Below are 134,466 nucleotides of genomic sequence, written 5' to 3'. Positions count from 1 at the left end.
ATCCCACGGGCTCTACAGCGGCGGCAGGAACAGCGGCAGAATGGACGGCGGAGCACCCCGCGGCCGGTGCTGGTGCGACCTGGCCGGCTGCTGATCTCAGCGCGGCGGCCGGAGTTGAACCAGCCAGCGCGCCTCACGCTGGCTCGTTGGGAGAGCGCGCCACTCGCTTCGCGTGGCTGGAAGAATCGGCGCGCCCGCTGGGACCATTTCTCCATTGAGCGCGCACAGCACGAGGCACCAGCGCTGCGGAACCTCTCATCCAAGAGCAGCTTCGCCGACCTAGGTCTGGAGCCCCGCGTGCTCCGCGTACTGCAGGAGGTCGCTCCCGAAGTCGTTCGGCCCACAACCGTGCAGTCGAGTACCATCCCCCCACTACTTCGCGGCCGCCACATCCTTTGTGCCGCGGAAACAGGCAGTGGCAAGACTCTGAGCTACCTGCTACCGCTGCTTCAACGGCTCTTGGGTCGACCAAGCCTGGATTCTGGCAGTATCCCTGCTCCACGAGGCCTGGTCCTTGTGCCTTCGCGAGAATTAGCCGAACAGGTGAGGGCCGTGGCCCAGCCCTTAGGCAGCTCCTTGGGAGTCCAGGTACGGGAGTTAGGGGGAGGCCGTGGCATGAGTAGGATCAGGCTGCAGCTGTCCAAACAACCACCAGCAGATATACTAGTGGCCACTCCGGGGGCTCTGTGGAAGGCTCTGAAACGTCAACTGATCAGCCTGCATCAGCTCTCCTTCTTGGTGTTGGATGAGGCAGACACACTGTTGGATGAAAGTTTCCTGGAACTCGTGGACTACATCTTGGGAAAGAGCCATATAGCAGAAGGGCCAGATGACTTAAAAGACCCCTTCAATCCCAAAGCTCAGTTGGCACTGGTGGGAGCCACATTTCCCGAAGGTGTAGGCCAGCTGCTGAGTAAAGTCGCCAGCTCAGACTCTCTAACCACTATCACCAGCTCCAAGCTCCACTGTATCATGCCTCACGTCAAACAGACATTTATGAGGCTGAAGGGAGCAGAGAAGGTAGCTGAGTTGGTGCAGATCCTCAAGCAGCATGACAGAGCACATAGGACTGGCCTCTCAGGAACTGTTCTGGTGTTCTGTAATAGCTCCAGCACTGTGAACTGGCTGGGATATATTCTGGATGACCACAAAATCCAGCACCTAAGGCTGCAGGGACAAATGCCAGCCTCAATGAGGGCAGGTATCTTCCAGCGCTTTCAGAAGGGCTCCCAAGACATACTTCTTTGCACAGACATAGCCTCTCGGGGCCTGGACAGTACCCATGTGGAGCTAGTTGTCAATTATGATTTTCCCCTCACCCTGCAAGACTACATCCACAGAGCAGGGAGGGTGGGCCGTGTGGGGAGTGAGGTGCCAGGCACAGTCATCAGCTTTGTTACTCATCCCTGGGATGTGAGCTTGGTTCAGAAGATTGAGCTGGCAGCTCGCCGGAGGAGAAGCCTTCCAGGACTAGGGTCCTCAGTGGAAGAACCTTTGCCCCAGCTGGCTTAAATGTGCCATAATAGGGATCTTTCCATGTGTGCTGAGTGGGTGAGCACACTTGTCAGTAGGATGCTTCAGCTGCCCAATCACCTCCCTGAAGGTCCAGAGAGCTGCTAATTGGCTTTGAAAGGTAAGCTACTGGCCAACATTGGAGAGTGAGCTACTGAGCATGGCTCTCTGTAGTCTTTTACATGACTTGTGAAAAATAAAGTGGATTTTGGCAATGTATTATGTCATGATTTCTAACAATAAATGATGTTTTTATGGGTCTCCCCTAATAATAGTTACCACAGGGGCAGAACTCATTGAATTCTGAGAAAACTCACGCTCCAAATTGTCATACCTACGACAAAGGCTCTTTCAATTGATGCTTTAGTTTGTAAACATTTAGATTATATTTCCTAACCCCAAAACATCTATTAAGCCCCCCACAAGAAGGGAAAGGGGATATGACTAGCAGTAGTCTTTACCAACAGTGCCCATTGCAAGCTTGGGCACTCCTGGTGAAATCTTTGGGAAATACTGGCATAAGAATAAAAAAGGCAGACTGATGCAGAAGTATTGCTTGGTGTGCATTCCAGGAAAGAAGGTCTCTCTCTGCCTTCTGGCCTATCTCTTGGTGGCAGAGGAAAAGGGGAGAGGATTAAACTGTTTACAAAACTGCAAAATAAGCATATAGCATCTCACTATCTCCAAGGTTCCAATCTATGCAACATTATATAATCTTTGCTTCAAGTAATGAATAGTTGAGAGGCAAATATAATACTCCACAAAACAACTTAGAAATACTTGCCCCACTGAAAAAGTTATTTCCAGAGAACAAATGGGCCCAGGACAACCTTTGCCAAAAGAGAATATTGTGCTAAGTGTACAATTATAGCCCTCTTTTCCCTGTGAAGAAACTGAGGCTCAGGGGGATAAAAACTTGCTCAGAATCACCGTAAGTTGGGCAGAATTTGGTCTGTTCTTCATCACCATGCTAGCTTTTCTCAAGTGTGATTCAGGCACAGAATAATTGTACATCTCTTCCTTGAATATTCCTTGTTTAGATATACGCTACCATAGTTTTTTATATTGCCCTCTTTGACTCTCATAAACGAACCAGTTTAGAAAATAATTTAGTCACTATCAATGGACCATTCGCAGAACTGCCCAGGACGCTTGTTAAAAGTGCAAATTCCTGAGCCCCACTCTAAATCTCCATGTTTTCTGAGGGTTGGCCCAAGAATTCGTGTACAATTATTTCAAATTGTTTTGTGGAATGCCCAAGTGAATCTCAAACCCTCAAGTTGATAAACCTTTGGCTATGCTATTCTGCCTTCCCCAGAGGCCAAGATAGGTCCTGAGAAGGTACCAGTACCTTCACCAAGTAATCTGGAGCCTTGGAGAGTCTGAGTAGTCTCGTTAGCCCACCTGCTAGGACAAACCTCCAGAGCCCTCACCTTTACATTTTACCTTTTACCACTCCTCAAAGGTAGTCTTCTCTAATTCGGCCTGACTTCATCTGTCCTAACATTCACCTTTCTAATTCAAGCAATTTAGAAGTGAGAGAAGGTGCCGTGGTTCTCCACCGGGGTTACCTAACCTCAAATAGTAGCCTCGGCGGTCTACCTCCTGGACACATCCCCTCTGCAACAGCCCCAGTAAACAAATGTCCCATCTTTGCTTCTTAAAGGTCAGTGACAGGGAACCCCCTCTTAAAGGAAGTTCTTTCTCATTGTTAGGAAGTTGTTGGCCACACCATATCAGAGGGTGACCCAATTATGGTCTCTTCCTATGGCCCTGATCTTGCTACAGGTGGAGTTGTCTATTTCTTCCTCTGAGTAACCTTACTATAACACCTCTTCACAGTGGTGACTGTGTTTTTCACCTGGGCTGCTGCTGTGCCCTCTTCCCAGGATTGTCATTATTTGCCTTTTAGAGGGAGGGGAGACTGTAATGATTGGGTTGTCATTTTTTTTGTATTATGTCATTTTGTTATGAATTTGTTTTGAATTTCATATTAAAGTAGGCCCATCATTTCCATTGTGTGAAGTCATTCAAGACCCTCATTTTGCTTGGAGCACCTTTAACATCTTTCCTAGTGTCACTTTGAAATGTGATGAGTTTGTCCTTATATTCCTATCAGCTGTAAATCTAGAGCCCAAACATGAAGCCCTATCACTGAGCAGAGCACCTCTCCACTACCTGCATGAGCTTGAATAGGCCCCTTCACCTCTTGTTTTTTTGAGTCCTCAGTTCTAAAAATGTCAGGGTTCTATGAATTTACATTTGAGGCAGGACAAGGTCAAGAAGAGCTAGCCTTTGCATTTCTTCTTCCTAATTGTAATGTCTTCCCTCTTCTCTCCATGGGTCCAAATCTCACTTGTCCTTCAGGCCCACTGCCAAGGAGCCTTCCCTGATTCCCCAGTCCACACAAATCTATGCCTAATTGTTGAATACTTAAGGTGTCATACAACTTAGCTATCTCTTAGGTTAATCTTGCCTCTCAAACTAATCTCAGAATGTGGGTTTCTCTTGCTCTCCTTGGTCCCTGGGGCTGTGCCAGCCCACAGGTATGTTCCACAGGGAGTGGCTACTTGTCTAGGGCATAGGTAGGGAGGGCCAGACAGGGTGCCTCTCTGCCTCCACCTTGCTGTTCATAAAACCTCATGAGCCCAGACAGGGTGCCTCTCTGCCTCCACCTTGCTGTTCATAAAACCTCATGAGCCCGACACCTGCCCTTCAGGCCACAGATTCTTTATATGACCTCACTGGGTAGTGATGACCTCACAGGCCTTCTCACAGTTTCCATGGCAGAGTAACTACCCAAACGTGATACTCTATAGGGAACTTCCCTACCAGTTCTCTACCAGATACCAATCTGTTTGGTTGCCTGAGAGAGAGATGTCTGACCGGATCTTCTATATTCACTCTAACTTGTCCTCTGTCCCCTGGGAGTGCAGCACAGCAGGTAGGCCTACGCTGGGCATCCATACAAGAGGCACTGATATACACAGACCCTCACCTGGCTAGCCCACCACACAGAACTTCCCTAGCTGAAAGTAATACCAATGGCCTGGGGCCCCCTCAGGGATCCACAGTGTTTCTGCTCACCGCTGAGGACAAGTGCAGTGTCATCCCTTGGCAAGTGTTCAGAAAGTTTCTAATCTTTATAAATAGCCTTCCCTTTTGTGCTACAAGATGCTTCCATTCAGACCTTTTACTGATTGGCCTCTTAGCAAAAGTCAAGTGCATTTTTATTGGCAAATGATAAATGGAGAAGTTTGAGGAAGAACTACTGAGGGCCACTCATGAACCTCATATTCAAACCTAGGCATCTTACTGTGCTGTCATGTAGACATCCATATGGATCCCCTCAGACACATCCTTGACTGAGCTGCTGAGTACTGGGGAAAAGGGTAATATAACATCGATGGGAAAAACAAAAGAGCCAAGGGGAGTAATGAAGTGGTACTGAGACTGGAGTGCTGAGGAAAGGGTGTCCCAGGGGATTGGGTTGATGTGAGTCTAGACTTGGTACCCAGAATCTGGCTCTGAACCTCCTGGTCACTCTGCCTCAGTATTTGGCCTTTTTCTAATCTAGATAAAAGTATCAGAAGGCTAGAGTTCAATATGATTGAAACAGGCAGTATGAATGGGGCCCAACAGGAATTGCCAAGTTTGGAGGGGTTCTTAACCGATTTATATTAGATTATTTTTTTCTAAAACTTGAAAAGCATTTCCATTAAAGGTTCAGAAGTGACAGACCTTAAGAAAACGTTTCTCTGTTGTAGGAGAGATGGAGGAGATCCTGATTGCAATTATTTTTGGGTTGTTTTCTCTGGAAATGGGGGACAGATACTCTGGTCTCCTGCTGCTGCCATAGGCCCCACAGAATTGCTTTTGCAGCCAACATCCTTTCTCTAGAGAACTCACAGAGTGATGGGCTAAGGCTGTGTTTTGGATGCCAAGCTGATTAGAAGGCTTTGGCCAGAAACTGGGAGAGACGAGAGGGGAGGTCCCAGCAGGATGGTATACAGCAGAATGACCAATCAGTTCTGATTTTCTTTCCAGCAGCAGTGGCTCCCACTTTTCCTCCTACACCTGGTCACTACCATGTCCTCTACCGAGGGTGTGGAGAAACCCAGGTGGGCTGGCATGGGGAGACATACTGCCTGGTCGGTGGTTACCGGGCCTATGGGGATGCTCCTGTGGCCACCCCAGCAAAGATGGAAGCAGAGAAGCCAGTTCCCAGCCGGGCTCCCAAGAGACGTCGAGCTCTAGCAGAGTCGGACAAAGACCTAGATTGCTCCAGCCTCAAAATGCAGCAATTGCAGCACAGTAGCAGGAGGCTGACCCCACAGAAGCTTACTGGCTAAGGCACTTTGTAGAGAGGACAAACGTCAAACTGCCTAAGACAGATAATGCCTCTTCCTGCAGTTACCCCTGCTGCCCACCCCTGGAGATCAGAACCTGAGCCACTCTGTCTAAGCCTTCCTTAGCCAGGAGCCTCCTTCCATACTAAAAGCCATGGTCAAGGAGCCTCAGAAACAGGTTTGAAATGAGAAGCTTCTGTGAACATCCCAGGGCTGAAGCTAGCCTGGAAGAAAACCTGCTCAATCCTCAAGAGTCCCTTCTTGGGCAGAAGAAAGAAAAGTCTGCACTCTATGAGCCAAGTAGGACCCAAGAGTAGAGATGGTACAGAGTGGCCTTAGCAGGGGCCCAGTCTACCAGATGGGCTTCCGCCCTGAGTCATTGCCAGCGGCCACCAACACAAACCAGAGGAGCTGGGCTTCTTGAAACTGAAAGAAGCAACCTGTGGCTACACAGGAATTCTCCTGCCTGGGGTCTCAAGAGGTAGAATAGAGAGACCCAAGAAGACCTGTTCCCTGCAGTAGGAATAGGATAGAGAGAGTCAAGCAGCACCTGCCTCTTGAAGCTCACATGCTCCTCTATTCCCAGCCTTTCTGGCCCCAGTAGGGTCTCTTACTGCTCAATAAAATGATTTTCTGTAACAGTGTTTGACCTGAAATCCTGTCCAAGGCCAGGTCCCAAACCTCCCTCTTCCCTTGAAGTATATTCCCAAGTGGGATGCTTGGTCCTGTAAGACCATCTGCCTCCAGAAAGGACCCTTGGGTGCAGCTTCTAGGTGGCTCTTGCAATGACACCTGTGCAAATTGGGGCAGGACACAGGCAAGTTCTTTAAGAAATGCAGACTGATGTGCAGTGTGTGTGTGTGTGTGTGTGTGTGTGTGTAGAGAAAGGCAAGACTAAGAATATGCTGTTCCATCTATCAATCCACCCATCCATCTATCCATTTATTCAACAAATATTTATTGAGCACCTGTGCGTGTTGCTTGGGACATTTTGGTGAATGGGATGTTTGAAGCCCCTCTCCTCAAGGTAGCACACACTAAAGGAAGATACAAAAAATATAATTTCAGGTAATTATAATTGCCTGATAGAGTGATGAGGAGGTGCTAGGCCTGAAGTAGTCTGGGAAGTCTTCTTTGAGGAGGTAACATTTCAGTGGAGATGTGAGAGGCTGGAGGAAGAGTATTCCTGGAGGAGGAAATGGCAAGTGCAAACACCTTGAGGTAGGAGTGAAGCTGGCCTATTCTAGGACTAGCAGAAAGGCCAGTGCGGCCAAGGAGGAAAAAGAAAAGAAAGATGTGATGAGAGAAGTAGGCATGGGCCAGACCGTAGTGGGCCTTGTCAGCCGTGGTGAGGAGTGTGGATCTTTTCCTTTTCGATTACAGTTGGCATTCAATATTACATTAGTTTCAGATGAGGAGTATGGATCTTAAGTGTGATAGGAAGTCATGGGCTGGATTAGAACGGGGTAGTGAAGTGATCTGATCTAAGATGACAGATCATTCTGACTGCTCTGTGCCATGGCAGTGAGGTACTGGCTATTACCAATAGAACGTCCCAGCAGTTAAGGAGACAGTTGGTCCTGGGGAGTGGGGGTGGGGGAATATCAGCAGAGAGGAAAGAGCACAGTGTTTGGGCCTGTGTGTCAGGCCCACCTGCCTCAGCTGCCCAGAACAGAAGGGGGCACTGTCAGCATCTTGTAGCCCTCAGACCCAGATGAAGCCACCCACCCTGTGTGTCCTCAGGGGCCACAGCAGCAAGACTGTTGTTACCAGTCCCCTGATACATTCCCTCAAGGTCAGAGAAGGTCCTGATAAGAAGTTTCCCTAACCAGGGTTAGAAGAAGGAGACACAGGCCCTGGGGGGAGTCCCAGAAGATTCCCACAGTGAATCTCAGTTAACACACAAAAGATAGCTAATGCCTCTTCCTGCAGTGACCCCCACACACTCCGCCCCCACTGCCCAGCACTGGAGAATCTTAGTATTTTATCTCTGATACTTGGTGTGATTGAGGCTGACTTATGGTTACTGGCTGAGTCAGATGGGTTGGCAATTTCCAAATATGAGGCAAACTGACTCACCCGGGAAAAATTAGAGACACCCTGCCCCCAAAGCACCCACACCAGTTCTACTGAATACATTTTTATAGTGGGGTCCATATATAAGTGATATCACATGGTATTTGTCTTTCTCTGTCTGACCTATCACTTAGCATAATGCCCTCAAGATTCATCCAAGTTGTCACAAAGGCAAGATTTACTAATTTTTTATGGCTGAATAATATTCCATTGTGTATATAAACCACATCTTTATCCATTCATTCATCAGTGGGCACTTAGGTTGTTTTTATATCTTGGCTATTGTAAATAATGCTGCATTGAACATGGGCGTGGTGAGGAGTGTGGATCTTCCCAGTTAGTGTTTTTGTTTTCTTCGAGTAAAAATCCGGAAGTGGAGTTGCTGGATCATGTGGTAGTTCTATTTTCAATTTTCGAGGAACCTCCATATTGTTTTCCATGGTGGCTGCACCAATTTACAATCCCACCAACAGTGCACAAGAGTTCCCTTTTTTTCACATCCTCGCCAAAACTTGTCATGTCTTGTTTTGTTTTTATAATAGGAGTGAGGTGATATCTCATTGTTGTTTTGATTTCCATTTTCCTGATGATTAGTGATGTTGAGCACCCGTTTGTTTAACTTTGACCATCTGTCTGTCTTTGGAAAAATGTCAATTCAGATCCTCTGTCATGATCAAACTTTTAAAAAGAGCCCTTATCTTTTAGAAATGCAGACTTAAATATGGATGACATAGTGTCTGATTTGCTTTAAAATATTCTGTAGCAGAGGATGAGTAAGGTATAAATGAAACAAGATGAGCCATCAGTTGATAATTGTTGAAACTGGGTGATGGATACACAGGAGTTCAATATTCTTCTCCCTACTTTTTTACATGTTTGAAAATTTCCCTAATAAGTTAAAAGAAATAAAAATAAAAGCCTCTAAGTGCAGCCTGATGTTCAGCCAGATTTGGATTCGGTGAAGGCTCAGATTGTCATCTTCACAGGGTAAACTAGCTTGTGGGAGCCATGGAAACCAAGCAGAGGAAGGCAGGCTTCCTGCATAAAAACAGGAAGCACAGAGGGTTCTGGAGCAGGGTATGCAGCACACAACTTGTTTGTTACGGAAGATGGGTCTGATAGGCCTCAGAGATGAGCAGGTCTGAACTTGAGGTTAAATGAGAAATCACATACGGCACGGAGTAAATGTTTAGTCAGGGCTGCTCCTGGTTCCTGGTGCCCCCACAGCCCACCCTTCTGTGTGTTTATGCCAGCATGTGTGATAGATTATTAAAGACTTGTTCATACCCCAGCAAAGAGCCAACACCAGTGGATGATCAATAAAGGATATCTGGACAAACAAATGGATGTAAGGGATTCGAAGCTTCTCCTAGTAAGAGACAGAGAAGCTGGACATCAAGGAGTCCAAGGAATCCCTGTCTGACTTGGCCAGGAGGGCTTCACTGCCTGCCCAGCAGTTGGTCTCCCTACACCTGTCTTCCCATTCAGCCAGGTTCAAGGAGAATTCTGTCCCAGGGCCAGTGGGCTACTCTACCTCTCACTGCTGGCTTCCCCAGATGGCTTCCTTATGTCCCATGAACCCTCACTGAAGACAGGTCTAGTCCAGCCCAAACCTGGCGAGCCTGGCAGTGGTCAACAGGAGGTGAGGGAGCATATGCAGAAGCAGACAGTGCAGAACTTACCAAGTGATTAGCAGTCATTCTCCAAAGCTCTGTCCCCATCAGGGCCTGAAGCACGCTCAAAGGAGCCAAAAGAGACAAAGACACTGGGCGGATCTGGTGTGTGGTGCCAGAGAGCCCCAGAAAACAAAAAGCTAAATATATTCCTCCTCCACAGACTCTAAGTCCTACTGTCCTGAATTCCCAAATTCAGGAATTCCCCTGCCCCGTGTTCTGGATTTGGATTCAGGGAGGCTACCAGACAGAGGGGTTCAGAGGTCAGAAAAGGGCATCCATGAGCTGGGGCAACTGCTTTGTACCTAGAGTGGTCACAGAGGGAGAATAGAATTAGCAGGAGCAAAGCTTGAAAAATTTGGGGATAAGAGAATTTTGGTTTCAGATTACAGCTCTACTTGCCAGCTCATATGGTCGAGAAAGTTAAGTTCATCTAACTGAACCTCAATTTTCTCACCTAGAAAATTGTGAGGATTGAATGGATGAAAGCACATCTAACCAGTAGCACAGCTCCAAGCACACAGTTGGCTGCTCTGATGTGTCGTCACTGTCATCATACGCCCTTGTTCTTGAAGGAAAGGAAGGCAGCCTCCTAAGCTCCAAGTTGATGCTCTCTTCAAAGAATATTGGTTATGTGCTCACTGTGTGTAAGTGTGCCATAAAATGGTGCTTGTGGCCTCACTGAGTTCACTTGCCAACTTCAGCAGGGGCAACCATTACAGACAGCTGTCAGGAGGCAGAAAAGGAGGAGGAGGAGGAAGGAGAGGTCCCAGCAAAATCTGAACCTGAGCGATCCAGAAGTCTCATCAATGTTCCTCTTTTTAGAGCAAGTAAGTCACCAAAGAGGGTCTGGATTAGGCAGAGTTCTCCATGATATGCCCCCACCTCCAGGCAACTGAATATTACAATTTAGGAGTTGCCATCCAGGGAGTCCCTTCCTGGGTCGAGCTCCTCCTGTACCTCAAGCACCTCTAGTCTTCACATGCCCCCCCCCAGTTTGTTGCCTTCCCTTCAGGGCGTTGGGCCGGCTTGCAACCCACCTGCGGGCCAGGGGCTTCAGGCCTTTTGGGTTTCCCCCTTAATTCCCCTTACCTTTTGTTCCCCGGAAGCAGCCTAGTCAGACATATCAAATCTGTCAGACACCACTTGCGACTTTGTTCTGGCAACCTTGAGTGCTGGATCCTCTGTACTGCCTGAAATCAGGCAGAGCCTAGCTGCGAGAAGACCCAGATCATCATTCATCTCCATCAAAAACCAGCCCTAGGAATCTTGGACAGAGATGCTGGTGAGTATGCTAAAGAGAAAAGTGGAGGAATGAGGGAGAAGGCTGAGTGGAAGTGAGATAGATGCCTTAGTGGTTACTGCACTTCTAGCAAGATCAATGATGGCTGCCTTTTGAAGAAAAAAAAAAGCTGTGATTGGAAGATGTGTGTCTGTAGCTGCTTGGCAGTCTTCTAGCTGCGGAGACTGTTGTTTCTTGAGAATTGACTATGTCAGTCATCATAGAAGCAGAACCAGAGCAACCCAGAAAGAAAGAGGGGCAGAACGAGTCTCCAGGATCAGGGAGACTTGAATGGAGATGACCATCACCTGGACAACACTGGATGCTGAGGAAGTCCCCACCTCTACCCTGCCACTGCACTCTGAGCATGTGAGGTAGCTTGTGTGGCTATCACTCAATCTGATTTCTTTCTTCCCTGCATATTCTTACAACACACTAAAGATCAGTGGGAGTGGGTTGGCTCTACTACCGAAGTCAGCTTGGTCACAGGAAAAGCCTGTTTCTACCACTGCTGCCTCTGTGAGTCTTGATTTATTTAAACATTGCATAGGTAAGAAATTAGAAGAGAAGCTGCTCATTTACATATCACTCCCTGGTGGCAATATTTTCTGTGTTGGCCCTACCTCAACAGCCCCACTAGTTAGGGGCTGTGAGGGGATAGCACATGCCAAGGCCCTGTGGCAGTTGACAGCATGACTGGTATGACCGGAATTTAGAGGATGAGAGAGTCTGTGCTATTTGCTAAGACTGAAGAGGTCAGTGGGAACAGACTCCAGAGGACTTGAGAGCCAGGTGAAGGAATTTGGTATATCCTAAGAGCAATGAGAAACCACAGACCTTTAGGCAGGAGGATGACATCAGATTTTTTCAAAAAGAGACAGGTATGGCTGCTCTGTAGAGAATGGATTGGAGGTGATGAGACCAGGAAGAGGTGAGAGATGAAGGTAGCCTGCACTGGGGAAGAGGCAGTGGGAATAGAAAGGAGACTTACTCTTGGAGATATTTGGAGGATGAACCAGCAGGATTTGGGGAGGCCTTGAGAGGGGAGGGGTAGACAGCGGAGAGGAGGCATCACACAAGACGTTCAGGTCAGCTCTGGAGCCAAGCTCTGGGCTTCCCTGCCATTTCTGTTCACTGTCAGTACCTGGATAACTTTTATCGTAGCCTCTGCCCCCAAATTGTTCCTGTGTCTGAGTCTATCCACTGACACTAAAGGCTCCTAGAGGACGAGGCTTCACTTCTTTCCCCTGCACAGGGCAGGGCACAGAGATGGCCTCAGTGAGGTTAAGGAGAGGACAAGCAGCCCTTGTGGGCTAAAATCTGCTTGCCACTTGGGTGTGAGTGCCCTGAATGGATAAGAGTCTGAGTATGTCTGTGTTTCTGTGATCAGCTTTGTATGGTCACACCAAGGCCATAGCCAGCAATATCAGATTAATAAGGACTGAAGTCGAATGTTATAGAAAATTTGCTGCCTGGCTAATCTTTTACAGAGGTGGTGCCCATCACCCGTAGTAGGCAGAGTGGTGCCCAGCATGTCTCTGTTGGACTACAGCTTTCCCCAAGTTCTGGGATGTTAAATATTTGTCTCCTGGAGGAAAGCTAAAAATCCTCAGAAGCTAAATTTTTCCTTCTCATTTCGGTCAGAGCTGTTACTTATTTGTCTGGACTTCCTGACCTTCTCTTCACTATTCTGTATTCTCCCTGCTTCCTGGTGGAGCTATCAAGAGTGAACAAGCTGTTTACTCTCCAAACACACTTTTTTCTTTTCTTTTTCTTTTTTTTTTTTTTGCCTGGAAAACAGCAGATCCAAGAGTTTCTCCTCCCTCCCCTGATTCAAGAGTGGGTGTGGAAGCTGCTGACCAGCAGTAGGGGCGATGGTGGGGGAGGTGGGGGGAAGCCAGGTCTGAGTTTGGGTGTGCGAGCAACCAGGGCAGGGACATGCCCTGCTGTTCTCTGAAGCAGAGCCCTGGAGGCCTTGCATTGTGCAATAGGGCTGCCTAGCGAACCCTCCAGCTGTAGTAGGCAGGGAGTAGACCCACCTCCAGTCCAGAGCTTTTGGTTTGCCCTTCCTCCTGGCCAGTAGGCACTGGGCAACATCAAGTGCACAATTCCTCGAATATACCCAAGTTAGAAACCCTTCCCCTCCTGCATAGCCCAGGACCTCTAGTCCCTTTGGAAGAGTTTTGCTCATTTCCTTTTGGGGGAGGTTTCTAGGGTTCTAGTCCTCAGAATTATATTACTAACCTTGCCCTGGTCACTCTTATCACCTGGAAAACGTTCCAAGGTAGAGCAGCTCCAGGGTGTGGCAAGGTTCAGAGTAGAACTTTGAGAGGCTAGGGATGAAGAGTTTGGGCACAGGCCCAGAAGCCTCTCCGCTTCTGTGATAAGGCACATCCCCAGTGTGTGGGTGTGTGGGTGTGTGGGTGTGAGTAGGGGTGGTGATTCTTGAAGTAGACAGCTAGGGCGAGGGCCTGAGGCTGGTAATGGGGTGGGGCCTGCAGAGCCAGGACAGGAACTTAGCCATCAAAGTTTCTGGGTGAGCTAGAGCCAGCGGAGCCACAAGATAAGGCGGGTGTAGCCACAAAATCCAGGTTCCAGGCCTTTCCTTAGGACCCATTCTTCTGACCTCAACAAGGTGGGGGATTCCACACTGAGGTAGGAGGGATCCTGGCCAGCCGGTCAGCTAGTAGCTCTGGGAGAAATGTTGCTGGGGTTGGGGGCTCTGCTGCCCTAGAAATGAGTCATTTCCTTCCACTCAAATAGCCTACTGTCTGGGTTCTTGCTCTGTTGGGTAAACATTCCCTGAACCTCCCCAGCTGGTTGCTCAGTTGGCATCCCCAAAGCCCCTCCATTCAGGCCGTGGGGAGGTGTAGCATCTCTTGAGGAAGGAGCTCTTTCCTGAGGCTGACTGGAGAAGATGGGAGAGGGGTGAGTCCCCTCTGGCTGGAAGCCCTGGGGGAACAGACATGCAAGCTGGAGAGTAAAGTAAGAGAGAGAGAAGGTTAAGGGGCAGAGGGTCCCTTACAGAATCCAGAGTCCATAAAGTTAACGCCTTATTTCCAGAGATTATCTCCTTCCCTACACTCACCCCACAGGGCTCATACAGGAAAACCGGGAGCCCAGAGCACCGAGACCACAAAGACAGCTACATGAGGATCTAGGAGTGTCCGAGCCAGACTGCAGGTAGGTGTGGTTATGATGTGGCGAGGGCCACTATGGGAGCAGCACTCCAGGCTCTTTCTTCTGGAGAGTAAGGCTAGGGGCAGGGACAGGGTCAGAGAAACCAGGATCTGGCCCCCCGGAGCAGTGGGTGTGGGGAAAGAGGCAGGGGCGGGGGAGCCTGCGATGGCAGGCCAATGAGCACACGCGGGGAAGGCCGGCCCACCCCACAAGGGCGCCCCCAGGGCTGGGACCCGGAGGGCCTTACCACCCCCTGGCGGCCGCTCTGCGCGGTGTCGAAGCGCTTCGCTCACCCGTCGCAAGGTCCTGAGACGGCGTCCCTCTCTCGCGATGCCGCGCCGCGGAGTCGCCTGAGTCGACGGTTGAGACCCCATAATCTCCCTCTGCCCTTCGCCCACCCCTCTCAGGCTCTCGAGATCAGACCCTGCTCACCTGCCCCGCCCTGTGCAGCATGCGGCCTAAGGGCCTCGAGGGTCTCAGCCTGCTCGGCTGGCGACCTCTGCTGCGTCTGCTGCTTCTGCTGTCTCTGCTGCCGCGGCCGGTGACCCGCGCCCAAACTACGCCCGGCGCCTCCAGCACTCCGACGGTGCTGGGCACCCCCAGTGCCCCGACTACGCCAGGTGCCCTTAGCGACCCGACTCAGCCAGGCACCCCTAGTTCCCCAACCGCACCGAGAGGCCCCAGCGCCCCGAGTCTGCAGGAGCTTGCGAGGACCCTGATGCAGGACTTCCCGCTTGTGGACGGGTGCGTAGGTGCTAGGTGGGGGAACAGATGAGGCCGAGCTCACCCCTAGACTGGGGAGGGGGTCCTGAGCATGTACTGCTAATGAAGAGGTTCCCTCTCACCACCCCTGTGTGCCCTTTCCCCTCATGCCCTTTCCCTTCCTCTGTCACCCCCTCCTTGGTTGGGAATACCCTAGCCCCACTGGGTCCTAGTATAGTCTGTGTGATAGTGTGGGGTGGGGGAACCCCTCCTCCCACCTCCTCTGGCCCTGGCCTGGGAACATGTCCCCAGGCCTAAAGGAGTCTACCCATTTGCCCCTGACCTGACCCTGCCTTAACCTCCTTCCAGCCACAATGACATGCCCCTGGTCCTGAGGCAGTTTTACCGCAATGGGCTACAGGATGTTAATCTGCGCAATTTCAGCCACGGCCAGACCAACTTGGACAGACTTAGAGATGGTCTTGTGGGTGCCCAGGTACCACAGGGACACACGAGGTGTCACTGGCTGCTGGGGAATGTGGGGGGTATGGGGGCCCTAAACACCACAACAAGTTAGTCACATGGGAACTCAGTTACTATAGTGATCCAAAAAGTGCCATGACATGCATGCTGGGGAATGCAGGGGCCATAGTGAGCCAGTTTGGTGGGCATCCAGGTGCCACAAAACAAGTATGTGACCCCTGGGCCCAAGGGGTGCTGTGCGCGTTGTGGAGGCCATGAAAGGTGGAGCTCTAAAGCCACCCCTGCCCAAGCCAACCCCTGGCCTCCCCCCAGTTCTGGTCAGCCTACATCCCATGCCAGACCCAGGAAAGGGATGCCGTGCGCCTGACCCTGGAGCAAATTGACCTCATTCACCGTATGTGTGTCTCCTATTCTGAGATGGAGCTTGTGACTTCGGTTAAAGGTAGGCAGGTTGGTGGGGGTTGGGTGGGTGGGTGGTATTAGGGACTTAATTGAGCTACCTCAGCTCCTGAAAGTGATCACCTGAACTTTCTGCCCCCAGCTCTGAACAGTAGCCGGAAGTTGGCTTGCCTCATTGGTGTGGAGGGCGGCCACTCACTGGACAGTAGCCTCTCTGTCTTGCGTACCTTCTATTTGCTGGGTGTGCGCTACTTGACACTCACTCACACCTGCAACACGCCCTGGTAAGCACAGTGCAGATGGTATGGGCCCACTGAGGCAGAGATCTGCTCAAGATCACACTGGGGCCCAGACCATGCTTTACCCCTGGGATCTGCCACTGACCCTGGAGTGGGGAGGGGAGTTGGGTTCACAGATCAAAACTGGATCCCCAGTGGGACCTTCCTACTGCCAAGCACTGCCCAGCTTGGGTTCTTGCTCTTGCTCTGGGGGGTTGTAGGGTTAGAGGGTTTGATAGGGCCTCTAGGCTCTTGCGGCCAAATCATGGCCACCAGTCAGACTGCCTCTTGGCCATCCTGCAGGGCAGAGAGCTCAGCCAAGGGCATCCACTCCTTCTACAACAATGTCACTGGGCTGACCAGCTTTGGTGAGGTGAGGACCCTGGTTCCATACCCTGCCCCACATGCATGTATACACCCTACCTGTTCTCTACAAATAAGTGCACATACATGTGCACCCCTAATGCCTCTCCCCTGTCCTCCCCTCGCTCCTATCTCTGCAGAAGGTAGTGATTGAAATGAACCGCCTGGGCATGATGGTAGACTTGTCCCATGTCTCAGATGACACGGCACGGCGGGCCTTGGCAGTATCACAGGCACCTGTGATCTTCTCCCACTCAGCTGCCCGAGGGGTGTGCAAGAATGCACGGAATGTTCCTGATGATATTCTGCAGCTTTTGGTGAGAGACTGCCCGGCTCTTGAACCTGAAGCAAGAGGTTTAAACCAGGAGCCCTCAAACCTAAGCCCCAGCTCCCTCAAATTCCTTAAACCCCAAGCTGAACTTCTACCCCACAAACCCACAGTCCACAACCCCTGAACCTTGAACTCAAGTTGGAGTTCTAGGTGGTAAATACTCCTCTAAACCTTCAAACCCAGGGCCAAGACACCACCCAAACTAGGACTGAGACTCCTCCATTCACACAAACCAGCAAGGTGAAGTCTCCTCTGACTCAAAGCCAGGGCTAATCACCTTCCTCACAGGGGCCCAGTGGGTGAACAGGCAGGTAGCTGTGCTGGGGGGCCAAGTTGAGTATCCATTTGTCCATCCCTGCAGAAGAAGAATGGTGGCATCATGATGGTGTCCTTCTCTGCGGGGGTGCTGCAGTGCAACCTTTTAGCCAATGTCTCCACTGTGGCAGGTAAGGCCCGCCCTAGACTCTGAACAGCTCTAATTTGGACCTGAATCTTTGAAGGCTGTTGGACCTCAGAACAGCCCCAGTGGTTTGACCCACCCTTTGGCAGTAGGCACAGCTCCCAAAAACCCCAAAATGGACAGTACACAGCACCTTGGTGCCACGTGGAACTGGAACCAGAGTAGATAATCAAATACTGATGGGTATAAGGGAGGCAGTCAGATCAAAAGCTTGGGTGCCAACCACTTGTGCCTCTGCAGGGGCTCCCAAAGTGCCCTGCCCTTGCATCTGGCCAAGAGACTTGACAGCCCCTTAGATCTCTGTGGTCTTTGTCAGTTGTACTCTTTGTCCTCTCTTCATCCCATCCTCCGCTCACATGGAAAGGAGCCCCCACTGGTTCTCAAGGAGACTCAAGACAGGGAGAATCCTGATGTGAAATGGACCAAACTCATGGCTCTGGGGTCCATTTCAAATATGAAGTCCAAAAAAAAGAAAAATGAAGTCCATTCTAGAGCAAGCTGGGGTCACTTCTGGTCAAAGCTCAGGGCCCTCAAGTTGGCACAGTGGGTGCCAGTCCATGAAGGAATTGGCCTGCATGACCTACAGACTACAAGAAGGGGAATCAGCAGAACCCAGTCCCCACCCCCCATCCCTGCCCTAGAAGCCCCACATCGCTGACTCTCCATCCCTCAGATCACTTCGACCACATCAGGGCAGTCATTGGATCCAAGTTCATCGGAATTGGTGGAGATTATGATGGGGCCAGCCGGTGAGTGCTTCCCTCTGGCTTGTCTGGGGCTGGTTGTGCAGCAGTGGGGCCTTCATAGTCACCATGCCCACTACAGCATGGTCCTTGTGGTTGTTAGGCCTGGACCACAACCTCAGGTCTGCTGGCCCACCTGGCATCTCCCCTCTCCCAGGGTCTGTTTTCTGGGCTTTTCTGTCTGTCTTTGGTCCATTTGGTCCCACTCTAAGTCATCATATTTGTCTAAGCCACCAGACAGAGCTCATCTCCCCAGCATGTGTACCTACCCCTTTTGCCACAGACCCTCTGTCTCTAAGCAGACTCTTAGCAAGGCCTGGAATGAGAGGATCTTCTCTGCTTGAAGCTGGGTCTGTGCATGCAGGGGTTCAACCCAGTTCTTAAGTTTTTCTTCTTTTTATATATGGAGGAAAAATTTGCATTCAGTGAAAGGCATAGATCTTAATTGTGCCGTTCAAATGAGTTTTGATAAATATTCAAAGAGGTTTGGGAGTCTCCTTCTGAAGGATGAAGAGCAGGGGTGAATATTTACTCTCTCCAAGTCTCCATTTCCCATATTTGACCAAGGCTGGGGTTTCGTGGACCCTGAACACATAGGGCTGTGGTTCTGAGTCAGGACCAGAGAACAGGTCTGGGGCCCAACATCTGGTTGTCTGATGGCCACACAGGTTCCCCCAGGGTCTGGAGGACGTGTCCACATACCCGGTACTAATAGAAGAGTTGCTGAGACGTGGTTGGAGTGAGGAGGAGCTCCAGGGCGTCCTTCGTGGAAATCTGCTGCGGGTCTTCGGACAAGTGGAACAGGTATGCGGGGCTGGGCAAAAGAGTATCTCAGGAGTCTGAGCAGGTGTGTTGAGGGAAGCTGTGGGAGCTGCTGACCACCAACTTCTGCCTCCAGGTACGGGAGAAAAACAAGGGGCAAAGGCCCTTGGAGGATGAATTCCCGGATGAGCAGCTAGGCAGCTCTTGCCGCTCTGTCCTCTCACGCCTGCATCAGAGACAATTTATGCCTCCAGACCAGAAACTAACTGAGACTTCGACACATTGGACACCCAAGATGTCACCTAAGGAGTCATTCTCAAAATCCTCCCCCAACATGGTCCCAAGCCTCACAGTTTCTGCTTCCTTCCCAGTCCTCATTCTGTGGCTCTTGCAACCCCATTAATCCTGCCAGATGTCACTTTGGCAGCCGTGGACACCCCACAAAATTCCCCTGTTGTGCAGGCACAAACATTTCCTAAAAATAAATATTTTGGACTGGAACCAGGCATGAGTGTCCTCTGTGGTGGGGTCTGGTGGCATAGGTTCCCCATGCTGGTCACTGGTAGGGCATCCTGCTGCAGTTCAGCCACAAGTTACTCAAGGAAGACCTGTTGGCAGTGGCCTGAGGAAACCCACCCGGGTGATTGGGCACCGCAAGGAGAGAGTGGGTGGCTTTGGCTACAAGAGGGTGGACCCTACTCTGGGTTCTCTCTGAGTAGCTCACCTCAATCCCCATCCTGACCCTCTGTCCACCACCTGGGGATCTTTCAGGGAATTCTGATTCAAATTCCCAAGTAGGGAACCTGCTTGGATAAAAAATGATCTTTTTTCCTATTTGGACAGAGCTCAGAGTGTCAGGCCACATAATGGGCCACGGGCCTCAATGTTGGACTGCCCTGGATGTGGGCCCATCCCTCACCTACCCCTCAGGGATTTCCTCTCTGTGAGGCACAGGATACTTAGATAACCACCCCATCTTACCCCTAGGCCATTAATGATAACAATAACTGCACTAATAATAGCCAAAATTAAGAGTTAATACAGTGTTAATAATGACAGCTAATCATAAATAACATGATAACAATAAATAATGGCTAATAAAAATAGTAATACTAATAGTCTATGCATAGCCCATGACTGAGCAATTTCACCCCAGGTATATATCTAAGAAGAGTGTATACATACATTTCCCCAAAGGTATATGAAATAATATTTATAGCAGGACTATTCATAATAATCCCAAACTATGTACTTCAAAGTCAAAAAAAAAAACAAAAAAAAAACAAGGAGCCAAAGACAAGAGGTTATTGTGAAAGCAGTCATATTTTGAAAATTCACATTAATTTGAGGAACAACAGTAAAATTGACAACTGAATTTTCAACAGAAATAATGGAAATCTACACAGTGGAATATCTTTAACCTGATGAGTGAAAGTAACTACCAATGTTGAATTCTGTGCACAGTGAAAATATTATTCTTCAAAAATGAAGGAAAACAAATGCATTTCAGACTAATAAAAGCAGAGAAGAAATCGGAAATATACAAATCTCCTAATAAGAATATCAGTTATTATAGGAAAAGTGCATATCTAGTATAAATTAAAGACGTTATAAGTACCCTAATTTCACATTTGAAATGGAGGTATTAACATTTAAACAAAATATCTTCAGATTTTGAATTTTGAACTGAAGAAAATTTATGTTCTAGAAATACATTTGATTTGGCAAAAGTAGCCATGGACTTGGCTCTTACTTATTCTGAAATTTCATGTCCTGTAGAAATTCCATCTGAAATTGTTTTAAAAAACATGCAATATTGATGCTTTGTATTATAAAATCAGCATTCTGTTTGGATCTTCTGAAATGATTCATATTTTGCTTAGTAGAATCTTATCCAAATTTAGAAGTAACCTTGAAAAAAACTTTACCTATACCAGTCACAGTAGCATCCTTTAAGAGAAGTTTCGGTAAGCTGCAGTTATTTAAAAATTATTTGGTCAAGAGAAATTGTCAAACATGCAATCTCGCAACAGAAAGTGAGCTAAGCAAAGAAGTAGGTTTGAAAATATTATTCATGAGTTTGCTTCATTAAAGCCAGGAAAGTACAATTATAATTTTGGTGTGGATATAAATAAAATTATGGAAATGTAAAATAATGTTGTGAGTTTTAGTACACCTCTTTTTTCAGTTCTTTAACATTTTCAACTATTTTAATGTTCTGGAAAGGTTAACTATTAAAAATATATTAAAAATAAAACAAAAAATACATTAAAATTGTACATCAGAGTACACATTTTTCCTCTTGCTTCAGGCTCCATATTGGTGGGTTCTGCACTGTTACTCAGAAAGTTTTAATAGTGCTTTGTATTTGTTTCACCTCTTCTCTCCTTTCTTCACTCCTTTTGGATCAACCGAGTAGTGCTCTGAGATCACCTTACTTGTCTGTCTCCGTTTTTCTCCCTTTTATGGCTCACAGGGCTTTAAAACATCACAATCAATGGTATCTTCCCAAACAACCCAGACCATGTTCTCTGCTGCCTTTCAAGGTGAGCTTATTCAGTTCAGAGTCCATTTAGGAAAATATGGGAAGAAGTGAGAGTTACTATAAGATAGAAGCTTAGAGGAGGGCCCTGTATAGTTGGGGCTCAAACTTCTGAGATGAGGCTGTACTCAGCTGGTGCAGGTGTTCTAAATGGGCATGGCAAGGCTACTCTGTCACAGCCAGAAGTTGGAGACTACAGCCAATTGCCACTGCTAGAGCAGCAGTGACAGGAACAGAAAAAAACATTTCTGTTTTCTCCTCCTGCCTTTCAGTTTCCCTTGAGTCCCAGCTCCACAGAGCAGAGAACAGAAGGCTGGATCTGGAGTTGAGAGACAATTCTTAATAACCAGGATTCCTCCAGGCCTGATTCACTTTCTCCTAGGGTGTATTCTTTTGTATTCCAACTCAAAACTAAGGGCCCATCAGGTTTCTCCTGACCTTGGTGGACCCTGGAAGCTAATCTGTTTCAGCCCCACAATGCCCCTAGTGGAAGAAACAGTCTAAAACCTAGGCCCATCTCTGGGTTTCTTCTATTCTCCCTGGATCCTGGACAAGTAATTTTTTAGTATTTTAACTCCCTGGTGCCTTGAGAAGATCCTTTTTATATTTTGCCCAACTTTTCTTGTTGTTGTCAGGAGGACTGTAACTTTGATTTACTTAACCAAACCAGACATTTGGAACAGTTTATGTATTAATGTGATAACATTTTAAAATTTTATTATAAACATTAGGCCCTCTCCTTTCACCTAAGATTAATATAGGAAACAGCTGTATATACAATGCTTTCACACTTTTGATAAACTGTCAGTAAAGTAATCATTCATTATGTTGTTTAATGTCTCTTAAACGAAGACCTCCATGGCAGGTCAGCAAAGTACATGAGACGCCATAAAAAAACAAATTCTCTCATTCTCTCTCCCTCTCTCCCCGTTCCTCCTTTCTGAGAGAGCCAAAGTTAGAGGTAGCTGAGTCAGACTTGGTCTGTAACACCATGAGGAGGGGGCAGAGATGGATGGGGGCAGTGGTCACCAGAGGCCAAGGCCTTTCTCCTGGTGCCCAGAGGGAAGGCCTACTTATCACAGAGCCCAGGTGGGAGAACAGGAGACAGATGCAGATGTAAAAGGGGTGACAACTCAGATTTCAGTCTATGCTGTTGGCCCTTCTCAGCCTGGCAGAACCTGATGCAGGTCCAGGAGGCTCAGATGCTACCCGAATGCAGTTCTGAGGTCAGTTCCCCCTAAACCAGGGCTTTTCCTGAAGAAAACAATAAATTATACTGTCCAGGCCTCTGGCCAGCCTGAAAACTCTCTTATTTTGAAGGATTTCCGCCCCAGGTGAAGTCATGTATCAGACGAAGCTCCCCATGCTCTTAGCACCAAGAGCTCCAACCTCATCTTGTCCCCCTCTGCCTTCAAGGATCTTCCAGTTCCTTCCCACAGCACAGTCATCCTGCCCAAATCAGGACGACTGGGCTACTGGCCAACCTGGGATGCCCTCTCTACTCCCCTGGCCTGACATCCTTTTAAGGCTCAGCCACTGCTCTGGTGCCTCCACTAAACTCTTACCACCCTGGCCAGTTCTCACTGGATTCCCTCAGCCAAGATAACCATATTACATGGAAAGTACATAAAGTGACCAGGGAGCAGGTAATCCCCTTCCCAAGATGGCTACTATTAACTGTTTAGTATGTGAACTCCTCTAGAGTCTTTTTAACATATGTACAGACACAAATTTCAATACTAGATGCTAAAACAAAATGGTCTCCCCTAAATATTGTTCTTAAATTTCATTTTTATTATATAGGTCGGGAATCTTTTTCTGTCAGTCAAAACAGATCTAATTCACTCTTCTGAGCTGGGGCTTAGAATTTCATAGAATAGTTAACCTGTTGGAGGGTGAAGCACAGCCCTGCAGCTCAAAGCCCACATAGACCTGAGACTTGTCTGGTTAGCGGTGAGATTAGGAACATTCCTGGGCCTCAGTTGCCCCACTGGCCTCCCCTAGTCTGTTGTTGGTTTAGGAAGCCGGGAAGAGCGGTGGATGCAGGGCCAGGAGCAGGGGCGGAGGGAGACAGCGATGGGTCGCTAGAGGGCGCTCGCGGCAGAGGCCAGCCTGGCCCATCCGGGAGCCCTCCTAGTTGGGGGAGCGAGGGCCGTGCCGCCCCCTGGCGGCGGTGTTGCGGATGCCCAGGCGCCTGTCGCCACGTCCTGATTCCTCTCCTCTCGAGGCCGTGCTGCTGAGTCACCTAAATCGACGGTCGGGACCCCATTGTCGCCCTCTGCTCCTCTGCGCTTCTCCTGCCCTTCTCGGGCTCTCGAGACCAGCCCCTGCCCGCCTGCATGGCCCTGCGAGGCATGCAGCCCACGGGCCTTGAAGGTCCCCGCGTGCTCGGCCGGCGGCCTCTGCTGCGTCTGCTGCTTCTGCTGTGGCTGCTACCGTGGCCCATAACCCGCACCCAGGCCGTGCCTGGCGCCTCCAGCGCCCCGACAGTGCTGGGACCCACCAGCGCCCCGACCAGGCCAGGCACCCCCAGCGTCCGGAGTACGCGGGAGCGCGTGCAGGCCCTGATGCGGGACTTCCCGCTCGTGGATGGGTGCGTAGACGCGGTGTGGGGACCAGAGGGGGCTGAGCTCACCCTTAGGCAGGGCAGGGGTTCCTGAGCATGCGAGGCTAGTGAGGAGGCTCCTTCACACCACACCTGGATACACTCTCTCCACCGTCACCCATGGGCTCCCTTCCCCCATTATTACTCTGTTCCTGGTGGAACAATGCCCCCCAAGCTGAACCTCTGGAGGTCTCCATGTTGTCTGCGTGAGGTGGGGAGGAGAGGTGGGACAGGATAGGCCCAGGCATGTCGACATGTCCTGCCTGACCTGGAAGCCATGTCCCCACACTAACCTTGCCTTGACTCCCTCAGCCACAACCACCTGCCCCTGCTCCTGAAACAGCTTTTCCAGAACAGGCTGCAAGATGTTAACCTACGCAACTTCAGTCGTGGCCAGACCAGCCTGGACAAGCTTAGGGATGGCCTCGTGGGTGCCCAGGTACCACAGACACAGGGTGCCACAGAATGATTGCTGGGGTATTTGAGGGCCACAGAAACCTGGGTAGGCAGTCCTCTGGGTTACTAGGTATCATAGGACACACAGCGTGCCATCATGTGGTTGCTGGGGAGTGTGGGGGCACTGGAGGCCAAGACAGGCCAGCCACATGGGTGCCTGGGTTCTGTGGAGACACACAAAAATTGACCAGAAAAATCCCTGGTGAGTGTGGGAGATGCTAAAACCACAAAGGACCTGGTGGATTGGCCTTGGGGCATTCACATAGCACATAGACAAACAGCAGGCAATGATGATATGTCATGAGTCCACAGTTTGGCTGCTGGCAGCAAATTGAATAGTCATCAAGGTACCCCATGGGGTCATGCAGTGCTTCACTTGGGTCACTGACCCAAGTGAGTACCTTGGGGGCTAAGAAAGAGTGGCAGGCCAAGTGCGTCAGAGACCACCCTGATCTCATTACGGACCCCCGGGCCTACCCTAGTTCTGGTCAGCCTACACCCCATGCCAGTCCCAGGACCAGGATGCTGTGCGCCTCACACTGGAGCAGATTGACCTCATTCATCGCATGTGTGCCTCCTACTCTGAACTGGAGCTTGTGACCTCAGCCAAAGGTGGGCTGGCGAATGGGAGAATAGTCAGGGGCGCTCTCTGGTGGTTCTGGCTCTAAGCCCTGACCACTTGGTTATCCATCCTCTTCTAGGTCTGAACAGCACTCAAAAGCTGGCCTGCCTCATTGGTGTGGAAGGTGGTCACTCACTAGACAGCAGCCTCTCTGTGCTGCGCAGTTTCTATCTGCTGGGAGTACGCTACCTAACACTCACCTTCACCTGCAGCACGCCCTGGTGAGCATAGTGCCTGGCCAGGGTGGAATGGTAGATGGCATGGTGGGGAAACTGCCAGAGAGCTGAGGACAGAGGAGTCCATAGAAGGAGACTGGCTACCAGCAGGTCTCTCACACTCCCAGAAAGCAGCTGGCCCAGGTTCTTACCCTGTTCTGGAGGAACGATGGATGGACAAACAGGGGGACTGCAGAGCCCCCAGGCTTTGATGACCCACTAGATTGCCCTCTGCTGTCCTGCAGGGCAGAGAGCTCCACCAAGTATAGACACCACTTCTACATCAACGTCAGCGGGTTGACAAGCTTTGGTGAGGTAGGACTCCTGTTCCCTTTCCTAACCCAGCCGTTCCCTACAGATATATGCACACATGTGCATCCCTGACACTCTCCCCTGCCAAAAAAACAAACAAACAAAAACAAAAATAAACAACAACAACTGTCCCTGCAGAAGGTGGTAGGGGAAATGAACCGCCTGGGCATGATGGTTGACTTGTCCCATGCATCGGATGCCTTGGTGCGGCGAGCTCTGAAGGTGTCGAAGGCTCCTGTGATCTTCTCCCACTCAGCTGCCAGGGCTGTTTGCGACAGTTTGCTGAATGTTCCCGATGACATCCTGCAACTTGTGGTGAGCGGCCACCCCAGCCCTCAAACCTAGGACTAGGCATGCTTCATACAGATTCTTGACCTTGAACAAAGTTACCGTCCCAGGCCCCAATTACCTTTGGACCCAAGGCTGGTTGACCTTCCTTCATCTCTGAAACTCAAGGCCAAATCAGTTCTACCCAGGGACCCACAAACTGAGAGGTGAGGGGTCTTCTAACCCCTGAAGCCAAGACTGAGCACTGTCCTACCAGGGACCCCAGGCCAGAAGGGCCAAGGTGAGTATCCATTTGTTTATCCCTATAGAAAAAGAATGGTGGCATTGTGATGGTGACGCTGTCTATAGGGGTGCTGCAGTGCAACCTGTTTGCTAATGTGTCCACTGTGGCAGGTAAGCCCCACTTCAACTCCTTGTGCAGTTCAAACTTGGGCTTGTGGCCATCAGGACCCTCAGGACAACTCCAGCAGTCTAACACACCTGCTGGGCAATGGGCTGACCTCCCAACAACCCAGGAGAGTAGACACAGCCCTTCACTGCCACCCAGATCTGGGCCCATAGTCAATGCTGATGGGTTTGGGGAGGCAATTGCCTCTGCCTCTGAGTCTCACTTTTATTCCCACATCTCTGGATAGGACAGGCAGATCCCTGACGAGGCTTTCAAGGAGAGGTGGCTCCTGGGCAGGAAAATGTCCAAAGGGGCCGCTCTGAGGTCCACTCTGGGTCCAGTGTCCAGCCTGTAGCCACTTCAGAACTCACAACTGGCCAGGAGCTCTGTGGAGTCAGCTGCCATAGCCTGGAGTGCTGTGGCCAGGGGAATTAACCAGGGCTGAGCTTTCCCAGACCAGGGCTAATCCTAGGATCTGACTCCAGCCCAGTGCTGCCCGTCACTAACCTCCACCCTCTAGATCACTTTGACCACATCAGGGCAGTCATTGGATCTGAATTCATCGGGATTGGCGGAAATTATGATGGGTCTGGCCGGTGAGTATTTCCCTGGGGTTTTTCTTAGGCTGGGTATAGCAGGGAGTTCTAATTCCCCATCCTGTGGTCCTCGAATCCTTCAAGCCTCAACCATAAGCTTTTGTCTTCCAGCCCACTTGAGATCTCCTGACACCCAGGGCCTGTTTCCTGAGCTCTCCCTGTCCCTTCTGTGGCCTCCTGAACTCACTGCCAGTCTAGGTCATCAACCTCATTAAGTACTCCCCTCCCCCAGGTAGATCTCATCTGCCCAGCACAACCTCCACTCCCAGCCCAGCAGATGTGTTGTGGGCTAATCATCTGCTCAGCAGGTAGATGCTGCAAAAGCCCAATCTTTAAGGAGCTTCCAAAGTTGCATTCAGTAACCTGAAAAACATGGCCTTCACCTTCCCATATGTGATTTGAGGTTGGTAAGATAATGGTCCTAGACCAAGATCAGGGCTGAGGTCCCACAGAACTGGCTGGTGGTCACACAGGTTCCCCCAGGGGCTGTCGGACGTGTCCACATACCCGGTACTAATAGAAGAGTTGCTGAGACGTGGCTGGAGTGAGGAGGAGCTCCAGGGCGTCCTTCGTGGAAATCTGCTGCGGGTCTTCGGACAAGTGGAACAGGTATTATGCTGGGTTGGGCACAAGGGTGGTTCAGTTGTTTGAGCAGGTGAGGTGGGTGCTGCGGGGGCCACTGACTGCTCACTCCCATCACCAGGTGAGAGATGAAAACCGTGGTCAGAGCCCTTCAGAGGATGAGTTTCCAGACAGGCAGGTGGGCAGGTCCTGCCACTCTCACCTCCTGTCCCAGCCTCACAGAGAACACCTGGCCACACACCTGGAGATGACCAAGTGGCCAACCAATCATGTTCTCCAAAGGCCTTCGAAAGCCTCCCCACACCTTGTTCTAAGCCTTGAGGCTTCTGCCATCTTCTCAGTTCTCATCCTGTGGCTCTGGTGACCTGGCCAGTTCCCCAGAGGTCACCTCAGCGAAGTCTCAGAAAGTCCCCCTCCTAGTCATTTGGGCACAAGCATATGCTAAGAATAAACATTTTGGGCATGGAGCCAGGTGTGAATGTTCTTCCTTTTTCACATGTGGAGAGGGTAGAGGGTGTGGTCCCATAGGTTCTTGGGTGGTAAGGGGTCTTGTGATTTAGCTCTAGCTGCTCAAGGTGAGTGGTTTCCATTGGCCTCCAGCTTTGTCTCATCTCAGGAAGGCAGAGGCATCTTACCGTACTCACTGCTAAAAGCCTGATCCCACAGAACACAAAGAAATAGAGTTCAGAGTTTATTGACCCCGTAATGGAGTATGACAGTGGGTGCATCCCCAATCTCTCGCTGAATAATTTAAATTTGTTTTTTTAAGAAGCTGATACCATTTATAAAATAAATAGTAACTTGTTTGATAATAGCAAAAGAAAGTTTGTAAAGATTTTAGATTTTTCAGATAAGGTCCTCTGATTTTTTTTTTAACTGTTTAATGGAAGGGGAAAATCAAGTCTTGAAAAGAAAATCTTAAAAAAAAAGGGGGGGTGCGGAACTAGTGCCAACTGTTTGGTTTACTACAGATGCTCCATGTTTGGCCATTTTCCTCTCCCAATCCACAAGGGTGGGCCAGAGCCAAATCTAAATTCCTTCTATGGTAACTTGAAATTGGGAGAAAGGGAGACTATAGTGCCACCTATGTTACATAGGTGTGGGTCTACTTTTGAATTCTGTTCCCTTTATTTGGACTGTTTATCATAGTAACAATACTACACGGTCTTAATTACGACAATTTTAAAACAAGTCTTGATATCTAGTAGAGTGAGTCTTCCCACTGTCAGAGTATTATATCATCCAGTGTTTGATCAGATAAGTAGATGCATTATTGAATGATATAAAATGATAAATTTATTATAGGGATTAGACCTAACGCATATGTAGGAACCAATGGAAAAATCTATGAAAGGCTGTTACCTGTTCATCTGGTGCTGAAATCTTCAGACTGTACAAGTAAACAAAGGTAGAAGTTAGGAAGGAGAGCAGGATGTGAGGTAGAAGAGAATAAGGATGAACCCATAGGAATCAACTGGGACAATTGGATATCCATTTGGGGAGTGGGGGGAGGTGGATACTAGACTAATGAAGGGATCACTTTGTAAATTATATAAATGTCTAACCACTGTGCTATACACCCAAAAACTAATATAAAATAATATTGAATGCCAACTGTAATTAAAAGAATGTTGACCCCTACGCCACAACACACAGAAAACGAAATACAAAATTAAATTAAATTGAATATGTTATTGATCCAAATGCAAAAGGTAAGAGAATAAAACTCCTAGAAGGTAGTATAGGAAGATAATATTTGTGACCTCAGCCTAGGAACACTGGACATAATGACAAAGGAAAAGATTGATAAATTGGATTCATTAAAATTAATAATTTATGCTTATCATAAAATACCACTAAAAAGAGTAAGAAAGCAAGCCACAGAGTGGGAGAAATTTTTAACACATATAATTGACAAAGGGCTTGCATCCAGAGACATAAAAGTGGGGAAGACATATGAATAGAAACTTTACAAGAAAGTATATTCAGTTGGCCAATAAGAATATGAAAATATTAGTAAGGAAATTCAGAATAAAACTCATCGAGAAGATAACTAAAATTTAAGAGATAATACCAAGTGGTAGCAAGTATGTGGAGCAACAGGCATTCTCACACCCAGCTGGTGGCAGTATAAACAGAAAAACTACTTTGGAAAACAGTTTGACATTATTTACTAAAGTTTGAGACATGTATATCCAAGGACTAAGCAATTTTTTCCCTAAAGACCCAGCAGAAATGCCTGCATAAAAAGACATGTTCAGAGAAGAACTATTTTTAATAATTCCAAACTGAAAATAACCCAACAATAGAGAAATAAACTGCTCTAGTAACTCCATGGACTAGTACATAGCAATGAAAAAGAACAAACTACAGTTACACACAACAACTTGCAAGAATCTCACAAGTGTTGAGTGGAAGAAGTCAGGCACAAAATAATACTGTATTATTCCATTTTTAAAAGTACAGAAACAGGCAAAATTGATCTCTGCCATTGAAGTCAGGTTAGGGTTATCTTTGGGGGAGGTAATGACTGGAAGGTGGAGCATAAGGAAGGGCTTCTGATTGCTGGTAAAGTGCAGTATATTGATCCAGGTACTGGATACATGGGGGTGTTCATTGTGTGAACATTCAGCATGCTATATGCACTTATGGTATGTGAACTTTTCTGTATGGGTATTTTTCTTCAATAAAAAGTTTTTTTTTTTTTTTAAATAACAGAGAGGGCTAAACTTAATGCATAGGGATGCATGCTCAGGTTCATGCCTTTATATAGGAAAACAAGAAAGTGATTATCATCAAACTCAGGTTTGGGGTGGCAATTGGAGGAGGCAGGAAGGAGCTTTTGGGGTCCTTGCAATGTCCATGCCTTGATTTGGTTGTGGTTATTTAGATGTTTACTTTATGATAATACATTGAGCTGTCAAACAGTTTGAATAGCTCCCTGTCCTCACCATCCCCACACTCCCCACTCCCCTTGTTCTGTTCTCCCAGCGACCACTTTAAACACTTTTAACTGTCAGTATTTACTGGCATTTTCTTCCATATTTCTAAATAATATATATAACTACCAGCTCTTTAGTCACAAAATTTAGATATTATTTATTGACTCAAAAACTTGAAAATGTAGGCTTTTTAGCTTTCTTACTCCCTTCTCCTCCTACGATACTCTAATTAGAATTATTTGGTTAATTATATAAGAGTTTTTTGTTTATTTTTAAACAGCTTTATTGAGATATAATTCATATACCATACAGTTCACCCACTCTATACAGTTCAATGGTTATTGCATATTACATTTTTTTTAATTGTGGTAAAAATATATAACATAAATTTGCCATTTTAACTATTTTCAAGTGTAAAAATCAGTGGCATTAATTTCATTCACAAATGTTGTACAAACATTTTCCACTATTTCCAAAACTTTTTCATTATACCAATCAAAAACTCTGTAATCATTAAGCAATAACTCCCCATTTTCCCTTGCCTCAGGCCCTAGTAACCTCTACTTATCTATTCTAGTTAACTTATATAAGGGGAATTATACAATATTTGTCTTTTTGCATCTAGCTTAATTAAATCATTTAGCGTAATGTCTCCAACGTTCACCTGTGTTATAGCGTACATCAAACTCCATTCCTTTTAATGGCTGAATAATATTCTCTTGTACATATGGATCACAGTTTGTTATTCATTCATCTGTTGATGGAGACTTGGGTTGTTGCCACTTTTTGGCTATGCAATAAACACTGGCATACAGGTATCTGTTCGAGTCTCTGCTTTCAATTCCTTTGGACATATGCCTAGGATGGAACTGCTGGATCATATGGGAATTCGAAGTTTAGCCAAACCATTTTCAATAGCAGCTGTACCATTTTACATCACCATCCTAGCAATGTACAAGGGTTTCAGTTTCTCCACATCCTCCCCAGCATTTATTTTCCATTTTTTGAAATAATAGCTAACCTAAAGGGTGTGAAATGGTATCTCAACCATCAGTCTCACATTGTGGTTTTGATTTGTATTTATCTAATGACTAATGAGATTGAGCCTCTTTTCCTGTGCTTGTCGGCTATTTATTTGTATATCCATAAGCTCCAAGTCAGTGTCCTTTCCCAGCTCTCTGAAGCCATTCAGACTGACTTGGGAGGTTATCCTGTTCTCCCTATAAAGCCTCATATGTAATAAACATTTCTGTATCCTCTTGGAGAGCATGTAGCCTTATCAGTCTTGACATATGAACCATATTTTAGGGAGGTTGTGTCTATCCCACTTCTAAAGGGTGATCTCAGTGCTTTGCTAGGACAACTGTTATTTTATCTAGAGCTAATTTAGCCTGACTATTAAGGCAATGTCCTTCTGAGGAGCCTAGCTAATCTCCCATATATTAAAAGGTCTTTCACTCTCATTGGTGGGAACACAAACTATGTGAGCTCCAGGAATTATTCAGCCTCCTTCTTTCCTCTGGTCTTGTATAGCTTCCTCTTATGTGTTTACAGATCAATCCTCTGGCCTACTCACAGAGACCCTCTGCAGATCTCCAGGCTTCTCTCTTTGTGCAGCTTCCTCCTCTAAGGTATTCTGCAGTACAAATTCTAGCTGCTTTGGCCTTCCCAAAAGCTAATTGTTTTTTCTCTTCAACTCAGCAACACCATTGCATTCTGAGTTGAGGTTCCCCACCTTTCCTCCCACTCCCACACTGCAGCATGGAAGATATCTCTCGGCAATAAGCTACTACAATCATAGGACTCACATCATTAATTTCCCTTTCATCTGGGATCGCAGTCCTGCACCACCCCTTGTTTAATGTCTGAAAACCATTGTTTTATAGTTTGTCAACAGTTCTATTTAATTTACAGAAAGGTAAATATGGCCCCTGTTTTGCCATCATGGTTGGAAGCAGAAGTTCTGTTGAGGTATTCCTCACAACCAATAATCAATATCTGTAAATGTTCCAAGTATACTTGACAAAAATATGAAATTTTCCAATTGTTGGATATAGAACTATATACATGTCCATTAGGTCAAGTTCATTAATTGTGTTAAAATCTTCTATATCCTTGCTAGGTTTTTTTCTTGACCTAGTTGTAACCATAACATTGTGTTGAAATTTTCTACTGTGATGGTGTACTTATCAGTTTCTCTCTATAGCTCTAGGAATTTATATACCATAAAATTAACAATTTAAGCGAATAATTCAGTGGTATTTAGTACATTCATGATGTTGCACAACCACCACCTCTAGTTCCAGAACATTTTAATCATCCTAAAAGGAAATCCTATACCCATTTGGTGGTTGCTCCCATACCCTCATTCCCCCTAAGCACCAATCTGCTATCTATCTCTATATATTTACCTATTCTGAGTATTTCTTACAAATGGAATCATGAAATATGTGACCTTTTGTGCCTGGCTTCTTACATTTGGCATGTTTTCAAGGCTCATTCATGTTGTACTTTTTCTTCGTTTTTATTTTACTCTTTTTCTAGGGCTCCTATTGTGCAGATATTAGAATTTCTATTTCTATCCTCCATATCTCTTTTCTATTTTCTCTTTCTTCTTTTGGGAGAATTCCTTAATTTGGTCTTTCCAACTTACTAATTTATTCTCAATTAAAACTTTCTGCTATTAGATCACCAGTTGTGTTCTTTGTTTTAAATATTATTGCAGTAATTTTAGTACCTGGTCCCCTATTTGTTTCATATTTCTCCCATCCAGAGATAGGTGCTATGCCTTCCCACCCCCTCTTGAATCTGGGCTTTGTAACCACTTGACCAGTAAAATACAGCAGAAGTGATGCTGTGCACGTTTCTAGGTCTTGGCCTAGAGAAACTGTTAGCTTCTACTCCCTGCTTGTTGGGCTATTTACCCATGGACTGCAGCCACTATACCATGAGAAAGCCATGCAGTCTATAGATAGGTCCATATGCAAAGGACCCAGTAGTCCACAGCCCCACTGAGCTCTTTGCCCACAGCAGTAACGACTTGCTAGTCATGTGAGCAAGTCACCTTCGAAATAAATCTGGCCTCAGTTGATGCCATGGAGAGGAGAGACAAGCTTTACTCAACTTGCAGATTTGTAAGCAAATAAATGTGATTATTGTTTTAAGCCACTAAGTTTTGGGGTAATTTCTTATGTAGCGATAGCTTACTGGAACAATTATATTTTTCATACTTGATATTTCTGCTTATGTTTTAAAATATTTTCTTGTTTAAGATTGCTAATATTCTCCCTTATCTTTTATAATATGTTTATTAGGCTAATTTTGAATTTTTGATCAATGAATTTTAATAATTTTCCTGATATTTTCTTTTGAAATGTCTGTCCTCCTCAAATGTCTTTTGCTTTTTTCTTAGGAGGTTATTTTGCCTGTGAGTACCCTGATGGTGTAGGCTATTTGGTCAGTCAGTGAATAGTATGGGGGAAGTTGTATTCTAGCCACAGTCTCCCCCAGAACCTAAAGTTGTCAGTTGGACTGTAACAGCCTATTTCCCCCAGACAGCACCTAACTCTGCCCCTGAGGAGAGAGGCCACATGTGACCGGAAGGTAAGAGCAGTGTAAACATTGCTGAGAACATGTGTCTGGTCATATTTAAATCCCACTCTTCTCTAGTTAAAGGCTTGTAGTACACCGTGGTGTGGATCTTGGGGCCAGGGTCTAAGGATACCAATGTGATAAGACCAAAAGGGTCCTGCCCTTGTGAAGTCTACAATCTAGTAGGCACAAAAAACATTAATCAAAAATCCCCACCAACACATTTCTCCGTGCAGTGGGTACTATGAAGGGAAAGTGCCCCAGGGGAAATCAATCCAGGAGAAGGTGAGGTGGGGTGGCAGAATGGGTGTCAGATAAGTCGTCAGGGGAGGAGATGGTGCTCCTTCCGGGCTAAGACCTCCATACTGAGATTGGTAAGTGAGGATGGGAGCAGAGGGTCAAAAGGATTTCTGTCAGAGAGAACAGCAGGCAATTTGCAGAAAACTCCTGAGTTTGAGGAAGTAAGAGAGGGCAGAAGGGCGGAGGCTGGGAGGAGGTTGGGGAGAGGTACAGCTGGAGAGGTTGGAGGGGCCAGATGGAGCAGGGCTTTGTGGGCCAAGAGAACTTAGACGTTCTCTTTAGAAGAGGTGGCATTACCATGAGCAGGGAGTCCATTTGAAAGGCTGCTACTGTGGGCAGCTGAAGGTGGTGTGAAGGACAGGAGGTCAAGTGGACAGGCCTTGACTGGGATGACTATGGGGTAGGGGTCCGAATGCTTGTCAGCTCAGAGGTCATCCTGCAAGGCCCAGTGACTCTGATTCCTGATTCCACCCCAGAGCTGGAGGCTGGGAGAAGGCAGCAGAGGGCATGGTCTGGGTTGTTTGGGAAGATACCATTGATTCTGATGTTTTAAAGCCCTGTGAGCCATAAAAGGGAGCAGAACAGAGACAGACAAGTAAGATGGGCTCTGGAGTTTTCTGAAAGAAACAAACAGCTCAAAGTGTGGCCTAGAAAGACAAAGATGGTAAAGATAACTGAATAAGTCATCTTTAGCAGCGGAATAGAAAGTGAAAGAGTTAAGAGCAAGTAAGTAAACGATTCGGGTAAAGGAATCCCCAGGAGGTGAGATAGTAAAAGATAAAATTAAGATGAAAGAATTTGGCTAAAGAATCCAATGTAGCGTCCCAAAGGGGCAAACAGGGCAGGGCGAGGAGGACAGGTGTCCTTACCGCGGAGGAGGCAGCAGCCTGGGGGAAGGCGCAGGAATCCCCAGCCGCCTTCACCAGGGACAGACTGCAGCGAGGGGTGAGGGGCAAGGATGGACCTTCGCAAGGATTGGGTCTCCAGGGACGCCAAGGAGAGGTGGAAGATGCAGATGATGGAAATAGGGATAGGGTACCGAGAAATGGCCGGAGGCCCTGGACAGCATTGGGAGGGCCTGCCGACACACTGGACGGGTCCTGCCAACACTTCTTAGTCCTAAGTAACAGAAATGTCGCTGAGCGTTTACTAGGAACAGAGCTCAGAGCCAATGCACTCCACGCTCCACCTCATGGAGCCCTCAGGAAGCCCTAAGAGGTGGAAGCGCATTTCCTCATTTTACAAGTACCGCATCTAGGACACAGAGAGGTCCACCCCTCGCCCAAGGACACACAGGAATCGGGTTGTCCCCAGGGCGTGGAGCTGCTAGTAGTACTCTTTCTAGAGGGGCTTCACTCCTCCGGGGGGCCCCCCTCGGGGAGGAGCCGGCCTGAGCCCCTCCTGCTTCCCGCCCCCGAGGGGCGGCCCGGGGGACTGGCGGAGGAAGTGAGCGCAGCGGGGAGGAATGCGAGCGGGCGGGGCGCGCCGGCCTGGGGTGGCGGGGACAGCCGGGCTGGCGGCCGGGGCAGCAGGCGCGGCAAGGCCGAGTGCGCGCGATGCCTCACTTCACTGTGGTACCGGTGGACGGGCCGCGGCGCGGCGACTATGACAACCTCGAGGGGCTCAGTTGGGTGGACTACGGGGAGCGCGCCGAGCGAGAAGACTCAGACGGTGAGAGCACGTCTGGAGCGGGCACTGACCGGGATGGGGGAGCCAGCCACGCGGGGCCCGCGCTCACACAGACACCTGGTCCGTGCGTGCACACGTCGATGTGGACCAACTCTTTTAGTCTGCGCCGTCGCCACCCCTCCCTCGCTCCGCCGCGCAGGCACGATTTTCTTGGGCCCTTCCCGCCCCAGCTCCTCCCTTGCCGGCCACGGGCGGGGGCTGCAGACGTGGCCGACCGAGGAGGTCAGGCCAGTGGGGCCGCCCGGCGTGTGAATAGCAGCGAGTCCCCAGCTCTGGCCCTTCCTTGCTGGGAGCATAGTTGCAGCCGGGTCCTCGGTCCCTTCACCTTCTGTGAACGACTTCCAGCCTCTTCTCGCCTCGCCTACTCATTTGCGCCTCTGCCCCTGAGACTCCCCTTCCTTCCCCCATCTTTGTGCCTCTCTGCTCTCGGGCCAGCAAGAGAGAAGGGTGTGCCTGTCTGTGCGGGTCTATGGGTAACTGCCAGTGAGTGCACTCGTGTTGATCCCCGTTTATATCTGTAGGTACCTACCTTGGGCATCTGGGAAGCACTCACACGGAAACGGGCTTGTCTGGGCACTTTCTGTGAATTATCTCGCTTAATCCTCCCACTTTCCCCCAACGGATAGGTCCTGTTACTCACATTTAGGAAGGAGTGAATTGAGATATGGATCGTTATGTAACTTGCCTCAGGGGATTCAAACTCAGGGTTGGAGACTCCAGCGCCCTAACTCTTAGCCTAGGTGTTAGAACTGGGCCTGGAGGTAAGCCCCTCCTTCTTTCTTTCGGGTGCTTGGCTCTTTCCATGCCCCTATCTCCATCTGCTACCCCAGGATGTCCCCACGTGCCTGTCCTTGCCAGGGCTCACCCTTGGAATGGGCAAGGGTGAGAACATGTGTCTGTATGTGTAGCATATATGCATGTGTAATTGTGCTTGTGTAAGTGTGTAGCTGTGGGGTATCACAGGGTGAAGCTGGGGTCAGGGTAGCACATTCTCATGGCCACTTTCCTGCAGGGGTATCAATGATGAGGATGGTGATATGACTGATGACAAATGCCTGTGTCTGTGACTGACCATGATGGAGATATGAAGGGAACATTTGTGTTGGTGGCATGTGTCAGGTGATGTGATCTTGACCTAGCTCTGGTCCGTGATGGTGACATAAACGAAGTGATCCATACCTGATGTGGGTGATGGCTACATGCGTGTCACCTAACTGCCATGTGGGGAGATGCACAGGACAGCCGTTTTTGTGCACACACCCCAACACCCCCACCCATGGTACCCTGACCTAGCCTTGTTCCAGTGGTCAGAGCAGAAGCCAGCATCAATGCTCCCCCTAGCCCTAGGAGGCTTTCTCTCCCAAAGGCTGCGCTGGACTACATCCTTAGGATCAGCCTGGACCAGTGGGCAGGCAGAGCTAAGCCTAGCCTCTGGCCCCGCCTTGGCCTCTCACAGTGACTGTAGGGACCTGGAGCCACATTGGCTGAGTCCTGCCAGGTCCTTCCAGGCTGAGCCGGCTCCTCCCACCATCCCCCCCTTCTTCCTCTTACTCCTTGTCAGCCAGACTTTGGCTGTGTCTGCAGTATGGGGGACACTCTTCGCCCTGGTGAGTGATTATGATCTTTCTTGGTGGGAACTACAAAGGGTTGGGGGCACAAAAGCAGTGAGCCTCAGGTTCATCTCATGGGTATCCCCAGCTTGGTACTTGAATCTCTCAGGGCCAACACCTCTGCTCCATGGGGTGTAGAGGTTCTAAAGAGGTACCCCTGGAAGAGGTTTGTGAGCACAGGGATCAGGGGTGTCACCTGAATACCCATCTGCTGCTGGTGCATTCACAGCTGCAGTCAGGAACACACATATATGTGTACTTCACAGGCAGTCCCCAGGCCTAGGCCATGCTCTGGTTCTCAAGGGGTTTCAGGTGGTATCTGAGCAGCTTCGGCCTGGCAGGCATGCCCAGACCTGCCCTGGAATTTTTGGAATAGCTGAGGGCAGTACAGACACCCAGACACTGCTTAGATCCACCAACCCCCCATCCTATATTCCCACAATCTCAAGGGAGTTGTCCTTAAATGAGGCTTTGAAGAGCCCCCAAAAATACCTGCTGGGTATCTAGCACCAGACTGTCCTTTTTCTGATGCATCAGGACAGTTAGAAGAGTGGGTGTTACTATCTCTACTTCATAGAAGACGAAGCCAAGGCAGCACAAAGAAGGTAAGAAAGTTATCCTGGGTCACAGAGAGGGAAGGTCAGGAATCCAAACCAGGCTGCTGGCTATCTGAGCACCAAGAGTGTATGTGCACCCTGGCCAAATTGCAAACCCGACACTCTTCTCTAATTAAAGGCTTGTACGGCACCCTAGGGTGCATTCTGAGACAGCCTAAAATAGGAGTAGGGAACCTGCAGCTCAGCTCTTACCTGGTTCTGGTGGATCCTGGGATCCAGGTTTGACCCTTCTCGCTGGGTAACCTTGCTTCTGAATCTCTGAGTCTTCCTTTCCTTGTTACTAAAACAAAGAAAATGATTACTGCAGGGTTGCTGTGAGGACTGGAGGCAACCCTTGGAAGGGTTCTGAGCCATTCTGGAGTCATGGCTGAAGGGACAAGGGATCTGCTAGGTCTTGGAGGACCATCCACAGCCAGTATTGGGGAACTGCTCTTTGCCCAGCTCTGCATTTTCTGGATACTAGTGCAGTTGCCTTAGAGAAGTCAGCAATGGTGGGGCAGGCTGCAGTGCATGAGGTTAGAATAATTTATAATTTATTTCCAACATACTTAACAAAAATATCAGAAGAGATATGCCACACCCCTCCCAGCAGGCTCCACCCCTTGGTGCCTCTCCAAAGGACTGTTACTAACAGAAAGATGAAAACCATGCAGAGGAATGGGGCAAGGACTCTGAGATGAGGCAAATGGGCAAATGGTGACTGCATCTAAGGAATAAATTTAGCTTGGAGATTCCTGGCAGCCAAAGCAGAAAGGGAAATAAGCGGAGCTCTCTAGCTGCCATTTTCTGATGAAATGAAGCATGTGATTTATTCAGAGGAGACACTTTTTTGTCACAAAAATCCGAGAGTACTTTCGAGAGGCTTTGCACTGAAGGACCATCAATGTAATGGGCAGTGTTATTGAGTTTTCACATTTTTCTTATGGCTTTTTATCCTGATCCAGAACAAGCATCAAGGGCACAGCAAACGTCATAGGGTGTCTGAGGAGCTATGTGACCCCTCCGAGGCTTTAATGTGGCTTAGTAGGCTGGCTTGACCTGCTGCCCTGGTAACTGTGCTGTTGGTATTGACCTACACACAGTCTTGTAGCTCGTGGAACTTAACTGTTTGGCTTACTTAGCTAGTCCAGGTTCTTAGATGAAGTGATGTACCACTGTCATATGCTGTGCAAAGGAAGAGCAGAGTTTGGCCCAGAAATTGCCATCAGCACACTTTGCCTGTCAATCTCCTTGGGTAATAAAGAATCCACAGTGCAGCACCTGCTGAGTGATCATTGGCTCAGAGAAGGCAAGCTAAATCTCATATCAATGGCAAGAGGATATATCAGATGGAGGAGAATGTGTCATTCAGCATTCTTAGCTGCAAACAAGAGAAATGAAATTATGGGCTATTTAACCAGAGAAGGTTGGCAGAGAAGGTTGGCATGGCCAGTGCCAGAACACGGCCAACACCCCCCTAGTCTGGCTCGGTGATGACACTTCTGTTGCTGCCTCTATCACTGGACACCAGGCCAGCACTGCTGCCACAGCCATTGCCATCCAACACCAACCTGGCTTCTTTGAACCAAGATGTCAGCTTCCCATTTACTATAAGGCCTTCAGCCACCACTACAGCTGCCAGACTGTCTTCAGGGGAAAACAAACAAACAAACAAAAACACTTATTGACTAGAAAAGGAGTACTTGGTTTCTTCTGCCTGCTTGATGAAAAGTTGTGAATGTCCCCCACCGAGACTCACAAGGGACAAAGTTTGGAAAACTGGGAAGAGTGTGAATGCTGGACAGCCAGAAAATACAGCTAGGCTTTGATAGGTATACTAGGCTTATTTTAAAAAGTGCATCTGGCTCCTTTCTATGAGGTTTCCTTGGAGCTAAAGCACTGACTCACCATCTTGGGGGTAGGTGTGGACCCTGGTATCGGCCACGCAGTTAGTCTGGGCAAGCGGCTGGGATCTGGGGACAGGGAAGCCAACAAAGGGCTCCTGCTGGCAGTCTGCTCAGTTCGACACCCACCTGGCCCGGCTTTCTTGGACGACCCTAGACCGCTCCTTGCGCCTGCCTCCACTCTCTGGACTGACTCCAGCTTGTGGCTCCTCCCAGCATGCCCGGGGCTGCCCTCCAGGAGGCCCCTGCGCGGTGCATGGTGGGGCAGCTCCAGGCGGCTTCTGACCATGGCGGCAGAAGGCGCCCTATGTGGCTTCATTTACCTGGAGGGCAGCACCCGGGCAGGCCCTGAGGACACCGAGGCCTTGGCGCCTGTCACACTGGGTATTCCAGATGGGCTGAGAAATGCGATTGGGGGTTGGAGGACAGATCAAGACTGGGACACGCCCCTCCCAGCAGGCTCCGCCCCTCAGTGGTAACACGTGTGTGAACTAGTGTCTGGGGCTTTCACACTGGTGCCCTTTGCTAGAAGAAATGAGGTGATGGGTTTTGGTCATTGGCCATTCTGCCAATTCTGGCCCTTCAAGGAGACTGGCAGGATTTGATGGGAAACAGGCCTAGCTTGGTAACTCTGGCCCCCAAAATGCTCCATAGAAATGATGTTTTGTGGGCAGGATTGCTGGGAAGTAGTGCAGGATTGGGGCTCAGAAGGCAGCCCCTGACTGCGATTCTGTCTCTCTCTCTCTCTCTCTCCACAGGACACGGCAACCACAAAGAAAGCAGCCCTTTCCTTTGTCCCTTGGAGGCTTCCAGAGGAAGTGAATACTATGACAGGAACCTGGCACTGTTTGAGGTAGCTGAGGAGCCATTCTGGGCGGCAGGTGTGGTGGGTAGATGGGCGGGCAGGGGCCTGTCAGGACCCGAGTCTTAGCTAAGCAGGCAGGCTGGACAGTTGTGCCTCCTTATGTCTTGGCTCCTTCTCCAGTCTTCCCTTGTCTGTCTTGACCCTTAGCAGCCAGGCTGTGGTTTTGTTGGCCCTTTAAACTGAAACTGCTTTCCCAGAGGCCACTCACATCCCCATCTCGTTACTACCTCCAGGGGTGTTTGCCTTTGACTTCTATGCAGACCCTCAGCAAAGCAACTGACCATCTCAGGATTTCCTTTCTTCCCTTCACTCCTAGGATTTCTTGCAGTCCGTTTTTCTTCCCTCTCCTGTGAACTCTTCTTTGTCCTTCCTGGTTGGCTTTTCCAACCCTGTCCCCTTTAGGTTCACTGAAGCCTGGTCCTTCTCACTGCATCTGTCCCCTCTCTACATGTGTACCTCAGTGGACACTTCTCTGGAAACATTCCCAATTTTGTGCCTCTGAACTTAAATTTTAGCCTTTTCAGACTCAAGCTCAGAAGTTGGATATGGATTTAGGACACAGTTTAGGCCTCTAAACTCTGGGGCCAGGAACCCACCTTGGGGATTAAGGTGGGTTACTCACTGGGCCTAGAACCTGGTGGGGAAGACCATCCAGAAAGATCAGGGTTTGAGCAAATAGGAGAGACTGTACTTGTCCCAGACATCCCTCTTTTGACTTCCTTGGTTTCCTGAGGCGACTAGGGGTAGCTTTTTTGTGGGAGAATTCAGGGCAGATGTGAGTCCCAGAGACCCACTCATAGCTGAGAGGAGGCCAGTCAGAACAGCAGGATGAAGTGTGCCATTCGCCTCTCTGCCAGCTGTGCCCTGTCCTGCCCTCTCTCCTGAGGCAGGTAGTTTGCACAAATGGGCTGGTAGCGACTGTAGCGAAGGTGGGGCAGAGAGAAACAGCTGCTGAGTTACGCCTTTAAGTGCCGCGTGCTGGGGAGTGGTGCCCACACCTGCCCAGTCGGCTGGCTTGGGCTTCCCCAGGCAAGAGCTGGGATCAGGCCCAGGCCTGCCTCAGGGCTTGGCGAGGGGCCAGAGGCCAGGCCTCTGGCTACACATAGGTAGCCTGGCGCCAGCCGGGCCCATTGCCAGACTGCCTTGTGGCTCTGTTTACAGGAAGAGCTGGACATCCGCCCAAAGGTATCATCTCTTCTGGGCAAACTCGTCAGCTACACCAATCTCACACAAGGCGCCAAGGAGCATGAGGAGGCTGAAAGTGGGGAGGGCACCCGCCGGAGAGCAGCCAAGGTGAGCTGCCCAGGGGCAACAGAGGGGCCACTCCTGGGAAGACAGACTCAGCAACATGGAATTGGCAATTTTCCTACATGATCATGAGCATCCCAGGGGAAGTGGGTGCCAGGGGTGGTGAGCATGGAGGATGGATGCTGAGGAGAAGCCCCTCAGAGGGGCTGAGGGCTAGAGCGGGCAGAGGGTCAGGGAGGTCCTCAGAAATGACATTGAGAGCAACAGCTGCCTTCACTCAGCCCTCTCTGTGTGTGAGGTATCATGCTAAGCAGTGGGCCTGGGTTCTTGCAGGTCATCTCACAACAAAGCTGTGAGGCAAGTGCTATTATCATCCCCATTTTATAGATGAAAAAACAGTGTCAGGATTGGTAAGTAACTTGCCTAAGATGACTCATCTGGGCAAGATCAATATGTAACACTGGGAGACAAATGCTCGCGGCACACATCCGGGGCCTGGCACACCCGGGAGGCCTGGTGCACCCGGGGTATGGGCTGTGGCTCCTCTGGGGCTCTAGCCCAGGACCTTCTTTCTGTTTGTAAAGCAGACGTGCTAACCACTACTCTATGGAACCACCCCACCTAGTGTTCTTGTCGGAGGTCAGTACAGGCAGAAAGAGCTCTTGGTTGGGATAAGCCAGGTTCTCAGCCTCAGACCTGTTTGTGAGTTTTGGGCCTTGCTAGGGTGAGCCAAGGAGAGAGGGTTGACCAGATCGATATGCACCCCTCATCTTGCCTCTCTGGGAGGCAAGTCACCCCACACTTCAAAGAGGGCAGCTGAGATCTTGAGGTCACAGAGGCCTGACCCCCTACCCTGTCCTGCTGGTTGCGATTTTGCTGGCATTTTGCTAGCAGATAGCAGAGAATCGTGACTATCTGGCTATCCCTGTTCAGCCCTACAGAGGGGTCTCAGCCTCTGAGATTGTTGCCCATAGTGGGTGGTAGCATCCTTGTGTAAGTGTCCCATCTCTGTCCCTTCAGGCCAAGTCCAGGGACCTGCTGGCTGGGAGTAAAAAGGTCCCTAAGAAAGCCTAGTGTACATCTCAACAAGTATTGAAAGGAAGCCTGGATCGGTCTCTTGGCCTTATGAGGAGCCTATGAAGATGCTTGGGTCTAGCCTTAGCTTACCTGCCCAGCTCACCCACCTGGCCCTAGAGTAAGGATTTAAGAGGATACCCAAGTGTCCCAGCTGCAATGGCTTTTCCATGGAGAAGAGATGAGCCTGGTCAAGTCCATAGTGAATCAGTAGGAAGCTAGGGAGCTGAGGCCACTAAGCTATGGTCCTTGTCTAGGGTGGGTCTGAGCGGGGCCTCAGAAAAAGTAAGGCTTAAAGCAGGAAGGGCGGGCCTCCAAACAGACCATGCCAAGACCCAAAGCAGCCTCTCCGTAGCAGCCGCTCTGGCTCTGGCCTTATTACCTTCTGAGGCTGCCAAAGGTTATTTGGAGATGCAGAAAGCATTTCCGGCCCTGCCCTTTCCCACACTGCCCTTTTTCCAGAGTGACTCGGCCTAAAATTGGAGTGGGGCGAGGAACTGCCACTATCCAGTGGGTGGTCCAGGGCCTCTGAAAAGGGCTCAGACAGAGCTCAGATGAAGTATATCTGTCATCTGTATTGCTCAGGATAGTTTGAGGGGCCATTCATTCTCACTTGGGCCCTTCTGAGGTCCATTAGGCCGTACACAGATCCTGCCCCAGTCCTTCAGAAGAGTCCCTGTAGCTATAGAGCTCTCTCCAGGACAGCAGGCTTTGCTGGGGCTCTGATAGAAGTTCTCAGGTCCTCACTACCCTGGGCTGCACTCATGGAGGCTCAGTTCTTCAAGAAGTCACCCGGCCTGCCTGTGTGCTTCAGCCTCTGCCCTGGCCTCCAGCTGGCTCTTATTCTGCCCTTAGATAGTTGAAAAATCCTGCCTGGATATGCCCATTAGACCTTTCTCACCTGTCTTTTGATCTTGAGTCTCTACTCTATGCAGGGTTTTTCCAACAGCTTATCCTAAGGGCCTTCCAAGGCATTACTCATTGGGCTCAGGAGGACTTTTTGGGTACCTGCAGGGCCTGCTGGTGATACAACAGTGAACAAGCCAAGTCTACCACAGTATGGCCATGAGACAGTTGAGTGAACAGTTACCATGACCTTTGGTGACCACTACGATAAAAGGGTATATCAGATGCTGAGGGGATGCAAGAGGAAGTGCCAGCTCCACCTAAGGCAACCCAGAGGAACTTCCTGGAAGAAGCCTCCTGAAGGTTTAACTGAAGAGCGGTTTTTCAGGTAGTGAGGCAGGGCTGACCTCCTCAGGCAGAGTCTAGCACATGCCCTGGTTCAGAGACTCTGAGGGACCCATGTCATCAAGGGTTGAAGCTGACAATGAAGGTGATGGGGCACATCTGGTAGCCCAAGCCAAGAAGTCTGGCCCACACTGGATTACAGGATAGATGGTGCAGACGGTTTTCGGCAGGGATGATGAGACTGGACTTGGTTTTCAGAGACCTGCTTTGGCAGCAGAGTAGGCTGGAATACGGAGAGGCTGACAGGCACAGGAGGGCATCATTCAGATGCTCCAGATGTAGTTTCCCATGTTCAAGTGACTAAGGCTAAAGCAAGGCAGGCTTATCTAAAAGCAGCTTGAAAGGCAGACTAGGCAGGACTTGGCATCCACCTGGATTGGAGTTGGGGGTTGGAGAGAGGGAAGGCCAGGGACAACTTCTTGGATTCTGACTTGGGTGACATGGGGCCTGCTAGGTACGAAGGTGGGGATGCGAGACAGACCTCTCTTTCTAATTTAACAGAAGAGAGAAAGGGAAGCGGGCAGTACCTTGAGAGAGGTTAAGCTCAAAAGCTTACTCTTGGTGTTTTGAAAAGACCAGGTTTTATACCTTCCCAATCCCAAATTGTGTTCATATATGAAAGTCAATATAGACATCCTAGCTGTCACCCCACCCATGCGTTCCCCAGGACTCCACTCAGGATGCCCCTCTCCACCCTGTTCTCTGTAGAACACCCTGGTGACTGTTGAGTGACTGGGGCTGGCCTTCCATGGTTCATCTGGACCCCTCTGATGCTCTGTGCCTCCCCTTCCCCTCCTACTCCTTAGGCACCTAGCATGGGCACCCTCATGGGGGTGTACCTACCCTGCCTGCAGAATATTTTTGGAGTTATCCTCTTCCTGCGGCTGACCTGGATGGTGGGAACAGCTGGTGTGTTACAAGCCCTCCTCATTGTTCTCATCTGCTGCTGCTGTGTGAGTATCTTAGCTGGGGCAGGGCCCATGGCTGCCCACAGAGCCCACCCAGCTGAACTGTTCATCTGGGCCCTCCTTCCCACAGACCTTGCTGACGGCCATCTCCATGAGCGCCATCGCCACCAATGGAGTGGTTCCAGGTGGGTGAGTGCAACCCTGGGCCTGTTGGGGGTAACAGGCCCAGAATTCACTTTGACATCCCGCGGACCCCTAAAGCAGTTCTTTGGTGGGATCATAGTCCTTGAATTCGTGAATGACAGTTGCATCACTTGGGAGCATCCTTGCTTGACAGAGTTTGAGATTGCTGTTTTGTGTGTGTGTGTGTGGGTGGGTGGGTGGGTGTGTGTTTAAAGGGGGTTGGGGCTGACAAAAAAAGGTGATGGGGCTCACCTGGTTGGCCAAGCCAAGGAGTCTGGCCCATACCATGGATTATGGGATAGACAGTACAGAGAGTTTTCAGCAGGGATGATGAGATTAAGCTTGGTTTTCAGAGACCCTGTTTATTTATTTAACCATGTATTTATATCAGTATGGCCTCCTGGATATTTTATTCTTTGGATTATAATTCAGTACTTCATTATTAATTATGTTGCTCAAACTATTTTACTTTGGCCATTTAGCTACTTAGGTTGGCTCTTATGTCTGTACATGGATTTTTTTTCTTTTTGAAATAACAGCTTTATTAGTATTGCTATAAAAGTAATGGGGGTAGGGAGAAGACAAAATATATTTACCCATAAGAGGGTTTGAAAGTGCAGAAAAAGGTAGAAAGGAAAATTGAAAGTGCCCATAATGCCACTATCCCGAATTCATAACTGTTAGCCTTTTGGTAGATGGTTGTAGGGTCTTGTAAAATAGTGATATAATTGTTTTTCCCAAAGTGTATGTGTGTCTGTGTCTGTTTCTCAAATGTTGGGAAAAAGTTTATTTGTTTTTGTAACAAGATTGATAGGGTATTACTTAATTTATGTGATTATTCTCCTAGTCTTGGGTTCTACTTTTTCACTTGTAAATATTGTCCTGAACAGCCTTGCACACAAATCTCTGTTAACACCTCTGGCAGTCCCATTAGGAGAGGGTCCTGAAGGTGGGATTACAGCATGAAAGGATTAACTTTTTAAAAGTTTCTTAATCCCTGTTCCCAGATTTTTCACCAGAGAAGTTTTATCAGGAGCGGATTCAGCTAACAACATGGATCACTCTTATCCCCTGCACCCTCGCTGGCCCTGGGGCCCAGTGTTGATTCTGTCAGTCTTGCCAGGAGTGTTAGACTCTGATGGAAGCACAGACTCGGGGCAGGCGGGTCAGCTGTGGACACTCTTCTGGTGGCAGGCCCCATACTAGGCCCTAGGGACAAAAAACTGGACAAGACACTGTCCCTGCCCTGGTCGGAGGGGGTCAGACTAACAGACACAGCCCTTAGAGGGGTGTGGCATGCTGAGAGATAGGATGTACCCGGCCAGAGGAGACTGTGGGGACTGGCCTCAGTGCAGGGAGTTGGGGGACAGTGGGCCACTTAGGCACTGCTGTGGACCTAGAACTGCCCTAGCAAAGTAGTCATTTCACTGGCCTATGCTGGGCATTGGAGTTAAATGGGATAGGGTCCAACCGTAGCCTGGCCACTTACTAACTATGCGGCCTTGGGAGAATCTCCCAACCCTTCTGCTCATCTGTAAATGGGAAAAACCATCCCTGTCTCTCTAGGTGGTTGTGAGAGGCTGTCATAGAAGAGACCCCCTTGAAGAACCAGCCTTGACCTGTGTACACTTTCTCTGTTGTAGCCGGGGGCTCCTATTTCATGATCTCCCGCTCGCTGGGGCCAGAATTTGGAGGTGCTGTGGGCCTATGCTTCTACCTGGGAACAACATTTGCGGCGGCCATGTACATCCTGGGGGCCATTGAGATCTTGCTGGTGAGTCAGGCTAAGCCCTGGCCAACTCTGGTCTTGTCCAAAAAGTCCCTTTCCCGTAGGCCCAGGCTGCTCATGCTGCCCTCACCTCTTGTCACAGTCTGGGATTTATAATGTGGGAGGGCCCCTCAAAGAGAAAGATCCTCTGCTCAAGCCAGTCTCCCCTTCAACCCCTTGCCAGTTCAGGCCAGGCAGGGAAGGGGCCTGGCTGCCTTCACTTTGGCCCTGGATGTTCTATCCACTCAGGCCCCATTTCAGCCATGGCAGGTGATCTGTGGAATTCTTGCATTTAACTCAGTGACAGACAGATCTTGGCGATGACACAAAGCCTGCCTCTTGGGCATATGTGGGCTCTGGCCAGGTCTGTCTTCCCAGGCTTCTGTGCCAAGGCCCTTCAGATCCACCTCATCCTTGTCCCTAAATCAGGGCGAGCAGCCACGGGACCCTGTCTGGAGGCCAGTGCCCCCTCCATGAGCCCCATGTGCGCTCTGACTCAGCTTCCCACTCCCCACTGAACTGCCCCGGCTAGTGGGTGAAGAGGTGGAGTGGTCATAGGGAGCACAGGGTAACAAGAGCCCACCCCTGGGGATCCAGACAATAGGGGATATTTAGAGGAACTGCCTGCCTAGTCCCACCTCCAGGTCTTCTGCCTGTAGCACAGACCTGGCTCCTAGACCTTCTAGGGGTTTTTTGTTGTTATTTCCTACATTCCTACATTTATTATTTGGACTTCTTCTGTAAAGAAAACTTATCCTCTTCCCAATTTATTTATTTATTCATCCATGTACTTATATCAGTATGGACTCTGGGATATTTATTTTATTCTTGCCTCATAATCCAGTACTATCATTATTTATTTTGTTACTCAAGCTGTTCTACTTTGGCTTTTTAGCTATTCAGATTGACTCCTGTGTCTGGTTCCCTTTTAAATAACAGCTTTATTAAGATATAATTCACATACCATACAATTCACTACCCATTTAAAGCATACAATTTAATGGTCTTTAGTATATTCATAGGATTGTACAACCATAACCACAATTAATTTTAGAACATTTTCATCACTCTGAGAAGAAACCCCATAGTCATTAGTAGTCACGGTACTCCCGCCAGCCCTAGGCAAACATTAATCTGCTTTCTGCCTTTAATCAGATTTACCTCTTCTGGACATTTCATATAAATGGAATCATACAATATGTGGTCTTTTATGACTGGCTATTTCTGGATACTCTTAAAAAAAAAAGCCAAAATGATAGAATTCACTTTCCAACTAGGAAAATTGAACCTTCTTCATTTATCTCTTGTTTCAGACTTACATTGCCCCGCCAGCTGCCATTTTTTACCCAACAGGCGCTCATGATACATCAAGTGCCACCTTGAACAACATGCGAGTGTATGGGACCATTTTTCTAACCTTCATGACCCTGGTGGTGTTTGTTGGTGTCAAGTATGTGAACAAATTTGCCTCACTCTTCCTGGCCTGTGTGATCATCTCCATCCTCTCCATCTATGCTGGGGGCATCAAGTCTATTTTTGATCCGCCCATATTTCCGTAAGTAACCCGGGACTACATTGAGGCATTGCATTGACACCCTCCCAAGTAAATGGCCTTAGATGGTGAGTCCCAGAGGCTGCAGAGTGTAAACAGGTTGGGGCCTCTGACTGAGCAGGTACTGATGCTCTCCCCAACCCCACAGAGTCTGCATGCTGGGCAACAGGACCCTATCACGGGACCAGTTTGACATCTGTGCCAAGACGGCCATAGTGGATAATGAGACAGTGGCCACACAGCTATGGAGCCTCTTCTGCCACAGCACCAACCTTACCACTGACTCCTGCGACTCCTACTTCCTGCTCAACAATGTGACCGAGATCCCTGGCATTCCAGGTGCAGCTGCTGGCGTGCTCCAGGGTGCGTCCTCCTCTTGTCCTCTTGCTCCTGACCCATGGGCTGGGCAGGAGGCCGGGGATGAACATGGAAGGAGAGTGAAGGACAGAGCCAGCCTTGTGTGGCCAACTCAGGAATGGGGAGCAGGCCTGGCTCACTTCCCAGCCCAGCAGTGTCCTCTTGGCCTGGCTCCTGGCAGCTAGTTTTTAGAATAGAATAGAGCCTATTTGGCCAATGTCCCAGGCTGCAGCAGCCCCCAGAAAGTTCTGGCATCTTCCCTCTCCCCAGCCACCAGCCCCTGACGCTGCCTGGGATTGTTCTCCCAGGAGCCATAAAGGGCCTATGTCTAGGAGGCAAGCAGTGGCGGGGCTTTGGCTTCAGCCACCTTTGCCTGTTAGACTTCTGGCCAGACCACTCCCTCCCTGTAGCCATAGCAGCCCTGTGGCTGATGCCACCAGAACCTCTCACATCTGTATCCTCTGCTGGGCTGCCCCAAACTGCCCCTGCAAAGTAGGTGGGGCTGCGGTGGTGATACTGCTTTCCTCGCAGAGAACCTGTGGAGCACCTACCTGGAGAAGGGTGAGGTCGTGGAGAAGCACGGGCTGCCTTCCACAGACGCCCTTGGCGTGAAGGAGAGCCTGCCCCTGTACGTGGTGGCTGACATTGCCACATCCTTCACTGTGCTGGTCGGCATCTTCTTCCCCTCTGTGACAGGTGAGCCCTTCCTGCCCACCCACCCAGCCCTGCCCCCTCTCCCGGGGACCTCCTGAGGGAATCTTGTTGTTTTTGGAGGCATTATGGCTGGCTCAAATCGCTCCGGGGACCTCCGCGACGCCCAGAAGTCCATTCCAGTGGGGACCATTCTGGCCATTGTTACAACTTCCCTTGTGTGTATCCTTTCCCAGGCCTGGGGCAGGTAGGGAGTGGGGCAGGAGGCACTAACGTGCACATAAATTACCAGCTGGCATGCACAGACACACCACAGGTACATGCGTCCATACACACCTTTCCCCTCACACACATCACACACTCAAGGAGTGTGTGCACAATGCGAAACTCTCAGCTATAGACACCCCAGCTGAGTCTTCTGGCTAAGGCTAGGGTGAGGGGCATGTGGCTCCTATGCAGGGAATGAGTGGGAAGAGCCATGGCAGTGGAGGCCTAGCTTTCCTTGACACAGCTACAGACTTCAGCAGTGTGGTTCTCTTTGGCGCCTGCATTGAGGGTGTGGTACTCCGGGACAAGTGAGTGAGCTGGGCCCCTCCCTGTGGCAGTGTGCTCAGCTTTTGCCTGCTCTGACACCAGCTCCTCTCACATACATGGTCCCACACATGTACTCTGTCTGTTGGTTGCCAGTTTAGTCTGTGCCACCAGGTGGGTCAGGCCTCACCAGGACTTTTGCTTCTGGGAGAATGGCGACATCAGGACCAGGGTTGGGATGAGGGGAAAGGTGAGGGCCTGAAGGGCTGACCTTCCCTGCCGAGGAGCCTGAGCTCTACCCACCGTAGCCATCCTTCCTGACCCCTGATGTCCCTCACTCTGTGTGGCCCCACCCAGGGTTTGGGGGCTCCTAGCACAGAGCCTAGCCTGAGTCTGGCCCTGCAGGTATGGCGACGGTGTCAGCAGGAACCTAGTGGTGGGCACATTGGCCTGGCCTTCACCCTGGGTCATCGTCATCGGCTCCTTCTTCTCAACTTGTGGTGCCGGCCTACAGAGCCTCACTGGGGCACCACGCCTGTTGCAGGCCATTGCCAAGGACAACATCATCCCCTTCCTCCGGGTGAGCCCTTCTGTGCTCCCCCACAGCCTGGGTGCTCCTGGCCCCTCACACTGGATTGGGGAGAGAGGTAGGGGATACGGATGCATTACATCCTGCTGGGGCCAGTAGTGACCCCAGCGCCACATAGCCATCATGCGTTGTTGCTGAGAGCTGCCCTGGCCTTGGCCCTGTCCTGCTATTGGCAGAGCTGCTTGGGCCGAGAATCCTTGTGGCCTGTCTATGGCTCATTCGGAGCAGAGAGGCCTGGAGAGGTGGAGGGCAGAGAAACTTATGTAACCTATTGGCATAGGCATGGATGTGCCTGAGCCCCAGAGGAGGGACTAGGAAATGATGGAAGCCAGGCTGTGGCTTATGGCTCAAGGTATGGAATGGGGGTCTTGGGACCAGCTTCTTCCCTTCTGATCCCACTAACCTTGGTGCATGCAGGTATTTGGCCACGGGAAGGCAAATGGTGAACCAACATGGGCACTCCTCCTGACTGCACTCATCGCTGAGCTGGGCATCCTCATTGCCTCCCTCGACATGGTGGCCCCCATTCTGTCCATGTGAGCTGGGGGCCAGGGCAAGGCAGGGCGGGAGACGATCTTGGGAAAGGCTTACTATACCCTCAGCACCCTTCAGCCGGGGGCCCCAGCACCTCCCTGTGACCCTGCCTGGTGTCGAGGATGCAGTTTGGAGATATGTCAGCTGTATGGGAACATGTTTGCCTGGCAGAGGTCAGTCTACCTCTGCATTCAGGAACAAAGTCTGACACACAGGCAGAAGTTTTAAAGAGACCAACAGGTTCCACACCCCTCTGTGGGACAGACTCTCAGAGCAGGCAGGCGGCAGCCCTCCGCTCCTGGACGGGGCAAGCACCCAGTCTCTAGTACCTTGAAGCCACCACCACTGTTCCATCCATCCATTTTCAAAGTTGTTTGCTTTTAAAATTCTGGGATCAACTGGACATCTGAGTCTGCCAGTACCCTGCAGGAGGTGGCCAGCACATGGCAATGTCTGGGGGCCTCTGTGCCAGAGCTCGTGTAGCTACTGTGTTCACTTCTGCCAGTGTTGGGGCCCACTCGATCTGTCCACACACATCTTATTCTACTGCCAATGCTCCCTCTTGCTTGTTTGATTATGATAGAACTACTCTTCACTGCCCCATTCAGTGTGTAGGCCTCACAGAATCCCCTTTCCCCTGAAGCAGCCCCCACCCAGCTACAGTCACACCACAGTGATCTCTTATCCCCAAACATGCCCACTGTTGCCCAGCTGCACCCACACATAGCACACACTTGAAACTGTTCTTGCCACAGTGGTCTTGTGTGGTGATCCCTCACTGCCCAAGCCAGAGGATAGATCTCAGCCTTTATCATGTGGCTCTTCCTGGCAGCCCTGATGGGGCCGAATACTCCCCGCTCGTGGGAGTCCCTGCCCCCTGGCATGCCCTCTAGTAAGTCCTCTTGCCTTGTCTGCTCTTCTCCAGCCAGCTGAGAATAGACGATGGTACCCCTCCCCTCAGCCCTCAGCTCCTCAGCTCTCTTCCTGGGGGGTTCTCCCCATCTGTTCCTCCCCACATTCACGACAACCCTTAATCCAACTGGTCACCCAGGCCAGGGACCTGGATGTTGTCTAGCTATCTCCACAGATGGCACTCCTCGGCACCACCCTTTTCCACAGCAGTACACTTGCTGTTCCCTGCCTGCCGTCCCCCCCTCACTTCTCCTCTGCTTTTGAACACTTGCCCATCCTCTAAACCCTAGGTCTGAGGCCACCTGTGCAGTAGTCTCATCTGCCTCAGGCTTAGGTGTGGGTGTTTTGAGGCTAGAAAGACCTGGCTGAGACCATGCAGGGCAGGGACATTAGGTACCCGGCCGCCAAGGAGTCCGCTCTGTACCAACCAGCCCCTATGATACAGGTTCTTTCTGATGTGTTACCTGTTTGTGAACCTGGCCTGTGCTGTGCAGACGCTCCTGAGGACCCCCAACTGGCGGCCCCGGTTCAAGTACTATCACTGGTGAGCACCACCTGGGCCCCTGAGATAAGTCCTCTGACACAAGGGCTATTGGGAAAGCCAGGAGCCCCATTCTGGATGGGGTTTGAGTTTCCTGGGCTGTAGTTGCTATTGGTGAGAGATTAGGGGGCTGGGGGGCTTGGCCTGGGGCCCTACTGGTCTTTCCCTGATTCTGGCCCTTCCCCACTCTCTGACCCAGGGCACTGTCCTTCCTGGGCATGAGTCTCTGCCTGGCCCTTATGTTTGTCTCCTCCTGGTACTATGCCCTGGTTGCCATGCTCATTGCGGGCATGATCTACAAGTACATTGAGTACCAAGGGTGAGTGAGGGGCCGCTGCCGGGTTGGGGCAAGTGGGGTGGTCTGTATGGTGGGTTGTGGGGAGCCGAGCCACCCTTCACTAGCTACCTTAGATATTAGGGCTGGGGAACTGTGACTCAGGGCCTGTCCTCCTCCATCTCACATACATTTGGACAGAATAGAATCCCTTGGGTGGGACCAGGGGCTGACCAGCTTATGGTGGCCTCTGTAGGGCTGAGAAGGAATGGGGTGACGGGATCCGAGGCCTGTCCCTGAGTGCTGCCCGTTACGCATTGTTGAGATTAGAGGAGGGGCCTCCTCACACCAAGAACTGGCGGTAAGTTCACACCCAGACGGGCAAGGGCCGCTCTAGGTTCTTGAGGGGGGTTCTGTGAGGGTGGGTGGGTCAAGAGGTGCTGGCTTCCCTTCCCTGGTCCATGCTCCCCATCCTGGGTTGCCAGGGATGCTGTCCTACTTGTTGAGTCCTTGGATCTCTGCTCCCCAAACCTATGGGGGCTTGCGAGCTGAGAAGGGAAGGAGGAGAGGGCCTCCCTGGAAACCTCTATCCCTGGTCTCAGGCTCCCTCCCATCTGGCCACCACAGGCCTCAGCTGCTGGTGCTGCTGAAGCTAGATGAGGATCTTCACGTGAAGTACCCACGGCTCCTCACCTTTGCGTCCCAGCTGAAGGCAGGCAAGGGCTTGACCATCGTTGGTTCTGTCATCCAGGGAAGCTTCTTGGAGAGCTATGGCGAGGCCCAGGCCGCTGAGCAGGTGCCTGCTACGTGGGGCAGGGAGGTGACCTGGACTAGAGGTGTCCGGGCTGTAACTGGTGTGTAGGGGTGGAGCCCAGTTCTGGCCAGCCAGGTGCACAGCACCTGAGAGCTGGAACAAAGGTGGGTATGGCTGTCCCACCTTGAAAACAGCCTCCAGGTGGGCAGTTTACCTTCTCCCCTCCCCCTTCCTCGGCAGAGGGGATGCTGATGGTCTTGCCTTCTGATCCTTGTGTGTTCCCCACAGACAATCAAGAACATGATGGAGATTGAGAAAGTGAAGGGCTTCTGCCAGGTGGTGGTAGCCAGCAAGGTGCGTGAAGGGCTGGCCCACCTCATCCAGTCTTGCGGCCTAGGCGGCATGAGGCATAATTCCGTGGTGCTGGGCTGGCCCTATGGCTGGCGACAGAGTGAGGACCCACGTGCCTGGAAGACCTTTATTGGTGCGTGAGGGGCCAGAGCCTGGGATCAGCCACGGGGTTCAGGAGCTGGGGTTCAAATGAGGGCAGAAGTCAGAGGGCTACAGGCTGGCAGTCAGCAGTGTCCCTCCTCCCCAGACACCGTTCGTTGCACCACGGCTGCCCACCTGGCCCTGCTCGTGCCCAAGAACATCGCCTTCTACCCCAGCAACCATGAGCGCTACCTGGAGGGCCACATCGATGTGTGGTGGATTGTGCATGATGGTGGCATGCTTATGCTTTTGCCCTTCCTGCTGCGCCAGCACAAGGTGGGCCGGGGGTGGGCCCAGGTGAGAAGGGCTGGGCCCTTGGAGGGGTGGTATGCAACTGAACCCCCCACCTGCTCTGTCGCCACAGGTTTGGAGGAAGTGCCGGATGCGCATCTTTACTGTGGCCCAGATGGATGACAACAGCATCCAGATGAAGAAGGATCTGGCCATCTTCCTGTACCATCTACGCCTTGAGGCAGAGGTAGAGGTAGTAGAGATGGTGAGTCATCTGCCTCAGTGTGGCCCTGTGGATACCCTGTCTCACATAGCCCAGTCCTCATGGCCTCCCCTCTCCCTAGCACAACAGCGACATCTCTGCATATACCTATGAGCGGACACTGATGATGGAGCAGCGGTCCCAGATGCTGCGGCAGATGAGACTGACCAAGACTGAGCGGGAGCGAGAAGTTAGTGGCCTTCTTGGTTCAGAGCAGGGATGGGTGGCTGGGTCAAGTCTTTGGAGACACCACCAGATGGGGACATCTGATTGATTCACCCCAGCCCCACCCAAGTCAGTGCCCATGTTCCTGAGGCTAGGTTATCATGTTAGGCCAGCCAGGCTCCTTTTTCCCATGTCACTGAGGCTACCTCCTCTGATTTTCTTCAGGCCCAGCTGGTCAAGGACCGGCATTCAGCCTTGCGACTGGAAAGCCTGTACTCAGACGAGGAAGATGAGTCTGCAGCTGGGGCTGACAAGATCCAGATGACATGGACACGGGACAAGTATATGGCAGCTGAACCCTGGGACCCCAGCCATGCCCCTGACAACTTCCGAGAACTGGTCCATATTAAGCCGTGAGTGCAGCAGAAACAGACCCAGCCACACTGGGGCCTGGGTGTGGAGGTGGGATGGGGGCAGGCAAGCTCTGTGGGTAGGCCAGGGGTAGGACCCATGATCATCTGCATTACTGGCAGGGACCAATCCAATGTGCGGCGCATGCACACTGCTGTGAAGCTCAATGAAGTCATTGTCACACGCTCCCATGATGCCCGATTGGTCCTACTGAACATGCCTGGCCCACCCAAGAACAGCGAGGGCGATGAGAACTGTATCCTTTTGTGGAGATACAGGCAGTGGGGAAGTGGACAGCATGCGAGGTCACACTGGGTACCTGTAGTGGGGGGCCGGGTTATCCCAGTTCTGAATGATCGATAGGCCAAACTTCCCTGAGTGCCCCTTGGTCCTGGTGCTGCCTCTTTGACCTGATGCCCTACAGACATGGAGTTCCTGGAGGTACTGACCGAGGGCCTTGAGCGGGTGCTGTTGGTGCGTGGCGGTGGCCGTGAAGTCATCACCATCTACTCTTGAGCCCAATACAGACTTGCGGCCTAGAGTGGAAGTGTTCAGTGTAACACCCCCTCCCAGCACCCACCTGCTAGCCCTGCTTTGCTTGGCCCTGCCCTGGACACAGCTTTGCTAGGTCTCCTTAGAGCCTGGTCCTGGGCCTGGCAATGGAGATGGATCCGAGGTCCTGCAGGACCCTGAGAGGTTTGGGGGCTGTCCCATGCAGCACTCCTGGAGTCCTGCCCTGGCTGGAGAAGACTGATGGGGCTGACATGGGGTTTGAAGGCAGCCAGCCCAGGAGAGCTATTTATTGAATATTTATTGTTTGGATGTCACCATCAGAGAGAAGGGAAAGGGTGACAAGGTGGGGGGTGGGGAGGTCTGCCCCAGCCCACCTGCTGGAAGACCTGGCTTAGGCTACTGTGGGCAGGGACCCCCACCAAGCTGAGCCTAATGGAGCCAGCTGAGGCCTGACTTTTTTCAATAAAACATTGTGTACTTCTGGGCCTCCTGCCGCCCAGGCTCTTTTTCCCCTGGCGCCAAGGGAAGAAGGCGGAATTGAACCCAGGCCCAGAGCTTGGCTCCCTGAGGCTGTGCCCCTTTCCAGCAATCTCTGGCCACCCCATTGGCCAGGCTGTCCCTCCCCTTGCCCCCAAGGCCCCTCCCACCCCCACTCCAGATAAGGCCAGCCCAAGACTGCTTCACTGGGCAATAGGCACTAGGGCTGGAATGGGGCCGCGCGGCTCCCCATGGCAGTGGGTGCTGCTGGTGGTGGGGCTGCTGCTCCCCCCCGCCACCCCCTTCTGGCTCCTCAATGTGCTGTTTCCCCCGCAAACCACGCCCAAGGCTGAGCTCAGTAACCACACAAGGCCCGTCATCCTCGGTAAGCCCCCGCCAGGCCCCTGACGCACCAGGCCAGATTTGGGGGAGCCTGGGTCCCAGCCCCTGGTAGTCAACCCTGCCAAGGCCCTTCTGCCCCTGCATTATCCCTGATACCTGCCTCAGTGTCCCGAGGGGCCAAAAGCTTATCCTGCAGAGAAATGAACCCCTTTCCCCTACCACACTGTCCCTGTGTCTCTGAGTTATCTACCCCAGGTGGGTGGAGTGGGGGTGGATGCCTGAGGCCTTGTCCAGGGCATTATAAGCTATGGTCAGCTGCAGCCACTGGACACTGGGCCAAGCCCCACCACTCCTTCCTCAGCCCCCACCCCAGCAAGGACAAGATGCACAACACAGGAGAGCGGGAGAGGCCCATCAAGGCCTGCCCCCTATCTTAGGCTCAGCTCCCCATTCCCCCATACCTATTTGTTCTTATCTTGGACTTTGACAGTAATGGAGAACCAGGCTAAGTGTTTGCTTTGTGGGGGCAGAGGTTAGTGGCCTTGGCCTCTGCGCTTAACCCTGCCCAAGGGGAGCCTGGGCTTTGTGCTGTTGGGGGGATGGGGCAGGGGAGTGTGGTCAGCAAGAAAGAATTGTATCCGTAGACCCTGGGGGTCGAGGGTATGGGAGATGAAAGGACGGGGCTGGCTGGTCACTGCAGTGGGGCTGGGGGGGATCATGGGGAAATCCAAGCAATCCAGAGTGAAGACTAGTGCCCGCAGTGCCTGGCTGCTTGGGGAATCAGCTGGAAGCCAAGCTGGATAAACCAGGTGTGGTGAACTGGATGTGCTACCGCAAAACAGAGGACTTCTTCACCATCTGGCTGGATCTCAACATGTTCCTACCCCTTGGGGTAGACTGCTGGATCGATAACACCAGGTATGTGCCATCCCCTCTACCCCAGCTCCCTCACCCTGCCCCTTGGTTGCTGGCCTGCTGAATGTCCCACTGCCACCAGGGTTGTTTACAACCGAAGCTCTGGGCGTGTGTCCAATGCCCCTGGAGTACAGATTCGTGTCCCTGGCTTTGGCAAGACCTACTCTGTTGAGTACCTGGACAACCACAAGCTGGCAGGTGTGTGCACTGGGAAGAAGGGCAGGGCTCTGGGCTATAGTGGGCCTGCAGCAACCATAGCCAGAGCCTCAGTGCTGTTGCTTCCGCAACAGGTTATATGCACACCCTGGTGCAGAATCTGGTCAACAATGGTTACGTGCGGGATGAGACGGTGCGGGCCGCCCCCTATGACTGGCGGCTGGAGCCCAGTGAGTGTCTCTGCAGATGAAGGGCTTGGAGAAGGGCATGTGGCCACTAAAGTCCACGGCCCTAACCCCATGCACCCCCCTCAAAGGTCAGCAAGAGGAATACTACCGGAAGCTTGCTGGGCTGGTGGAAGAGATGCATGCTACTTATGGAAAGCCTGTCTTTCTCATTGGGCACAGCCTTGGCTGCCTGCACCTGCTCTATTTCTTGCTGCGCCAGCCCCAGTCTTGGAAGGATCGCTTCATCGATGGCTTCATCTCTCTTGGGGCTCCCTGGGGTGGCTCCGTTAAGCCCTTGCTGATCTTGGCCTCAGGTGAGATGGCCTCTGATCACCCACATCCTGTGGGGGGTTGAGGGGTGGAATGAAGCTGACCATGGACCTGCCCTCATTCCTGCTTCTGTTCACAATGACAGGCTGGGGGTGTTGTCTACCACTCCTGAGCATGGCCCTTGTCATTGGCCCCCCCACAGTAATGAGCCTGGCCTGGATCATTAGACAGCTTGTCTTAATGATGACAAAGAGGAAGTTTAACAGAGAGGAAGTGAAGCCCAGCAATCTGACTCACTGTCTTATGGTTGTTCCTGTGGCCTCACGTCCTACCCACCCAGCTTTCAGCTGCCTTTTGTTCCCAAGAGCCCCTTTGCCCAGGGATCTCCCCTACTGAGGACAGATCTGCCAAAGCCAGGGCCAGAACCTGGGAGCCCCTCCTGCCCTTCCCTAAGGAGTGCTACAGCTACTACCTGCTGAACACTCACCATATGCTGCACCCAGCCAGACTCAGCCTTCACCCTAGGAGCTCATAGTCTGGTGAGGGAAACTCTCCTCAGACTACATCATTTAGTGTCAAACACAGACACAGTCTCATTTCATCCTTCCGAGAACACAGCTCTGACCCCTGTGAGCAGACCACAGGGCCAAAAGACACTTGCCTGAGGGAGAACTGACAGGCAGCCCCCACCTTTTGAACATCCATCCATTCTCAGGAAACCCCTCCCTGCCCTCCTTTTGAGGCCCTACAGCTCAGCCTCACAGAGGTGCTATCAGGGTTTCTCATTTAATAAGCACACATTGAACACTTACTGAATGGTAGGCCTGCTATAGTCCGGCTTGGAGTTTGTGTTTGGATTTGGTTGGGATAAAACTGAGCATCCAGCTAAGCTTGGGCTGGGCAGCAAGTTGTGGGCTGGGGGCAGCCAAGCCCAGCCTATTTTGCCTCATGTCTACAGGTGACAACCAGGGCATCCCAGTCATGTCCAGCATCAGGCTGAAAGAGGAGCAGCGCATGGCAACGACATCCCCCTGGATGTTTCCCTCTAACCTGGTGTGGCCTGAGGACCATGTGTTCATTTCCACACCCAACTTCAACTACACAAGCCGTGACTTCCAGCGCTTCTTTACAGACCTGCACTTTGAGGAAGGCTGGGACATGTGGCTACAGTCACGTAACCTGCTGGCAGGACTCCCGGCACCTGGCGTGGAAGTGTACTGTCTGTATGGTGTGGGCCTGCCCACGCCCTACACCTACATCTTTGATGATGGCTTCCCCTATACAGACCCCATAGGCACGCTCCATGAGGATGGTGATGACACTGTGGCCACGCGTAGCAGTGAGCTCTGTTCTCAGTGGAAGGACCTCCAGCCACAGCCTGTGCACCTGCTGCCTCTGCACAGGACACAGCACCTCAACATAGTCTTCAGCAACCAAACACTTGAGTACATCAATGCCATCCTCCTGGGTACCTACCGACATAGCAACTCTGCTCCCCCAGCTGCCAGCCCAGAGCCTCTGCCCCCTGAATAAAGATCATCTTTTGCCACTGTAAGCCTTGACGTGTGTGTTGTGGTTGAGGGGGAGGCACTCAGGTCCACACACCAGGATTCATTTAGCAGTAGCCACAGGCCTGGTGCTTTGTGAAGCACAGAGCGAGATGGACTTTGCAAAAGCCTAGGATTGAACTGGACACCCTGAAATGTACAGCTTCCCACTCTCCTGGTTGAGCTGTTAAGGCAGCCTACCTTGTGCCTGCCTCCATTTTGGGCATGGGCACTGGGGGTAGCTGCACACACAGCTGTGGGATGGTGGCATGTGGAGCCAAGGGTTTGTGATGGGCAAGAACTAACCTGTCCCTCCCAGCTCCCAAAAGAGCAGGCAAGACCTCACTTCTAGATAGGGCATTTTGAGTGCTAGGTAGATGACAGAAGCACAAGAGTTTAGAATCTGGGAGAGATGGCCACTAATCCGATCATTTTGCTAATGAAGGTTTCAGTATTAATGGAGCTAAGAAGTCTGAGAGATGTCTAGAGAGCAACAAGGGGCCGAGTATTGTGTGTCAGGGAAGGCTTCCCAGAGGAAGTGGTGCCTCTGCTGAGATGTGAAGGGTAACACAGGCCACCATAAAGACTTGAGTTTGAGTCTAAGAGCACTGCACAGCTGCTGAAGTTTAACCAGGAAAGAGTGTGAACAGATTTCTGATCTAGAAAGAGCCTCCTCTCTACGGGGTAGAGCTGGAAGGGGGAGGGGAAGGGTCAGGAAGTGTAGGGAAGCCAGGGAAGCCAGTGCAGTAGCCAGGGGAGAGAGGATACTAGCTGAGACTAAGGTGGTAGTTAGGTGAAAGATGTGGATAAAGATCATTTGGGAGGTGAAATAAAGCTTGGCCATCAGTAGAGCCCAGCATGCCTCCAGGCCACGAGATGAACAGCCATGTGGTGCCCCTCTTGGGAAAGGGAAGATAAGATAGCACATGAGAAGGAAGATAAAAGGATCAGTGTCCCCATGATGAATGATTGAGCCTCTGTGTTTGAGGTTTCTAAGAGGAAGCAAAGGCAACAAAGGCAGGAGTTGGGTGAAGGAGGGTGACAAAGGACAAAAGTCCAGGCCCCATGCTGTTAGACCTGTAATAACGTGGACAGAGACCTGGCAAATGGTCTGACAGCCTTAGGGTGCTGGAAACTGAGGTTAGAGTTGGTGTCAGAGAAAGAGTTAGGGGCTCAGATTGAAAAGGGGTGGAGTTGCTGAACAATGGCCAGAAGAGATTTGCCCTCTGTCCAGAGAGAGGACCTGGGAGCAGCATGGAGAGCCAGGATGGGGACATCACCACCTTCCCAAGCTGCTTGGGACCAGAGGTGAAGATGAAAGTGAAAGAGAAGCAAAACAGGGTAGTGTCGTCTGAGCTAAGGTGAAAGCGAAAGCAGATCCGTGAAGTCCCGCTGAGAGCAAGGCTTAGACCTTTCGCGCTCCCCACTGGTCTCACTCCTCTAACCATCGACCCCCAATCCCTGGGCTGCCCTGCTCACCCCAAGATGCTAAAGGCAGCGCTAGAGCCCCGAGGGGGCTTCTCTTTCGAAAACTGCCAGAGGTGAGGTGGGGAATGTTTGATCCAGAGCTGCTTATGCTCTCTGTAAGGTCTTCCGGGAGTGGGAGCCCCAGGGCCTTTATTCCTGGTGGCGAAAGGCTGGTGGGGGTAGCATGTGTTGGGTGACTTGGGTTCCCAGGCTTACTCCGGGAGGTCAGAGTGACCAGGATCGAGCTGGGGAACCTAAATATGGGCCACTCTCTTTGTTTCCAGAAACACATCCTTGGAACGGAAGCTCCCGGGGCTTCGGGTCCCTCATGCACGAAAGACCGGAACAACCATCGCGGGCCTTGTGTTCCGAGTGAGCAGGGGGAGGGGACTGGGAGGCTTACATGGGCGGCCTGGGATCAGCGGGTACTGAGTCAACGCTCTCTCCGCCCCCCAGGACGGGGTTATCTTGGGCGCGGATACGAGGGCCACTAACGATTCAGTAGTGGCGGACAAGAACTGCGAGAAGATCCATTTCATCGCGCCCAAAATCTAGTGAGAATCCCCTAACCCCGTTCCCCCACGCAAGAACCGCCCCCTCGTTCACGTCCCGGGTCCCGGCACATCCCGGCCCCGCCCACGCCGACACTCCCTTCGCCCTCAGCTGCTGTGGGGCTGGAGTAGCTGCGGACGCTGAGATGACCACGCGGATGGCGGCATCTAACATGGAGCTACATGCGCTGTCTACCGGCCGCGAGCCCCGCGTAGCCATGGTCACCCGCCTTCTGCGCCAAACGCTCTTCCGGTACTGGGGCGGGACTAAACGACCCTGGGGAGGTGCCGTCACGGAGAGGGCGGGGCTGAGAAGAGGTGGGAGAGGAGAAAGGGCGTGGCGGCAACGTCCGGAGAGACCGGAAGAGGCCGGCCTGAGAGGAGCTGGGCCACAGGAATGAGCGACGTGCCGGAAGGGATGGGGCTCGAATCCAGAAGTGGTGTCGTCGCGGGGACGGGAGGGGGAGGCCTTGGTCTAGGTGCTAGTGGCTGACCACGCCCAATCTGCGCAAAGGTACCAGGGCCACGTGGGTGCATCGCTGGTCGTGGGCGGCGTAGACAGGACAGGACCACAGCTCTACAGTGTGCACCCCCACGGCTCCTACAGCCGTCTGCCCTTCACGGCCCTGGGTGAGCGCTTCTGCCCCGTCTCCACGAACCACCCCACTGTGACCCTGGCCTCATGTTTGTTCCGCGTTGGGGAGGCCGCGGCTCACTTTAGATGCCCCTTTTGCCCACAGGCTCCGGCCAGGATGCAGCCCTGGCGGTCTTGGAGGACCGGTTCCAGCCGAATATGACGGTGAGCGACACCTGCACCTCCCACTACGTGGTCGTTAGTGGGAAGTGCACCCAAGAGCTGGAGAACGCAGAGGGACAGTGGCCTAATCTGGAGGTCAGGGAAGGCTTCTCAGAGGAGGCGACGACTGAGTGGCCAGTGGAGTGAGGGTAGAGAAGTGCTATTCCAACAGATTACCGTCAGTGCCAGAGCTTTGGACTACGGAAAAGTCAAAGCTCAGGGAAGAGAAAATGGATTTTGTATGGAGTGGGATAGAAGTAAATGACGTATGTCACTTCCAAGGTGCCTAAAGCCCAGAAAGAGAAAGACAATGAATCGTGGCTGAGGGGCCAAGACCACATTGGTTGGGTGGATAGGCCACCAGTAAGTGACCCAGATCTGTGATGATGGGAGCAGAGGGTCTCTGGAGAGAGGGAGGCAGAGACCAGGGGAGGGGAATTTGGGGTGGAGATGGGTTGTAGGAGGAGAGAGAAATTTGGGTGTGAGCAATTGGTAAGTAGTCTGGGTTTCAAGATTAACAAAGTCTCCAGGCTGTTGCCTGAGGGTGATACCAAAAGGGTCCATCACGCCTCACACACTTTGCCACAGCTGGAGGCCGCGCAGGGGCTGCTGGTGGAAGCCATCACTGCAGGAATCCTGGGTGACCTGGGCTCTGGGGGCAGTGTGGATGCATGTGTGATCACAGGGACTGGTGCCAAGCTGCTGCGAACACTGAGCTCACCCACAAAGCCCATAGAGAGGTGAGAACAAAGGAAATGGGAGACCACAGGGGAGGATGGACTGTAACAGGGAGGTAGGGGGCTGCAAGAGGATGGGCCACATGATGGGCTTATGTTGAGAAGCCATCCCTCCTCCCTCCTAGGCCGGGCCAGTACAGCTTTGCCCCTGGGACCACAGCTGTCCTGTCCCAGACAGTGATGCCACTGCCCCTGGAACTGGTGGAGGAAACTGTGCAGACCATGGAGGTGGAATGAAGTAGGCTGAGGCTTAGAGCCTGGAACAAGGGGGAATAAATGCAGAAAATGCAAATACCTCAACAGATGCTGTGTTGTTCTTGGGTGGAAAGGTTGAGCAGCCAGCAGGGCTCTGTGGCTAAGGTATCCCTGCAAGGGCCACTCCCTCCCACACCTCCAGTCACTGGTCTAAGAGGTGCCCTTCACCCATCACCTTAGGCGTCTCACTCCAGAACCTCAGCCCTGGTGAGCACTGCAGGCTCAAGGTGGAAAGCCCCCTCCTGACTCCACAGCAGAGGTCCCCCTACCCCTCCGCCTTCCTCTTGCACTCCAGTTCACTGGGGACTGTGGTAAAACCCAAAGGGCCCCAGGTACTGCTCCCATTTAAGAGCTTTTGCCTGGCTCATCAGTGGCCCAGGACAAAGCCCACACTTCTCAATCAAGACTTCCCCCACCCCGCTTTCCCATGGACCCTGAAGACTAAAGTACTGATAGAGGAGCTGCCCTTGGGTCTAAGGGCAAGTTCTCACAGAGTACTCCCCACCCCTGCTACACCTTGACCTGTGAAACCCCTTCACTAACCAGGCACATCATCAGAGGTACTAACACGAAACTGGGTAATGGGACTGACTCCAAGTTTTGATGGGTCACAGCACTCGTGGGGTGAGATGACTTGACACGTTTATCCAACAAACCTTTGCTGAGCACCCACTGAATGCCAGGCCCAGGTCCTGGGTGCTGGCAGGAACATCCTGCTCTCAGAATGGCTAAACACCACTGGAACCTTGAAACTTTGAGAAGTCTGCCCTTTAGGGAGGGGTCTACTCTATGCTGGACATCCCCGGCCTGATTGTGCTTTTCCCCCCAACATTTTATGAAGATTTTAAAACATAAAACTTGAACTGTACCTATACATACCTATACATACCCACCACAGACTACGATTAATATTTTGTTATATTTGCTTTACCACATATCTATCCATTCATCCCTCTATTCAACCATTAATTTGCCTTACTTTTTTGACTGATGTGTTCTTGCATTAGTCGAAACCCTCACACCCGTAGTAAGCCAGCCAACTTACCCATTGCAACTTTGCACACAGGGGCCTCTTCTCTCCCTCAGTTCAAGCTCAGCCTGGAGCTCAACAAGCTGTAGCCACCAAGAGCTTGCTCACAGGAGCCCCAAGGCCTGGAGGATGTCAGATTTAATGGTTGTCACCCTTCTACTCAAAACCTCTGTCACCAAAGGCTCACCCCTTGCCCTCCTCTGAACCAGGCCCCTCTCAGGCATTATCTCATCGTTAAGAGTGGGCTTTGGAGCCAGAAAGGTGAAGGTTGGAGTCCAACCACACCATGTGCTGGTGGGAGTCACCATCTCTTTAAGCAAACTGTGACTCCTTTTGAAAGTTGAGGAATCACTGAGGTATCTTAGGATTCACAACCTGCTAAAACCCCTGTTCAGCCACATGGCCCTTCCACAGCAGAGCTAGTATAACAAGACATTCCCTCCACAGGTCAGAACACCCCTGGGTGCTGAACAGGCTTCTCTGAGAGTTTGGTGCCCAAGAAGTCCAGGGAGACTTCCCTGATCCCAGCCACCAAATGGTCAACATAGACCTAATGTAACTAAGTCCTTGGAATCCAGTGCTCCGTACCTGGGATGTGAAATGGTTTGAATAGTCTGAGGCCAGGCTTTGGGAGGTGGAAGAGGTGAGAACCTCACACCTGGGCTCTTGTCTGATAAGTCCAGGCCTGGATAGAGGAACTTGGCCTAAAGAGACCCTTCTCCTGACTAGAGCGTGGGAGATGGCTATGTCCATACAGCTGGCCTGACCTCATACCTGGACTTTAGCCCAAGGACAAGGAGTCCTATAAAGCCAGACCCGGTTCTCAGCCTCATGCCTCTCACAATGCTGCTGCTCAGCCTGATCCTTAGCCTGATTGTGCTCGGCTCCTCATGGGGTGAGTGGGTGGGCCTGGACCAGCCCTGACTCCCAGCAGCGGCCCAGGCTTCCTACCCAGGGGCAAAGGGAGGCAGCCAGGCTAGCTGAAAGAGGTGGTGAACAGAGTGGACAAAGGAAAAAGGATGTGCCAAGGCTAGGAGGAGGCAAGAGGTGGACAGGAGTCTGGGCCTAGGCCCAGGAGCCAGAGAAGTTTTAGGAAGCTGAGAAGCGAAGGTAGGACATATAGTCTAGGAAGAGCCCTCTGGCTGCACGAAGGAGCATGGAGCAGGTTGAGAGGCCAGGAGATGATCCCATGTGGGAGACAAGTGGCCTGGGCTGTTGGGTGGAGATGGAGTTGGGGGGAACAGTGGGGAGTAGCTTGCAGAGAGACATGGGAGAGTAGCCCCCTTGGGAGTGCAGAGCTGGAACACCTGGGAGGAGGAGGTGGAGCGATGTGGGCTGGGGTATGGGAAGCAGGTCCTCACCAGCCCGATGGCCAGGCTGCGGCATTCCCGCCATCAAACCAACGCTGAGCTTCAACCAGAGGATTGTCAACGGGGATAATGCAGTGCCGGGATCCTGGCCCTGGCAGGTGTCCCTGCAGGTACATGCACCATAGAGGTGGGTAAGGATCCCAGGTGCTTCACGCCTTGGCATAGCCTGAGTGCCCCTCCCACTCTGACCCCTGACCCCAGGACAGCAGTGGCTTTCATTTCTGCGGTGGTTCCCTTATCAGCCAGTCCTGGGTGGTCACTGCTGCTCATTGCAAGGTCATGTGAGTACTTCCACTGCACCTGCCCCACCCTAGCCCACCTCTCCCTACCACCTTACCCTGGATGCCCCTCTCTTGCTCTGCCCTCCCTGTGGCTGGCCAACCCCACTCTCACTGCAGCCCTGGCCGTCACTTTGTCGTCCTGGGTGAGTATGACCGATCATCCAGTGCTGAGCCTTTGCAGGTTCTGTCCATCTCACAGGTGAGTGCCTGAGCTGCAGACGTGGGAAGGAAGAGTGGGCAGTGCTGGTGGGTGGGCTCTGGGGATGAAGACTTCAGGCATGCCCTGGCCTAGCCCCCTCAACACCCATCAACCCTCAGGGGCTGTGCTCACCCTATCCTACATAGCCCCTTCCTGGCTCCACAGGCCATCACACATCCAGACTGGAACCCCACCATCATAAACAATGACCTGACACTACTGAAGCTCACCTCCCCAGCCCAATACACGACACGCATCTCACCAGTTTGCGTGGCTTCCCCAGATGAGGTGCTGTCTACAGGCCTCACATGTGTCACCACTGGCTGGGGCCGCCTCAGCGGCTTGGGTAGGAACTTGAGCCAAAGACCTAGGTGGGAGGGTTAGGGTGGAGACAAGTCATCCAAGTCCTAACCATCCCCTCCTGGCCCACAGGTAATGTGACCCCAGCACGCCTGCAACAGGTGGCCCTGCCCCTAGTCACTGTGAGAAAGTGCCAGCAGTACTGGGGCTCACGTGTCACGGACTCCATGATCTGTGCAGGTGGCTCAGGGGCCTCCTCGTGTCAGGTAAGCACTACCCTGTCCTGTCCTCTGCACTGTCCTCCAGCACCCCCGACCACCCAAGCTGACTTCTCCCCTCTCCTTCCCTCAGGGTGATTCCGGAGGCCCTCTTGTCTGCCAGAAGGGGAATGTTTGGGTACTTATTGGCATCGTCTCCTGGGGCACCACCAACTGCAACGTACATGCACCTGCCATGTATACTCGGGTTAGCAAGTTCAGCACATGGATCAACGAGGTCACAGCCTACAGTTGATCCCACCACATGCCCCTCCCCATCTCAAGTCAATAAAGACCCCAGGTTCTCCTCTTACATCATCTGGTCTGTCCTCCTGGCTCAGGGGGACTTTGCCTTCTGGCATGGCAGGTATTGAGGAGTCAGGATCTTCCTAGACTAGCCATGCCCAAGCTGGGCCCCCTTCCCTCCTCCTCCTCCTGGGTGACCCCTTGGTCCACAGCAAGGAGCCGGGGCCATTAGAATGAATGGGCAGCCTTCCCTGGGGAGGGCAGCCTGTTTATTGAGTATGGAGGATACATTTACAAACTGAGTACATAAAATAAATAACTGCACATTTTCCATCCACAGTCCATGGCATGAAGGCCCAGGTGGGCCTATTAAAGGCCCAAGTCTCCAAACTCCCTCTGTCCTACTACCTTCAGGACCAGGCCTATCTTGGGCAAGAAAGGAAATAAATCCCTAGGGCTTCAGGCCCCCAGAGGCACTTGGAAAAGTGGGGGTACTTCTGAGGCCATGAGGCTTGCGCTCTCCACTGCCTTATGCCAGGGGCACTAAGGACAGAAGGTGGGGGTGTGTAAAAGGCACAAATGACTTGGCCCAGAATGATCTCTTTGGCTTGGTTTCCCAATGGAATTGGCGCACACATAAAAAGGAAGTCCTGGCTACTCAATGGGAGGAACTGAGTAAGGGCCAAATCCTCCCTGCTGGCAGGGAACCTGCAGTCGAGCTAAGGCTAAAGCTGGGCCCTGGCTCCTTCCCACCCACTGAAAGCAGCTTTGGAGGGAGGGGGCTTGGGTTTCAGCCCGGTTTGTGGTGGGGAGGCACCATGACTGACATGGAGATGGTCTGGCTCAGGCCTCTGGGAAAGCAGCCATCTAATTCCACTCACCTCTGGCAGGGGCTCCCTCCAGCCTGAGATACAGCAGGGCTCAGACTGGAAGGGTAATGCTATGAAAGGAAGCGGGGGACAGGCTGGATAGGGCAAGGCCAGCTGTGAAAGGCCAATACCCCAGGCACTCAGGGTTCAGAGGCAGATCACACAGTACGGCTAAGTTCCAGAGAGCTGCGCAGAAGCGGAGAGTTGAGCAGCCCTGGGCCCCACCTTAATGCAGCAGCTCCTCCCTTCCTACTTCCTCTTGGAGGATGAAGAGTGAGTGGCAGTGATCATTACTAGGCTGCCTATTCTCATGCCAGACACTAGGTGGTGCGTTCATGCAGCTGCAGAAGAGGGAACAGCAGAGCCTGAAGGGAAAGGGCAATCGGGAGTATCAAGGGTAGAACCAGGGCTGACACTGACCCTGGAACCCTGACGGTGCTCTCCCTGGGAAGGCCCTGCCCTCTGCCTTGGCCCAGGTGCCCCATCCCCCAGGTAGCAGCAATGGGGCTCCCTTCAATCCCCCACAGTTGGGAAGGAGGCACCTGGAGAATAGAATGGGCATCCAAGGGGGAGGAAGGTGACGGTAGGCTCTGCAAAGGAGGCACTGAGAGCAGTGGCCTGGTGGTGGGCAGGAACTATCTCATAGTCAGAGAGAGGTCAGAGCCTGGAGCAAGCATGTTACCAACATGGCCACACAGTCCAGAAGGGCCAACGTCCATGCCATGGCCCTACCACCAGAGTTCCTGGCAAGTCCTGGGGCAGGGAGTGATCCTTAGCATCTCCATGAAGGAAGACAGATCTTGGCTGGAAGGTTGGGGGCTGTTCAGACTTAGCCAGGGGGTGAGAGTCCAGCCAAGACACAAGCTTTGTGCCTACCTGGGCCTCTCAACTGAAACATAATCATGAGGATCAGGATGCCATGGAATGTGGAGGGCCAAGGAGGAAAGTTTGGTAGAGGAAAGAGGGGTTCCAGAAGTAACTATCCCAAAGAGTCCTGGAACCACAGGACACTCTCTACCTGGCACTGCATGTTCCTCTGGTCTGAGGAAGAGCCAAGAGCAAGGGGTGAAGGAGACTTAAAGCCAGGTCCTGCCCTTTTCCCAACTTGTTCCAGAGCAGTAACCCACCAAAAGGAGCATCAGTACCAATTCAGGGGGCTCCCTCCACTCAGTCACCCAGGGTGAGGAAGAGAGCTGCTGAAAGCACAAAGGAGAGGCTGGGGCCATTCACCTACCACTGGCCACACAGGCCTACCTCCAGAGAGGGCACTGGGTCCAGACGGCCCAGCAGCGTGTGACCAGGCTGGGACCATACCATGTCTCTACCACTGCCAGGCAGCTCAGCCATTGTATTGCTGCTGGTAGCGCAGGTTGAGCTCCCGCAGCTCCCGCTCCCGCACACGGCGTGACTTGTTGGAGCGTGTAGAGCGGCTGGAACGTGTAGACTGGGCAGATTTGGTGCTCTGGCAGCGTGAGGAGGCACGTTTGAGAAGGTTCTGGGAGATGGAGCGGTGAAGATTCTTCATGGACGAAGAGGCTGCCATGCTCACCACCCATGGGTGCCTCAGGGCCTGCAGTGCAGTCATACGGGCACCTGGGTCCACTGTCAGCAGGCGGTCAATGAAGTCCTTGGCCAGGTTGGACACGCTGGGCCAGGGCTAAAGGACAAAGGCAAGCATTAGAGCAAGAACACTCGGCACTGCTTTCCCCATCCCGATGATGCCACCACTACAGCACTCGGACCTGTCCGGTGCCCCTGCACTCTCTCCAGAGAGAGAGGTACTGCCTGGCTCCTCCCATGTAGAACATTAAGGGCCTCCCCTCCCCACCCAATACTGGCCGAGGACATGGAACAGAGGTTGCCCTCTGGATGACAAAAAGTCTGACAAGAAAAACCGCTCCCCTCCTCAAGGAGCAAACTTCTAAGGTAGCCTAGACTCAAAGCCTGGCTCAGAGAAGTGATGCCTGTCAAGACCCCCCAACTTACCCCAGGACCACTGTAATTCAGGGGGATTTAAAAAGAATGACCCAAACCTTCCACCATGTCCTGAGCCAGACTTAAGCTCCAATCCCTGGATGCTCAAACCAGGCCACTAAGAGCAGAGGTCCCCAACTTCTGGGCCACAGACCGGTAACAGTCCGTGGCCTGTTAGGGAGTAGGCTGCACAGTAGTAGGTGAGCAGCAGGTGAGCAAGTGAAGCTTCACCTGTGTTTGCAGCAGCTCCCCAGTGCCAGCATCACCACCTCAGCTCCACTTCAGATCATCAGGATTCTCACAGGAGCACCGGTCCCTGGTGCCAAAAAAGGTTAAGGTTGAGGACTGCTGACTAAGAGGAAAACTTTCTAGTCCTTAAAGAGGGTCCACCTTCCCTCCAACTGACAAAGTGGTGATAGGCAACCACTGCAGGCCCTACATCAATCTTGGCCTCCCAGCCATGGGGAGAAACAGAAACAATTCAAGGCAACGAGATTTCTCCATCTGCTGAGCGGATAGGGGGCTCCCGTGGGCCAGGCAGGGACCAGGACCCTTCTCAGGGGCATTTACCAGTCTGCAAGACCTCTCTAAACCACACAGGGGCTCCTTGTAGCGCTCTGCGCCAGCCTCATTTTAGTACATTCTATTCCCAGGGAGGAACAGCACAGTCTACTCTGCCACGTGTATCCATGGCTGCCGCATCTCAGCCACATACCAGGCAGCTGTTCATTTCAGGGCCTCAGCCTGAATAGGCTGTCTTCACTTAGCTGAATCCTTAGGTTCTCAGGATAAAGGACACTTGCTCAGACTTCCTCTTAGACCCCAGTGCTAAGCAATTATTCCAGCAATTTAAAGTTTATTGCTGCTGTTAGGGCAGGCTGAGCTGGATGAGCCTAGTGCCTGCTGCTGGGCATACAGGAGGCATTCATTAGATACAGATTCAGTGAGTAAATAACCCACAGATGGCACCTGATGGGTACCCTCATGCTCTGGGCCCTTTTGAACCCTTCTACTGGAGGAAGACAAATGCAGCACAGCTCTGAGTCCTGGCATCTCCCAGGGGTACTCTGGCATGGATTCTGAGCTCCCCGAAGAGTAGGTGACTAGGACCTTTGTTGATGATCATCACTCTTCTTCCTGCCAGGTGAGGTCTGACTGCTCCACCTCATGGTGTTCTTCACCTCGGAGAACAACGCATTCTCCAGGAGGCTCGGGAAAATCTAAGAGCCCACATTTGGGGCAGCTGCATGCCCATTCAGTAAACACACTTACACAGTGACTATCACTGCTCCAGTAAGGCTCCCTTGACCTCCAACTCCTCCCCCAAGCCCTTCTCCAGTCTGTACAGGGTAGGGCAGAGGGAACACTCATCCAGAGCCTTAAAGAAGAGGCAGTGCTACTTGTAGTTGCTACCCTTACCTGCCCTTTAGAAGGCAAATCTCAATTTTTACTGAGCTGAACTGGGAGAAAGTGACTTTTCCAGATAGCCACCTAATAGGGTCCTCTTCACCAATGGGCAAGCTCTCAAAGTTTCCCAGGCAGATAATGGTCCTCAGGAGGAGGGTGGGAAGCCAGGGCCTCAGGAACATGTAGCCCAGGGAGGCTCCCCAATACCTTGCTGCCTGAGAGCAGTGCGTGGGTGGGGAGGGGCAAGCGGGGTGCAAGAAGCAATGGCCCTCTCACGTTTCCCTGCAGGCCTGTGTAGCTCAGGCCTCCAGTATGGAGGCCAATATCCAGGTGACTGGACTGGATAATTGTTGCCACAATAGCTTTTGGCTCACAGTTCAAGAAAGCCCCTTGGCTTGCTGCTGCCATCTGAACACAAGGAGCCAATGTGAGGGACCAGCCAATCCAGACCACAGATACTGCGGCCCGCATCATTCATTTGAGATGGAAAGAAGCAAGCATAATGGGACTGCTGATGAACATAGCAAATCTACAGCTGAACAGATTGGGTCATGGGAATACTAGCGTTTCCCTGCCAGCTTTAATGGTCTCCAATAAAAGGAGAAATTTCTGGGGAACACACTGCAGCTCTGCCTGGACCGTTGGTGGGACAGCCCCAAAACAAAGCTGGCAGCCTGGGCTAGCCAAACAGGGCTGAGACATGGATTCTGTCCCTGTCCCTTGGTCCTGCCAAGACAGAAGAGGGGTAACTCCTTTGCAGATGAAAGAATAATAGTAGCAAAGATAGACTCACAAGCCAGGAACTTGAACATGGATGAACTGGTGGCCTGTCCACTTTACCTCCACACCCAGCCAAATCAAGGCCCCCTGCAGCTCCAAACCAGTCCAATGCAGTCTTAGACAGGCCTCTCACCAGACCCACCCTGTGGGCTTAAGCATCTCCATCTCCAGAATGACACAGGCACACACCAGGCATCGACCCCTGCTGCTCATCGAGCGGCTAGCCTGTTAGTGCCAAAGCAAGTTAGATTGATCCACCCCTCCTGCTCCCCCAAATACTCGCCTCTCCAATTACTTGTGTATGTGTGGCTGTGTGCAGAATGCCAACGAACTCATTTGTCTGAAAGCCAGCCCAGCCCTCTCTGGCAGGCCCAGTTCTCCCCATCTTTAAAGAGCTGTAAGCGGCTGGGTCAGGTAGGTGCCCCAAGCCAATATGATTCAAGTTGCGCTGACCTGAAAACCAGGCTGTGCCAATGGCACCCAGCCTAACCCTCATACACTGAGGAACCTGCAGCAGGAAGGCAGGCAAGCCAACACAGAAAGGTGGTTCTCACCCAGCCCACTGACAGCGGGGTAGGGCTTAGGTTGACTTTCAGAATAGGGGCCCCTGAGAGTCGTGCTGAGGCCTTCAAAGGGGCTCAGAAAGGAAAAGCAAAGCTTTCGACACTCCCATGGCCATGCTTCCGGCCCTAAGTTCAATTTAGCACCTCCTAAGAAAGTGTTCAACACCTGTAGACCAACCCGCCTCCTGTCCCAACATGCCTAGGCCTCTGGAACAACACGAGTATGTCTGCCAGCCTATGACTGACTAGCCAGGAAGTATTCTGGGCATGAAAAAAAGAAAAATGATAAAATAGTCACGTCCTTGGGTTTCCACACTCTATTTATTGGCTCTGGGTAAAGAACTCTCACTTCGGTATACTTGGGGCCCAGATCAGGGACAGACATGGGCCTCAGGTGGCTGACAGAAGGGACAGGCCACAAGTACCACCTGAGCAGTCTCCCAGGGGCTTCCACCTGTTTCTGGGCTGACACAGAGCATGGAACATGGAAGAAAATGTTAAAATGTCCATCCGCCTTGCCTCCAGACTCAGGTCTTCCTCTGCTCTGAGATCAGAGGATAGCCACAATACCCCAGAAGACAGCCTGCACCCATCCCCCTTTCCACAAGTCTGTCATGAGCTGTGTGTGGGCAGGGGATGGGCTCTGCCCTGAGAAGAGGACAAAGAGAGGCCGTGACAGGAGGGGCATCACCTCCACCCTGGCTCTGACCATCAAGCTGGCTGCTCTTCTTCCCAGTCTACAGCCCCTAGAGTCCTTGACTCTTTGTAGTTAGGGTACCTACTCTTGATGCTGTCACAGCAGAGAAGCCAATAGAGGGTAGAGGAGGGACCTCTCCTGTGAGCACTTTCTTACCACCTTTACCCTCCTCATCCTCCTGCTCCTGTGGGACCAGTTACTCCTCAGCAGCAGAGTCTGACACTCCCTTCAGAGCGAGGCACCAATCACAAAGGGCTTTCCACTCCAGCTCAGAGGATGCACCTCTCTCCTCCCCAGTCCTTCTAACTTGCTACCTTTAATGTTACAAGGGCCTGCCAAAAACATTACCCATGCCACTACCAGTCTCAACTGGAGCCCAAGGACTAAGGGTAAAAAGGATGGAGTCAGCTCTCTAGCCTCGGCTACAGAGAGAGGAGGAAGCTGCTGCTTTCTACTAGCAAACCCAACTCACAGGGCTTGCCTTTACACCCTTTGGCAGGCAGGTCTGACCACTCTCATGGGAAGGGAGAGAGAGATCTGGTGTCTCTTCCATATGGCATCAGGGTGACAGATTAAAGTGTTAGGCTACAAGCCCAGCAACCTGTGTTCTAGTTCTACCTTCTCTGTGTGACCTTAGAGAAATCACAGCCTCCTTACTTTTAGTATGAAAGAGCTGAATGCAATGAATTCTAATTATCTTCTAGTTTCTGAAGTCCTGGATTCTAAGAAGATGGCTACCCATCTTTTTTCCTCACTTGGCTGTGTATGAGGAACAGAAGCATAGCATCATTTAAGCTAATTTGACCTCTTGACCTGTACAGGTTCTTTCCCGGCCCATGATGACTCTGGGGAAGGTTCCCTGGCAGAGACAGCAGCGCCACTAAAGAGCTGCTAGAGGAAGAAAGGGAAGAAAGAAGCCTGGGCTTTGCTCCTGTGACTCAGTTCTTCCCTCGGCTTCATCTCAAGATGTATTTTCAGACCCAGCATTCCAAAGGCCTTCTTCCTGTACTTACGTGGGCCTGAATAAGAGCAGAGAAAAGGACACAGAGGACATTCCAGGAAATGAAGCTGCAGGTTTACTCAGGAGAACTGTTAGTATGACAAGAACAGCATACACTGATGTTGCCCATGACCAAGTGTTTCGAAAACTTCAGCAGAATTAGACACTGTGGCAGTGGAACCAGTATTCCCTCCTCTGGTCAAGACATTCATCATCCTGGTGGCTGAGCTTCCAGACCAGACAGAATCCACCACCCTGGGACCTGGTAGGGGGTGGATGGGGGCTGAGCAGCAGAAAAGAGGACTTTGGCGGTGAAAGCCTGAGGGAGAAAAAGAAGGAAGATAATAAGAGTTTTAAAAAGAGGCAGAGAATGAAAATAAAAATAAAATGAGAAAAAGCATGACAACTTCAAGGTTAGTAAAGCTATGTTCTGAAACTTGAGAATAACAAAATGAAGTCTTGTGCCCCAACCTGTCTCTGCCCAGAATCCACAAAGTAAAGGTCAGGGACAAGAGGGAGACAGGGTGTAACTCAAGAGTCAGGAAAGGTGCTGTGTGTTCTTAGGAATCAGAGGGATGTTGGCAACCTGTGCCAGCAACTGAGTAATGTCTGCTTTTTATGGTGTCCTGGAGCAGCCCTGGAAAGTTCTGGATTTCAGAGCCTGCTGCATAGTGGCTTCTTCTATCTACACTCATAGGTTCTACTAAGGCCAGGTGGTTTCCAGGGCCCGAGCTTTTTTTTTTTTTTAAACTTCTAATTCCAATTAGAATTCTAATTTCTGAGGCAGTTTGGAAACCTAATGGCTGTTAATATATCACCCATTCTGTGTCCTCTGCCTCCAGAGGTCTGTGTCCCTGGAACCCTGGGTACACTGGACTCGGCTCAGGGCAAGTACTTGGTCAACATGGGGTGGCAAGATGAATGAAGAGATGAAAGTGGCAGCTTTATGTCCAAGTCAGCCAGGACACACTGGAGCAGTGCTCAGGTCTGGGTGCACCTGCACTGGGAGACAGACAAACGGAGGCCAGGTAGGCAGGCATGAGAAGGGTGACCTTGTGTGATGGGATAACTGACTGAGGACAAAGAGCCTGGAGAAGTACGGCCAGTGGGGCGTAGTTGGACCAGCAGCTTCCACCTCAGTGGAGACTAGATGGGGATGAGTGTGGGAGGCCATCAGCAGATTTAAAGAGGTCAGAATGTGGGAGAGAGAACAGCTCCAGAAGCTCCCAGAGGAACTCGAGGACCTAGAAGCGACAGGGCCTGTGAGAGGACAGAGCAATGCAGATGTGGACAGACAATAAGAGGAGAAAGTGGGGGCAGACAGTGCACCAGTAATTGCTCTGAACACAACTCACAAAACGCTCCCTTTGTTGGAGAGGCCTCAGTGGGGACCAGGAGTGGGAAACAGCAGTGATGAAAGGAGGCTCTACCCTGGGTTAATGAGATGCTGTAGGTGGTCAGAACAAGACATTTTGGTAGGAATGGCTGAATGCAGCAATGTGGGGAGATGGATGCCTGTTTCTGCCACCAGAGGAGTGTACTGTTCTCTGGGGAGTATGCAACCAGTGCAGCAGCAGCAGAGGGATGTCTAGAGGACAGGGCTCCAGGGAGCCAAGTGGTGGCCCAGAGGTAGAACATGAAAAAGATGCTGCCCCTCTCCACTCAGAGCCTGGCATCCTGCCCCCACAAGAAGGGAGCCCATTCCTGCCTTCCTCCAAGAGGTCAGCAACCAAGGGGAAGTCTCCAACCATAGGGACCAAACCATGCCACCTCGCAGTGACCAGTTAGGGACCTAAACTGAGGACATACGCTCTTGCAGTGAAGGACTTATCTGTTGAACACCTACTATGTACCAGGAGCTTTGGTGAGTTAGGGATGGCCCTTTCCGAGGGCTCCTGCCCCAACAGGTATAGGGGCTTCTACCCATCCTCTTGGGATCCTCACATAGAGCCAGCATCGTCATCCAGCACTTGACACCAGCAGCCAGGCAAGTTAACAAGGGTTTAGGGATGTCTCTGAACAAAGAATTCTGAATCAATCTGTTTTTTTTGTTTGTGCTGTCAGCTATTGTGACAGACACAGGAAAGCCATCCTCTGACTCTGGGAGCAGCGGGCAGCGAGAGATGAATGGGGAGCTGATGGTCTACCACAGTCCCCATTCACACTGGAGGGGGAAACATGAGGCAATTAAAGGCAACCGACAGTCTACAGCCATGCCACCCTGAACATACCCGATCTCATCTGATCTCAGAAGCTAAGCAGGGTTGGGCCTGGTTAGTACTTGGATGGGAGACCACCTAGGAATATCAGGTGCTGTAGGCTAAAAAAACTAAAAAATTTAAAAAATAAAAAAATAAAAAGTAAAGGCATCCGGCAGAATCCAAGCACAAGCCGGGAACTATGCCACCTGCCTCCCTGCATTCCGTCTGCTGCCTAAACACACATCCAATCTCTAGCTCTCCCATGTCTTCTGGGTAGCTCTCCCCATGGCTCTGGGGCAAGGTCCTAAACTTACTCACCCAGATTAAGCTACATGACCAGGTCCCACAGGCACTGAACCCCTTCACCTAGAGAGCACCAAGACATTCCCCATCTTCTCCACTTCGTTTTATTTTCAACATCCCAGGGCCAGATGGCAAGGGTTAGAGTCTCTTTAAGAAGCTGAGTGGAAATGTAAATGTCAACTCTGGCTGGAGGCACATATCCTACTGCAGGGCTATCAGAATTCCAAGATGGCCCAACTCATTGTCCTTGGACCCCAAGTAGATGGATAGTCATCCCATAGCCCAGAAATCCATCCTTGAGAAGCCACCTCCCACCAACATATCCCCTAGGTAGTAGCAGATCGGCCCACAGGTGGGCTTCCTCTCCCCCTATGGTTCTGTCCTCTGTCCAGCAGCACTCTCCTGAATGATGCTCTGTGAAAACCTTTGCCCAAGCCCTTCTGTTCCTGGTATAGTCACTCCGGCTTGCCTGCAGCTCAGAGACTGCCTAAGCAGGGGAGGGTGACAATTAAAGGTTGCTAAACATGGAAGGCAGCAAAGCTGCTGATGGCATCTCTGCCATCAATCCTCCAAAAGCCTATTCCTCTGTCCTGACTCTAGGAATAGAACTCTTGGCAAAGCAATGACATTAGGCCAGTGATGTCACATTTCATGTCAAGTGAATCACAGAATCTCCAAGCAAAACCTTAACAGTCTTCTAGTATGGGTCCACAGATGATGACTCACCTGTGTCACTCCTTTAGAAACAGCTGCTCCAGCCTCCTGAGGCCTTCCATGCATGACAGGAAGCTCGCTCTCTCAAGGTAGCTCTTTGTATCTTCAGACTGCTCTCACATTCAAATGGCCTTCCTCACATCTGGTCAACATGTCTCCTCATCACTTCCACTGTGACCCTAGCTTGGATCTCTCCACTCCAGCACCTCTGGTCACTAAATAAATTCGGCTTTCTCCTCTCGAAAATCACCACAGCCTTCTCACTCCCAGCACTCTTTTATCTTCCAAGATTCCTGTGTTTGCTTCTAAGCAGGTCTAGCCAGTAGTCCTCTAAGAATACTGCCAACAGGCTCCCCACTTCTTCCTAGAGTCCAGCCCCCAGAAGACAGCACTCCCAGCCAGCACAGACAGCCCAATCTACTTGCCAGCCAGTAATTTTTGGGTCCCTTCTCAGGGCATCACCGACAACCACTGGTACTTCTCTCAGAAGAAGCCAGGAGAAAGTTCTAATATACACACTGTCCTCAGCGGGCAGGGAGATTATATACAGACAGCAGTCCAAGAAAATGCAGAAACAGGTCTACAGCTATGCTACCATGAACACGCCCGATCCCGTCTGATCTCGGAAGCTAAGCAGGGTCGGGCCTGGTTAGTGCTTAGATGGGAGACGACCTAGGAAGACCAGATGTTGTAGGCGTAAAAAAAAAAAAAAAGGTCAGAAACAGACTCCAGCAACATGCAGAGGCGCATGTCAGGGAGAGTGGACTGAGCGGACCTCAAAAGCCAAGATGGCCTAGATTCAAATTCCAGGCCTGCCACCTTCTAGCTGGGAGACCAAGGACAAGTTACTTAACTTAACTAGCCTCAATTTCTCATCTGTAAAATGGACTATTGAGATTAGAGATGTTGGGTATAGAACCCTCAGCCCCATGCCTGGTGCTCAGTAGGTACTACATGATGGCAATGGTCAGCATTATTCCAAAGGAAGCAATGTTTGAATTAGATCTCTTAGAGCTGGTCAAATTTCCAAGGTGAACAATGTAGCAGAGGGAAAAGCTTGAGCAAAAGCGAAGTGTGGAGAGTTGTCTGAGTGAAGCAAACATCTTGGGTCTATATTGTGGGGGAAAAGGTGGGGTGTGCAGCTGGGACTGAAGCTAGAGTATCTAGATTGTCAGGATCATGGGAAGGCAGGATGCTGAAAGAAAACCCACTTGATGTGCTTCCCTCTGCCACTGGGGATGTCAAGGCAGGACCGTACATACTCTCCAGGCCTGAGCCCTCTCTGAATCTGCCCTTAAAAGCTGACGTTCTTCCTCAAAGCTGATGAGCCAAAGAAGGGTTCTGTCCTCCACTCCTCTTCCTAAACTACGGCTCACACATACTACATGGAGCCCACTCTCTGGGAACCCTGATCCACCCCAAACATCCCAGGGAGGCCAGGCTCCTCCATCCCAAGCTGGGACTATCCAACAGCCTCTGTTAGCCTTCCGCCTGCTAATCTCCAACGCTTTCTGTTGCATTCCCCCCTCACTAGCATTCCGCTCTCTCCCTCCTAACACTTCAATCCCCAAGTAGCCTCTGGCACTACAGAGCTCAAACACCTGGCCAGCCCCTATCCTAGTCAACTTCTGTTCCACATTCCTAAACAACTTACTGTTTATTCTGAAGCACAGTCAGTAATGTCCCCTTCTCTTTACCTGCTCAAAGCTCACCTCCTGCACAAAGTCCTCTATTCAAGTCCACAGAAACCACTGAACCTGACAGAGGGCTGCATGGACAGCCCTCACCAATCAAGCACACTGGACAGAGCCTGGTATACATGAGATACCGCCATGAGGGGGCAGGGAGCAGGATAAGTTTCCCTAGAAAGGTACTAAGTACCATGAAATTTACTGTCAGGTGAGGCATGCACACCTCCAAAACTTGCTAAGTTCAAAGTGGGCAATCCTTCATTTACTCAAGGAGTTAGTCTGAAATACTCTCCTCTCCTCAACATGCCATGCTCTCAGACAGGTTAACTCGCAAGACCTTTCTCATTTAGACGGCCTTCATAAGGGCAAATGACTGTCACACAGTATAAGACAGATGGCTGGATTAAGGGCAGGGGCAGGGCCCAGCCCTAAGAAGGTCTAGCCCAGCCACCTGATCTGGGTCCTATGGGACTGAGCCCATGTTCCAGACTGCCCAGGCCCAGCAATTCTATGCCAAGGCCTGCGCTGACATATGCCTAACAACAAAGGTTCAGTCTTTGGCCATTTCCTATTTCTAGTCTTTCTTCTCAAGCAGTCTCAAGGCCCATGGAGATAGGGAACAGACCTCATGTTTCTGTGCATCTTCCCCAGGAGCGATTATGGGTAGCCAATGACCAGTAAACAGAAAGAGATGCTTGGTCTCCAGCTCAGAGAGCCTGATCTAATGATGAGGCCTCCTCAACAGCCCAGAAAAAAATCCCTCCTAACCCAGAGTTCTCTGCAGACAGCAGTGGAATCTTCTGGGGTTCAGCCAAGCTCCTAGTAACAGACAGGTGCTGGCAGAGCTGGCCAGAAATTTGACTCTGGAACTAGGAACTGATGAAGGGTAGTGGGGGGCAAAGGCTGGGCTGTGTCCACTCCTCAAACATTGGAAGCCCCAGACTCATGCCCTATGATTCCAGCAAAGCAAGAAGTAGAATTTCAGGACCCAGTCTTATGGCTACAGTAGGAGTAGGAAACACAAGTCCATTCCTTATCTCCCTCATTTGTCATCCTACCCTCAGATAATCAATAGCCAGTTAGCAAGACTCTGCAAGGTCTAATTAGATAAACTACCTGATCAACAACTGCAGGAATCAGGAACTCTTGGCCAAAGCTACAGACTTTTCTAAAGAGTATTTCCTTTGTTGGCATCTCTTGGGAAACCTCCCTTCCTCTAAGCTTGCTACTCCCTCTGCCAGCTGAACCCTCAAAAGCCTGGCACCAAGCAGAGGTTCAAGGGCTGGAGCTCCCAGGGCACAGCAAGTCAGGCAGGGCTTAGGCATAACACTGCTCTGTGAGGTAGGTTCTGGGTCTTCTGACCCATGATGAAACCCAGCCCAGAGAGTGAGCAGGACCATGTCCTTTGTGACCACCTCATTACAGCCTGGGCTTCCCAGCCAGTCATCACTTGCTGACTCCATTTGGAGGAAGAAAGAAATTGTGAGAAATTTTAGGAGACAGCTGGCGAACGTCCTAGTTTCTCCTTTACCTGTGGCCAGCACAGAGCTGGCCTGAAGAGGAAAGCTTCCCATCCTTCCTCACACCACCCTGAGCCACAGGAACTGAGGATCCCCCTAGAGAATGTCAGCCTCCATCCCCACAGGAGAGAAGTCCTTGACTAACCCCAAGACCGTGTTTGGAAGCTGACAGGGAAGATGAAGGAGCACAGGACCTCAAACGCTGAAGGCAAAATGGTATGAGGCTTTTAGGTGACTCCTGCAGGAAACGCTGCTCTGGATCAGTTGGCTAGGGCCAGAGAGGGCCCAGCCCAAAATCCTTGGGAGGAAAGCTGGGCCACAGCAGAGCTCCCTCCCCTCCATGTGGGTTGCTTCTCGGCAAACCCAGGCTTAAGGAGAGCACTGTGGAGAGCACTCTGTAGGAGGCACTTGAGAACAGGCCCTGACTGCCTTGGCAAAATTCTGTCATCCTACAAAGCTCACATTACCTCCCATGTAAAGCTATAAACCACATTCTTTTCTTCACAGCCTCCCTGAGCACACCATTATGCTCTAGCTTGCAGCATTTCCTGAGTCAGCCTCATTTCCTACCAAATCAGCATCCTGCCTAAAGGACCTACCAGCTCTTACCTTTTTCTGCACCTTTCTTTAGCTCCCAGTAGTGCTGTACCTAATGGATTTTTTTCAACTTTCAGAACCATCAGTGGATCCAAAGACACAAACTGATGGCCAGCTATTTGAATCTGGCCTGCAGATTAGTGTTTATTGGCAAACAAGATACTGCTTAAATATGTGAACTAGATTCCAACATTTCAAGATCAGATTTTCTGGTTCTCTTGCGAAAACTGGAATGTCTGGATGCATGGGGTCCTCATTGGTGTGTGGCAAAGCTGGGAGAGATGAGAAACAGCTAGCTGCTCCTTTAGAGAGGGCATGGTCACTCTAGTTTGCCACAGTTCCCATGGAGCAGATACTGTGGAGGCCCTGCCTCATGTCCTCTCGGCCCGCCTGAGCTCACCTCCAGCTGTGGCGCTCCTGTGTATGATGACAGCTTCCCACTGCCAGTGCCTGCATCTCTCTGCTTCTTTGCCGGAGGACTTTCTCTGGCACTAGCTGGCATTCAGGACAGCCCAGAAGTGCCAAGGAGTTAACACCCTCCAAAGAAATTCTTGACTCATACAGGAGTCAGTGATTAAAAACCACCCACTTCTCTGCCCTTCAGTGGTACAATTCTGAAATACATTCCACATGATTATTCACAGGGTCCCCAGTGGGACTGAGTTCCAGTGGCCAACAGTAGCAGTCCACTCTTTAATGTAACCTTTATTGACTTTTTCCCTTTCTGCCTCACTTTCCTTACCCTTTACTTGTGCTTACTGGAATCACATCCCAATTAAACTATGTGCTCCGTGTCCTTGTTTCAGGGCTCACTTTGGGGGTAAACCCAAACTAAACCATTCTACTAGTCTCACTTCATCATTTTTACATCACCTGCCTGGCCCCACCGCATGGCTGTCAGGGCACATCCCTCTGAGTGAAAGCTGCAGGGCATGCCCCTCCACACAGAGGCCTTCCAACATCCCCAGGACAGCGCAGACTCACCTCCCCCGAGTAACTGTACTTGCCCCTGAGGATCTGCCGGTACAGTCGGGTGCGGTTGTCATCTTCAAAGGGCATGGTGCCACTGAGCAGGATGTAGGCGATGACACCCAGTGCCCACATGTCCACTGAGTTGGTATAGGGCTTTCGGACAAGGACCTCAGGGGCAATGTACTCCGGCGTGCCGCAGGTGGTCTTCATCAGGCAGTCATCACCCTTCTTGCGGGCACTGGCCAGGCCAAAGTCAGTGATGATGATCTTGGAGTCAGTGCCGGGGTGGTAGTAGAGCAGATTCTCAGGCTTGAGGTCTCGATGTGTGATGCCCAGTGCGTGTAGATATCGGACGCCATCCAGCACCATCTGCAGCACCCGCGTGGCGTCACGCTCAGTAAAAGAACCCTTGGCGATGATGCGGTCAAAGAGCTCTCCGCCAGTGGCCAACTCCATCACCATGTACACACGCTCCTGAGTCTCAAACACCTCCACTAGCTGGATGATGTTGGCGTGGCGCACCCGGCGTAGCACACGCAGCTCTGACTCACACACCTCCCGCCCCTCCCGGTACTTGGTCTCAATCATCTTGATGGCATATGGCTGTCGGGTTGTCCGGTGCTCCACACGTACCACTCGGCTGAAGCTGCCTCGGCCAATCAAGGCTTTGATGTCGTACTTGGCTGTCACACGTGGGTCAAACTTGGCCCTGTACTTAGCCACCCTGGCCCTGCGTGGTGGTTCTGAGGGAGGCTCTGTGTGGCCAGTAGTGGGGGCACCAGGGCAGGGGTTTGCACACTGGCTGGCTGCTGGGAGCCCAGCTTTGAGAGGGCCAACGCTGTCCACCTCCGTGATGAAGTGCTTGTATACATCACTCTTAGTGCCACTGAAGGGCTCTACCTTCTTGACCAGATCCAGGTGGACATCCTTGGGCGGCTCAGGAAGGACCTTGCTTGTCCCACAGCCCATCACGGACACGGGGGCATCCTCTCCAGCGAGGCTGGCAGGACCTGCTCTGCAGGCAGTGCCCCGTCTACACCTATAGAGATAGAAAAGAAGACAATTCAACATAGCTGGGGTCACCTCTGATGGAATATCAGCCATCCTCTTCCCCCTTCCCCCTTGCCCCTTGATAAACCTAACCTAAAGACCTGGCTCTAATGTGATTCCCTGGAAGGGATGATGACTTTGGCCCAGGAGTGCTTGGAGCACAGGCTCAATGGAGGGTCTAAATGAAAGACTGGATCTGAGCTCCATGGTCTTGACTTACATTTCCCCAGATCTAATTTTCACACTGCTCTTCAACCCCAAGAGAGGGGCAGGCATATGCACCAGGCTCAGCTGTCATTGTCCCCACCTTCCTCCCTACTCTGCCTGGGTCCCTTATCCTAGTTGAAGTCCTGTGTTTTTTAAATGTTAAAATCGTTCCTCTTATTATTCTGACTCATCTTTCCTGAAACAGGAGTGTGGAGTGCTAGAGACCTGCTCTCCAACACTACCACCCACCAGGGCTCAGAAATCCACTTCACCAAGGCCTCCCCCATGGATATCTTCCCTGGCCCTCTAGCCCTCCTGCTAGGATTGATTCCCCTGCAACCACCACCACCCACTGCCCGGGGTCTCTGTCCTAACCTCACCCTTTCCTAAATGGCTCCCGCTACTTTGCTAACACACCATCTTCACTCCGGCAGTTTAACCACCCTGTTTCAGGGTCTCTCACTTCCCCAGCCACCACATAGATGGCTAAAAATGCCACACAAGTCCCAGAGGTGGCTGAAATCAATCCCAGTGAACTTGAGACCACAAGCCTTAGCACACTACCACCAGGTAGCCACCAAACTGGGCATCATTCAAGAGGCAGAAGGAACCCTGAGCTCAGAAAAGACACTAGCAACTTCATCCAGATGTGACTCAGGCTGTGGGTGAGGGTGCTCTGCTTCTTTGGGATGAGGATCCAGGAGGCTTCCCATTTGTTTCCCAGACAGAGATGTTCCAACCCTTAATACTCTGCAGCTGGTGGCCCTGGACCAGGTAAAGTACTGAGCTACTGCTTTCCAGAGGTCACTTCTACTCAGACTACCCTTCTCTAAGTCTATCTGAGGCCATGGGTAAAAGAAGAGGGCTGAGAATTTCCTATTAATTATGACATATAGAATTGGGGGTAAAATGATTACTCAGATCAAACAATTACTGAACATTTACTAGGGATATAGGAATGAATAAGACATCCAATGTAGGTTATATTTTAATACACACACACACAAAAGCAAAACATGGTCAGTAAACCCACAGTCTAAGTGAAGAGAAAAGCACAAAAATGGATAGTTTCAATATAGTATGGTAAGTGTTAGGCTTGAGAAACAATAATAGATACATGCAGAATGACGCAGGGGTTAGGAAAAGCTTCCAGGAAGAGGTGATCCCCCACGCTGAATTTGAAGTAAGAATGAGTCAGGTGAGGAAAGCTAGAAATGGTGTTTCAGGCAGAGAGAACAACACATTCAAAGGCCCAGAGGCCCAGAGTAGCACCCTATGCCTGGAAATGGGCAGTTTGGTAGTGCAGAGATAGGATGGGGGGTGGGGTGCTGAAGTTTTGGAAAGTAAGTAGGAACCAGGTGTGGAGAGCAGCACGAGAAGTCAGGACCTTCCTAGGAGGTGACAGGAAGATACCAAAGAGTTTACAAAGAAAGAGAAGTGATCACTGGTTAGGAAAGAAGCATTACGCTGAACTGGAGGAGGGTCAAAGTGAACAATACAGACCAGTGAGGGGGGTCGTGGCCCTGAGAGTGGGGTGGAATAGGGAGATGTCAGCAGAACTGACAAGGACTGGAGGCTGGACATAAGGGGTGAGAGAGAGAAGTTAGGGCAGCACTCCAATACCTTGCTCGGGCTCCTGGGCAAAAGGGTCAGGAGTGCAGCAAGAGGGGCAGGTTTAGGAAACAATGGGAAGAGGGCAGTTTTGGATACATTGCAGTGCATGTGAAACATCCATATGACATTTACTGCAAGTTACTAGAGGTACCGGTTGAAAACTGCTGGTCAGGGTCAGATTCCATGGCTGCCCAAGGGTGGTTCCTGGGGCCAAGAGGTAACACCTACACCAACCCCGCCCCCACCCTCCTGCAAAGCCAGCAAAAGATCCCATCAAAGGCAGCAGAAACAGACCCAGAAATGTTTTGCTGTAGCACTTTGGGGGTCACAGAGAACCCACAGAGGCTATCCGACTCAAGTGAGTCAAGGCCCTGAATTCGATATGGTGATACTGACCAATATAGCCAAGTTTTTCAAGGAATAAGCTCATCTCTTAAATATACCCAAGATCTTGATTACCAAGCCAGTAAATGAAAAGGAGGAATTTGGAGACCACAGATTAAGGACTCTGGTTTTAATCACTATGCTAAATCAGTATGTTTTAATCAATATGACTCTCAGCTAAATGAGGTTTATCTTTCCTCACACAAGAGGAAAAGATTCCTGCACCAACACAAAGCTCTCCAGGATTTGCTACAGTTCTCATCCAAATGCCCCTGAGATCCCACATAGCAGTTTAGGAAATAATGTTTAAACAATGGCATTTAGAAACAAAGTTCCTTGTCACAGAGGCCAAAGATTACAACTATGGACTTTGGAATTTTGCAGACTCATCTCTTCCTTCAGGGAAAACACGACAGTTCAGGAAAAAGATACTGTGGCCAGGATTTCTAAGGTAGAACACAGTTCCCTGATCCCCAAGACCACATGGTAAGCAACATCTACCACTATTAAGAGAGAAGACAAACTGCATGGGTGACCCAGGACAGCCACTTAGATGTCACTTCTTCCTGGTGAGAAAGCAGAACACTAGTCCATAAAATGTCTTCAGGCATATGTACTGGCTCTTTTTGTTTAAATGTGTATACTTAAGTCTGCAGCCATGCCACCCAAGCCCATCTGATCTCGGAAGCTAAGCAGGGTCAGGCCTGGTTAGTACTTGGATGGGAAACCACCTAGGAAGACCAGGTGCTGTAGGCGTAAAAAAATAAAAAATAAGGGACTGTAAGCTGACAAGGTCTTTGCAATCTGTGAGATCAACCAAGGGTTGCCTCGCCTAAAATTAAAAAATAAATAAATATATACCTAGTGTGGTCCATATCTACAGAAGCAGAACAAAGAGCTGCTTATAAGTTTAGCCATTTCAGTGAAAACTTCCTCTTCGTTCCTGATGTGAAAAACAAAAGTTTACAACAGAAAAGGCCTAACTTGTCACTTTAAACAAAGCCTACACAAGGATCTCAAGTCAGCAGTGAGAGAGTAAAGGATTATCCCTCTCTGACCTTCTTTCTTCCTTCCTGGGATGTAGTTTCTCCCACATTCGTTCCAATTAGAAACTCTTCAAAGATATGTTGAAGCTGGTACCCCACCTTCCCAACTCCACATCAAGAACGGAGGAAAGAGGGTGCCTGGGAGGGGAGTGGCCTGATAGCTTACAGGTGATCACAGCTGCTCCATGTTCCAATCACATCTGTTAAATTCTTTCCATTGTTGTCAAATGAAAAGGCAGACATAGGAACAGGAGAGGTAGCTGGCAAAACTCCTTCAGAGAAGAAGGGCAGAGTGTTTTCCTGCCCCAGCTCTCCTGTGTATGCCCCTAGCACAGTGACCAGGGTGGGGGTAGGGGGTGGATGAGGATGAGTTAAGGAAAGCCTCAGGAGAGTCCTCCCAGGAAGGGCACATTATGCCAGCTATCACAAGTCCCTATTCCCTTCATAACACATATCTGAACACATCTTGTGGAAAGTAATGAACTCTCTTGTCAGCCTGCACACCCTCAACCCCCAGCCTGATCCAAGCACTCTGCAAGAAAGGTAAGCGTGTTGAATACAGTGTGGCAGTGGGCCTGAGTATTCAGCACTACCGTCCTCACTAATACTCTACAGAAATGACAGGCCAAGAAAGACAGAAACTTGTCCCAAGCCACTCAGATAGTGTTGGCCAAGCACGGCACCAAATCTCCTGGTTCTCCAACCAGAGCTCCCATTACGTAGGAAAGACTCCAGAAGTATCAGGGCTGGGCCTCACCAAGTCAAGGCCTCAGTCCTTTCTCATACCACTCAGCTGGTGAATCAACAAACCTTTTGTGAAGGTTCCATCTTCTGAAACCTCCAATCTGGGTCACACTGCTCATTGCTGTAGTCTTGATAGCCTTTGATCACTAGAGCTGTCAGTCCCTTGAGAGAAGGGGCCATTTTTAGAATTCTCTGGCACCCAGCAACATGCTAAACTCAGAGCAGGCATTCAGTGTTTGTTAACAATGAATAAAAGGTGGTCTGGCTCTCAGATTTCTATTTGCTGTGAGGCAACAATCACAGAACCTCAAGCGGCAGAAAGACACCAGATTGGTGGTTAGATCAGATCCATGCTCTGGCGGCGCCTGTGTAAATATGCTCAACAATGGAGGAAGCCAGAACTCTCAGGTGTGAACTCCAAAGCAAGTTTGCCTACAAGTTGCCAGACCTGACCCCATCTGCCTGAGGTACTGCTATCGGTAGGGGAAGCCAGGGGCCTAGGAAAATGGAGCAAGGATGGAACCTGAACCAATTTGCTAAACACAGAAACCAAGACTGTGGATATCTCCCAGATAGGGGCTCACAGGCACCCAGCCTTCTTGAACACATCCCCTGAGATTGTTCTTCACAGCAAAGCTTCACAACTGTTCGCCTGCAAAGGTTTCTATATTCTGCTCCCATGTTTTGAAAGACTGTCTGTCAAAATTAAGTAGGCAGGAATTGCTCAGTAATCCCAAAAATAAGTAACTGCTATGCGTCACGTCTAACCATCATGAGTCAAGGAGACCAGGCAAAGAAGCCTGTCACATAAGACAAAAATTCCCAAACAAGGACCTCTGCAATCACAGGGTGAACTACATGATTCTGTTTTCTGAAACAGGGAAACTGACATAGGACCAGCAATCTCATTTTCAGAAAGAATACTATAAAACCGCTTTCACAAGAGTGCAAAGATATATTTCTGCAAGAAAGTTCATGACAGCATTCTTTATAATAATTAAAAAATGGAAACAGCCCAAATATCCATCGGTAAGAGAATAATTAAAGAAACTAAAATATAATCATATAATGGAATACTCTGCAGCTGTTGAAAAGACTGACGTAAATCCATATATACTGACAAAGAAAGAGAGATACCAGTTATTTAATTTCATTGAGTGGTTTTGTGCCAGGATCTATGTCTGTGATGTATTAAGTAGTTTAAAATAGTACATAAAGCACATGTCCAATGAAGGATTTTAAAAAGTTATAGATATATACATGTCTCTAGGATGTGGGAATGTGAGGGGAACAAGCAGGAAGGGGAACTTTTACTTCTCACTTTATATACTTCTGTTGCTATATTTTAAAATCATCACCACATATTACATTTTTAAAGTTAACAAAAATATATATTGTAGAAATGTAGAGACTAGTATATGAAAAAGAAAAAAAAGCTGGAGGAATATACATCTAATTATTGGAGTTTGCATCTAAAGACACTGTGCAGTATTCACTCTTGTAATGTTTTAATTTGTAGCATTATTTCATAATAAAAAATTGTTATGATCTTTTTTTAGAATATAATAACTTGGGACCCCACTTAAAGACTCCAGCTAGTCACCACTCCTCTACATGTAATAATTGGTGGGCCGAGGCTCCTGTCTTAGGGCTGAGAGTGGGAGAGAAGTTCAAAAGTTTGCTGTGTCTTCCTCATTTTATTGTGACCCCCAACTCCATCCAAGACATCCCACCCACTGCCCATCCCATCAGTAGAAATACAATGTACCTGGAGTTCTCCTTCCAAAGTCACTAAGTTCAACCCGCAAATATTTACTGAGCTCCTGCTGTGGGCCAGGAACTCTGCCAGAGGCTGTGACAGACAAAAGGAAGGTAGCCATAGTCTCTGCTCTCAAGGAATTTACAGTCCAGGTGGCTCCCTTAATCCATTACTCTTACGATGCCTTGTGAGGCCACTTCAAGGCTGGCAGCCTGAAAGGGGTACTTCTGAGGTAATTTTCCCCCAGCAAATGAAAACACCACATTTTTCTATTTTAGCATCACATTAGACACCATGGCAACAGAGGGCTGTACCAAGAATTAGCTCAGTGATGACCTAGCCAACATAAATCAAATTAATACTGAGCTAAGATTCTTGGAAGGAAAAGAAGTTCAAATAAATAAGTCCCTTCTCTAGCTCTCAACAAACAGAATCGCTTCCCTTCTTCCAGGGCTGTATTTCTCAAAATTTTTTCTATGTATCCTGTGGTCAATGGAGACAGCTGTTTTCAGCTACCTCTAAGCTGAAGGATCAACACTTTGGCACACCTATAGCTCATTCATGTCATACAGCTGGGAAGCTCTGAAGAGGATCAAGTTGCCCACAAAACATGCTCACATTTATAAAGTAAAACAGAAGTCCAAACCAAAATCTCACCCATTTAACTATGAACATTTAATTATGTGACTAACAGAGAAGCCTAGTATCTGTTTCAGATTCCACGGAGACTAAGATCTGCAAGGTAATTCCATTCCAAGTGAGGGGCAACTCTAGTTCAGTGTCAGAGGCAAACAGTTTCCTGAAAACTGCTTTCTCTAGCTCATTAATACAACTTAAGTGCAGAAACTGCAACTAGACCTGGACAATGTGCTTTAGCAAACCCACCCTCTAGTGAGTCAGCATTCCAAATCTCTTCCAGGGAAAGGGCCAACTAAAAATGCCCTGAGTAGAAGCAGTTTTGTCAGAGCTTTTCCTGATGAGCAGAAATGACCTTGAAGAAATCACATAACACAAGGCAGCTTCCTATATGAAGCTCAGTCTGAAGAGCAAAACACGCTTACTGAGATCTCCTTCTGACAAGGGACACACTCTGGAGAGAACAGCCATCAGTAAAAACAGTGGCTTCCATTTGCTGAGTTCCAACTGTGCCAAGTGTCTTATATGCACTCTCACTCCTCTCTGCAACCATATAAAGTAGGCATGATTATTTCTATTTTGAAATGAGCAAACTAGGACTCAAAGAGCGTCAAGATCCCCTAAAAGCCAAGGACTGACTCCCAGTCTTCTGACTCCAAAGCCTGTTCTTCTAACCAAATCGTATTGTCTCCCCAGGGTAGGGGCAATGAGACTGCAATGGGAGGCCACAAAGCACAGCTAGCCCTTCTTACTGGGCAAAGAAGACATAACAGCCTCCTGGGGGCAATAACAAAGATCTTCAACCAGGGAGCACGGCAAACACCTGGGCAGTTTTTTTCAAAATATGGATCGATTCCAGATCTTCTGAATCAAAGTCTAAGAGAGTGAGACTCTTGAATTTGTATCTTAAAAAACTACCCCAAGATATTTTGGACCATCAAGGTTGACAAGGCTGCATCACCTGTCACACGCATACGCATGCATGCATGTGCAAACACAAGATTTACATTTGCTGTGCTCATCTAAGATCCTGGGCCCTTATAAGTGCTCAGTAATACAGCTGAATCAGTATCTGTTCTTAAACCAGTAACCTATCCCAGTGGATTTAGCTCCTACTTTATGCCAGGCACAGAGCCAGACACTCAGATGCACACAGAAGACAGAATCCCCAAACCCACCATTATGTGGCACAACATGATCTACTCAACAGCATTCACAAGAAGTACAGAGCTGTCAATCTCTACATGTGAAGCAAGGGAGGCTTTTCCAAAGAAATAAAATCTAAGGTGAATTTCAAAGGACAGATGTAAATTTTCCACACTGATGAGTGGAAGGGGAAAGAAGAGTATTAAAAAATGAGAAAATTGTGTATCTAAAGCATAAGGGTATTAAATCACAGAGCTAATAAAAGTCTCACATGCCCCAACAACAAAATATGTAAACAGAAGATATAAGTTCCCAGGTGTTGACTTCAGGGTTAGGCCTCTACCAGATTATGAAGAGCCAGCCCTAAATGCCTTCCTAAGAAGCTTGGCCTTTATCATGTAGGCGCACCAAGGAGCCAGTTTTAGGCCGTGAAGGACTTTAGACTTTCACTTCAGCAGACTCACTTAGGAGTGAGCATGGGCCTGCGACAGGGGCTACCCCTTATAAACAGAGGGATGACTGGCTTACGGAACAGGGGACCCGGCTGGCCTCAGGCCTGCTTTTTCCCAGACTGAACAAGGAAGCGACCAGCTCCCGGTCACACGCTGGCGTTCAGTAGCAAAGGAGGGGTGTGGAGTTGGTGCCGGACACGAGAAGGCAGTGAGAACAAGCAGGTTAATTCACCATGACCGACGCCGGCTGGCTGAACAGCAGGCAGAGCAGCTGACCACGACCACCAGGCCCACGCGGCCCCAGAAACAGGCTACCCAGCGTAGCAGCACGTTTCGTGGCCATCGGACACCGCGGTCCTCGGACACCGGGGACCCCGAGCAGCCATCTCCTGGCCTGCTCCCCAGTCCTGTAGGCCCTGGCACACCGGGCACGGGCCAAAGACTTCGGGCTAAGTAGGACGGGCCCGGTGTGTCAGAAGCGACCGTGGCCATAGCTGTCTGCCCCTCCCGCCCATCGGGCCGTCGCCCTGGGCCGGGCCGCCTCACCTCGCGGGGGCGGCGGGCTCTTCGGCGTCTCGGCGGCTTTGCTGACCCTCTCCGGGCCGAGGCTACGGCTGCCGCGGCTACCGCCGCCGCCGCAGCCGCCGCCGCCGCCGCCGCCGCCATCCTCAGGCGTTAGCGTCGTGGCGTCATCACAGCGCGCGCCTGACGCCAAAACAAACCTGAGCCGCCAACAGGGTGGGGCGGGGGCGGACCCTCGGAACGGCCGGACTACCCGGTTGGCCGCGCTCTGAGCGTGGCCTGCGGACCAATGGCTGCAGAGCTGGAACGGGCTCTCTCCGTCGGGGGTGGGTCTATCTGTCGCTCAAAGAATTTGTTTGCTGGGCGGAACCTGTTACAGAAAAAGGAGGAACCGCGGAAAGTAGAAAGAAAGTTTCTAGTTTCTGGTGAGGGGAAAGGTCGCTCTGTCGAGGCTGGGAACACAGTGCTTTTCAACAGAGGTTTCTGGAGGTGCCTTGGAACGCCTCACAGGATCGATTTAAATTTCATTAACAAGTCTTTTTTTGAAAAGTGCAGTTACAATTCAGGCACTCGGATATATTAAATTTGGCCTCCATCACAGAGGAGTCGAAAATGGTTAACTTGAGGATTGGTGAAGTCAGTCTTGAGCCAAGTTCAGAGTAACAGATTTTTGTTTGTTTTAATTTTTGTTGTTATTGAATTTAAGTATATCTTAAGACTGCAAAGCAAGTAGACTTAAAAAAAAAGTTACCGTTCACAATGACCTCTATAGGATCAGAATCGTCTACTTTATAGTCAACTCAAATTTAAGGGGGGAAAAATAGATACTGCAAGTAATAAGGGGATTGCGACCTCTGTCCATCTTCCTCATTTTGTCTGTTCATTTATTTAAAGTCTTTATTGAACACCTACTTTACACATGGACCTATCTTGATTTTATTTTTTTTAGGCGAGGCAACCCTTGGTTGCCTCACAGACTGCAAGGACCTTGTCAGCTTACATTCCCTTATTTTTTATTTTTCATGCCTACAGCACCTGGTTTTCCTAGGTGGTCTCCCATCCAAGTACTAATCAGGCCCGACCCTCCTTAGCTTCTGAGATCAGACGGGATCCGGCTTGTTCAGGGTGGCATGGCTGCAGACTGGACCTATCTTTAATTGATTGTATAAGTTATACTTTATACCTAAAAATACATTAACAACAGTAAACATCATTTTGTTTTATTCAGTAGGGAATTATAAAAAGTTTTTTAAAATAAAACCTTTAAAAATTGCTTTCAAAAATCTAGTGTGATGATTAGGGGCATGGATTTCAGGGGTGAACAAACCTGGGATCATCTCGCAGCTCTGATACTTCCATAGCTGTGTGATCTTAGGTAAGATATCTACCCTTGTTAAGCCTCATTTTTATTATCTGTGTAATGGGAATCCTAATTTTAATCCCACAGAGTTGTTGTGAGGGTTAAAAGCAATATAGAATTCCAGGGTTAATGGAATTTAGTAATCCACTAAATAACACTCCCATTTTACAGACATTCAGCAAATTAATTCAACAAATATTTATTGAGCCCTTGCTATGGGCAGCTGTTGGCCTTAGTTCTGGTGAAGAACAGGAGGCCCTGAGGTGAAGAATGAGACTGGCTTTAGGACACCTAACCCCTGAACAATAAACTATTCCATGTCTGCGGAGCTGCAAATGTTAGATACACCATCTCCATGATGCTCTGGCTTGGGCGGCTATGTCCAGGGCCCAGTTAGTTTGGCTATCAGCCCACCCTCTCCTCCAGCTCTGGGATAAAATACACAAAGCTCTTAAGCCCCTGGCCAGAGAGCAGATTCTATCCCCACCCTACCCCCATGCGCACACTCCAGGTCATTCAATTCCAGTGAAGAGCAAGGATTTAGAGAGCAAAAACCAGGGGAAAGTAGGTCACAGCAAGAGGATGGTAATCCCCCTGATGGCTGGCCAGAGCAATTGACCCCTGCTCCTGGAAACAGGATGCTCTTGGCCACCCATCAAGAGTGACTCCGGGAAGACTTTTAGGGTCTGACGCTCCAGCACCATCCCTCCTAACAGTATGCCCAGGCTGAGGGGGCTGCCCTAAGATAACACATCTTCCACATTCTCAGACCAAACTCTTGCTGACTGTAACACTTCCTATGCTGGACTTAGAGATTCTATCTTTCATTCCACATACTCCCACAAGTGAACTCTTTATACCCATCCCTAGTTCAAGTGCTACAGACACAAAGGGGACCCTTGGGAAGTCCACAGACAGGAATTCTGAGCTGGACCCAGTAACAAGCCAGTACTGTCAGTACTGAGACAGAAGAAAACTCAGGAACTGTATGAAACTGTAGGAGGCTGCTGATTCAGCTTGGAGTCAGGGTTAGGGAATATTTCCTGGAGGAGGTGATACTGAAAAAGAAGTAGGAGTTCAACAGGAGAAAATGGGGAAGGGCATTCTGAGCACAGAGAATAGATATACAGAGACCCAGAAGAATAAAAACCTGGCCTTTCTTTCTGGAAAATTTTGGTGGTCAAAGGTGGGCAGATATGGGAGTGTTGTTTTTCTGAACTTTCCCCTTCAGGTGATATGAGAAGATGGATAATGACCGGTTGGGAGAGAGAAGCGAGATAAAAGTATAGGCAAATGAAGCACAGAAGCAAAGATAGGGCAGAGAGGGAGTTAATGGAGGCATCTGAGCTAAGCGAAATATGGTGTTTGGGAAGCATGAATGGACCTACACATGTGGGTGAGGTCTCTGGAGGAACCTGTCACCCTGGAGCCTAAGCAAGGGACCTATCAAGCCTGATTCTGTCCTAGGGACACAGCCTCCCACCATGGGCTTTAGTGTAAATCTAGTTTGCCTAGCTCTGGGCTCTCACCCCCTCTCCCGCCCTCCCAACTGATTCCTTTGGGCCCCGCTTGTAAAACCCTCTCCAACTCAGCCCCACCTCTCCCTGACCACTTGTAAGTCTCCATCCTTACCCCCTATTGCACCCTATTATGTTCCTTCTCTGAAGCCTCCTGTTACCCCAAGGGCTGTGTAGGTAGATCACTCCTCTGAGCTGCTACAGTGGGAAGTTGCAGTTAAAATGAATAAACTATGGGCAGAGCAGGCTTATGTAGGGCCTTCTAGACAATGAGAAGGAGCTTAACAGCAGGAGCTGTTTTTCAATATAGAAAATGGAGAGTAAAGGGAAGGGAGTGAGAGTAAAAGCCAGTGAGGAGGTCATGGCAATGACCACCTTGGGGTGGTGGCTTGGAATAGGGACCTGGTGCTGGTGGTAGAAGACTGATCGAAAGAGGGTCTTACCCCTTCTGAGACTCCTTCTCTCAGGTTCTGCCCATGCCAATTGTGCTTCCTCTTCTCAAGGATGAACAGGGGCTCCTCGCACCACACACCCATTCCACGCTTCCAAAACGCCTTCTGGGATTGTTTTAACTTCACACAACACATCTCTTCTCAAAGAAGCTTGTGGAGGGCAGAGGCCAGGGGAACTCTCCGTATGACCCCAGTTTCTGCAATTTTAAGGTCACTTTGGGGGGACTGAGGTAGAGTCCAAGGGTTCCCCACCTTCTGGAACAGTCTCCTCAGGTGGACCAGGCCCCCAGAGTGGGAGAAGACAGAGCACTTAGTCTGAGCTGTCTTGAAGGCTTGCTGGTAGTTCAAGAGAGGAGGTGAGATGGTCAGAAATATGGAGGCAGGAATGAGCCTGGGGAGGGAGGTGTATACACTGGTGATGAGGGGGAACACCACCACCTCACAGGGCCCCTAGGAGCCAAGCAGGGCTAGGAATGCCAACCTTGGAGGACAGACCACCAGAGCTCTTGAAACCTGCATGCAATGGAAAGCTCCATGCTGCCCCTGGGAAATGAGTGTTTGTAAGGATTAAGACTGAGTCCCCTGTGGTGGCCTTTGGCCCCACCCAAACTGTCTTGGGGATCAGCTTCTGGAGGCCTCTGCCCCAGACAAGCGCAGCAGGAATAAAGGAAGGAGCTTAGTACAAATATAAATACCTTTAATGAAAGCTGAGTAGGCTCTGCAGAGCCTCGAGAGCAGCCACCAGAGAAAGGGTGGCAACAAGGGTGCTGCTACCTGACCCCAACGGCTAGGCCAGAGGCCCCAGGAGGCAACAGAGTGCCAAAGCAACCGCCAGCAGCCGGGGTGCGGGGGCCGGGGTAGGGGCAAGTGCTGTCCCCCGTAGTGTCTCCTGGTTGGTCTCCAGGCCAGAACCACGCTCCCGGACATGCACAGGGGCGCCACACAGAATGTGCAAGTTATCCGGGTGTGGGGCCCGGCGAGCTTCTTGCTGTAGTGACTCCCACACAGCAGCCGCCTCTTCTGGGCATCCCAACAAGACTTGTGAGGCGCAGGTGTGGAATTCATTCCAAGACCTGTTATGGGAGAGGGATTAGGGGAATTAGGTGGGGCAAGGAGGCTTTGGAATGGGAAGGAAGAGGTCAGTCAGAGAGGGTGATGGGGGTTGGGCCGCTGAACTCATACCTGCCCTTACCTGCAGATGGTCTCTAGCTCGCCTCCACGGCCCATGCTGTCCCCCAAGCGGATGAGACACTCTGCGAAGCCCTGGTATATGGTGTCACAGGGCCCTGGGCCCTCGGCAGCTGCCACCAGGGGAGATACAAGGACTAGGAGTGGGGATGGAAAATGGTAGATAGGATGAGCCGGCTACCCCCAACCCCCAGGGGCTCATTTACCATGGCGTGATCTGGGGACATGACTCAGCGTGAAAGGGGTGCCCCAGGGAAATAAGGGGCACATCTGGGGACCTCTTGCCTTGGCTCCTATCTAGGTGGGACCCAAAAGGATATGTGCTGGGGAGGAGGAGGGCAGGATAGGCAGGGTATCTGTCCTCATGTCCCAGGAGTCGGTTCTTCCTCTGAGCTTCTGGGGCTTCTGTAGCCTCAGGTCCGGTGAAGATGGTCCAAGTGAATGTGTCAGGACGTCGTGAAGCGGGCAGGTTCCAGGGCCACACAGCCCTTCCCCAGCACCACACATTCTCTTTGCTGCCTAGACAAGTTTTGCTTGACCCTTCCAGCCCATCCCCAAAGACAGGGATTTTCGGACAGATAGGGCACAATAGAGGAGGTCAGGATCCAGGCCAGACTCTAACAGAAGAACTCAAGGATCCTACAGCTAGTCTTGGAATTGTCACAGTTCACACCTCCCTTTATTAGAATGGGGGCTGCAAAATTTTGGGATCCTTCCCCCACAACTCAGTTAAATGCCCACCACTTTCAGTACTGAAGTCACTGGTACACATTATCCTCTCCCTGGAGCTCTAGCACCTCCACACCATCCTGGTTCCCAGCACTCAGGAAGGCTGTGCCCCAGCTCCCACACATCCTAAACCTAGCCTGGTGAGAATGTGCAGCCCAGATCGGACCAGTATGCCAGCACTCACCGAGTGGTGGTAACAGCAGCAGCAGCAGCAACAGCCCCAGAGCGCGGGGTGGTTGCTGGTGGTGGCGACAGCGGCAGCTGCAGCAGGAGCAGAGCATCATCCCCGGCTGGGAGTCTAGTGTCAGAGCTGGCAGCTTTGAGCGCAGCCCTTCGGCCCAGCCCCCGGAAGAAGGGACTGTGATTGGCCGGGAGGTGGGTGGGGCAGGGCGGGGCTTCAAAGCCAGCAGCCGACCACGCCTCCAAAATGCAGGTTGGCAAAGGAAAGCCCAGGGAGGGGCACAAGGTCCTCCTCACTCGAGATGGAGAGAGGGGAGATTTGAGAAGGCAGTTGAGCAGATGAGGGTAGGTGTCCAAACCCCTGGGATGGGTCGGCCTCCACAGAGTTCCACACAGGGAGAAGAGAGGGGCCAGAGAACAGAGGGCAGTTATCAAAGACACACCAAAGACACACCAAAAACAAACGCATACTCCATTTTATTCCAAAAGCATTTAATTGAATTTCTCAATGTTTTTCAAAAACAGAAGGATCCAAAACAGAGGTAAAAAGGAACATGGAAAATTCAACTCAAGTGGTATCACAATCTCAGGGGGTCATGCTCCAGGCATGGCAGAACCCAAGAAGGCACAATACCCACCCTGGGCTCAGCCTAAACCTGCTGGCTACCATAACCTGTAGACTACAGCCAGTGTTCCCCCTCTCAACTACCCCAGAGGTGGGAGCCTGAGCAGATAAAGGGCAGACATGACCCTGCTTTGGCCTAGGCCTGTCTGCTGGTCTTCAATGCCACTGCACCCCTGGGCAAGGCAGGCTTTGCTAAGGGAGGGTGGGGGTCACAAGGCCATGCAACATGAGGCTAAGACGCCGGGCCGCTTTGCCAAGTGAGTTGTATGGCTCAGCCTGCAGGAACTGGAATAACTTCTGGCGCACCTGGGCCATGACGGAGCCCATGTGGTCCCGAGTGATGGGGTCACTGTGGTCCAGGTGCATCACAGCCTCTTCCAGGTAGCTGTGAGTGAAGAAAACAGAAAGGCTACAGGTGGGCTCCAGGATACGGTAGCGCCCCCTGGTGGCAATGAGGCCCAAAGGGACTGCTGACAAGGGAGGCCTCCAAGTCTAAAATGAGTCGGGGCAAAGGGAACTGGTAGAGAAAATTAGGGAGAGGAATCAGGTTGTAGAGGGAGTCTTTGCTTTGAATTGCTCCTCTGTCTCTACCTCAGCCCATCTCCTGGTCTGACGGTGCCCACTCACCTGAGCTTGAGGTCAGTTCGAGTGCCAAGGTCAGAGGCCAGCTGCTGGATGAAGGAAAGGAGCACGGGCTGGGAGAGTGGGCAGGGTGGCTGCCCAAAAACCTGGCCTGGGTCCACAGTTTCACACACATACAGCACCAGGTTCAGGTCAGCAGCCGTGAGGGCCTGGGTAGAGAATCGTGTTTATAGCTGTCAGGGTAGAATGCCTGCTTGTCTGACGGTGTGGCCTGACAGAGGATGACCAGAGGATGACCACAGACTGGGATACTGAGAGCTCCAGAGGGGGATGCTCAAGGGCCCAGAGAGAACACAGTAGAGCTGTGTTGTTAATCTAGGGTATCAGGAAAGGTTTCCTGAGAAGAGTGGTCATGAAGCAAGGTAGGTTGAGGCAGAAAGAAAGGGATCCAAGATCTAGATAAAGAGAAAAGCAGAGGAAAGAGCCTAGAGGCCTAAGAAAATCAAGAACAGTCCACTGGGGCCAGACCACCCAGAGCCTGATGAGCAGAGTGGAATGTATAGTGTGTGGGCTTTGTCAGGAGACACCCGACCTTTAATTGGGCTTAATGCCTGGCGTACCTGCTGGAAGGCCTGATTGAGGTGGCCCTGCTGCAGCAGCTGCAGGATATGGGCTTGCTGGGCCTGGCAGTCGAGGTGGGCAGCTGGGACAGGTGTGCCTGCAGCTGAGCGCATGGCTTGCATGATGCTAGAGGTGACGGAGGCCTGCTGCTCCTTGAGTGCCACACTCACCTCACCCTTAACAATGCGCTGTACCTGTGCTAAAATTGACTCCTGCAGGCTGCAAAGGAAAGTGAGGGAAATGAGGTAGACAGGGAGTCTGGTTTGGCCCTTTCCAAACCCACCACCTTTCCCAGTGCCCTGCCCACACACCTGCCCACAGCCACATGCAGCTGGTGCTGCACCTCAGCCCGAACACTGTTAGACACAGTGGCTGCCATCTGCTCAGTGGCACCCTGCAGTGTGCTGACCAGGCTCCGCAGCTGGGCCAACACAGGCTCCCGCGCCTCCTGTTCTCGTGCCTTCCGGCTCTTCATGTGGCTCTCTAGCTGCTGCAAGTCTAAGAGGTGACCGTGAGGGCAGTGAGAGGGATGGTGGGGGAGAAGGGAACAGCCCTTCCTACGCTGGAGCATATGATTCTACTCACATTCCTGTGTGCCCAGTCGGAAGCTATCATTGATCTGTTGGAACATGGCCTGGCAGCTCTTCTCGAAGGCAGGCAGCACCACACTCTGGAAGGCTTCACGGTAGGCAGCCTGCATTGGCCCTTGTAACGTGTCTGCAGCTGCTCGGGCAATAGCGTCTGTTAAGTTCTAGGGGTAGAGGAAAGGGCTGGGCTGAGTTGAAAGCCTGAGGCCAAGCTGGCCTGACCAGGGCCACCAAGCACCAACCTCCCTCATCTTGGGCCCTGTAACACCTTGGACTTCAGCAGCTTGGAGATATTCTCTTTCATGTTACCCTCCACAGCTGTGAGTTTGGTGGCCACTGAGTTGCTCAGTTGGCCTGCCACGGGTTCCAGACTCCTAGAGACACCTGGGGCAGGGTAAAGAAGGAAGAGCGGAGCCATGAGAGGAAGCTTGACAGGTAGGGGGCCCCACTCCCACCCAGCCCACCTAGAAGTCTCTATGCAACACTTACATGGAGGCACTGTCTTCTTGATCTCGTCCCGTATGCTGCGTTCCAGCCTCCCAGCCACAGCTGAAGACAGTGCCTGTGACAGCTGTTGTGTCAGCTGCTCTTGTAGCTGCCCACCCCGCTGCTGCCCCTCTGCCAGTGCCCGCTCCAACCGCCGCTCTGCATTGTAGCTAAGGAACAAGCCTGGAGTAGGTCCTCTAGCCCTTCCTGGTTCAAGAACACTGTGGCTGCCCCTACCCTCTTCCATGCTGGGCCACTGCCCACAAGGATACGCTCCTGTTCATGCCGGGACTCGAGGGCACGTTCTACATGGCCTGTGACGGTACTCTGCAGGCCTTCGAGCTGGGTGCACAGACGCTGCAGTAGCTCTTTTTGGCTGTGCCGCAGCTCTGCCAGCTCTCTCTGCTGTTGCCAAATTATTGCAGGCCAATCCTCAGGGGGCTCTGTCACCTGCCAGTAGTGCCAACAGTCACATAATGCCTGCCCCACCCATACCACACGCCAGACCAGGGAATGGCCCAGAACCCTTCCCCACTCTCAAGAAAGAGTCCTAGAAGTATAAAGAGTGTTTTCTCAACTCACCTGGTGCTCCATGAGCCGGGATCCCGCAGTCGAATCCCTGCCACAGGCGAGAAGCACCTCAGGCCTAGACAGCCTGGGGACCACCCCTCTCCCTGGCCCCAGGACCCCTCCTACCCATCATCCTTTTTGCCCTTCCTCTTGAGCTTAGGTGAGGCCCGAGGAGATCCCTTGGTCTTCCAGTCCTTGGCAGGAAGCCGTGGAGTGGAAACTTTGGTGCCAAAGCCCGCTGCAGCAGAGGCAATGCTGGCCACCTCATCATCATGGTCACTGTGGAAAGAGGCAGGGGAGGGATAAGCACCTAACACTTGCTGACCCTCCCTCAAGAAAGGAGGGGTGTGGGTGACACCCACCTTTGTTCAGCACTGGCATCCTGGCTGTCATGTTGCTGCAGCAGATGATAAGGTGGTCGGTGGAAGGCCAAGCTCTTGTGCTTTTCCTGAAGGCCATTCCTAGGGCTGGGGGGACAGCCTGTCTCAGCAGTGGGTGACTCTATCTGAAGCTCCTACCATCAGTATACTTTCCCCCTCCCAAGCTCCTCACCTTTCTGCCAGGCTGCTGCAGGTCTCCCGAGTAATGTCTGGTGCTGTTGGCCAGACCTGACTGTCAGAGGCTGTAGCCTCTTGGGTCAAGGCTGCCTCCAGGAGGGAAGGGGTACTATGCCGATCCCCATCCCCAGGGCCTCCATCCAGGCTAAGCTGGGGCCCAAGCTCGGGCCGTGGCCGTGGGGACAGCAAGTGTAGTGCTGAAGCAGCTGAGGCCATACTGTCCGGTTCAAGGCCCTCAGGAGCAGAGGAGCCAAAGCCACGGGACAGGGCCTCAGACGCGATCTCAGGGATATCCTGGGACAGGGCAGTGGAAGCTGAGGAAATAACATCAGGGGAGCGAGTACGGCTAGGGGAAGCCTGGGGTAGCCCCAGGGGCTCCACTTCCTGCAGCTCCAGGGACAGTCCAGAGGCAGCAGTAGGCACCTGAGGTGAGCCAAAAATAGGGACTTAGGTGGTGGAAATTAGGGATGGGGGGGATTCAGAGATGAGGCACTGGAATTTGTAGTGATGAGAGATGGGATTATGGGATGGGAAAGCAGTCAAAAACAGCCATAACTCAAGAGAGGAAGTGGGGATGGAGAAGCTCAGGAGCTGCCCTTCAGGGCACACAGGAGGCTGAGATGACCTCAGGGGAAATATGGACCACCTGAGGCAGAACAGGACAAGCAGACAGGGTGCTGTGAGAGGAGACTGCCGCCAATCTTCCCACTGCTATACACATGCTACCCTGCACTTTACACATGAGCACACACATACCTGCCCAGGCCCTTTGGGAGTCAGTTTGTCAGCTGGACCTGGTAACAGGCCGGGCAGGAGGCTGCGTGGGCTTGCCTGCAGGCTGCTACTGCTGCTCATTGTCAGACTGCCATCCAGCTGCAGCTTGGGGCTCAAGGTCAGCTCCTCAGGGGGCCTGGTGGCAGGAAGGCTGAGATAAGCATCCAGAGCTTGGCATCACCTGGTACCAGACTCTGCCATCCCCCAACTCTGGCCCTCACTTCACCTGGACAAGGAGGGATCCACAGCCGAGGTACTGCTCATGGCAGACACAGCTGTAAGAGAGGAGCTGCTGCTGCTGCTGCTGCTACCACTGCTGCTGCCGCCGCTGCTATTACTAGGGGATGCAGAGATCTGAGGAAATGCAGAGAGTAAGAGCTGTGGCCTGTAGGTGGGGATTTCCACCTTGATTTCTGCCTTGAGCGTCAAGCCCCTATCCCAGCACACCTGCTGCAGGGAGGTGCTAGATGTCATGAAAGCATCAGGTGTCATCAGCTTGGGCTTGGTCTCAGTGCTCAGACTAAGGAAGTCAGCAGGTGCAGGCAGCTCCACAATGCGTCGGAGGTCAGGCTGGGAGCCATGAGCAGCTGATCCCAGCCCCCCGGAGCTCAGATCAGGCTGAGAATCTCCAAATGCTGTAGGAAAAGCTGCCACTTGAGTCAAATCTCCGACCCCAGCCAGTCTAACCTGATTCCCTCTTATCCCTCACTTACCAAAGTCCTCATGGGCAGTGTGGGTAGGGAGCGGGGCCACCACATCAGGGTTGAGCTGTGGCTGAAAGCGGATCTGCACATCTTGCAAAGCCCTGCAGGAATAGGAGAACAGGAAAGGCCTCAAAGTGGTCAGTCAGGGACGGGCACAGACAGGGCACAGGTGGGCTCCACTCACTTAGTATGCACACAGAAGAGCTTGATGAGCACACCAGCTGCAGACTCCATGGCACCAGCTCCGTGGGTCCCATCTGCAAGGTCAGTGTGGACAACTAAGCCCCTAGCCCTCTGTGTCACAGCGCTCCCTACATGTAAACATACATTTCTGGCCCCGAGCAGCTCACCAGCCCCTAGGCTGTCGTTCTCTTCCTCGGCAGGCAGCACCTCAGTGTGCCGCAGCCGGCAGCGACTCACGACCTGGATACCAAAGCTCAGGACAGGGTGGGTAAGCAGGAACTCAGAGATGGAGCTGAAGCAGGCACGGCCCTCCTCCTGGTTCTGCAGCAGCTCCATCACGTAGAGGACCTGCAGGGGCAGTGCATTCACAGCTGACCTCAAAGGCTGTGAGGGCTGCGGATGTGCCACACACCCCTGCCCTCCCCAATACCAGTTCTGCCCAGGGTGCCCCACTGCAGTCTACCTTCCGTTGCACATCACTGAGAATCAGGTATTCTGCTGAGAGGTCCAGGCAAACTTTGAGGCTAGGGGGAACACTCACTGAGCTGAAGATATCTGGGGAGAAGCTAAGGGGCCACAAGGCAGGATGAATGAAATTGAGAGAGTAGTAAGAACCCACTTCCCCAAACTTGTTACCCCTGACCAGCTCTCCAGCCCATCCTTACCGAATAGTCTGCAGGCAGGTCCAGGACACTGTGCACCACATCTTCAGCTCCCGATTCTGGTCAGCGCCAGTAATGAGGAACCTCCAGAAAGGGACACTGCAAAGCGATAAGGCCCTGAATGGCTGTCTGGTCCCCACAATGAGAACTCAAGGTCCAGTCCACCACCCACGTGCCTGCCCATTCACTCACTCAGGATCCTGTTTCTTGTGGTTGTCACAGAATAGGAGGCAGGAAAGGGGCCGCCCATCATGAGGCTTCCACTCGTGCAGACACCTGCAAGCAGGCAGATGAGGCGCCTGGGCCTAAGTGGGTGATCTGGTCCCCTACCTGGGGGTTCCCAGTCACTCAGGCCCTGCCTTACCTTGGCTCATCCTGCCCCTCAATGTAGATCTGCCAGAATTTGATGAAGCCATCATGGCTTGCGGTGGCCAGGACAGTCCCATCAGGTGAGAGGGCCCCTTCACTCAGGTACTGGGAAAAACCCAAAGAGCTTTGCTTTGCCACCTTACTAGAGGTGGTAGCAGCCCATCTCAGATTAGAATGGCAGTGAGCTGGGCTGACCCACTATGGATCTGCACATCTGTATGAAAGACGGAATGAATGGGAGGCCATAAAGAAGACCAGACCCACGAGGTGCAGACACGTTAGGCATGAGTGCCACAGGTAAGGGTCACTTTGTGCTCAGATTCACCATGGGCAGAATGCCATAAAGCTACCTGGGCAGCTGTGGATATGGGGAATAGATGAGGGATACAAGAAAGCGGGGAGGGTAGGGGAGGCAGGCAGTTGCAGACTTACTGTGCTATGGCCTTTCACCACAATGAAGCCCTGCTTGATTTGGCTGACATCCACAGGCCAGGTGCTGTGGTTGGAGCGGAGCATGTCTAGGTCCCACACCTCAGCCTAGAGAATACAAGGAGGTGAGTATTCAACCCAGGCCCACGCCATAGCTGCTCTGTCTCCTCCCCTCTCCCCATGCCTAGCCTTCTCACCCGGTCTTCATGCAACAGGGCCACCGTTGGGCTGCCCTCCTCACAGCAATCCTCACTCTCCTCAGGGATGAAGGGGCACCAGATGATTCTACGAAAGTGGTTCAGTGGTGTACCCTCTGGCTGCCGGATATGAACCAAAATCTCTTCTCTGAGCAGGCTGTTAAGGGCTAGACAGGTGGATGATGAGGTGTGTCTGGCACCCCCAGCTCTGCCCATCTTTTTTCAGTTCCCCCATCCCACCCTAGGGAAAGGATACTGAATTTTGCCATTAACCAGAGCCAAGCGCCACACAAACAGGTTGCCTGCCTCATCCAGGCAGGCCAGCTGTGAAGAGTTGAGGTGTGCAAAGGTCAGGTCAGCCACACTGCCTGTGAAGCCCTTGAGTAAGGTCCGTTCCGAAGTGCTGACACTGATCACCCGCACCATCGCTGAGCCATTGTTGGCAGCTGGAATCAGGACAGCAGTTGGCCATGAGTGTCTAGGCCCAGGCAGCAGCAGAGAAGCTGCCCTTGCCTGCCTCATTGCCACCACAAGTCTCAAGCTTGATTCTCCCACTTGGCTCCCCAAGCCTGGAAGAGTTAGGGGCAGCACAGACAAGTCTTCCATTGTATCCCCAAGGTCTGAGTGGGCTGAGTGGCCTGACACTGAATCTGCATCTCTGGGACTTCTAGCAGAATACCTCCCACCTCTCCCCTGCCCCTACTCACCCCGAATGGCATAGGCCAAGAAGGAGTTGGACACAGCAATCAGGTTGCCATAGTAGTATTTCTGCTCCCAGTCATACTTGGCAACAGGCTGGATTTTCACCTGAGAACCAAGGGTGAGGAAGGTCGTAGAAGCTGAGGGCTGAGGCAGCATTCTCAGAGCTTAGGTGGTCCCTAGTATCCCTGGGGACAGTAGAGGGAGGCCACATGTGCAAGCCCAGCCACCCAATTACAACTCCTGGGACCAGACTCCTACAGACACTTGGTAACCAACCCTGGCTTCCTGAGACTGGGGCACACTACCTGCCTGATAAAGTGGTCCCCATAGGAACTGGCAGCATGGGAGAGGGGAGGGAGAGGCTGAGTGGGCTATACATGCCACAACATTCTGGTACTTACCTTGTTGCTCCCTCGTGCCTTGCTCGAGATGCTAGAGTCACTGCTGGCCACAATCTCCACCTCCTTGGCCAAAATCCCAATGCAGGTAGAGCTGTCATCTCCTGAAAGGCAGCTGGGGGAAGGTGTGTACAAGCTTGATTCTCGTTCGCCCAAAGTCTCAATGGCCAGGGTTCGGAAGGGGAGAGGATACAGCCACCATGGGGAAGGTGTCCAGTCCCAGATGCACGGCTCTGCCTGGTTCACTGGTCTCCAGACCCATAGCTCCCTTTGCTCACCTCCCTCCATGGGAATGATAAACCAAGTGCCTAAACTTCAAATCCAAGCCAAGCCCTTGAGCTTGTCCTCATCCCTCATCCTTCATGCAAACTCAGTGTGGTTAAGCGCTCCATCCTATCCTAGAGCATCTAGTGGGGGAGCAGCAGAGGCTGCTGGTCCTTATCTCCCCCCATCTCATGACTTCAGCTAACAGACACCCCAAAGATCCCATCACCACCACTGTCATCTCTCAGGCACTCACATGACCTGCTTCTCCTGCAGGTTAATAGGTGGCATGGCCCGGAGACCAGGCTTGTTTGCTGAAGTACCATCACCTGAGCAGAGGGGGTCTGGGACCAGGAGTCCATTGAGGTCCCCATTGTAGGCGTTAGATGGCCGTTGGCTCTCTGAACTGGGGCCTGGGGACAGAGAGAGCCACTATCATGAGGTTGTTCTACCTGCCAACTGGTCTCGCCTCCTGTGGAGCTTCCTTCCAGAACCATGAGGTGCCCTAGGAACACTCAACTGAGGCATGTCCTTGGGAAAGAGGGCCCTTTGTTCATCTTTCATTCCATAAACACTGATGGTGAACCCAATGTATGCCAGGATCAAAGATGAGCATAAGGCTCTTCTACCTGGGGGCCAGGTACAAGCTATCAAGGACCCTCTGGGGCCAATTAATACTCAAGCCTGGCTCAGGACAGAGGGACTCTGTACTTGAGGTAAGGCATGGGAAGCGTCAGGATAAGAGTTCACAGAAGAGGTACCATTAGAGCCAGTGTGGCTGGAACACACAAATATGGGAAGGATGGAGGGAAAACAAGGCTGCGGAGATCTCAGGTATGAGGCTAGGGTGCTTAGATTCTCTGTGGCAATGAGAGCCACAGAAGAGTTTAAAAAAGGAAGGTGACATGGTCAGCACTGCCCAGAGGGCTGATTGCTCTAAGGCAGTATGCAGAATAGCTGAGAATCTGGGTGAGAGACCCCAGGATCTAGACTAAGGTAGTGGCAGGGGTTGGAGAAGAGAGGATGGGCTCCTGAGGCATAGAAGGACACTGATAAGATATGAGAGCAAGAAAGGAAGGAGCCTGTCTCACAGAGAAACGGCTCAAAAGAAGCCACCTTATGTAGGTAAACTCAGGATGAACGGACATAAAGAAGCTGAAGAAAGAGGAAAGAAACTATGGGGTAGTGTGTAGAGTTAGGAAAGACAGTTTTCAGTTGTTTGCCATTGGCCAAGTTTCAAGTACCCTCATAGGCTCTGACACCACTTCAAAACTCTCAGGTGGCAAGGAGACCAGGGCTCCACAGTCAGGTTTGCAATAAGTTTCTAGTCACAAAACAGTCTGGGGTCCGACATAGTCCTCCAGTGAGAGGAGATGAGCCAGAGCTACTCGGCAAGCAGGAGAATCAAGTACCAATCAATAAACAGAGTTCAGAGTAAAGCCTCAAGGCCACTTAACTTGGTTCAGATCCATCTTAGCTGCTCAGGGGTAAGCTGACTGTTTCTCTGCCAGGCAGGCTACCATAAGGACAAATACACAAGCTGCACAAGGTTGGCCATGCTAGGGTCTCCACCAAAACTTTGTGGAATCTAATCTACACAGCAGCTGATGAGAATAAGAGGCCTAAGCCAAACTCATGAGTAAAGGGAGCACGCTCCAGGCCTGGGGAAAAGGACTCAATGGTTTTAAGCAGCAGATGGATTTTCTCAGGGAACAGTGGGTAGCTAAACCCACCCAGAGTGAGCACCAGTGCCTGCTTCCAGTAGCAGCCAGTTTGAGACTCCCAGCAGGTTTAAGAACAGGGTCTGAGGAAACACCAACTCACAGTTCTGACCATTGCACAACTATAACACCATCACCAGCCAGTCTTTCAACCACTATAACTTTTCATGGGTCCCTGAACTACTCAGGAAACTTTCGTACCTTCACATGTGTGATTTCCTGTTTGTGGATGCCTTTCCTGACAGCCAAGCTCCTGTTCATATTACCAGATATAGCCTAAACATTGTCTCCTCTTTCAGACCTGTTCTCAGGCACTCTCCAGCCCCCATTCTACCTACCCTAACCTCAACAAAATACCAAAACACTCCTCTTCCAATGACAACAGCATTATATTACAATTTCCTTTGGATCTGTGTTCTGGAGGCTCCTTGAGGGCAGAAGCAGTTTTGAGGTGTCACTGCAAGCCCAAATAAAGTTTAAATAAATGGAAATAAACTAAGGGTTGCAGACGTTTGTAGCCTAATACAATCAAGGCCATGCAGTCTGTGATTTGCTTTAATCCCAGAAAGGGCGCAGAATTGGGGGTGGTCACTTTCCTCCTGAACATCAATTTCAGAACAGCATGCCCGGAGTCTATTCTAGAGAGAAGTGCAAGTTGCAGAGGGGGATCTACAGCTCTTCAGGAGCACAGCACCTAGTGTAGACACAGAACTCATCATACAGAGCACCAGACTAGGCCTATGAAACATGGCAAAGGGTAGGAAATCCAGGCCAGTCCCAGGAACACTAGAGATCTTGGGGCCAGGACACCAAAGGGGCCCTGAGGATTCAGAGCCGGGCCACACCTTCACTCAAGACGCTGAAGGACGAGGCGAAACGGGGTGGGATTGGGAGGGATTGCACCCAGGAGACTATGCCCTTCGGGGAGCAAGCTTACGGGTTTATCGCTCTGATCCTCGTCTGCCCTCACCAGCAGGGAGGATGCAGAGCCGGTCCGGAGGGACCTGTGGGACCTGTGAGAGACCCTGGCCCGAACCGCCCCTCTGCTTGTTCTGCGAAGGCCCAATCCCGCTGTCCTGGCTCACCCCCCGTGGGCCGGTCCAGCTTGAGGATGTCCCGTAGGTGCTGCGTGGCGTCCTCGATGTCGATGCTCGCGCAGGAGGCCATGGGCCCAGCCACGGGCGCCCTGTCCGCGCCGCGTTCGTGTCGCTGCCGCTGCGCACTATCCAGCCGAGTACAGCCGCACCGGGGCCAGACAGCGGGATGCTGGTCACCACCCGCAGCCCACAAACCGCGGCCCGCACCGCGTCCCTGAGCCCCTCCAACTTCACCAACCGCCTCCACTTCCGGCCCGCCCGATCTTTGGCTCCCGGAACCTACACCTAATGGAGAAGAAAGGTTCCGGGCTGGGAGCGGATGCCTCATCGTTCCTCGAGCCGGGTTTCCTCCGCCGCCCCGCCCCGCCCCGCCCCTGTGCCAGCGGGGTCCGGGGAGTCTAGCGGGGCTGAGGCAGATAACGTCCGTGTGCTGTACCTCCCAAAGCCCTACAAGCCTCAGGATATCCCGCTCAGGATATCCCGCCTGGTCCATACCCACTCCCAGGGCATGGACTCATGATGGGCCTAGGACTGGGTCAACTCGGCCACCCAGGCTGTTCTCATAATGCCTGAGGCGACCAGCGATGTCAGAAGGCCCAGAAATTACAAGAGCAGGAAACAGTCCCACCACAAACATCACATTGTTCCCTATTGTCCCTCAACATCCCCTTGCCCAACATGGCATCCTCAGGAAGGAAAAAAACACAGTTTACAAACACCTCTTTATTGCAGATATTTCAGGCACGCGTACATGGAAGATGCTATACTGTAATTTTATACAGGGTGGTTTAAGAGGCAACAGGCGTCTACCTCTCTCCTGCACTCCCACCCCCATATACACAGTAGCCTAGAAATCAGTCCCACTGAAATCTCCTGAGTATGCTGTCCTCTCAAACAGTACATCATCCAGCCCTGTGCCCAGTACAGCCAGACAACCTCCAGGAGTATGAGGAAGTCCTTGGCCTCCACCCATAGTACAGGAAGAAAGGAATGGTACAGGTTAGGCATAGCTGTGGTGCCCTCATTAATCCTAAACCCCCCAACAGGGCACCAGCCCAAGTCCTGGGTTTGGTTTTAGCCTGTGGTTGCTACCTTGCCACAAGGTCTCAGGGCTAAAGGGCAAGATTTGCCCTGGGCAAGACCTCTGTCCCCAAAACTGAGGAGCATAAACTGCACCAATAGCTAAGACTTCTTGGAATTTGAAGATGCATGGCAAGGGAGGGAATAGAAGGCCTAAAGATACCTTGAGGAAAGGTGTGAGGGGTGAGAAATCCTAAAGTACAAATCCCTCCCAATTCAGATGGCCTTCTGTCATAGCTCTAAATCTATATTTCAACCCAACGAGGCTTGGATCTGGCTGGCTGTTCTGGACACTTGCCTTTGAGCAACGATATCTAAAGCAGTGGTACAAGATCTGAGCTCCCCTCTTCCTGGCTTGAGGTTTGTGAGGCACCCTGGACATGATCTTGACCCTTCTGGAGATAGAACAGGCCCCTCTTCCTCAAAGCTCTGCTCATCCTTGGTTTCACTGGGTCCTCAGTACAGAGCACCTGAACTTGATGGGCCTTTTTGCCAAGGCCTCTCCATCTTTGGTGGGATTCTGGGTCATCTCTCATTATGACAGCCTGACCCTACCCACTGTAGAGGTCACAGGTGTCACAACTGACTGCAGAGGCTTCAGTGCAAGGGAAGCTTCAGGCCAGCCTTGAGCTCTGTCTGCGGCTCACTTTCTCAAGACTGCATGGGCTGGGGAAGGGAATGCTATCCTACATGGCTTCTGAGAAGCTAGATGGGAGTGCTGCTTCAGTAGTTTTCTCGTTGCAATAGGTATTGCTGAGCTGGGGTAGATGTGGGAGGGTGAGACATGAGAGAGCCAATGGGGCAGGGTTGTTATTGATGCCCAGCGCACTATTAAACTAATTAAAACAATTTAAACTGTTAAGAAAACTTTTGTGGTTTTATTGTATCATGAGGCATTGAAACATCCGAACAAATCAATATCTGGGCGGTGAGGCAGCTGCTTTCTCCTTCACTTCTTTGGGTTACTAGAGCAACTTGTCAGTAGATTAAAAAAAAAAAAAAAAAAAAAAAAAAAGACAACCTTTTGCATTACTTAAGTCTTTCCAAGGCATGCGCTGGTACAACACAAACTTCTCCTGTCAGATGCAACTAGTCTAGCGTCCAAACATCATGCACAATACCTCGGTAGCAGCAGCGCACTGCGCCCACTACCACCGCGGCCCTGCTCATTTGTGTATGATATTTGGAGCATCTGGAGGAGTGTGAATAGTATTGGGAAGAGGAGGGAGGAGGAAACAGCATGAGTGCCTGGCTGGGAGGAGGTCAGCCGAAGTTGTGCAGGGCAAGCCTGAACATGTCATTGGTGCAAACCCAAGCATCATTGATGTTCTTTAATAGGAACATCTGGTGGAACCCCATGATGGGGTCTTCATCAGCCTGTAGGGAGAGAAAAATCATTCAGTAAGGGGGGCAAAGGAACAGGAAGAGAGCTCAGTGATAGGGGAACTGGGCACAGGATGCTGACTTTGGGATCATACCTTACTGTCTTGGACTCAAATCCCAGTATAGCCAAGGGAAAATTGTGAATGTGAATTGATATAACATATGAAACACTGCTGTGTGTGCTTAAATTACACAACAATTCACTAGTTAGCTACAGCAAGAGAAGAGAACATATCTGCCTCTGAGCCCATGTCTCTAAGCACAAGTGATCAATTTGAAAAAGTTATGCAGTACTCACCATGTAAGTTTACAGTATTCTAAACACTCTTAGTGTCCGATCAGGAAAAGCTATTGCTAATACTGACTGTGGCCAAATATCTGAGAAAAGGCTCAAAACTGAGTTCACACTGTGATCACAGCTCTACAGGGGAAAAAATAAAGTATCGCTATCAGGCGATCTGTTGAAAACAGAAAAGCAAGAGACCTCCAGTCAAACTGCAAAAGACCATGATGAGGCCTAGTTGAGGTAGGAGCCCAGCTAATCAGTGCTGTCTCTAATATCACCAGTTTTCCTGGGAATTATCAGCAAGGAGGCAAATCAGTCTTTTGAGGGCTTGGAATTGAACAGAAATACAAGAAAGAACCTAAAACCATGTGGGAAGGGGCGCTGCTGACTGACCCCTGCCTGGGGAAGTGGGCACTGAGACCCCTGGAGAGACTTCCTCACTTCAAAGGGCCTATCTGAGCAGATTCTGGGCAGGGCATCTCGGACAGGCAAGAGAAACTGACAAGGAAGTCCAGGCCAGAAGCCAGGTCCCTGAGTCTACTGCAGAGAGCAAGGGCCCCCTCCCGCCACCACTGCATTAGACTCAGGAAGCCCTGCCTAGCCTAGGGAGAAAGTCTTATTCTGAGCCCCACCATGACACAGGCCCAGGAGGGTGGGACCCGGTCAAAGGTCAGCCAATCTGTCCTGCTTTAGGAAGGAGAGGCTTTTTGGAAACTAACAATCTGGCTCCAGTCTGCAAAGCACAATAGGTAGGAGATCCTAGAAGAGTTCTCGAGGTAGGGGTGCTGAGGGGCTGCAGGAAGGCTCTGAAGAGGACAAGTCTTGAGAAGGGGAAGGGAAGATGCAGAGAGAAACAGGAGTTCCGGGAATCTGCTTTGCTCAAGTGAAGGAGTCAGCAGCCAACTTACATAGTGGCAGCACAGACTCAAACAGGGGAGTGCTACTTGGTACCCAGCTGGTCTGTCCAAGGTCAACTGCTTGCAGAAGTCCCACCTATGCCTTGGGGCAATATGAAGGCCCACCGGCTTGGCACCATAGCCTCATCCTGCTTCTATACATCTTGTCCCTTTTCCAAAAAGGCTCTAGACCAGTGTTCTCCAATAGAATTTTCTGCAACAACAGAAACATTCTATGTCTGTGCTGTCCAATGGGCAGCTACAAGTTAATGAGCACTTGAAATAGAGCTAGTATAACTGAGGAACTACATTTTATTTCATTTTAATTAATGTAATTAAAAAATCACCACATGTGGCTGGTGGCTATTGTACTGATCTACATAGCTCTAGACAGTCACTTTGTCTGGGTGTCCCTTGATAAGCAGGTCATAAAACAGGGAAGGCAAGGGCGCAGGGCTCTCCTCTGCCTGCCTGCTTCTCTCTAGCAGCACTATTACCTTTAACTGGCCCACAACCATACTGATGATGCAGCTATCCGGCGTGGGCTGATGGTCCTGCGCCGTGATGCTGTGCTGGATTTTCTGGAACGGAAGGCTCTGCAAGAGAAAGAGTGGGTGGTAGGCTGTGGTCAGCAGGGCAGGGAAGGAGCTGTCTATAACCCAGCCCTGGCCCTTACTTACAGATAACTTCTCCACAATGGCAGCTTTCCCCTGGAATTGCTGTCCTTCCCACGTAAGGCATGATGCGTCAATCTGAAAACCAGGAAACCAGGAGTCAGGGCCTCAGAGCACAAAGAATATCTCAGAGGCCCTGAAAAGACCCTAAAAAGAATCATGGGGAGATGAGTCCATGCCTGTCTAAAGAAGGGTACTGAAGACAGCTTCCAAACTTTCTATTAACAACTTCTTTAATTACGCCCCCATTGTCTCAGAGCCCGGGCTCTGAATGGCCAATAAATTACAGACTTATTAAGTAAGTCCATTTCTCAGTTTTTATTCAAGAGATTATTTAACCTCTGATATGCATGAGCCCCAGGCTGGCCGTATGTGGCCAAGGCTCAGCCAAAAGCCACCCTGCTGTGTGATCGATCAGCATCAGTTCCAGAGAAGCCAGCAGAAACAACCTGGAAACATCCTAAGTTCATCGCCATCTTGAGCTCAGACTGGGGTCCACTGAGGCCCTATCCATGGGGGCTTCCATGGGGTCAGGGAGCGCTGGAGGCTGACAAGGCCTCCCAAGGCATCCCACCAGCTTCGCCCTCCTCCCCTCCAGATCTTCCCTTCAGGGGCAGAACTCAAAAGTACCTCTGCTACTTACCACCTGTGACATTAGACAAGTTACCTATTTTTCTGAGTCTCAGTTTCCTGATATTCAAAGGGGACATAGGCTGAAGATTATGTGAAATAAAATAAACAAAGTATTCTTTTAGGACTTTGCTAACTCTCTTCTTTGGGTCAGACCTGCTTTAATTTATGTTAAGATGCAGTGAGGAAAAAGTGCCAGGATCCTAGAGTCAGATCAGTTCAAGTTTTAAAAAATTCCTGTCTATGATAATAACAATCAAATAATACCTGTGCTGGATTTGGCCCTCCAGTGATAAGATCCCTTTCTTTTTTGCAAAATTCTTGAATGAACCTCACTTTTTGCAGGGCGACAGAAGAGTCTGCCCATAGCCCAGTCAGGCTCTGAGGCTATGCTGGATGACTCCTATCACTCTCATCCCAGGCACACCTGCTAGGCATAGCCTGACCAATCATATTTCTGTGACCAAGTCTTGGGCAAGGTCAAATACAAGTAGTTCTCGGTGTATATGAACACCAGTGAAATAGGAGCAAACAATGCCTACATAGAAGGGCTTCTCAAAGGACATTCTAGCCTCTCTGGGCTAATCCCATTTGTTTCCCACGAACATTCAGGGGGCTTTTGGCCTCAAATGTAAACCAGACCTGAGGCTCCCAGGAGAGCTCAGCTTTGCACCGACGATGCTCATGGCTGCTGCCTCCAGAGGGCACCATGAGCCTAACCTCTGCCTGCTGCTGCCCAATCTGGAACAGAGGCACTTTCTAAAACTATGAAATGGCCAGCTTAGAACACCATGATCAGGGTACCAGGATCTCCACTCTTGGGGAACATGATAGAATGTATAGACTAGGTTGTTGGGCCAGGTCTCAGGCCCCCTGGCCCAGGGACAGAAGCTCAGATAGAAGGGTGCAGCCAAATCCAGTGAGGGCTACCAGAACTTGTGAACTGAGAAGAATTGGCCCAACCTCTGAACTGATCCCCTGGGTCTTGTTTCTGTCTTAGAGCTGCACACTTACGTAAATTGCGCCTAGTTGGGTTCTGTCGTTATCAAATAACTGGTAGTAATGTTGAATGAAGCTGGATCCAATCTGCTCCCAAATTGGCTTGTCTCCCATTCTGGAGCGTCACCCGGCCTCGTTGAGACCTGCAAGACCAGCAAGGCCGGGGGTGGGGAGGGGGTGTTGATACTGCACCAGCTGCTGATTCTTCACTGGCCCCCACCCCGCCCTGGCCTCCTGGAGCATGATGAAAGTCCTTTGCTGAAATCTGTTCACATAGGAAACATGGAGAGGCCCTGGAGAACTGGTAGAGACCTCTCCTAATACAGACCAGTGCAAGAAGCCCAGAAGTGGAGCGGACTTAGTCTCTCCTTTGAGGTGCTCTGGTTGATGAGACAAAGGGCTATAACGGGCACAGGATAGGTGCTGAGGGTGGAGCCAGGACAAAGGAAGGTCAGAGCAAGCCCTCCAATGCCCAATGAGGGGATGGACCTTAAAGGAGGAACTAAGCACTCTCCCCATAGCTTTTCATTTAATCCTCTCAACAACCTGCAAGGCTGGAGCTATTGCTCTTCTTCCCATCTTGCAGGCCAGGAACTACTGATGTCTGTATGTGAAGTGTCTTCTATTATAGTCCTCAGGGCCTCAACATTGCCCCAGCACTTTACTGGCAGATGAAGGAAGACTCAGTGAGAGTGGGGTAAAGGCTCCTCAAGGCCCCACTTGCTAGAAAAATAGCAAGTGACCCCCCCTCAGTCTTGAGGGGGAAGTTTACATCTTTGAGGCTAGGTTAACACCTGGCCCTTTCTAGGGCATTATTTCATTGATGAGGGTAACCCCTACCGATTTCAGAGCTAGGGACAAGTTCAGGGGATCACAGAGAAATAGATGAGGGATGTGGAGAAGGGAAATGGAGGCTGTGAGGGGGAAATATTTCATCTCTTCAGACCCCCATTCTTTAGCACTGCCTTCATTAGGAAGGGCTGCCCCTCTCCAATCTCTGGGTGCAAGAAGTCCCCTCTCAGCTACAGACATCACGGCCCTCAGGGTGCTAGAAGAGAAAATCCCTTGGGCTTTGCTAGGCCCCATATGACTAAGGAAGACCACATCTCACTGCAGGACCCTATGACAGCAGAACCATGTGTTATTCTGTAGCTGTTTGACTGTAGAGGAACCCAGCCCCTCACTCCTGAAAACAGGATCTGAACCAAAGCAGTGAGGAGTTGGGTTCGATCCTGGCAGACAACCATCAGCAGTGGTAGGAGGTAATGCAAGTCACTGCCTTTCTTAGGGCCTCAGCTGCCTCCTCTGTAAAATGGAGATGGAATCTTGATGTTGCCAGTGGTTGTGAAGCCTCACTAATGGAACCTGGTAAAGTCCTCAGCTCAACATGTAAGAGCTAGTTCGCTCCAGTCCCTGTGACCTCACCCAAGACCAGAGGAGCCAGTGGGGAGGAACAGTATAGGGAGACAATGGCTTATCCTCAACCTAGCCAATCTCCCTGCTTGTGACCAACACTTCAGCCAATGAGGGGCCAGGAAGCTGAGCCAGCTTTATTTTAGGTCCCCTAGGAGGTGGTGGCACTAAAAATAGCAGCTCAGTGCTGGGATGACTAAGAAATGTCCAGGAAAGTCTAAAATAAGCAGAGAAGAAAACTTGGACCAGGCCATGCCTGTTACACAGGAACACAAGGTATGTCCCAGTTTACACTCTGCCAAGAAACGAATCGACAAGCGGGAAAAGCACAGGATCCGTGGCTAGTCTCAGCTATACTGTTCTGATCAGATTTCCAAGGGGTCAGACTGTAGCTCTATCCACACACAAACTTGGATTACTTGAGGCAGGGCACAGCCCCACGTATCTCTGCCTCTTCAACCCTAGTATTTACTATGCTTAGCTCACTCGCTGCAGCCAGACTTTGCTGCGACCTCACTGTTTTACCACCAAGATGCCTTGCCCAGACCCCTACCCTGCCCCGAGAGCTCTGGGGCAGGGGGAGAGCCGAGAGAGTGGGTGAGGGCCATCTTTCCCTCCTCAGTAAGGATGGACAGCCCTCAGGGAAGGTCTTGAAGAGTATGCTTATCAAAAGAAACAGAATAAGCAAATGTCTGGGGGAAATGAAAAGAGATAAGGACCAAAAAAAAAAAAAAAACCAGGGACAAAACTGGGAAGCCTGAGATGGAGGGTGAGGGAAACTAAGGTTAGAAGCTGATCCAAAGACAAGAAAAGTGTTGCCATGTGGTGGGTCGGTGAAGCAGAGGAAGTGTGGGGGTATTTTTTCCTTTTTTCAATTTTGTTCTTAATGGTGTGATAACTTGCTAATACAAAAACTACTCGGCAGAAGTAGTGGCAGAGTGAAGAGGGTGCAGGGATAAAGGGACAGAAGAGACCTTTGGTCCAGTGGGACAGGGCAAAGCAGGGCAGAGGGAGCTCTCCTGAGTAACAGGAGGGTTCCCAGAAAGTGTGAGAGGGAACTTTCAAAACTATGTGGATTGAGTCTTTTGCTTTAAAAATGTGACTGAAGCCTACACCAGCCTCATTCAAGGTCTGCTTGACCTTGATTTGTATATTTCCATGTGATGATCACAATAGCCATGTGGTCAGATTCCACTGTCATCCCACTTCACAGGTGGGAAAACTGAGCAATGTGGGGATTCTTGCTCCAAGCTCATCCAGTACATCAGTGTCAACACTGGGTCCTCTGGCTGAGGCCAGTGCTTTCTCTGACACTTTTGCGTCCCTGAGCTCTAAACCGCAACGCTATGTCCCTCGCTTTCAGCACCCTCATCTTTGGGTTAAAGGCCAAACCCTCAAAGCTCCACCAGTGGCCATCCACACCATTCTCTCCTACCTCCCCTGCCATTCTCTCCTACGTCGATTCATCTCCACACACAAACACACCAGGACTTGCCGGGTGCTTGCCCACCGTTTTGTCCTCCCTTCGTCCATCCGCCTGGTCAGTCCCTGTTCTTCCACTGCTCAGACCCCACCTCTTTAGGGACAGACTCCTTTCCAGACTCAAAGGCTGATCTCCAACCCCATATCAACACACCCAAGGGCCACTCCTCTGCCTAAACACTGTAGCTCTGGGCCCTGAGGATTCTGGTGTGGTTCTTGCCACACTCCCAATCTCCCTGCACAGAGCATGGCCCAGCAAACTACAAGACTTACAGTTTCTGACTCTAAATCTGCCATAAAGCTTCCAACTCATGGCTGGGAGGCAGCATTCCTGAATCCAGAAAAAGAAGCCCAGTGCGGAGCCCCCCTCCCACCCCCATGCAACATAGGGGAGAGGTCTGGGCCAGGCTGGGAGGACATCCCCCAGGGCAGCCAGCAAGCCCTAACCTTGTTTCTAATACAGTTACTGTGGAAGAACAGCCTGGAAAGAAACAGAATGCCAAGGCTCAGAGGCAGCCTCACATCAGATGGGGGACTGACCTTCATGACGGCTTCTCCTACGGCTCTTCTGAGAGGGCCGCTGACCACGCCATCTCCTGCTTCACCCCAACAGTCCGCAGGCTGACTGAGGCCAGGCTCCTTGAGGAGCAGAAATGACCTCGATGACCTCTTGCACACTGAGCATCAGCCTTCACTGCCCCTTAGGTCTCTGTGGGTGCAAAGACCCTCTAAGAATGTCTCAAAAACTGTGGCCCTCTCCCAAATATTTTGTGCAGAGGCGGGATGCCCCAGCCTTGTGAAAAATTTCAGGTTGTTTATACCCCCTGAGGTTCAGTCATAGACCCCAGGTTAAAACCTCTGGCCCAGGAGATCCTGTTAGGTAATAGAAAAACTTCATTTTGATCCTTAAATTCTAAGTCAGTGTCTCCAGGGACAAAACTTGAAATAGCATTGTCCAGCTGATAACATCTCTAAGTATAAAAATATGCTAAGGGCTTTACATGTGTTTGTCCCTAGCACCCTGAGTCAACACCCATGTTAGAGATGAGCAAAATGAGGTTAGCTAACTTTAACATGCTCAAGGTCATTAACCTAACAGATGGTAGAACTGGATGAAATCAGGTTTAGTGGACTCCAGAACCAAGATTCCCAGTCACAAATGATCTGGAGATGGCTGAGCACACACTCACAGAGAATCCCTATCTCTGACCTTGGCTTTCTCAGACAAAGACTTCTGCCTCTAAACAAAGGTACCAGGCAGATTTCCACCAAACAATTGTTTTCATGGGAAATGATTTCAGTTTCTCCAAATCATCAGTCACGACCCAGCTCTACCATCTCAGCAGAGAGATCCTGGCCTTGCTGGACCTGGGGCAGGACAGTGATGAGGAAGAGGATATCACTAACTCCAGACTAATGCACAGAAAGATGCTCACATGTTTGAGGACTCATCACCAAGGTGCACAGGGAACATCAGCAGATGAGCTGAGCTCGTAGTGGGGTCCTTGAAATCGGGACCAATGGTGGCTATTACCCTCACAATTACTTTCTGCCAAGTCCCTAACAGCCCTGAAGCACATAGGCTGGGAAGGACTCCTCCAAGGGGTGGGACTTATAGCCAACCTTGGCTTAAACTTCTTGGGCCCACAGCATAGGCTTGTATTGCAGGGAGAGGAGAAATGCAGTATACAGCCCAGCAGACAGGAAGACACTGCAGGGTGCCTGTTCTTCAGGAACAAACTGCCCCTCTGAATTCATGGTCTGAGAGGTGCTATGTATCCTGTCCTATGGCCCTCCAATGACTTCCTTTCCCATTCTCCACTGACAAAGTCTGAACCACTTATTCTGCCTTCAAGGCCTTGGGCGACCTGCCCTCCTGGCTGTCCAACTTTATCTCCTTGCCACCCACCCAACCCTCCTTCCTTGACAGCCACTAGGCATTTTCTTGTTTCTGAAACATGCTAAGCCTGTTCTCATCCTAGGGCTTTGCAACTGTTGCTCTTTCTACCTGGATCATTCTTCTCCCTAAATCTTCAGGAGACTGGTTCTTGTCACCCATGTGTCAGCTCAAATGTCACCTCATTACAGATAACTTCCCTGACTACTCAGTCTAAAGTAGCTGCTTATTCATTTCACCATCCTGTGTTGTTTTCTTAGAACTTGTCACTGCATGAGATTGTCACTCTTACATATTTGTTTATGGTCTATCTCTCTGACCAGTGCGCCCCTGTTTCCACGGTGCCTAGCTTGGTCCTCAATAACTATTTGTTGACAAAGTCCATGAACGCCTAGGAGCCAGGGCTAAGAGGCCAGCCCTTCTTCTCTGGAGAAGGAATGAGTTGTGAGAAAACCCTGCTCAATCTAAGTGACCAAGTGACCCCCTTCCCCTCCACCTACATCTCCTATTTGAGTTGTCAGGAAACGATCCTGTCATTCACCCAGCCATCTGTTTGTCTGAGGTATGTGGCAAGTGGGGCTTCGCTCCCGCTCCATCTCTCTCTCACTCCCAAAGTCCCAGTCACCTGAGGGACAGCTGTGGCTGAACAGCAGGCACACAACCCTACTCTTAAAGGCCTGGACTCTAGTCTGTGCCTCCTCTCCCTTGTGATATCGCATCAGTTAATTGCAGCAATGTTAAGGGTAATCAACTGAGGGTATAAAGAGAACCCAGCTGTAAGGAGTTACTGTCAGGGCCTAGGTGAACACTAGGTCAAGAGCCAAGAAGAAGGTGGGTGTCTCAGCCTCCCGCAGGGACGCCAAACCATTGAGCAGCCTCAACCCGGAACTGGCACCTGCCTTGTTTACCACCCTGCAGCCTAAAATCTGGAGAGAAATTAGCCAAGGTCTGGTGCCAGGACAGAACCCTTTCTTGAGGCAGACCTCTGAGGTCTAGATGCTCCCTTGCACTCTGAAGGCCTTTTCCTCTTCCGCCGAGAGGGATGGCTCCAGAGCCTTCAGACTGCCCTGCATGGCCCAGAAGTTGTATCCTGAGATCTACATTCTGGCCTCTGCTCTGCACTTCCTCAATCCCGGACTAGCCTCCCTTTCCCAGCTTGCTCAGAGATCTCTGGGGTCCCTGTCTTAGCCAGCTCTCTTCCATGAACTTTCTTTCTGGTTAGGTACACATGGATTTGGCTCCCCCTGTGGGCCCTAAAGCTCCTAAGTGACTACCCCATGGTTAGCCACTATGCCTGGCCAGTACCAGTGTAACACTCTGAAACTAAGCAGGGTAATCAAGGGCTGGACATGGAGTCCCCAGGGTGGCAGAGGGAATGTCTCCTGTAAGCCAAACAGTTGTGTGTGTTCTCACCTTTAAACCTCACAGCCCTGTAAAGCTGGTATGATTATCATCACTTTGTAGATGAGGAAACCAAGACTCCAATGGGTTAAGAAAAAATTTCAAGACTACACAAGGCTACTAGCAGAGCCAGCATTAAAATGTCCATGAAATCGACCTGTACTGTAATAGCTGAGAGCCAGTGTCAAGTAGCGGAAAGCAAAATGAGGTGGTGAGGATAGGAGCCCAGGCCTTTTCTTCTCTGAAATCTGCAAGCTCCATGGCCCTCAAGACAGAAAGCCCTTGGGTGCCTGGCTCAGCCACCAAGGCAGGTTTACACCAGAGAGACAACTCAGACTTGCATTCTCCTAGGCCTGAAACCACCTCTAACAAGTGGGACCAATGTCTCTACACACAGACAGCCTTCCAGAGCAGCAGTCTCTGCCCTGGTGAGACCCAGTGGCTCTAAAGGACTACCTGAGGCTTTAAGAAACAAATTCCTCTAGTTTCCTGAGGTAAATAGCCCTCAGTTCCCAGGCATCTTGGACATACTTCTCTCCTGATGGGGGTTCTCCTTCTCCAGGTTCTCTCCTGATGGGGGTTCTCCTTCTCCAGGTTCTCTTCTTTGGCTTAGGAAGTTGGCACAGAACAGGTACCAGTAACACATAAGGAGGAAGGCCCAGGTCAGTGAGAGGAAGTTCTCGTCAGTCGGTGATGGGAGTCGGTGATGAGCAGGGCTAAACCTGGCCCTCTTGTATCCCTCTTCCCTGACCACTAAGACACTTCTGCAGTCGCAGCCAGACTTGAACAAAGGATTCTTTCCAGGAAGACACATTCTAGCTGACAAAGTGAGAGGGGGAAAAGTGCCACACACACCTAGTGGTCAGGGTGCTGACCAGAATGATATCTCAGTGGCCTGTAAGTCATTCCAAGGATAGCCCACACGCTGCCACTTCCTTCAGGGAAGGAGTCAAGGATTCCTGCCACATATGGTCAGAGCAAGAGAATCACAGAATCTCAAAGCCGGAGAAGTCGTAGCCAACCCAAATTCAACTCCAAACACCCAAAGATCCTCAGATGGCCCAACAAAAAAAAAAAAAAAGGCCCATCAGGACATTCAGCTCAACCCCAGCCCACAGAAATCCTGCACAACTTTCAGTGTCCATCCTATAGGAGAGTTTTCGGATCCACCTCTCACTAAAAGGACTATCCTCCTTTATCCTAAGGAAGGTGCCTCTGTGTCTCACTCTGGGAAGATGTCCTTCCTGATGGGTACCACTCCAGGAGCACTGGGCACTTATATAAGTGATTTGAGAGAGTCTCAGTAAAGAAGCAAAAGCCACAAACTTAGGCTCCAGGCAGGGAACAGAAAGGCCACAGACCGCAAAATGCTGGTGAGATTCCTAGGTGCTGGGAGAACACCCAGCAGAGACCCGTGAGGGATGGAAGAAGGCCAGGCTGTAGAAGACAGCACCTAAAATCAACAGCCATAGCAATTTAAAGTGGGAACAGCTTTACTCAAGGGACCCTGGACCTTCCTGGGCCCATCGTCTGGAGGTATACCTTGCTCTGTGTACTGAAGAGGAGTGTGGGCTCACCAAAAGCCTTTCCTCTTTGGTGCTCTAATCATTCAGGAGCCCCTTCTTCTGCACAGGGGCAAGAGCCCCTCCCCTATGAGTCCCTTCAACTTAGCCCTCAGCACATTAAGAGCAACAATACCCCTGTTTCCCCCACTACTATGACCTCCTTTCCCCAGCACCAGGACTGGGTGCTCCAGCCTCAGCCTGGAATCTGACACATAGAAAGGGCCCAAAGAATGGTTGCTGAATAAACTGATTATTGGTGAGAAAGGAGAAAAAAAATCATTTCAAGCAAGATACTAATACCTCAGTAAGGGAATTCTAGAATTTTTTGATAAAAGGTGGCTTCCAGTTCTAAAATTTGAGAATCCTACATCTCTTAAACCATTCATCCCATCTCAACCCACCAACTGCAAAAACAGAATAAAATGAGATGTGGCTCAGAGAGGAGAGCTGGGCTCCATGTCACTAACGGACCTAGTTTTGAGCTGGTTGAGGACCCAAGCATCCTCATACCCTGCCCCCATGCTTATGCAGCCACATCCCGACTGCACGGTGCCAAGCCTCACTTTCCAAGTCAGCCTTACACAAATATAAGATGAAGACAGATTCTGGAGAACCTCAGCATTCTCCTCTTATCTCTGAGATCCACCCAGATGGCCTGCCAAGTTCCAGAAAGATCAAGGATTCTTGGGGGATCAGGATGCCTAGCAATAGATAGCTGACTCCAAACACAGAAGTTATATAGGGAACTTCTAGAAGTACTGGAATGAAAGGGAGGGAACTGAATTCCTCCTACTCCAGTGTAACCTTGGAGAAGGAACAGTATCTTTTGACCTTGTGATCAAGCCATCTAGGGCCTTGGAATGTACAAATTAATCCACTGCCTTAAGCCTAACTCACCAAAACCTGTATCCTAGAAAGAACCAATCCAGACAATTAAAGAGGGTCTTGAAAGAACTGCTTCTTACACTAAGAAATTCCACCATACTGATCCTTTGTGTGTTCTGTGAGTAGTCAATCCCTCCTTGTTGCCCAACTCCACTGACAAACCACGCCTCTCTTGAGACCACTGAATGAACCTGACTTCCATGTGATCATGGGCTGGGATGTGGACTACGAAGACTGAGTTCAGAGAGAAGGCAGACCCTCGTGAGAGAGATCTGGACAGATCCTTGCCTGTATACCCTAATCAGGGAGAATGACTAGACAGAACAATTCAACTGCACGAAAACTTCCAAGGCCAAAACCCAATGATCAAAAAAAAAACCATAACCCAGGGAAATACACAAGATGGGGGAAGTCCAGAGGTGGAGGCTTGCTGCATCATAGGTCTAACTCAACTCCTCTAAGACACCTGTTTACTGCTTAGGTCAGGACTGCAGAGACTTAGCTGCTTTTTAAGTCCCCACAAGAACTACAGCTCAGAAACCATGCTGGGTCAGAGGAATCAAGGGTTGACAAGCTCTCTCTTCCAAAATCCCATGGTATTCAATAAACTGGTCCCTTAATTTATCATTCAATCGGAAATGCTTTTACAAAGCCTGTCGGAAGACTACTCTATGACTAGATACTCCCCTTCTCCCAGAACTCAATGGGGTCCCTGGAGCCATCATTAAGGGCAATTTCCCAAGGCCCAACCAGCTTACTACCTGTTCACAGATCACACTAGAGCTGTTGGAAAGTGAGAAAGCAAGTGAGGGAAGCCTGACTTTTTGCAGCTTTCAGCTCTAGTTCTACCACCAGGACTTCAGAAGGGCCCCACAGAGTCTGAATCTGAGCCCCACAGCCCAAATGTGCTTTGCCCCCAATGCGTTTCCAGCCTAGCCTCTAGCTGGGCACTGGTCTCAGGGGTCTCAGGCCTGGATTCTATTTTCCCCTCCATTGAATCTCACCTTATCATTACCTTTCTTATGGAATCATTCACCTCTGTGGGAGGAGGATAGATGACTCTGGGAGGGGCAGATATGAGGATTAGGTTGTGCCTCAGAGATCTAATAATGTGTAGGAGACTGACACGTCCAATCTCACCTCCTTGGCTTCCTTCCTCTCTTCCTTCACTAACACCGCGGGCCAACCCACCCACAGCTGGGGCCTGGTCACTCAGAGAGAAGGGCGGGGGCTGAGCCTACCCTGAGCTACCTCATCGTATCAGGCCAGATCCTCTAACGTTGGTCGGGGGTGAAGTCCCACGTGCAATACCTCCCGCCCCACATTACTTGACCCTCCCCTTTACGAAGAACTTACGCATGAGTTCCAAAGAGTTGAGGGGGGAGGTTGCGTGCACTCCCAGTGGGGAGACAAGCAGAGGAGCGTTCACCTACATCCTAGCCAGGCTATGGTCGGAAACCCTGTGAGGGTCCTAAGCCCGGGCTGCGGCTGGCAGGCAGGCGGCCGCCCTTACCCAAAGTTGACTCTGGAGCGGGTCGGGTAGCGCTTCCCCACCCCCGCATCCTTCGCAGGCGGGTGGTAGAACGTGGGGCTGGGGTCTGCCCACTAGCCTGCCTGCAGAGCTTGCGGGACTTTGGCAGGCCAAGCTAGGCCAGACGGGGCGGGGCCCGTTGAGTCCCATCAGGGTGGTCCGAACCAGAGAAAAAGGCCCTGCCCCAGCTCAGTCCGGTACACCTGCCATGTGCACGAATGGCCTTGATAGACGCCTGCCTGCCTGCCTGCCTGCCTGCCTGCCTGCCTCTCTGTGTTACCCCCGGCCGCCGCCTCAGAGGACCGGCGGGAGGCGGAGCCGCGCGCGACACATGGCCCCGGTCCCGCGCGGCTTCGGGCCGCCGGGGGGGGGTGCGGAGGGGAGGGGCCGCCCGGGAACTCGCAGCTGAGGCTCCAGGCGGCCCGGAGCGCGGCTCCTGCGTCCCAACCCCCGCCCCGGCGCGCTAACCCCGACACTCACCCGAGGGGCTGGCACGATGGCGGCAGCGGCGACGGCAAACCAGCACGATCTGCGACCGACTGTCCCTTCCCCCCTGCCTTCCCTCGTCGCCCCGCTGCACTCTGGGAAACGCAGTCCCACCCGCGCTCCTTTCCGGCATAGGTGCGCTAGGAGAAAACTACAATTCCCGGCGTGCTATGCGCGGAGGCCCAGATACGGCCAGCAGCGCGGGAGGTGAGGCTAAGCCAGGGAGGGAGGCTGCCGGGGCGAGCCCCTGAGAATTGTGGTCTAGCGGAAGCCTCTGGAACACCCGAGGTTGGCGCCAGGCAAGGGTCAGCGCTCCGTTGTCGCCAGGTCCCAGCTGGTCTGGCCCCACCCAGGCTGCGCAGCCTTTGGGGTTGGCCCCGCCTCCGTGGGAGCCCAGCCTGGCCCCAAGCTGGCCTAGCTACCCCTCCCTGGGCCCCTGGGCTGTTTCCGCTTGCGAACCCCTGCTCGTTTTGCTTCTCTTGCCGCCCTTTGGGCTCTTCCGAGAGGTGTTCAAAGACCAGCCGGAGCGGTACCCATGGCTTTTGCTGTCCCAACATTCATGCGCCCTGCCCACCTTCGGTTAGGCCTAAAGCTGGTTTCGAGCGGGAGAGGTTTTCCTTGGGCTGTAGACTCAGCTATTTCTCAAGTGGGGCTCGGTTGGAGACAAGATTTCTCTTACAGTCGGGGGTCTCCAAAACATTCTCCTAAGTTTTTTTGCAACAGGCGAAGCAGCTAATGGTTTCATTTTTATTGAGAAAAGAGAAGTAACTTGCTCACCAAAGTTTACCCCTGATTTAAATGGCCAGACTGTTCTTTCCTTTCAACACCCATTTCAGTCGTTTCCTGGGCAACGCAGACTTTTGAAGGGCAGCCTCTCGGGCCTGTTGAGAGAAATGCCCTCATCCCCAGCTAAGGCGGGGGATGGGGGGCGCGGAGTATAACGACAACAGCGTCAGGGCAAGTAAGGGAAATAGCTAAGGCTACGGGCAGCTCCATGCCTTCCCTCTGGCCAGAAATCTCTCAGTATTCCTGTTCTTCCAGAAGAGTTTTATGCCTCCACGGACCCTCCCACCCACTCCTCCTTTGGATGGCTGCTAAGACCAGGCCAAGCTTATTAAAGCGGAGGTCTTATTAAATCCTTTTTAATAAGATTTAATACTTTGGCTGACTAGATGGTCCTCTTACTACTCAGCCAGTGAGAACTACATTGTCCTGCTTGTGGTACATCTGGGACCTCCCTTGCTCTGAGCTGTCCTTCCCACAAGAAGCAAAAACACTGAATGGGTTGTGTACACGTAACCTCTAGACACCAGAGTCTGGCCTACATTGCATTTCTGGGAGCACGAGAAGTTCAAGTGAGCTAAAAAAAAAAGTTAAGTCCCTTCGACAAACCAGAGCTAAAGGATACACTAAAGAGCATGGCCTCAGCTTGGGAAAGCCCTCAACTCCTAGTGAAGGAGAATGGGGACATGTGTTACTGGCCCAATAACTGACCTCAGTTTCAATCCCAGCTGACCTGGAAGGGCACTGCTGTGGTTCCACCACCTTATGACTAGCCAGAACCCTAGAAAGGCAGGAATCCAGTCCCTTCCTCAATGAGGCGCCTGCACACCTTAGGCCCCATCCCACCACCCCACCAAAGATTTGTTTCTCAAGTCAGTGCCAAGGAGAACAGAGACTAGAGGAACAGTTTAGTCATTTCAGTTTGCAGCCACAGGGAAAGTCTCCAGTGGCTCTTTCCATAAGTAACAGGTAAGGGAATGATGTTTTATGGAGCCCTAGAAGTGTTCATTTGTGCCTAACACCCAAAGTAAACAGGGCTAGCTTTAAAGGCATTTGCCTTTCCCCATTAGATTTGAACAAAATTACTTGTAGCTATAAAAACATCATTTCACCCTTACAATATCCAATCTTAAAATGGAAACAGCCAAGAAAATGAGTCAAGGGGTCACAAATACCAACTCTTAATCCTTAAAGCCTTCTATGGATCCAGCTCCTTCATAATGAAAGAGTACCAAGGCCAAAGGTATGTACAAGTCCTTGTGCCTGCAGGAGCCAGTTGTGCTCCTCACTGATTTAAATAACTGCATGCTCATGTGTGCCAGACACTGTACTAGGTATACGGGCTATTATGATGAACAAAATTCAACCACAGCTGAAAATTCATGAATTCAAAATCCTCAGAGAAGCAGGCTGTCGCAATTCACTTCAGTTCTCAGTTACTCCTCCCTGTAAAGGACACAGGGAGCTAACGCATGGACAAACGAGGACTATTTGGTGTAGCTTCCAAACTGGGGTAAGCCAGGCCAGGAAATCTGTGAGGACCTTACGAGGGCAAGGTCCACGTGCTTAGAACCCCTTTATGGAGAAACCATCTCTGCTCCCAAAGTCAGCCTGGTCCTTGAGTTCTAAGGCGAAGGCCTATTAGGCCTATTTCCCCATGTTTTGGGGACACTTTAGCCGAGAACTTATAAAAATAAAATGGCGAAACCCAAATAAAAACCTTACTTTCTGTTTAATTTGTTTTGCCAAACAAACACAGTGAAAACTTTAGTCTGACTAATTGTACAGAAAATAGAATTTGTAACCAGTAGCAAACATAACAAGATAAACCTAAGTCCCTGGCAAGCTGGATCTCCATCAGCAGGTCACCTAGATCCCCTTGTAGATGGCCTCCTGGGGAGGGAAGTCCTAGGAGGCAGAGGCACAGATCTGCCAGTCCCCATCAGAATCAGAGGCTGCACCTGGGAAGGAAAAGCACGAAAAAGGGGAAAACCAATGTTTCTTGGCTCTCTCATCACACTACACAGGAGAGTTATGTCTGACTGCTGGCCAACCTCAAGGTGGTGTCTTCCCAAACCCATAGTCCTTGGGCAGCCCACCTGCATCCCTAGAGGGTAAGTTTCAAGTTCAGTGGTTCCTAAACCTCTACTGAACCAGAACCTGCAACATAAACTGGGGGTGGGGGGTGGGGGCGGGGACGTGTTAACCAAGTCATAATTGCTGGTGTCACCAGTACAGAGTCTGAGGTCCCAGATTTCAGGAGGAAGCGAGGGTGCCAAGTCACCAGCAAAAGAGTCCAGGTGTCAACCAGTGCTCCAGGAGTACAGGGGAATCTGAAAGTGGCGGCCTGAGGTCCTCCTAGGCTGGCAGGGGTCCGGGAGCCCCGCAGGCCACAGGGGGACCCGTTCACATTCCGTGCTTCTTGCGGATGACAGCCATAGCCAGTAGCCGATCCTTCTCGCGGAGTTCTTCGCGCAGCTTGGCCTCGGTGAGACGCAGGTGGCGGATGCTGCCCTTCATCTCCTTCATCTTCACTTCCATTAGCGCCAGGATGTCCCGTTGCTCGTTCAGCTTGCGCAGGAGCTCCTCCTCCGTGGTGCCTGACGACAATGAGTACGAGTGGTCGGAACCAGTATCAGGGAAGCCCTCTTCCCCAACTACCACCAACTGGGGCCCCATAGGGCACTCGGCGGCCTCCAGCCCTGCGGTAGCAGCCTCTAACTCCGAGGCGGCGGCTGCGGCGGCGGCGCCCTCTGCGGCCGCGAACTCCACTTGCACCGTCAGATCGATGGGCTTCACATCTTCTCCAGTGGGAGGGGTGGGCGCCGGCGGCACGGATCCCGGAGCCTGGCTGCCGTCTACAGCGGCCTGAAGGGTGAGGAGCACAGCCGCAGAGGCAGACACCAGATTTGGCTGCAGCTGGGCGGTCTGGGCAGTGGAAGCTGACGGCGATGGCTGCTGCGGCTGCTGCTGCTGCTGTTGCTGCTGCTGTTGTTGTTGTTGTTGCTGCTGCTGCTGCCTGCGGCGGGCGGCTGCGGCCCCCGCAGGTCTGCGTGCTACTTTGCGCTCGTTAACGCCGCGTAGCGGGAAGATGGTGGGGACGCGCACCGTGTAGGTCTTGCGGCCGCCTTGGAAGTGGACGCTGCAGAGACGGTGACCAGTGGTGGGTTGGAAGGTGGAGAAGCATCCACTGACGCCAGCACGGGACACGTTCTTGAGCCAGAGGCGCCGCAGCTCAGCGTCCTTGGGAAATGTGTAGAAGTGCAGCGCCTTGTCCCGGTGCGAGTTGTTGTAGCAGCCCGGCACGCAGCACGTAAAGCCAGGCATGGCTGCGCCGTGCGGCCCGGCCCGGCCCACCGGCCGCCTGAGCCCTTCGACGGCCGGGTCGGTCTGCCGCCGCCCGCCCTTCGACGGGCGGCGCCGCACGAGGCCTTGGGCGGCCTCCCACTACTGCCGTCCGACACAGCCGGCCTGCCCCGGCGCCCCGTGACCAGAATACGCTTCCCGCTGGCCCGCGCCGCGCCGCCCGCCAGGCCGCCCGCCTGCGCTCGGGAGTCGGCCCGGGGACGCCGCGAAGGACCGCCTGGGAAGGAGGACTACGCCCCCCACAATGCACCGCGCCAGAGGCCGCTCACTTCCGGAGCCGGGGCGGGCTTATTCTGGCCGCTTTCCAGGGCACTGCAACGGCCCATGCAGAGCACATTCTTTCCCCGACCCGACTTATCCTCGGTGGACTAGAAAGGCATATTGGGTCAGGACGTTGTCGCCGGGACCGCCCTTTACAAAGACCAGAAATGCTGATGGGGTCGGGCGGCGGGCGCCCCTCCAGTGCGCAAGCGCCATGAGCAAGTGCCCACGAAAACTACAATTCCCGCAATGCCTTGCGCTGAACCCGGAGGTGGAGGCCTGGAGCGCCGCCTAAGGGAGAGGTCGGGTTACGGAGGACCAGGATTTAGGCGAGGTTGTTTTGCCCGCCCCAAGCGGTACCACAAACCTTGGTGGCTGAGTCGTAGGCATTACTATGGTGATGGGGCGGGATACCTGGGCTTCAGCACTTTTAAAGACGTTAGGATCCCCTTTTCCTTGTGTTGGGGACTCTCCCCCAACTTAGCCGCCAAAGCGTACTTAGTAGGCGTACTGTGCCCCGGGCGCAATGCGTGCAGTTGGGAACCTTGCTCTGAGGGATGGTTCACTCAAAGCCCGATTTCCTGGCCCGATTTCTTAGAGGGATGAGGGCCCGACTTTTGGATAATAGATGTGAATACACGCGAATTTACATAGATGTGAAGAAACGCTCAACAGGAATGAACTGGACAGAGAAGAAAATGGGAGGTGGAGACCCAGGAAGAGAAAATGAGGAAAAGCTTGGGTGGGGAGGAGTAGCTGGTTCTTGCCCTGGGAACTAGCCCTTTAGGCCCTGAGGCAGAAAAGAGCTCCACCTTTAAAGCGGGCGGCAGGTGTAGCAGAAACGCTGAAAGATACCAAACTGGGCCAAATAAAAATATTTGAGATTTTATTCTGCAGGAGACTGAGAGTTGTTGAAGGATGCTAAGCGAGAGGATAAGCAGAATTTGTATTGTAACAAGACACCTCCCAACTTCCTCGACTTCTATGAGGAGAATGTTCTAAAAGGCAAGAGAGCCTGTGGGAAACCTGGGAGCCCAGGCAGTCGTCCAGGAAAATTAACCTGCAAGCTAGTCCTCCTTTGCTGAGTTCTCCTTTCTCCTACTTATTCCTCTTCAGTTTCTCTCTGACTCATTTTTTTTTCTCCTGATGACGAACCACGGATATGAAATTAAAGCCTAGTATATATTATTTGTAATTATTTGATATAAAAACAAAAATAGATTGGGCTATTTAAATGCTTGCAAAAGAAAGAAAAATGTTCCAAGTTAACTTTATATTTTTAGTTTGTTGTTCTTTATTATAAAAGACCCGTACTTAAAAAACAACTATCTTTCCGGTCCCAACACCTAAACATTACCATTGCATTTCTGTTTACAACCAATGTGATTCTTGGCTATTTGTGTGGGTTTCACAGACCTATAAAAGGAGAAAGTCCCATTCCTCCTGCCCTGTGCAACCGATTCCACAGTTTGAACCATAAGATTCGGAAATGTATTCTCGGATATGTGTAGCCAGTAGCGAAAGATGTACATTCATTTGAGTGAATCATTTATACAATAGTAAAAATATGAATAAACACTTCGTTATGATTAAATGTTTTAAAGTGTGTGCATTATAGATAAAATTCGCATAAGAGCATTGTATATGTTATCTATTTTCATTGTCTTGCAGTTACTGATATGGTTCTACTCCTGTCTCAAGACCTACCTTACTCAAAAATGTTGGTGAGGTTAAATTGATATATCGTTATGCACAGAACATCAAAGATTATGCTCAATAAAACCCTACCTTCTAGTACATAAAATCACTTCTAGTCTACATTTAATCTTACACACTCAAAACATATCTGGAATGCATGGCTTTCTTCCCACCCCATTGCCCTGCCCACCCTCTATCTTGTCACCTCTGGAGAAAGGCAAGAACTTTTCACATGTCTTCCTACTTCCAATCTTGCCTCTCCTACATTCTTGTTCTTCACATGGCTGCCAAAGAAAATATGATTATGTGATAGCTTTGCTTAAATCCCTGCAGTGGTCTATTGCATTTAGAACAATGTCCAGACTTCTTTCCAGAGCCTGCCAGATACCACATGGTCTGGCCCTTGCCAATCTCTCATTCCTCCTTTCTTCACTCATGAGCCCAGTGTGTTTTAAACAAGTAATAAATATAAAATTTAATCAATTATGTAAATACATATAACAATACCATGCAAAAGTAAGTTTATTTGGAAAGATTTTGTTTTTTTCCCATATTATCCAGTTCGAGGCTTTAAAACAAACAAATAAATAAATAAGAAATAAGTAAATATTGACCTTAGGGGACCATGGAAATGTGTTTGCAAAGAGCTAACCAATTCAGTCGGATAACAGAGGTCAGCTCTATTTTTTTTTAATTAAGTTTATTGGGGTAACATTGGTTAATACAATTATAATTTTCAGGTGTACATTATCATTTGACATCTGTATATTCTATTGTTTACCACCCAAAGTGCAGTTTCCTTCAGCTACCATATATTTGATCCCCTTTACCCACTTCACCCTCCCCCTAAACCCTGTATTTGACTGCCTTTACCCCGTCTACCTTCCCCCTCTACCTCCCTCTCCTCCCCTACTCCAAGTCAGCTCTAAATGATAAGGAAGATTGATATTATTCCTTTGCAGTGCTCTTATTTTGAGGAGCAAGAATCTTTTTTTCATTTGCTTTATTTTTTAACACAAACACAAATATGTCCATGTCTGAGTATCTGCTACTTTACCCCCGATCTTGGAGCAAAAAAAAAAACAACATGGGAAACTTAAGTTCTAATTCAGTTCCCATGAAAACTTAAGAAAGGCGGTGGAGGCTGTCAATCAGTGAAAAATATGGTAATAGAAGTCTCCAGCATTAATAAAACTTTTGAGAGCCGGAATTCATCTCAAAATGGCACATGTTTGGAGATCATCACTTCTGCTGGGTCACAAACACTAGCCTCAGAGTATGCAAACTAATCTCTTCTCATAGATACCAATCCTACCTAGTGGTCTTTGCAAATGCAAAGATAAAATTATTTTTTTCCTGGCTTAAGTATCTCTCCTCACCTTCGGAGAGGGAGATGGGAAATGAATGTTGGGAAATGAGAGACATTCTATAACAGTGACCACTATTTGTTGATGGCCTGACTTACTGTGTCAGACCCTGAGTTAAACATTATTTCACTGAATCATTACAAACCCGTTATTAGGTGGCTATCATCCTCAACTTAGAGATGAGGAAACCAAGCTTCGACTGGATACATACATTTGCCTAGGCTTACTGTTAGGTAAAACAGTCTCCAAATACAAAGTTTGCAACCACCGCTGTACACGCCCTGCGCCTCTCGGCGGTAGGGCTAGAACGGCAATTCCCGTGGGACTGTGCGGCAACCTCGCGAGAGCTGGCTTAAATGCAGCGGCGGGAAGACGACAGCCGTGGCTACCCCAGCAGTTAGTTGAGAGGTGGACCTTTGAAACTATGGCAGACAGCTACAGCTCCGACAACGAGCCAACGACGCGCACGCTGCTGCGGCGTGTGCTGGATACAGAGTGCCCACGCACCCCGCGGCGACCCCGAAGTACTCGGGCTGGGTATGTGAGGGCGCCGCCCCAGCACTTGAGCAACCGGAGGGACTTGGGGTGGGGTCGCTGTAGGATCCAGCGCTGACCCTGTTTAGAGAAGGAAACCTAAGTCTCAGAGAGTTGCAGAGCCCAGGGCTCTGGGAAGTGGTCCTATTTCTCTAGCTGGGCTTCAGTCAGCTCTTTGTGCTGCTCCCTAGACTCCGGGCCACCAGGCCTCGGGACCACAGAGTTAAATTATGCCCTCGTTTTCGGGGATCCGCCTCTGGAAGTGAAGGATAGGCGCTCAGAATACTGCCTTCTGCTCTGTTCTCTAAGCCACTTTTCCCAAAATCAGCCCAGAGTGTGTCAAGGCATCTGCCCAGAACTATCTCCCAGGTGGTCCCACCTCTCTCTGCATTCAGTCCTACTGCCCCTGTAGCTCCCAGCTGGAAGATGAGAAAGGAGCTGGAGAGCACAGCCTGGGCAGTAGTTGAGAGGCAAGAACTGGAAAGATGCTTTGCTAGGGAACAGGGATTTGGCTTGACTGGGTGGATGTGTCAGCAGGTGAGGGCTGTGGTGAGCTCATGGAGCAGAGGCTGTGGGAGTTGGCATCTGCCAGTCTGGGGCAGTGCAGTTCCTTTAAAAGCAACGGGAAGACATTCATTACATGTTTTAGACCTATGCTGATGAAATGAGAGCTGTGCCCTGGGAACATTTATGTGGTTCTGGAATCTGAGAGGGATTGGACTGGAGA

The 134,466-nt window shown here is 51.0% G+C and overlaps 14 protein-coding genes, 1 non-coding gene and 2 pseudogenes across 30 annotated transcripts in view; 10 read left to right on the top strand and 7 right to left on the bottom strand.

Moving 5' to 3' along the window:
* Positions 1-376, bottom strand: part of DUS2 (dihydrouridine synthase 2) — a 39,443-nt gene extending 39,067 nt beyond the window's left edge. Inside the window, exon 1 of the mRNA XM_011380528.2 lies at positions 1-376. This exon is cut by the window's left edge and continues 260 nt beyond it. Coding sequence (XP_011378830.2) covers positions 1-365 — 365 coding nt within the window. The 5' untranslated portion in view covers positions 366-376.
* A 3,785-nt stretch (positions 377-4,161) lies between these two features.
* DPEP2NB (DPEP2 neighbor) lies at positions 4,162-6,037 on the top strand. Its single transcript, XM_011380578.2, has 2 exons — positions 4,162-4,456; positions 5,560-6,037. The coding sequence occupies exons 1-2, from the start codon at positions 4,267-4,269 to the stop codon at positions 5,862-5,864; spliced, it is 495 nt and encodes a 164-aa protein (XP_011378880.2). The 5' UTR covers positions 4,162-4,266; the 3' UTR covers positions 5,865-6,037.
* A 7,357-nt stretch (positions 6,038-13,394) lies between these two features.
* LOC105305743 (dipeptidase 2-like) lies at positions 13,395-19,093 on the top strand. Of its 7 annotated transcripts, none has more exons than XM_011380524.2 (12): positions 13,395-13,527; positions 13,988-14,075; positions 14,480-14,816; positions 15,144-15,270; positions 15,570-15,699; positions 15,799-15,940; positions 16,238-16,307; positions 16,438-16,614; positions 16,990-17,074; positions 17,762-17,837; positions 18,500-18,635; positions 18,730-19,093. In XM_011380524.2, exons 3-12 carry the CDS (start codon positions 14,524-14,526, stop codon positions 18,994-18,996), a joined length of 1,503 nt encoding a protein of 500 aa, XP_011378826.1. In that variant the 5' UTR covers positions 13,395-13,527; positions 13,988-14,075; positions 14,480-14,523; the 3' UTR covers positions 18,997-19,093. The 7 variants fall into 7 exon arrangements, with proteins under 7 accessions (XP_011378826.1, XP_023379350.1, XP_023379353.1 ...); XM_023523582.1 differs by having other exon boundaries at positions 13,395-13,547; XM_023523585.1 differs by lacking the exon at positions 13,395-13,527 and adding an exon at positions 13,689-13,820 and having other exon boundaries at positions 13,999-14,075.
* A 4,253-nt stretch (positions 19,094-23,346) lies between these two features.
* Positions 23,347-27,658, top strand: LOC105305775 (dipeptidase 3-like). Its single transcript, XM_011380577.2, has 10 exons — positions 23,347-23,728; positions 24,053-24,179; positions 24,679-24,808; positions 24,898-25,039; positions 25,279-25,348; positions 25,484-25,660; positions 25,942-26,026; positions 26,542-26,617; positions 27,091-27,226; positions 27,321-27,658. The coding sequence occupies exons 1-10, from the start codon at positions 23,475-23,477 to the stop codon at positions 27,561-27,563; spliced, it is 1,440 nt and encodes a 479-aa protein (XP_011378879.2). The 5' UTR covers positions 23,347-23,474; the 3' UTR covers positions 27,564-27,658.
* Positions 27,659-35,462: 7,804 nt separating this feature from the next.
* SLC12A4 (solute carrier family 12 member 4) lies at positions 35,463-56,383 on the top strand. Of its 5 annotated transcripts, none has more exons than XM_011380521.2 (24): positions 35,463-35,703; positions 40,590-40,684; positions 41,858-41,989; positions 45,076-45,222; positions 45,308-45,362; positions 47,004-47,134; positions 48,442-48,683; positions 48,829-49,043; positions 49,569-49,733; positions 49,812-49,910; positions 50,206-50,263; positions 50,625-50,799; positions 51,226-51,344; positions 52,700-52,798; positions 52,995-53,114; positions 53,326-53,430; positions 53,697-53,865; positions 54,112-54,307; positions 54,422-54,591; positions 54,680-54,811; positions 54,891-54,998; positions 55,199-55,386; positions 55,507-55,640; positions 55,809-56,383. In XM_011380521.2, the coding sequence occupies exons 1-24, from the start codon at positions 35,589-35,591 to the stop codon at positions 55,898-55,900; spliced, it is 3,261 nt and encodes a 1,086-aa protein (XP_011378823.1). In that variant the 5' UTR covers positions 35,463-35,588; the 3' UTR covers positions 55,901-56,383. The 5 variants fall into 5 exon arrangements, with proteins under 5 accessions (XP_011378823.1, XP_023379327.1, XP_011378824.1 ...); XM_023523559.1 differs by lacking the exon at positions 35,463-35,703 and adding an exon at positions 35,751-37,328; XM_011380522.2 differs by lacking the exon at positions 35,463-35,703 and adding an exon at positions 40,104-40,215.
* Positions 56,384-56,538: 155 nt separating this feature from the next.
* Positions 56,539-59,839, top strand: LCAT (lecithin-cholesterol acyltransferase). The gene is made up of 6 exons (XM_011380523.2): positions 56,539-56,759; positions 57,478-57,634; positions 57,714-57,829; positions 57,922-58,017; positions 58,104-58,328; positions 59,243-59,839. Exons 1-6 carry the CDS (start codon positions 56,606-56,608, stop codon positions 59,815-59,817), a joined length of 1,323 nt encoding a protein of 440 aa, XP_011378825.1. The 5' UTR covers positions 56,539-56,605; the 3' UTR covers positions 59,818-59,839.
* Positions 59,840-61,128: 1,289 nt separating this feature from the next.
* PSMB10 (proteasome subunit beta 10) lies at positions 61,129-63,679 on the top strand. Of its 2 annotated transcripts, none has more exons than XM_023523562.1 (8): positions 61,129-61,372; positions 61,583-61,670; positions 61,755-61,852; positions 61,962-62,102; positions 62,364-62,479; positions 62,590-62,648; positions 63,213-63,385; positions 63,508-63,679. In XM_023523562.1, exons 1-8 carry the CDS (start codon positions 61,317-61,319, stop codon positions 63,617-63,619), a joined length of 843 nt encoding a protein of 280 aa, XP_023379330.1. In that variant the 5' UTR covers positions 61,129-61,316; the 3' UTR covers positions 63,620-63,679. The 2 variants fall into 2 exon arrangements, with proteins under 2 accessions (XP_023379330.1, XP_011378822.1); XM_011380520.2 differs by having other exon boundaries at positions 61,133-61,372; positions 63,234-63,385.
* Positions 63,680-63,902: 223 nt separating this feature from the next.
* On the top strand, positions 63,903-67,393 carry CTRL (chymotrypsin like). The gene is made up of 7 exons (XM_011380518.2): positions 63,903-65,562; positions 66,044-66,147; positions 66,239-66,318; positions 66,436-66,517; positions 66,683-66,863; positions 66,950-67,083; positions 67,169-67,393. The coding sequence occupies exons 1-7, from the start codon at positions 65,499-65,501 to the stop codon at positions 67,328-67,330; spliced, it is 807 nt and encodes a 268-aa protein (XP_011378820.1). The 5' UTR covers positions 63,903-65,498; the 3' UTR covers positions 67,331-67,393.
* Positions 67,394-67,548: 155 nt separating this feature from the next.
* On the bottom strand, positions 67,549-92,350 carry PSKH1 (protein serine kinase H1). Of its 2 annotated transcripts, none has more exons than XM_011380516.2 (3): positions 92,193-92,346; positions 82,621-83,647; positions 67,549-69,846 (listed from the first exon to the last, which is right to left on the bottom strand). In XM_011380516.2, exons 2-3 carry the CDS (start codon positions 83,575-83,577, stop codon positions 69,529-69,531), a joined length of 1,275 nt encoding a protein of 424 aa, XP_011378818.1. In that variant the 5' UTR covers positions 83,578-83,647; positions 92,193-92,346; the 3' UTR covers positions 67,549-69,528. The 2 variants fall into 2 exon arrangements, with proteins under 2 accessions (XP_011378818.1, XP_011378819.1); XM_011380517.2 differs by lacking the exon at positions 67,549-69,846 and adding an exon at positions 73,216-74,929 and having other exon boundaries at positions 92,193-92,350.
* On the top strand, positions 76,814-76,932 carry LOC111731726. The gene has a single exon (XR_002777304.1). It is a non-coding gene; the product is annotated as a 5S ribosomal RNA (ribosomal RNA).
* LOC111731745 lies at positions 78,407-78,525 on the top strand (annotated as a pseudogene).
* Positions 92,351-93,191: 841 nt separating the features above from the next.
* On the bottom strand, positions 93,192-93,310 carry LOC111731729 (annotated as a pseudogene).
* Positions 93,311-96,232: 2,922 nt separating this feature from the next.
* On the bottom strand, positions 96,233-97,698 carry NRN1L (neuritin 1 like). The gene is made up of 3 exons (XM_023523579.1): positions 97,599-97,698; positions 96,690-96,822; positions 96,233-96,570 (listed from the first exon to the last, which is right to left on the bottom strand). The coding sequence occupies exons 1-3, from the start codon at positions 97,696-97,698 to the stop codon at positions 96,285-96,287; spliced, it is 519 nt and encodes a 172-aa protein (XP_023379347.1). The 3' UTR covers positions 96,233-96,284.
* A 355-nt stretch (positions 97,699-98,053) lies between these two features.
* EDC4 (enhancer of mRNA decapping 4) lies at positions 98,054-109,417 on the bottom strand. 2 transcript variants are annotated; one of them, XM_011380512.2, is made up of 29 exons: positions 109,111-109,391; positions 106,561-106,717; positions 106,044-106,155; positions 105,648-105,747; positions 105,197-105,386; positions 104,941-105,088; positions 104,747-104,851; positions 104,310-104,419; positions 104,138-104,221; positions 103,949-104,044; positions 103,747-103,849; positions 103,451-103,631; positions 103,285-103,357; positions 103,110-103,201; positions 102,844-103,043; positions 102,623-102,750; positions 102,379-102,532; positions 101,618-102,045; positions 101,428-101,532; positions 101,192-101,344; positions 101,078-101,114; positions 100,768-100,945; positions 100,499-100,654; positions 100,278-100,393; positions 100,008-100,173; positions 99,734-99,920; positions 99,422-99,641; positions 98,847-99,010; positions 98,054-98,604 (listed from the first exon to the last, which is right to left on the bottom strand). In XM_011380512.2, the coding sequence occupies exons 1-29, from the start codon at positions 109,190-109,192 to the stop codon at positions 98,412-98,414; spliced, it is 4,218 nt and encodes a 1,405-aa protein (XP_011378814.1). In that variant the 5' UTR covers positions 109,193-109,391; the 3' UTR covers positions 98,054-98,411. The 2 variants fall into 2 exon arrangements, with proteins under 2 accessions (XP_011378814.1, XP_011378815.1); XM_011380513.2 differs by having other exon boundaries at positions 98,055-98,604; positions 102,844-103,031; positions 109,111-109,417.
* A 1,634-nt stretch (positions 109,418-111,051) lies between these two features.
* NUTF2 (nuclear transport factor 2) lies at positions 111,052-125,875 on the bottom strand. 2 transcript variants are annotated; one of them, XM_011380511.2, is made up of 6 exons: positions 125,725-125,829; positions 118,506-118,674; positions 115,086-115,213; positions 113,448-113,519; positions 113,265-113,363; positions 111,052-111,579 (listed from the first exon to the last, which is right to left on the bottom strand). In XM_011380511.2, exons 3-6 carry the CDS (start codon positions 115,182-115,184, stop codon positions 111,466-111,468), a joined length of 384 nt encoding a protein of 127 aa, XP_011378813.1. In that variant the 5' UTR covers positions 115,185-115,213; positions 118,506-118,674; positions 125,725-125,829; the 3' UTR covers positions 111,052-111,465. The 2 variants fall into 2 exon arrangements, with proteins under 2 accessions (XP_011378813.1, XP_011378811.1); XM_011380509.2 differs by lacking the exon at positions 118,506-118,674 and having other exon boundaries at positions 125,725-125,875.
* Positions 125,876-128,226: 2,351 nt separating this feature from the next.
* THAP11 (THAP domain containing 11) lies at positions 128,227-130,636 on the bottom strand. The gene has a single exon (XM_011380508.2). It carries the CDS (start codon positions 129,838-129,840, stop codon positions 128,920-128,922), a length of 921 nt encoding a protein of 306 aa, XP_011378810.1. The 5' UTR covers positions 129,841-130,636; the 3' UTR covers positions 128,227-128,919.
* Positions 130,637-133,384: 2,748 nt separating this feature from the next.
* CENPT (centromere protein T) overlaps positions 133,385-134,466 on the top strand; it is a 5,792-nt gene continuing 4,710 nt past the window's right edge. Inside the window, exon 1 of one of the 2 annotated variants that reach the window (XM_023523570.1) lies at positions 133,385-133,742. In XM_023523570.1, coding sequence (XP_023379338.1) covers positions 133,630-133,742 — 113 coding nt within the window. In that variant the 5' untranslated portion in view covers positions 133,385-133,629. The remainder of the gene's footprint in view (positions 133,743-134,466) is intronic. The other variant, XM_011380507.2, reaches the window with a different exon arrangement.

Source organism: Pteropus vampyrus, unplaced genomic scaffold (genome assembly GCF_000151845.1).
Source record: "Pteropus vampyrus isolate Shadow unplaced genomic scaffold, Pvam_2.0 Scaffold394, whole genome shotgun sequence".
NCBI lineage: Eukaryota > Metazoa > Chordata > Mammalia > Chiroptera > Pteropodidae > Pteropus > Pteropus vampyrus.
Note: the sequence above shows the minus strand (reverse complement) of the source record. Positions and strands in the feature narration are given on the sequence as shown.

Coding starts and splice junctions, on each gene's coding strand:
- DPEP2NB (XM_011380578.2), top strand. CDS start 4,267: ATGACCTCACAGGCCTTCTCACAGTTTCCATGGCAGAGTAACTACCCA. Junction 4,457..5,559: donor CTGGGAGTGCAGCACAGCAG/GTAGGCCTACGC, acceptor TTTTCTTTCCAG/CAGCAGTGGCTCCCACTTTT.
- LOC105305743 (XM_011380524.2), top strand. CDS start 14,524: ATGCGGCCTAAGGGCCTCGAGGGTCTCAGCCTGCTCGGCTGGCGACCT. Junction 15,941..16,237: donor CACACCTGCAACACGCCCTG/GTAAGCACAGTG, acceptor GCCATCCTGCAG/GGCAGAGAGCTCAGCCAAGG. Junction 17,075..17,761: donor CAATGTCTCCACTGTGGCAG/GTAAGGCCCGCC, acceptor TCCATCCCTCAG/ATCACTTCGACCACATCAGG.
- LOC105305775 (XM_011380577.2), top strand. CDS start 23,475: ATGGCCCTGCGAGGCATGCAGCCCACGGGCCTTGAAGGTCCCCGCGTG. Junction 24,180..24,678: donor ATGGCCTCGTGGGTGCCCAG/GTACCACAGACA, acceptor GGCCTACCCTAG/TTCTGGTCAGCCTACACCCC. Junction 25,661..25,941: donor ATGACATCCTGCAACTTGTG/GTGAGCGGCCAC, acceptor TTATCCCTATAG/AAAAAGAATGGTGGCATTGT.
- SLC12A4 (XM_011380521.2), top strand. CDS start 35,589: ATGCCTCACTTCACTGTGGTACCGGTGGACGGGCCGCGGCGCGGCGAC. Junction 41,990..45,075: donor CCCGCCGGAGAGCAGCCAAG/GTGAGCTGCCCA, acceptor CCTACTCCTTAG/GCACCTAGCATGGGCACCCT. Junction 48,684..48,828: donor TTTGATCCGCCCATATTTCC/GTAAGTAACCCG, acceptor CCAACCCCACAG/AGTCTGCATGCTGGGCAACA.
- LCAT (XM_011380523.2), top strand. CDS start 56,606: ATGGGGCCGCGCGGCTCCCCATGGCAGTGGGTGCTGCTGGTGGTGGGG. Junction 56,760..57,477: donor CACAAGGCCCGTCATCCTCG/GTAAGCCCCCGC, acceptor TAGTGCCCGCAG/TGCCTGGCTGCTTGGGGAAT. Junction 57,635..57,713: donor TGCTGGATCGATAACACCAG/GTATGTGCCATC, acceptor CACTGCCACCAG/GGTTGTTTACAACCGAAGCT.
- PSMB10 (XM_023523562.1), top strand. CDS start 61,317: ATGCTAAAGGCAGCGCTAGAGCCCCGAGGGGGCTTCTCTTTCGAAAAC. Junction 61,373..61,582: donor TCTTTCGAAAACTGCCAGAG/GTGAGGTGGGGA, acceptor CTTTGTTTCCAG/AAACACATCCTTGGAACGGA. Junction 61,671..61,754: donor TCGCGGGCCTTGTGTTCCGA/GTGAGCAGGGGG, acceptor TCCGCCCCCCAG/GACGGGGTTATCTTGGGCGC.
- CTRL (XM_011380518.2), top strand. CDS start 65,499: ATGCCTCTCACAATGCTGCTGCTCAGCCTGATCCTTAGCCTGATTGTG. Junction 66,864..66,949: donor GGGCCGCCTCAGCGGCTTGG/GTAGGAACTTGA, acceptor CCTGGCCCACAG/GTAATGTGACCCCAGCACGC. Junction 67,084..67,168: donor CAGGGGCCTCCTCGTGTCAG/GTAAGCACTACC, acceptor TCCTTCCCTCAG/GGTGATTCCGGAGGCCCTCT.
- PSKH1 (XM_011380516.2), bottom strand. CDS start 83,577: ATGGGCTGTGGGACAAGCAAGGTCCTTCCTGAGCCGCCCAAGGATGTC. Junction 69,847..82,620: donor AGTACAGTTACTCGGGGGAG/GTGAGTCTGCGC, acceptor TTTGTCCTTTAG/CCCTGGCCCAGCGTGTCCAA.
- NRN1L (XM_023523579.1), bottom strand. CDS start 97,698: ATGATGCTCTGCTCCTGCTGCAGCTGCCGCTGTCGCCACCACCAGCAA. Junction 96,823..97,598: donor GCTGCTGTTACCACCACTCG/GTGAGTGCTGGC, acceptor CCCCACTCCTAG/TCCTTGTATCTCCCCTGGTG. Junction 96,571..96,689: donor GAGCTAGAGACCATCTGCAG/GTAAGGGCAGGT, acceptor CTCCCATAACAG/GTCTTGGAATGAATTCCACA.
- EDC4 (XM_011380512.2), bottom strand. CDS start 109,192: ATGGCCTCCTGCGCGAGCATCGACATCGAGGACGCCACGCAGCACCTA. Junction 104,045..104,137: donor CACAAGAAACAGGATCCTGA/GTGAGTGAATGG, acceptor ATCGCTTTGCAG/TGTCCCTTTCTGGAGGTTCC. Junction 100,946..101,077: donor CCCGGCTCATGGAGCACCAG/GTGAGTTGAGAA, acceptor CACTACTGGCAG/GTGACAGAGCCCCCTGAGGA.
- NUTF2 (XM_011380509.2), bottom strand. CDS start 115,184: ATGGGAGACAAGCCAATTTGGGAGCAGATTGGATCCAGCTTCATTCAA. Junction 113,520..115,085: donor CCCAACTAGGCGCAATTTAC/GTAAGTGTGCAG, acceptor CCTGGTTTTCAG/ATTGACGCATCATGCCTTAC. Junction 111,580..113,264: donor TGGTTGTGGGCCAGTTAAAG/GTAATAGTGCTG, acceptor CTCTCCCTACAG/GCTGATGAAGACCCCATCAT.
- THAP11 (XM_011380508.2), bottom strand. CDS start 129,840: ATGCCTGGCTTTACGTGCTGCGTGCCGGGCTGCTACAACAACTCGCAC.